General features: G+C 46.5%; 10 protein-coding genes across 19 annotated transcripts in view; 4 read left to right on the forward strand and 6 right to left on the reverse strand.

Annotated features, from left to right (window-relative positions):
• ccsapa (centriole, cilia and spindle-associated protein a) overlaps positions 1 to 3,374 on the reverse strand; it is a 7,426-nt gene extending 4,052 nt beyond the window's left edge. Inside the window, exons 1-3 of the mRNA XM_056585897.1 lie at positions 2,788 to 3,374; positions 1,180 to 1,590; positions 1 to 245 (exon numbers count right to left, since the gene is read on the reverse strand). The exon at positions 1 to 245 is cut by the window's left edge and continues 54 nt beyond it. Of these exons, the coding sequence (XP_056441872.1) occupies positions 1 to 245; positions 1,180 to 1,570 (636 nt within the window). The 5' untranslated portion in view covers positions 1,571 to 1,590; positions 2,788 to 3,374. The remainder of the gene's footprint in view (positions 246 to 1,179; positions 1,591 to 2,787) is intronic.
• Positions 3,375 to 3,457: 83 nt separating this feature from the next.
• On the reverse strand, positions 3,458 to 7,562 carry acta1a (actin alpha 1, skeletal muscle a). The gene is made up of 7 exons (XM_056585882.1): positions 7,367 to 7,562; positions 6,481 to 6,625; positions 5,738 to 6,062; positions 5,178 to 5,339; positions 4,855 to 5,046; positions 4,305 to 4,486; positions 3,458 to 4,000 (listed from the first exon to the last, which is right to left on the reverse strand). The coding sequence occupies exons 2-7, from the start codon at positions 6,607 to 6,609 to the stop codon at positions 3,857 to 3,859; spliced, it is 1,134 nt and encodes a 377-aa protein (XP_056441857.1). The 5' UTR covers positions 6,610 to 6,625; positions 7,367 to 7,562; the 3' UTR covers positions 3,458 to 3,856.
• Positions 7,563 to 9,241: 1,679 nt separating this feature from the next.
• nup133 (nucleoporin 133) lies at positions 9,242 to 23,706 on the reverse strand. Its single transcript, XM_056585834.1, has 25 exons — positions 23,448 to 23,706; positions 23,218 to 23,330; positions 23,015 to 23,118; positions 22,596 to 22,829; positions 22,107 to 22,277; positions 21,813 to 21,968; positions 21,516 to 21,586; positions 20,987 to 21,134; positions 20,457 to 20,604; positions 20,024 to 20,178; positions 19,704 to 19,792; positions 18,733 to 18,902; positions 18,297 to 18,391; positions 17,815 to 18,039; positions 17,529 to 17,651; positions 16,889 to 16,985; positions 16,257 to 16,520; positions 14,480 to 14,613; positions 13,803 to 13,961; positions 12,583 to 12,718; positions 12,294 to 12,412; positions 12,043 to 12,123; positions 11,888 to 11,952; positions 11,399 to 11,487; positions 9,242 to 9,465 (listed from the first exon to the last, which is right to left on the reverse strand). The coding sequence occupies exons 1-25, from the start codon at positions 23,573 to 23,575 to the stop codon at positions 9,329 to 9,331; spliced, it is 3,411 nt and encodes a 1,136-aa protein (XP_056441809.1). The 5' UTR covers positions 23,576 to 23,706; the 3' UTR covers positions 9,242 to 9,328.
• A 157-nt stretch (positions 23,707 to 23,863) lies between these two features.
• On the forward strand, positions 23,864 to 30,107 carry taf5l (TAF5-like RNA polymerase II, p300/CBP-associated factor (PCAF)-associated factor). Of its 4 annotated transcripts, none has more exons than XM_056585855.1 (5): positions 23,864 to 24,155; positions 24,551 to 24,723; positions 25,004 to 25,108; positions 25,663 to 26,477; positions 27,437 to 30,107. In XM_056585855.1, the coding sequence occupies exons 1-5, from the start codon at positions 24,151 to 24,153 to the stop codon at positions 28,238 to 28,240; spliced, it is 1,902 nt and encodes a 633-aa protein (XP_056441830.1). In that variant the 5' UTR covers positions 23,864 to 24,150; the 3' UTR covers positions 28,241 to 30,107. The 4 variants fall into 4 exon arrangements, with proteins under 4 accessions (XP_056441830.1, XP_056441834.1, XP_056441832.1 ...); XM_056585859.1 differs by having other exon boundaries at positions 23,864 to 24,013; XM_056585857.1 differs by having other exon boundaries at positions 23,866 to 24,013; positions 24,582 to 24,723; positions 27,437 to 30,106.
• A 517-nt stretch (positions 30,108 to 30,624) lies between these two features.
• On the forward strand, positions 30,625 to 42,600 carry capn9 (calpain 9). The gene is made up of 20 exons (XM_056585845.1): positions 30,625 to 30,928; positions 32,346 to 32,415; positions 33,354 to 33,472; positions 34,707 to 34,840; positions 35,103 to 35,271; positions 36,349 to 36,432; positions 36,828 to 36,913; positions 37,223 to 37,297; positions 37,472 to 37,632; positions 38,100 to 38,257; positions 38,646 to 38,854; positions 39,039 to 39,075; positions 39,171 to 39,251; positions 39,616 to 39,673; positions 39,780 to 39,844; positions 40,333 to 40,401; positions 40,739 to 40,817; positions 41,393 to 41,509; positions 42,020 to 42,078; positions 42,264 to 42,600. Exons 1-20 carry the CDS (start codon positions 30,713 to 30,715, stop codon positions 42,288 to 42,290), a joined length of 2,073 nt encoding a protein of 690 aa, XP_056441820.1. The 5' UTR covers positions 30,625 to 30,712; the 3' UTR covers positions 42,291 to 42,600.
• Positions 42,601 to 43,287: 687 nt separating this feature from the next.
• Positions 43,288 to 54,045, forward strand: ltv1 (LTV1 ribosome biogenesis factor). The gene is made up of 11 exons (XM_056585874.1): positions 43,288 to 43,473; positions 43,895 to 44,026; positions 44,346 to 44,567; positions 46,428 to 46,515; positions 46,952 to 47,075; positions 48,608 to 48,818; positions 50,418 to 50,545; positions 51,559 to 51,698; positions 52,134 to 52,186; positions 53,030 to 53,230; positions 53,701 to 54,045. The coding sequence occupies exons 1-11, from the start codon at positions 43,471 to 43,473 to the stop codon at positions 53,812 to 53,814; spliced, it is 1,416 nt and encodes a 471-aa protein (XP_056441849.1). The 5' UTR covers positions 43,288 to 43,470; the 3' UTR covers positions 53,815 to 54,045.
• ifngr1 (interferon gamma receptor 1) lies at positions 53,474 to 68,228 on the reverse strand. The gene is made up of 7 exons (XM_056585878.1): positions 67,915 to 68,228; positions 67,258 to 67,381; positions 57,540 to 57,739; positions 57,142 to 57,296; positions 56,073 to 56,247; positions 55,559 to 55,683; positions 53,474 to 55,153 (listed from the first exon to the last, which is right to left on the reverse strand). Exons 1-7 carry the CDS (start codon positions 67,994 to 67,996, stop codon positions 54,776 to 54,778), a joined length of 1,239 nt encoding a protein of 412 aa, XP_056441853.1. The 5' UTR covers positions 67,997 to 68,228; the 3' UTR covers positions 53,474 to 54,775.
• Positions 68,229 to 69,640: 1,412 nt separating this feature from the next.
• LOC130379177 (uncharacterized) lies at positions 69,641 to 75,627 on the reverse strand. 4 transcript variants are annotated; one of them, XM_056585862.1, is made up of 10 exons: positions 75,094 to 75,174; positions 74,857 to 75,015; positions 74,624 to 74,695; positions 74,456 to 74,544; positions 73,874 to 74,013; positions 73,471 to 73,603; positions 73,056 to 73,149; positions 72,864 to 72,942; positions 72,490 to 72,569; positions 69,641 to 72,337 (listed from the first exon to the last, which is right to left on the reverse strand). In XM_056585862.1, the coding sequence occupies exons 2-10, from the start codon at positions 74,943 to 74,945 to the stop codon at positions 71,353 to 71,355; spliced, it is 1,761 nt and encodes a 586-aa protein (XP_056441837.1). In that variant the 5' UTR covers positions 74,946 to 75,015; positions 75,094 to 75,174; the 3' UTR covers positions 69,641 to 71,352. The 4 variants fall into 4 exon arrangements, 3 of the variants coding, with proteins under 3 accessions (XP_056441837.1, XP_056441836.1, XP_056441835.1); XM_056585861.1 differs by having other exon boundaries at positions 69,642 to 72,334; positions 74,857 to 74,989; positions 75,094 to 75,627; XM_056585860.1 differs by having other exon boundaries at positions 69,642 to 72,337; positions 74,857 to 74,989; positions 75,094 to 75,626.
• LOC130379172 (uncharacterized) lies at positions 75,170 to 83,545 on the forward strand. 2 transcript variants are annotated; one of them, XM_056585849.1, is made up of 2 exons: positions 75,170 to 75,604; positions 80,059 to 83,545. In XM_056585849.1, the coding sequence occupies exon 2, from the start codon at positions 80,194 to 80,196 to the stop codon at positions 82,213 to 82,215; it is 2,022 nt and encodes a 673-aa protein (XP_056441824.1). In that variant the 5' UTR covers positions 75,170 to 75,604; positions 80,059 to 80,193; the 3' UTR covers positions 82,216 to 83,545. The 2 variants fall into 2 exon arrangements, with proteins under 2 accessions (XP_056441824.1, XP_056441823.1); XM_056585848.1 differs by having other exon boundaries at positions 75,213 to 75,912.
• A 7,154-nt stretch (positions 83,546 to 90,699) lies between these two features.
• On the reverse strand, positions 90,700 to 94,274 carry LOC130379197 (nucleolin). Of its 3 annotated transcripts, none has more exons than XM_056585886.1 (5): positions 94,200 to 94,251; positions 93,174 to 93,350; positions 92,090 to 92,860; positions 91,878 to 91,938; positions 90,700 to 91,729 (listed from the first exon to the last, which is right to left on the reverse strand). In XM_056585886.1, the coding sequence occupies exons 2-5, from the start codon at positions 93,346 to 93,348 to the stop codon at positions 91,657 to 91,659; spliced, it is 1,080 nt and encodes a 359-aa protein (XP_056441861.1). In that variant the 5' UTR covers positions 93,349 to 93,350; positions 94,200 to 94,251; the 3' UTR covers positions 90,700 to 91,656. The 3 variants fall into 3 exon arrangements, with proteins under 3 accessions (XP_056441861.1, XP_056441860.1, XP_056441859.1); XM_056585885.1 differs by having other exon boundaries at positions 90,701 to 91,729; positions 93,174 to 93,374; XM_056585884.1 differs by having other exon boundaries at positions 90,702 to 91,729; positions 93,174 to 93,377; positions 94,200 to 94,274.
• Between the last annotated feature and the right edge of the window lie 8,653 nt (positions 94,275 to 102,927).

Raw genomic sequence — 102,927 nt, forward strand, 5'->3', positions numbered from 1 at the left:
GGCGACAAGGGAGGGCTGGCTCTTGGCCCGGGAGGGCTTGCGGACCGCCCCGCTCTCGTCTCCAGACCCCCCATGGTGAAGGGCGGCCGGGGGCCGGCGGGGGCGGCGCCGGGGCCCAGGTCTCGTTGGCTCCTGGTCTGAGGAATCCAATGGCCCAGCGTCCGTCTCGGTGGTCTCTGAGGGTCCGGTGCTGCTCAAGGCCTCCTTTGTGGGCCCCCGCCGGGCCCTCACACCCGGACGGCTCCCTGCGACAGGACAGGAAAGGGGTCCATGACCTTTGACCTCTCAGGGTTTGAGTGGGATGAACCCATCTCTGGTACCCCACTGAGCTTTGTCACAGATACCCTCTTCTACCGAGGACGCATGACAACACACTGACAGAACACCCGCCAAGATGAGGCACAGGCAGGCCGACAGACAGAGAGGCAGACAGACAGACAAGGACAGTTTCTTTCCTACAAAATATCCTTATTGTATTTAATATTTCGTACTCCCAACTGAATAAGGTTGAATAAGGGAGGTGTACTCACATGAACACTAGGATCTATAAAGGAGTGCACTATAAACCCTAGGATATATAAAGGGGTGTACTCCTATAAACAATAGGATATATAAAGGAGTGTGATATAAACACTAAGATATATAAAGGGGTGTACTCCTATAAACACTAGGATATATAAAGGGGTGTACTCCTCTAAACACTAGGGTCTATAAAGGGGTGTACTCCTATAAACCCTAGGATATCTAAAGGAGTGTACTCTTATTAACACTAGGGTCTATAAAGGTGGTGTACCCTTATAAACACCTGGATCTATAAAGGGGTGTACTCCTATAAACACTAGGGTCTATAAAACAGTGTAGTCCTCTTAAAACCTGGGTTTGTAAAGGGGTGTACTCTTATAAACAAGAGGATATATAAAGGGGTGTACTCTTATAAACAAGAGGATATATAAAGGGGTGTACTCTTATAAACATCTGGGTCTATAAAGGGGTGTACTCTTATAAACACCTGGGTCTATAAAGGGGTGTACTCTTATAAACACTAGGGTCTATAAAGGGGTGCACTCTTATAAACATGAGGATATATAAAGGGGTGTACTCCTATAAACACCTGGGTCTATAAAGGGGTGTACTCTTGTAAACACTAGGTCCTAGGGTCTATAAAGGAGCATTGGTCACCTGCCAGAGACGTGTCCGTTTCCCTCGCCTTGACCTCGGCGTCTACACCCCTGAAAGGGGGCTTGGGCTCAGGTGGCGGCTCAAATTTGGACAGTCGGTCGCGACCCCTGACCTCGGAGTGCATCTGAGGGACCACGGAGAGCGGGGCGATCTCTCTGCGGGACGGCCGCGGAGTGGAGCCCCCGCTGGAGTCGGAGACGCGGTCCCAGCCGTTCCACACCCAGGGCTTGTGGGAGTGCTCCATGACCCGCCGGGTCAGCCGGTACCTCAGGGAGTCCTCGTAGCACTTGGAGAACGTCTCCCACTTGGGCTCGCGGAACTTCTTCATGTACTCCGTGCAGCGGAGCTTCTTGGTCACCACGGCGGCCATGCTGTCTTTAGGCTGCGTCATCTTCCCTCGTCCCCTCAGAACTGGGAGTGGGGAGAATAATGTGCTGCAGTAAGCCTGCTGTTTGAGAGGCAGTGATTCAAAGAGGGCAATTTGGGCCATTGATCACTTTATAAAAGTGAGTTAAGAGAACAGTTCTTAAAAAATCACTTATTTTCCTACAGTTACTCTTATACAATGGTTGCTAAAACGGTTAGTATAGAGTGCTATTTCACAAGATAAACACACAGCAGCAGTAATATAACACACACCGTAATATAGTTCCTCAAGACAGCCAGATGATTGCTGAGCAACACAGGTTAGCATAAATTGAGATTGACAGAGCTTTAATACAAAAAAAGGTATTGTTACGTGGTCACAGGTGTGTGTTTGCAGACTTCTGGACTTCACAGCAAAAGAAACATAGAAGTAAAGAGTTCAAACACTATCAAATAATAATGTAACCACAAATAATATCTAGAAAATAAGTTATCCAGAAAATATGGCAAAAGAAACTGATTCTAATGCTAAACGCGATTAACATAATACGATTCCTGAACTGGCTTGTGTAGAGACCACCTGCTGGCGTAGTGTGTCGTCGGAGAGCATCTCGCGCCATGCCACGCCCCCCCCCCCCCGCCTCTAGAAAAGCTGTCTGGCCCACGGTCTTATCCCGTGATTTATGTTTGCGCCACCAGTTGACTGTCAACAACAGCAGATAAACACACTATAGTCACCCCCGGTGGTTATGGTAGGCTATACATCGTAAACACACACAGTATTCATATCGAACACAGTCGAGCTACAACGCCATTATTACAGAGGTCTTGTTACTGGGCAGTAGGCTATGAATAATTCACTGAGGCTGCCTGGGTAACCTTACAGCAAACCTCTTGGTTTACACAGCGAGCACAGGAGAAGCCTGTCGCCTACTGGGTCGCTGGTGGCCAAATATAGCCCACCTTCCTATAGTATCCCTAACCCATCCCCTTGCCTTCTCCCTCCTCGGAGCAGAAGGCGACGCTGTCTCTGCACATGCACATGCACACGCACACGCACGGGCCAATCCCACTCTCGCCTGTAGCATGATTATTGGAAAATGACATCACTCAGTGTTTTCTTCTCTCTTTTTTTGCACATCTACTCGACTTATAGTGGACCGGTTTTCCCGTAGGCGGTTGGGATCAGATGAGAATATTCTAATATGAGCCGAAGAAAGGTCTAACGAACCCCCTACTCACCACGCGACCTTTGCTCCCGTTACTCGACGGACCTTAACGTTGACTCGTCGACCCCCCCAGCAGCATGACCACAGGCTGTCACACGGTCAGCATCCCGCAGGTGAGGGAGTCCGGTCCCAGCATCCGAGGAGGAGAGGGTCGACGTGTTTCTCAGAGATGAGCCAGCGCAACCTTACTGCGCATGCGTCTGTATAGAACTCGCCGCTCTCCCTACGCTCCAGATAACCTCGTCCCCCACGGCGCTTTCCTCTCGCGACGGAGCCCCCCTTGGAACGGGATGCTCCAGATCATCGTCATTGGCGAGAAGGTGGGAAGCAGGGACTTTCAGTGGGATCAGGTGTTGTAAATGTGGTTGTTTATTTATGTTTATTTATTTATTCAAACTAGCAGGACATTAAACCTGCTGCATTAGCGACACCCTGGGGCCCTCACAAGATTTAATGAGTTTACTTTGGTAAAGGATTCATAATCCAGTACTTGACCGTGTTGGCTGGTTGGGCTGTCTGAAGGGCAGGTCGTTTAAACTCCCCTGTATCATCCAAGTGTTAAGTGAACCCGTCAAAGCCCAGTGCTTAGACTAGTAGATCATTGTTTATAAGAACAGCTCAGACTTATTATAGGCCTAGAGGGCTTCCAAGAGCACTTGAGTAAAAAAACACAGAAGTCATCGTTTGAAAATAAATTTTTATTTGCTTTGTTCTTGTATTTTTGGTCTTTTCTTGTTAGTTGTACGGGTTTTTCCTCGAAGCAAACAGCCAACATGCCCCGTTAAGGGGTCGCGGGCCTGCGTCCTTACAAAACAATCAGTCCATTTAGGCCGACATAATCAATAAATATTAATATGTACAGTTCACACATTCACTTGCTGACGTCGCTAGTCTGCGCGTCGCGATGTCGACTGCTCGCTCCGGCTGCGCCACCTGCGCACTTGGGTGACCACTCCACCACAACAACAACAACAACAACAACTACAACAACAACAACAACAACAAAATGTTCACTAAGCACCAGAGTGGCGCCGCCGTGCCACCGGTTGTTTGTCTCCTGAGAGGATGCGCAGTGTCGCCGTTTAGAAGCACTTCCTGTGGACGATGGAGGGGCCTGCCTCGTCGTACTCCTGCTTGCTGATCCACATCTGCTGGAAGGTGGACAGGGAAGCCAGGATGGAGCCACCGATCCAGACGGAGTACTTCCTCTCTGGGGGGGCGATGATCTGGAGAGGAGGAGGAGAGGTTCTTCTGGGTTAGTCATTGCGCAGACTTGTGATGTCACTAAAGGACCCGCTAGGGGGCAGGACTTCTAGCTCTGTCTACAGGTAGGAGTGTTGGCACGCAACCTTTCGGCTGGGGAGTCGGAACACAGCCCCACAATATCTAAATAAATAAATTAAGTGTTTCTCCGGGCGTTCATATATTCAGTTAGAAAGCAGCTGTGTAGTGAAGTAAGAGGTAAAGTGATAGTTCGGATGAGTGATGGATCGAGGAGGATTAGAGGGAGGAGGAGTAATAGTTCCATACCTTGATCTTCATGGTGGATGGAGCCAGGGCGGTGATCTCCTTCTGCATGCGGTCAGCGATACCGGGGTACATGGTGGTACCACCGGACAGCACGTTGTTGGCGTACAGGTCCTTGCGGATATCAATGTCACACTTCATGATGCTGTTGTAGGCGGTCTCATGGATACCGGCGGACTCCATTCCTGGGGTGCACATCAGATCACATCACATTAGATCACACGTAACAGCCGCACACAATATAAGGGTAAAATGTACACAATTATATCTATAAATAAAAAAGGAAAGATGTGCTAAGCAGAATGTACAATGTATTCCACCACATGATTGCGTTTAACTTTGACTATTGCACATAACTGGATCTGCGCAAAATATAAATTTGGATTTTGTATATAAGGTCTGTGATATTGTTACTACTTATATACTTACTAGACCACTTTTATTTCGTCGATCATTTTGTATCTTTCTATTCATTATCGCGTTATGATAAGGTTTCTATCGCAGTGTTGTTCTCGGACGGTATGAGGCCCGGAGTAGGACCTTGATTACGCACCGATGAAGGAGGGCTGGAAGAGGGTCTCTGGGCAACGGAAACGCTCGTTTCCAATGGTGATGACCTGACCGTCGGGGAGCTCGTAGCTCTTCTCCAGGGAGGAAGAGGAGGCTGCGGTGGCCATCTCATTCTCGAAGTCCAGAGCCACGTAGCAAAGCTTCTCCTTGATGTCGCGCACGATCTCGCGCTCGGCTGGAACAATCAAAAAGCACATTTGGTCAGTCAGCAGGTGCGCGTAACATTGAGAGTGTCAATGCGCGACACATTAAGAAAAACCGGCAAAACCGATCAAAGTTAATATTTTGTTTCTAATTCAATCTTACCGGTGGTGACGAAGGAGTAGCCACGCTCTGTCAGGATCTTCATGAGGTAGTCGGTAAGGTCGCGACCGGCCAGGTCAAGACGCATGATGGCATGGGGCAGGGCATAACCCTCATACACTGGCACGTTGTGGGTCACACCGTCACCGGAATCCAGCACGATACCTGCACGACAAATGCATCGAGGTTACTCTCGTGGTCACGGGGACGGGGTGATATCCGCTGTTCTAACTCAAGCCATGCTGTACACTTTCTATATCAATATTCCATATTTCAGTTGAATGCATAATATCACAGTGTCGGAGACACTTTGTAGCGAGGCATACAACGTTTATATTTGATGTACATTTTTGTGAAGGCTTATTTATTTTTCTATATCTCAGAATGGTATTTTTTAAGGCCTATTGCCTTACTGTATTTTCATCTTTATATTTTGTATTCTTGTTCATTATTCTGATTCTTCTTATTCTTATTAATAATGCACCTGTGAAGTCCTGGGCGCACAATTTGTGTGCGTAAACTTGGTGCGTAAACTTGTGCCCAGGCGGTGGGCGGGCCCTCACCTGTGGTACGACCGGAAGCGTACAGGGACAGCACAGCCTGGATGGCCACATACATGGCGGGCACGTTGAAGGTCTCAAACATGATCTGGGTCATCTTCTCTCTGTTGGCCTTGGGGTTCAGGGGGGCTTCAGTGAGCAGGGTGGGGTGCTCCTCGGGTGCCACACGCAGCTCATTGTAGAAGGTGTGATGCCAGATCTTCTCCATGTCGTCCCAATTGGTGATGATACCATGCTCGATGGGGTACTTGAGGGTCAGGATACCTCTCTTGCTCTGGGCCTCGTCTCCTACGTAGGAGTCCTTCTGACCCATACCCACCATGACACCCTAGGGGAGAGAGAGAGAGGAACCGCTCTTTAGTACACTGGTACACACGCGGGTCACGCCAGACCCCCGTGCTGCGGTGGTCTGGCTGGTATGTAATTAGTGAACAGGCCTATAAGCAGGCCTTCACATTCTACCAGGTAAAATTAATGTTGAATAAAAAATAATAATAATGTAGCAACAACACGTGTGTCTTGTGTTCCATTTCGTCGACATTTTCTACAAAACTGCAGTTTATCATTGGAATCAAGATGAGTGAATTTACCATGATGAATGAATTAAATGTTTTAATGTCGCCCCATAAGTCGAGAGCAGTACAGCACAAGAGTACTGTGCAATACAAATGATTGTGCTGTGATGATTGAATGTATTGTAGTGGACAGTTGAGTGCATTGTATTGATGGAGTGAATGAAAGGTTACCTGATGACGGGGGCGTCCGACGATGGAGGGGAACACGGCGCGGGGCGCGTCGTCTCCGGCGAACCCAGCCTTCACAAGGCCGGAGCCATTGTCGCACACGAGGGCGGTGGTCTCTTCGTCGTCACACATCTTGGCTTATTCTGGGCTGAGGAGGGAGCAGACGTTAATCTATTTGTGTAACGATCAATCCACGTCTGATAAATCGCCCTGCCCACTTGTTGATCCCCGTACGTGATACATGCATTTTCTTTTACGCATTTGTTTGGAGTCAAATAGTTTTGTATATTGAAACAGTAGGCCAACCCTTCTTGCACATTTCCTGAAAAACCCACCCTTGAATTTAAAGCGATAGCTGTTTTGTCTCTGTTATTTACACATGCGCTAAAGTAACCGAATTAATCCAAGTTGTGCTCATGTCTTTCTAAACGAAACTTCCAGCGGTGCAGAACAGAGCCGTTTCTAGTCGGACGGTCTCGGGACGTCCTGCGCCCACTAGCAGCGCTGGGACAGTTACAACTAATAATAACTTGTTAAGTATAGCTTTTATGACGATGAAATCCAATGAAACAAGCTACCATATCTAACCAACTGCACACCAAACCACCACTTCAACTATTGCGGTATTATTATGATTATAATAAAGTAGAATTATGTTTGACAGATGCTTTTTATCCAAAGAGACGTGCTCATCATTAGGACAAAACTTCCAGTTCCTTAGTGTCCGGAAAGTAAACAGCCGCGGGGGCCAAGTCCCAAACACCGCATGGTCCAATGGGTTAACTGTAAGAACCCCTCTACCGAACCACAGATTAACTCCTCCATGCCGACCCCTAGCCCCAACCCTCCATCCTGAATAACAAACATGGCATCAGTCCAGGACACTCACCAGTGGTAGTTCCGGAGGATAGAGCACAAGGTAACCGCAGTTGGTTGCAGGTGACGGCCAACCCCGAAAGTTGGGGTGCTTATATACCCCCTGACACCCCGTTAACGGCCAACCCCCCCGATCCAGTCACAACACAGAGGAGGGTCTTCCATGCGGAGCGTATTCCACAGGAATCCCGGCTTCCCTGGGACCATATTTGGGTCTTGGTGCGGACTGAGCGTCGGTTGGACACCGCGGACCTGCGCTGGAGCGGCGCGCTGCGTCGGTCTCCAGGCGGTCCATATATGGCGCGGTGGTCCCTGTCCTGTGCAGGAGGGCTCGCGGCCTCTCGGCCCGTGTAAGGCGACCCAACAGTAGTAGCATGCCGGGCCCAAAGGCTACTTCGGCTGGCATCCCCGACACAGGGGCGCGCTTCTTTACGCATGCAGCAGCAGCCGTGGAGACTGGTATAGACACGACCAGATCCACACCGTCCCTTGTCCACACAAGGACTACAATTGACCTGGATTAGGACCGGATCAGAGCCCTACAAGGTGTGGTCACTGTGTTCCCCACCTCAGTCATACTTCAACAACTGTCTGAATATATATCTTTATGGTGAATCTTAATCTCAGTCCCTGCGCATAGATTATCTCACCCATCACTTTGAAGTTGGATTATTTAGAGGCCAAAGTAAATGTTTGGCCGGGCTCAGGCAGGGCCAGTTCACTGATGGACTTAGTGGAGCGCTGCGGCCAATAGGTGATGAATGAAGTGCAGGTTTGATAATGGACTTGAATGAAATGTTCATTCGTTCTTGGTCTAGTCTCTATGTTCTCTATGTGTAGCAGAGCTAGTCTATGTATTCTCTATGTGTATTATAAATCTATGTATTCTCTAGGTGTATTATAAGTCGATGTATTTTCTAGGTGTATTATAAGTCTTGTATTCTCTAGGTGTAGTATACCTTATAGTCTATGTATTCTAGGTTTAGTATAGGTAAATATATATATTATCTAGGTGTTCTTTGGATGTATTCTCTAGGTGAAGTATAGGTAAGTCTATATATTATCTAGGTGTAGAAGCATAGCTTAGTCTATGTATTATCTTGATGTAATATAGGTTAGTAGGCCTATTCTCTTGGTGTAGGAAGTATATGTATTCTCAATATGTAGAGGTATAGGTCAGTCTATGTATTTTCTAGGTGTAGTATAGGTAAGTCTATGTATTCTCTAGGTGTAGTATAGGTTAGTCTATGTATTATCTAGTTGTAGAAGTATTGTCTATGTATTCTCTGTCTGGGGTATAGGTATTATCTGCGCATACTCTCGCCTCGAGTTCAAACGCGGAGACTAGCGGAAGTGGGCGTGGCCTGAACAGTTGATCAGCAGCTGCAGCCGGCCGCGGGGACGTTAGAATTCCCGCGAACAGCCGTCGGAGGGAGGAGGGGAGGCGCTGCTAGACGAGGGTTGTTGATGTGTTTATTCAACTGCTCTGACGTCCCTTGACCGACTCAAGACAGCGTGAGAGGGACAGAGGAACGATGCACCACGGCGTCTAACTCCTCATAAGCACTTTTAATAACTCGAGTCCATAAACCTGAGGTGTCGCGTTCCCAAACCTAAATTAGCGTGCAATTTGAAGGGATTATATTCTGGCGATAATTTAAGCACGCCTGCCCGCCCGCAAGCGCCCACACACACGCAAGCGCCCACACACACACACACACACACACACACACACACACACACACACACACACACACACACACACACACACACACACACACACACACACACACACACACACACACACACACACACACACACACACACACACACACACACACACACTTTGTGTTTGGTGTTCAGAAAAACCAAACGATTCAAAACAAGGTAGAGTAAAATAACATTTATTTAGAAAGAAAAAAGGTGTAACAAACAAATACTGAACATGGTCCGATTGAGAGCAATGTGGTTGGCGTCAGATCTGTGACTGGAGGTAATGTTCGTAATTGACCCGCAGGACGTACTCAAAGTAGGGTTTCGAGTTGAAGGCGGCCAGCTGCTCAGAGTCCAGCAGCTCCTTCACATCAGGGAGGTAGGCCTGCAGGGAGACACCTGGGGAGGAGACACAGAATGACTGCTCTACTCCTCTGGGAGGAGCACAGGCACAGTCAATTACTAAACACCCCCTCTATCCACTCCTCATTCCAAGCCAATACATGACCCCTCTCCTCCTTACAGTACAGACAACAGATCCCTCCTCTACTCCTTATAGAGCAGTACAGACAGCACATGACTCCTTATAGAGCAGTACAGACAGCAGATGACTCCTTATAGAGCAGTACAGACAGCACATAACTCCTTATAGAGCAGTACAGACAGCCCATGACTCCTTATAGAGCAGTACAGACAGCACATAACTCCTTATAGAGCAGTACAGACAGCACATAACTCCTTATAGAGCAGTACAGACAGCACATAACTCCTTATAGAGCAGTACAGACAGCACATAACTCCTTATAGAGCAGTACAGACAGCGCATAACTCCTTTGGATGTAGTACAGACAGCACATGAGTCCTTTACTCCTTATAGACCAGTATAGACAACACATTACTCTTTACTCGTTATAGAGAAGTGCTGACAGTAAATTACTCCTCAATGTCCTGTTTTTCATTCAGCACCACCATGAGTAGCCAAACCCCCAACAAGAACATACATGAGCAGCACGAGAAGCCCCTAAACTCAGGAGTCTGAGAGTGAACATTAAATGTTCAGAGAGGTCCACAGCACCGACCAGGCGGTTCTGCTCTCTTGTTATATCACGTGGCCCAGGTTTACCTACCCTAGTGTAAAGTCCAGAGAATCAGTTCATTTTCAAGAACAAGCGAGAGGCCATGACGCTGACCTAGTAACTGGGGGCATAAAATGGGTGAAGAAGATCTAAGACTGCAAAATGTAATCCAACTAAGAAGACCAAGTGATTTAGGAAAGGCTGTTGGCAAGGGCCAATGCTGAAATAGTCTGAGAGAAACAAGGAAGGGCAAGAGACACGGTTGTTTACGACTTTGACGTGAAAGAAAACACTACTAGGTCCGCTGCATACTGGTTGCATCATGTCCTGCCTCCTACATGCCCTACCAAGGCATCATGTGCCACCCCCTGGCCTAAGGTATACAGAGTATCTCTAGTGTGTGCAGATTTGTCATTACTATTTCTACCGTTCGGAATTGAATACAGTTTGATGGTTGAATAAACTGTGGACTAGACACTGCCTCCTCCTCGTATTTGAGAACATTATAATATATAACATCACGGCCAAAAGCTTTGTGCGCCTCCGAAATATTCTGAACGACTGCGTGGGGGGGCGTTGCTACGTTACTTAATGTTTTATGTTTTGGTCTCGCGGAGTGAGAAACCTTGAAGTTACTGTGGAGTTACCGTTATTACTATACCTACCTACCGTTTCGATTTAGAATTACTATTCCTACCGTTCAGAACAAAATAACAGTTTCATTAACTTGCATTGGATCAAATTCCGTGGCCACATCATGGAACATTTAAGTGATTCCGTGAGACCACCACGGACTTTGAGTTAAGCGCCCGTGGTCGACTCGCTCGTTGAAACGGGGATCTGTGTGTGAGCCACGGAATAACAGTTTCATTTACTTGCATTGGAGCAAATTCCGTTCACGGACAATTTAGAGACTGTGTGTGTGAGCCGGAGGCAGAGCGGGAGAGACATAAGCAGAGTTACGAAATAGCAGGCGGCAGCCGCGGTTCGAAACTGGTGTTATTTGGAACAAATGTGTTGTAATTTCAACGCAAATTAAATTATATCTATATTGACGATATGGTCTCGTTTCATATCGCGTTTGAAAAAATATCGATATATTTAAAATATCGATATATCGCCCAGCCCTATGTGGGACCACGTCTGATGCGGCTCATCTCCGGCTGTGTGTTGCATGTCTTGATGAAGGGCGACTCCGGATCTTCTCCGGAGCTCATCCGGAGTTCATGTGTGAAAGGCCTACTAGGGATTCAGACCTTCCTGGATGAGTTTGAGGAGGATCTTCACGAACACGCTGTCCCGGGCCGGCTCCAACGGGTCGTCGCTCCCCTCCCAGGAACACCAGCTGCGCACCGTCCCCATGGAGACAATGGAAGGGTGGAGGGGGATTGGGGGGGAAGAATGACATCGTCACAGTTAACACCCTCAAATATGCCCAGATTAAATTATCCAGCGTTGGTCCACTGTATAATGTGTATGGTTGGTATAAATTATAATTCTAGTATCTGTAGTTGTCTTTCGCTAACCCATGACTGGCTCTATTGGAAGTGTTATCCTGAATGTAGGGTTAGGGTTCGTATTGAGTCATTGGGACGGGTCTAAACCGTTTGTAGAGAAAATTACGTTCTCTCTGATCCCCCATGCTGGGTGACTGGAGATTCGGACCAAATCAAAAGGAGGCCAGAACCTTGTGTCTCCCAGCAAAGGTTCTCCAGGGAACCAGACCTTCACAACGGGTTCCTTACTCGTCTTTCTTCAGCGCCCGGGCGAAGATCTCTTGTTTGAGGGTCTCTATGTCGACCGCCTCCTCCTGCCATGGAAACAAACACACGTCCTTTAGCCAATCCCTGCAGACCTTACTGGCCCGTCCCTCCCGTCTGACCAATCCCGTGCCAGCTACCTCGTTGATGTACTCCAGCAAGTCCAGGGCCTTCTTGAAGTCGTCCTCGTTGGAAATCCTGTTGTCCTCACTGATGTACAACTGGGGAGAGGGGGGGGGGGGGGGGGGGGGGGGGCAAGGGAGAGAGACCAAGAGAAAGGGAGAAACAAAGAGAGACAGTGACGAGAGAGCGAGAGACAGTGAGATATAATAAGTGTGCTTGTTACGACACGTGGTCGTATGTGAGAGTGCGTGTGAGTGTGTGTGCCTACAGTGATGAGGCCGTGTGGGGTCAGGAGAGGCATGGTTTGGCGGTCCAGATTTTTGTCCTCCAGCAGCTGCTCGGGAAGCGTCTCCTGGTGGAGGAGGAAGCGCTCCTGCTCCACGATGTCTACACACACACATACACACACACACACACACACACACACACACACATCAATTATGTTATGTATGATGTCATCTAGCTCCTCTTCTGATGTTTTTGGTCGCGCGTGTTCATATTCAGGTAGTGTGTGTGTGTGCGCGTGCGTGCATGCATGTATGCATGTGTGAGTCTACCTTCCAGGTGCCTGCTGAGCTGGGTCTGGTCCATGTCCGAGGCCAGGGCGGTCAGCTTGCTGAGGGCCAGCAGGGTCTTCTTCTTGGAGAAGTAGCGCGTCTCTCCAGTAGCCTGGCTGCTCAGCGTCTCATGGGCCTGGGGACAAGAGAAGGAGGAGCTAGGGTGATTCCAAGCCAACCAACGCTCAGGCTCAGCCGTCTCGTGTCAGCATATGCAGGACGCGCTGGAGCCCAGACCCCCTGGTCGGGAGGAGGGCTGTGTTGGACTAGGGGGCAGGGTGAGGCTGCACATGGTCGGTGCATTGACCAATCATAAAAACAGGTTGAACCAGCCATCACCCAGCACTGGAGATAACTCGGATATGGAATCTTGGGTTAACACCTGCTCTTTGAATCATTTTGACCAAACTACGCAATAAACTAGTTATAAGCTAGTAACTATTGAAAAGTAATCAGTAGTAACATGTCACTATAGATGGGTAAATAGGAAGCTTCTGGAAACTTGTTTCTGGAGGTTTGTGCCTGTGACCTAACACTCTGTTAGTCTTGAACGTGGTGCAGTGAGTGAGTGAGTGACCGCGCTCTGGTAGTTGTGGACGTGATGCAGTGAGTGTGTGACCTAAACTCTGGAAGCCTTGGATGTGGTGCAGTGAGTGAGTGACCTAGTCTGGCTATTGCCAGACCAAGATCAATTGTAGATTGGACGTCGGTCTGCGGAAGCTGCTGTCATTTTCTTCAGCGCAAGAGGCGTGATCAACGGGCCTAGTTCACATTACTCTGGACGCGATTGGCTGCTTCCCTGTCGTCCTTGTGTTAAACCAGCCAATAGCGCGCCAAGGGGAAAAGCCAGCTTGGTGATGGCTCCCGCATAAATCGGTAGCAGAAAGTGTATTGCTCTTCTCCAGACCCTTGTGCAGGGCGAACTCAAATCGCCGGCAGAATGGGCGGGGCTACCCAGTCTATGAGTGACCTATACTCTGGTAGTCTTGGACGTGGACATGTTGCAGTGAGTGAATGAGTGACCTATACTCTGGTAGTGGTGGAAGTGGATGTGTTGCAGTGAGTGAGGGGGTGACCTACACTCTGGTAGTCGTAGTGCAGTGAGTGACCTACACTCTGGTAGTCGTGGACGTGGATGTGTTGCAGTGAGTGGGCGGGTGACCTACACTTTGGTAGTCGTGGACGTGGATGTGTTGCAGTGAGTGGGGGGGGTGACCTACACTCTGGTAGTCGTGGACGTGGATGTGGTGCAGCCAGCTTAGGTGCTGGTGGGACTGCAGGAAGCTGGCCAACTGGGGGTGGTGGGCGCTGGGCTGGGACAGCAGCTTGCCCCGCTTCCCCTTCTCCATGTACCAGCGGAACACAAAGTCTGCAAAGTTCTGCGCGCGCACACGCACACACACACACACACACACACACACACACACACACACATTGCCTTCCTGTCTTGAACACGCTTTGGGTGGAGTTTTGCTCGTAGAGAAGATGCGCAGTAAACAAGAGGTGCAGTCCTATAGAACTAGTCATTTCATTGTCTGACCTTGGGATGCATCATGATCCTTATGGTTTCTTGTTAACAAATTTGACAAGAGGGCATTTTCCCCGTGCTAGATGCAACTACTTATCTTTACATGGTTGAATTAATTGACATAAAAACATACGACGTGTAGAAATAGACTTCATTTCTATCTGAGCATTTTGCTTCATGTCTGACGGGCTCGGTGGAGCAGCTCAAATTGATCAGAGTGGGAGCTTTTCCTTATGGCTTGCCTCAAGGCTACGCAACGCTTGTGTGCCCTGTCTAACCGGGGGGTCGTACATCCTCAATACTGACTGGGTCAGTCTGGGTTCTCCTCAACGTCTTGAAGCCAACACAAGGTGACAGGTGTGTGTTTACCTGGTCGGAGAACTTGGTCATGTAGTGCTGCAGGCGGCTCTGGTTGTCCGTCTGCTCGCACATCTGGACCAGCATGTCGAAGTCACAGAACTTCTCAGACAGAGCAGCCACCCACTGGTACTGACCTAGATCCACTGGAACACGGCAGAGCAAACCCTTTAGATGAACTAACAGGTCTGGAACCAACACTTAAGAGGCAACATCAGAACCAACACAAGAGAACCAACACTCTAGTCTAGACCCAACACAATAGACCCAAGGCATTACCCTTTAGAACCACCACTGTAGACTAGGGGTGCAACGGATCAAAAAACTCACGGTTCGGATCGTTCCGCGGATCAGAGTCACGGATCGGATCATTTTTCGGATCAGCAAAAAAAATAAAAAAATAGCGTTTGTGATTGCTTTAGCCCGGTCTGATTGTGGAAGAAGGGGCTGCTTAAATGCCACGGTGATGAGCGGTTGTTGAGCCGCTTTCGGTTTCACTCCTGTCAGTGAAACACTGGGGTGATGTCGCTGTAAATGCGTGGCCATGCTCGATGTGTTTTTCTTTATGTTAGCAATCGCTATGTCAGCTACGTGTTACGTCTGTGTGGTAACCTAGGCGACCGGTTTGTGTGGCAGCGCGAGTATATGGAAACAGACGTAGCACTGGAGGCAGCAGTTATCGTTACAGTAGTCACCGAAGTCTAGCCTACTTTTATTTTCCATGCCCACTGTTCTTCATGTTGTACGCTGAGGACAATAAATCACAACGAGCCATAGGACTGTTTGCTTATTGAAAAGGGAACTGTTGCAGACTTTTACCCAGAGCGTGTTAAGTAGCTCTGTCCCTGGAACTAGCAGGAATGGTTACGGCTGTGTGTGGACTGAACATGCGCAATTATTATTTTTTTTTCATAAATCAATCCGCGGATCATGCGTGTGCCGAACCGAAATAGATGATCCGAACGGATCACGGATCAATGATGATCCGTTGCACCCCTACTGTAGACCCAGCCCTCTAGAACCACCACTGTAGACCCAGCCCTTTAGACCCACCACTGTAGACCCAGCCCTTTAGAACCACCACTGTAGACCCAGCCCTCTAGAACCACCACTGTAGACCCACCACTGTAGACCCAGCCCTCTAGAACCACCACTGTAGACCCAGCCCTCTAGAACCACCACTGTAGACCCATCCCTTTAGAACCACCACTGTAGACCCAGCCCTTCAGAACCACCACTGTAGACCCAGCCCTTTAGAACCGACCCTTTAGAACCGAGATATTAGAACCAAGACTATAAACCCAACACAATAGACCCAAGCATTAGACCCTACCCTTTAGAACCAACACTCTGGAACCAACCCTTAAGAGGCAACACAATAACCAACACATTAGAACCAAGACTCTAGGCCCAACACAATAGACCCAAATCATTAGAACCATAACTCCAGACCCAACCCTTTAGAACCGACCCTTTGGACCCATCAATCTAGACCCGACCCTTTAGACCCAACCCTTTGGAACCATCAATCTAGACCCGACCCTTTAGACCCAACACTTTAGAACAGACCCTTTGGACCCATCAATCTAGACCGGACCCTTTAGACCCAACCATTTGGAACCCTCAATCTAGACCAGACCCTTTAGACCCAACCATTTGGAACCATCTCTCTAGACCGGACCCTTTAGACCCAACCCTTTAGAACCATCTCTCTAGACCCGACCCTTTAGACCCAACCCTTTAGAACCATCTCTCTAGAGTCTAGACCCGACCCAGCAGCCAGACTCACGGAGCGGGGCGATGAGCTCCGAGCGCCGCTGGCCGTACTCCAGCTCCAGGGCGTTGTAGCGCTCCTGCTGGGCGGCCGCGGGCCTCCCGCCGGTCCTCAGCTGCAGCGAGGCCAGCTGGGCCACGTAGCCCCCCAGGTAGAGGTCCAGCAGGCCCACCAGCTGCTCACACAGCGCCCCCCGCAGCTCAGAGTCCGCCTGGGGGTACACGGAGCGCAGGACCACCTCGTGCTGCCGAGTGATCACCTCCCGCACCCCACCCGACGCTGGGGGGGAGAGACAGAGAGAAACAGAGAGAGACAGAAAGACAGAGAGGCAGAGAAAGAAAGAGACCGAGATAAGAGGAGGGAGAAGAGAAGATGGATGAGATAAAGAGAAGGCAACAGAGAGGATTGGAGGAGAGGTGAGATGAGGAAGGTAAAGAGAAGGGAACAGAGAGAAAGGAGAGAGGATTAGAGAAGAGAGGAGAGTAGCAGATAAAACAGGAGATAAAACAGAAGAGGATAAGAAGACTTTAGTATGGTGTTTCAGCTCTGCCTTGATGTGTGATGTAAAGAGCATTGATTGGTTGGAGCTCCCTGGGTCCATAAACACTGATGTGTGTGGGGGGAGGGGGGGGGGGGGGACTAGTTACCAGTCCAGGGAATGTACTCTGGTTCTGAGTCCACATCAGACACTCTGTACATGGACGCCTTGGTCTCCCTGTACTGTCCTGCTGCCTGCAGCATGTCCTGCACACACACACACACAAAATATCATGCCTATACCACAGCGCACCATGTTCATCACTGGGAGTGTTTGTTTACGTTGCATGTTTACTGTACCAAGATGTGGTTTACCACGATGTTGTTGTGGTCTTTGTTAAGGTCAATGATGGATTTACATTGATGATGATGCTGTTCTTGCTAATCAACTGTGAGGTTGTTTGTTTGCTGTTATTTTGATTACCTTGATGTTATCCTTAACCTTGATCTCATGCTATCGTGTACCCTGACGTATTATTGGTTAATATTGATAATGTTATTGTTTATCTTGATGGTTTGTAATTGTTGACTTTGATGATGTTGTTTACCTTGATGTTGTCATTGTTTACCTTGATGGTGTTGTTATTATTAGCCTTGATGATGTTATTGTTTATCTTGATGTTGTCCTTGCTGTTATTGTTTACATTGATGTTACTGTTTATGTTGGCATAAATTGTTTACCTTGATGTTGATCATATTGTAAACCTTCATGATGTTATCATTTAGCTTGAGGATGTCGTTGTTTTTTACCTTTAAGATGTTGTTAACGGTCAACACGGTCTCTGCCCACTGCACTGAGGCCACAGGGTTCTCCTTCAGGCGCCTCTCCTCTTCCTCCAGCAGACACTCAAACACCAGGGAGATCTGAGACACCTGGAGATACAATGTTAACAATTTTACCCACACACATTATACAACATATATACGCTCAAACACCAGGGAGATCTGAGACACCTGGAGATACATGACAAACAGTATAACCTATATATAACTTATATAACACGTATGCAGTCCGACAGGTCCCGGTGTCCCTCACCTCTCTGAAGAAGACGTCTGCGGGTGTGAGGCTGGGCGGGACGGCCGCTCCGTTCTTGCGCAGCGCTCCGCTCACGGCGGCGTTGACCAGCTCCCCGTGCTTGCCGTGCTGGGTCTTCAGCACCATGGCCGCCTGCAGCTTCTCGGCGTGCTCGCACAGCAGCAGGCGCGTGGCCATGGGGCCGCCGCGCAGCGTCACTTGGCCCAGCCGCTGCAGCAGCCCCACCTGGTGGAGGGAGGACACCGTCACATGAGGCCATGATCAAACCAGACTCGCTTTATAGAGAGCTGTTCAGATGAGCGAATACCATTCCAGAAATGGCATAATGGTGAGATTTGGAGAAAGAAAATCCTGAACCAATGATGTCAATGGTCTAACTTTCCTGGGATTTACTTGTGTGTACATGTCCCCGTGTGTGTGTACATGTCACTGTGTGTGTGTGTGTGTGGGCACGCGTGCGTGCATGTGCGCGTGTGTGTTACCTGCAGCAGGAAGTCCATGAAGCAGGTGTGAGCCTTCATCTTGTCCTCAAGCTGGTGGAGGATGATGAGGGAAGTGAGTGGGAAGCCCCCGCTCTCTGGACCAATCAGAACACAGACAGACAGACAGACAGGCAAAGAGAGAAAGACCTTTAGCTGAAATCTAGATCAACACATTAAATGTCTACTCCTGCTCCGCAACTTGAATAACTTGAATCACTAAAAGGACAAACGATAGAAGCAAATGGGAACCAGAAGCGACCCATATAATCGAATAGAAACCAATAGAACAGAGAAAAATAGAAATACTAGAAACAAAATAGAAGACCATTGGATACCATGACAATCCAATAGAAGAAATAGAGATCAATATAAACCGATAAAAGACCAATAGAAACGTCCTAAACCAATAGACCAATAGAAACAGAGCAGTTGGAACCTTCTGGAACGGACTCGGCCCAGCGCGGGTCGGAGGCCGGGTAGTCGTCCACCAGGTCCAGATCGATGCGGGTCACGACCTCATCTAGCTCTGCCCCCTCCTCCCCCTCCCCTGCTCCCTCAGCGGGGAACAGCTCGTCCACCAGCACCTGAGAGCCAATCAGGTCGCTCCTGGGAGGGGGCGGAGCCAAGCAGTTAGCTTCAACGTATATAAAGCTAGCATTTTAGCATCATATTATCCATCACGTCTCAATGACTTGAATCCATCTTCTGCGTTTATGTATAGCACACACTGAGTAGATGTGCAGAGTAGTTATAAGAATCAGAAAAACAAGGATTTAATATTGGCTACACGGTTGGTATCATTTTCTTTTACTTATAATGATTTTGTTTCAGAACAAAATGCTCTAAGCCTTTTAAAGCTCTATTGTTCTGTGAACACTCTCTGTAAAGGCTCTCTCTGTAAAGGCTCCCTCTGTCTGTAAAGGGGCTCTCTCTGTCTGTAAAGGGGATCTCTCTGTCTGTAAAGGGGATCTCTCTGTCTGTAAAGGGGATCTCTCTGTCTGTAAAGGGGATCTCTCTGTCTGTAAAGGGGATCTCTCTGTCTGTAAAGGGGATCTCTCTGTCTGTAAAGGGGATCTCTCTGTCTGTAAAGGGGATCTCTCTGTCTGTAAAGGGGATCTCTCTGTCTGTAAAGGGGATCTCTCTGTCTGTAAAGGGGATCTCTCTGTCTGTAAAGGGGCTCTCTGTCTGTAAAGGGGCTCTCTGTCTGTAAAGGGGCTCTCCGTCTGTAAAGGGGCTCTCCGTCTGTAAAGGGGCTCTCCGTCTGTAAAGGGGCTCTCCGTCTGTAAACGCTCTCTGTCTGTAAACGCTCTCCGTCTGTAAACGCTCTCCGTCTGTAAACGCTCTCTGTCTGTAAACGCTCTCTGTCTGTAAACGCTCTGTCTGTAAACGCTCGCTCTTTAAACATACCGGCAAAACCGCAGAAAGGCATCTTTGAGCATCTTGGTCTTATCCTCGTGGGCTACGGCCTCCGTCCTGTTGGGTGTCTCCATCGACATCTTCACAATAAAAGCCAAAAAACATGAAATGAGCAGATGGAAGAAACCCTCAAAATATAAAAGAAGCCTTGATGGAAACCTTACGAACAAAAGCAGATAACCCTTGATGGAAACCTTAACAATATAAGTGGAAAACTACCCTGAAATCATAACATAAAGACTGTAAAACATGGGTGAAAGCTTCAGAGTAAACAATGACTAGAGTGGGTAAAGTGGGAATGGGGCTGGGACCTCGGGCGCGGCAGCCAGTGAGGAGCAGAGCGAGTCCTCCATGGTCTCCGGGAGGATGGAGACGGCCTGGCGCGCCACCACCGCCACCAGCCCGTTGGTCTGGGAGAAGAAGATGGGCAGGTTGCCACAGCAACCACCTCCACGCACGCCGTCGCCTGCCAAGGGCACACGTTTGGGTGTTGGGAAGGAGGGAGAGTTGACCGTTACTATTGAAAATGACCAACTTGTTACTATTGTTTAATTACTATGGTAACTGCGACAACAATGTGGCTTAATGTTGGCAAACATTGTTTTCAATCGGGTAATAATAATAAGCAATAAGAAATTGTCTATCCTTCTCAAAAAATCGTTCGGTTCTAAGTACATTATTGACTCTACTCCTTGACATCCAAGGGCAGTGAAAGGGGGGGGATATGATAGCTTGACCACTGACCTGGGGCACTGAAGGATATCCTCTCGTCGGGGGGTCCCCCTCGGACCGTACCTGTGGAGCAGGCGAACACCAGCTCCTGAGTGTACAGGAAGGCTGTGGCGCCCGGGTAGGGAACCACAAGCCTTGTGGTACGCAGCGCCTCCTCACTCTGGGAGGGGAATTACAGGCAATACATTAACATCAATCTATTTAAATCACCATTGAGGTCAGTAAGCTATTCAGACGCTTTTATTGAAAGCGACGTGCACGTGCAGTGAATTCAATCTTGCTCAGGGATACCTACAGGTTAGGTTAGAATTTGTGGATCGAACCAAGAACCTTTGGGCTGGGAGTGGAACACCCAGACCACCACTAGACATTCATGCCGTACGCAAGTAGAGACACGTTTATATCGGAAGGGCATAATGCTGTGCATTTAACCAATAGAGGAAGATCAAAACATATATATGACCTATATCCAAACTCTATATGTATGCATGAAATATATTAGGTCTGTGTATTTAAACGGGAGAAGAAGAGGGGCTGGAGACCTGGAACGGAGTGGTGTGTTTGGTGACCTCCACGACAACGTGGTCTGAGACCGAGGCCCCGACGTCTTGCAGGGTCACCAGGCAGAAGTAGGCGATGCAGGGGATGTCCTGGGAGTGCCAGGCTGCAGCCAGCACCACCAGGCCGGAACTGTGGAGGAGGGAGGGGAGAGCAGCCAATCAGGAACGTAGAAGCAACCGTACCTCACTAGACCAGCTACATATATTTAGTTCACAGCGGAGTCTTCAAGCGGCTATTTGATAATAGAAGAGAGTACTGCTAAATGCAAGTGCTGCTTACAAGGTAACGTAATGTAATTAGACTCATGTGATCATGTTATGATTTTATACTGCCTATGAATTATTACTACACACAATGGTAATATTATACATATGGACAAGTAGACAGGTAGGTAAACAGACAAACAGGCAGGTTAGCCGACAGGAAGATTGCCTGAAAGGCAGATAGGCAGGTTAACAGACAGAAGAGCAGACAGAGAGGCCTATAGACAGAAAAGAGAGGTGGACTCACGGGCTAAGCTTCATGTCGAGGTAGGACACGTTCACTCCTTCCTTCATTTCCTCATAGTTGCTCTCTGATCCCTGATTGGACAAAAAGACAAGTTGACATAAGATCAGTGCGTGTCTGTATTATTTGAGTCAGAGTAATATAGTAGGTCAGGAATCCACAATTAAATCAACAAACAAGAAATTAATATGAATATAAATACAAAAAAAAATTGATATGAACATGAATCATTTAATGTACCCACATAATAATACTAGAATACAATATGAATACCTAAAAAAACATAACATGAATCCTCACCCAGATAGCGTCAGCTATGTTCTCATCGAGGGAACAGCGGGATTCCCAGCTGAGGGTCTGCTGCTCGGAGCTATCCCCCACCTCCCACCTGCACACCTTGGAGCTGGTGAGAGAGTAGAGGCAGCCGGCCTCGGACGCCCATAGCACACTGTGGAGCTACACACACAGACAGACAGCGTGGGAAAGAGACAGAGTGACTTGTTAGGACTTCCTTTCCCCTCGTCGGAATGAGACCACATAGTCTGGTTACCCCCTAGCAACAAGTCATACAATACCGTGCCACATGCCACTCACCGCGTCGTTAGGGGGCGGGGCCAGCATCCCAAACAGACTGGAAACGCGGCGACCGATGCCCGACAGCACGCCCTGGCCCTGCTGCAGGGCCCGAAACCCAAGCCGGCCGGACGGGTCCGTGCTCACCCTCAGCAGGTGGTTCCTGCATGAGGACACCACGAAGCTGCCGCCCTGCAGGACAGACACACAGGGTGGTGCGGTTGGTCAGGGCAAAGGACTGCCAGCCCAGAGGATCTGAATGGATCCCCGAAGCCTGCCTTCTACCTGTTGGAGAGGTCTAACCCCTACCTGCTCAGTGTCAGAGAATACACTTCTCAAATCCACAGAGTGAATTACTATTTCCATCCATTTACAACGTTGAAATACAACATTAAACTAGGAACCCAACCCATTCTTTAAGGTTCTAACCAGGGGAAACATAAGGTTGAAGGACGGTTCTAAATGTTGAACCATACCATTGTCTCTAACGTTCTTAGCGGGGAACCTTACCCTCACGGCGACCACAAAGTTGCAGAAATCTCCCAGTTCCAGATCTGCCTCTGTATGGTTCCCCTCGTGGGCGAGGCTGGCCCAGTACCGGGCCCGGCCCTCCGCCCCCACCGTCAGGACCGAGATGGACTGGACCGGGGCCGTCTCCAGGGGCCCGGGGCTGCTGATGGTCACCAGGTCAGCCGTGTATTCGTACTCGCTGGGGGCCAGCTGCAGCTCCTTACACACACACAGCTGTGGAACAGTCCGGAAGGATGAGGGAGGGGGGGGCGGGATTACAACAGGGCTTCTTTAGTGGTGATATTTTTACTGTTCACAGAAGAGTAGCATACATGCTCTCATTTTGAGAAGAAAGGTGTGATGATATGACCAGACGAAATGTTAACATAACAGCTTAAAAAGGCACCGGCAGAGCGCACCTTGGCCACCACCGTCTGACAGATCTTCCAGATGATGAGCAGCTTCCCACACACCATCCAGGCCCAGCCGCTCTCGTCCACCTTCACAGAGATGATGTCATCCGCTTAAGGGACAGCAAGAATAGAGAGCATTTATTATATTCTGCTCCAAATAAACCTTAATACATCTTAATACAGTTGCAACAAGACATAGTGTATGTTACCTTCTGCCATTGTTAGAGCCTCCATCACTTTGACAGGCAGCGACGACCCGAAGGTCTGGACGTCATAGTGAACCGACTCAGCGTTTGCGTGGTTTGCGCGCGTAGGGGTTGACCTGGTTGAGGCAGTATCGAATTCATAATAAATGTTATCAAGTGCATTAACATGTGGTTGAATGTGACTATTCGTGGTTTGTTTTAAAAAAAAATTCACTGGATTCATGTCCACTCACCTGGCGGCGAGAGACGTCCTCCGTGGGGAGAAGAGGAGTCCAGACGGGGTTCCAGCCAGACTCTTTCTCCCGGGAACTCTGGAGGGCTGCCTTCGGCCCGAGCTGGGCGTCGCACGGGGAGAAAACATACTATCGATTATAGTTCGTTTACATTAAATAGTCGAACAGTACAACAGAAAAGCCACAATCTCCCTTCAGTGAATATATCCAAACAGCGCGCGGTAAAAAAAAATGTGGACTGATGTCGCTTGAAACTCACGTCATCCCCGAGTCAGAATAAAATACGCCCATATTTTATTAAAATGTCTATTTTACTAAAAAGTGATAAGTACAGATACTGTAAACAATAAAATAGAATAAGATAAATCCAAAATAATATGAGTGTGTGAAATATCTTACAAGTGCGCAATTTAATAAGGAAAAATAAATACGCGAAACAATTTAAAATGTGTCTGCAGTCTCCTGTCAGTATGCAGCGAGACGCCAGAGTGATCCAGGCCAGGGTAATGGACCGACGAACGACCGCCCAGGAGGATGAGAGGAGCTAGCTCGGTGGCTACTTGATGGTGGGTAGAACATGGGTCGGCAAAGCCTCGACGGGACCGCTACGACATGCAGCGAAGTAGTTTAATTACCAGGTTGCAGAGAGCCAGGTCATCTTGCATGTAGTCGGTTTACCCACCACCACAAAGAAGGCCACGACATGCAGTAAGTCAGGGGTTTGTTCCGTAGCACATCAGGGTTCGGATGCTAATCCCGCTAAAAGTTTACAGTGGCCAGGCCCGTCCCACTGCTAGCAGTTAGCTGTTCCCCCCCAAAGCATCACTTCTGACTATTGTAGATGTTGTTATCTGACAAGAGCTGGGGGCGGGCGAGGTCAAGACCAAAATATGTCGGTTGGTTTTCATTGTATGAAGTGTATGTGTTTGATTAGAAAATCAGTTGTAACTGTTTGGGGATCCTTTCATCCTCAATGAATGATACGTGCGATATAACAAAATACCTTTTTAAAGCAATTCTGTAGTTCGGTCGTGTGAGTGACACTATTTATGTAAAGTTATCCTCGTTCAGGTATCTTTATTTGTAACCTGTCTGTGCATCAGATGTCAGACGTCCGTTCCTTTGCTTCTTCAGGTCATGAAGAGGGTACGCACTGAGCAGATCCAGTATGTAGTCGCCCAGTACCTCAAGAGGAGACAGTATGTGGACGCGGAAAGTCCCATGAGAGGGGCAAAACTCTTCCAGACGCCAGAAGAGATGGCGGCAAATCTGACTGGTAAGGAGACTGCCTTGCTTGGGTTTCTGTTTCGGGTCTTGTTTGGAGAATTGTAATAATGAACCGTCAACATGGTACTCTACGTTGTACATAGCCATTATTAATTTCATTACGGTTTGAATTACGCTCTTAAAAAGCTTTTGTCTCCATTTCTCTGTGTGTGTGTGTGTGTGTGTGTGTGTGTGTGTGTGTGTGTGTGTGTGTGTGTGTGTGTGTGTGTGTGTGTGTGTGTGTGTGTGTGTGTGTGTGTCCTGCTCTCTCTCCCTCCCCCGCTGAGCAGTGCAGACGGAGTCGGGGTGTGCCAACGTTGTCTCTGCTGCCCCATGCCAATCGGACCCCCAGCAGTATGAGACCCAGTTCTCCAAGCTACGCACGTTTCTCACAGGTGCACACACACGCTCCTGATATAATGGACCCTCCCTGGTTGAGTGTTCCAACAGTCCACCCTGTTTACATAGTTTATCAGAATTTTTTTTGGTCTCACAAGTCAGGCTAAATATAACGTAGTAGGACTGCTTCATCAGAAGTTCTATAACATAGGACTGTTGGATCAGTAGTTCTGCTATAACCTAGTAGGACTGCTTGATCAGAAGATCTACTATAACAAAGTACGACTGCTGCTCTTCGATCAGAAGATCTACTATAATATAGTAGGACTGCTGGAACAGAAGTTCGGGTTGCAACCTAGTATGACTGCTGGATCAGAGATTAGGGTGAGAGCAATTAAAGTATGCATTCGTTTGAAAAGGAAAGTAACTTTTATGTCATTGTTCTGGATGTCACCCCAGTGGGTACAAATGAGGGTGAGATGATCCAACGGGGGCCCTTTTTAAAGATCCCTTTTGGATCATCATAGGATGGGGCCTTTGTGTGTTGAGTGAGTTTACCGTCCTGACTCTACTGGTTGACTGACTAATTGTTGTCGTCCCCCCCCACTAGAGACGGAGGTGCCCTGGGCGAGGGAGGTGAGCGGCGTGCTGTACCCGCTCTTCATCTACCTGCACCTGGACATGGTGCGCTGCGGCCTCAAGGCGACCGCCGACGCCTTCTACGGCCACTTCCACGGCGCCTTCCTGGCGGACGGCGAGCAGCGGGCCACGGTGGAGCAGCTCCGCAGCGTGCTGACGCCGCAGGACGCCGCCGCCAACGCCAAGCTCAGCGCCTTCCTGCAGCACAAGTACGTGGTGCGGCTGACGGAGCCGGCCTACGCCTACCTGCTGCGCTACCTGCAGAGCGAGGACAATGGCGCCCTCTGCAGGGCCCTGGGCGCCCACCTGCAGCTGGAGGTCACGGCCGCCAAGCGCACCGACTACCAGCTCTACGGCGGCGTCACTGCCCCCGCGGGCGTGGCCACGGCGGCTAACGGAGGTCCGGCGTCCGGCCCCCACCCGGCCCTGACGTCGGCCCCCACATGGGCGGGGATGGACGGGGCGGAGGGGGGCGGCGGCGAGGGGGTGGAGCTCCCGGCGGGGGTCCTCCCCCAGAACGAGGCGGCGCTGGACGCGCTGCAGGACTGCATCCGCAAGGTGCGGGAGGGCCCGCCCTCGCTGACCACCGTGTGCTTCTACGCCTTCCACCACACGGAGCAGCTGCTGAACACGGCGGAGGTGGCGGCAGACAGCCGGCTGCTGGCCGCCGGGTTCGACAGCTCGGCCGTGAAGCTGTGGAGCCTCCGCGCCCGCAAGCTGAAGGCCCGCCCCCACCAGGTGGACGTGTCCCACATCCACCTGGCCTGCGACCTGCTGGAGGAAGAGGTGGGTGGCGTCGGACGGACGGACGGAGGGAGGGAGGGGGGGGTGTGGAGGAGGAATGCAGTACGAGCAGGATGGAAGGAGAGGGATGGTGGGGGATTTGTTTGGTGCAGCAACGCAAGATACCTTTCTGTACCGACAGCGATATATATTTTTTACTTTCTTACGACAAATGTATTTATTGTAAGTCGCTTTGGTTTAAAGCGTCTGCTAAATACGCTGAATGTAAATGTAGAGAAGAAAAGAGCCGGGTTGGCCTGAAAGAGAGTAGCATCAAAGTTGTTGAATTGTATCATCTAGGTTGGTCAACCATTGACCGGCTTGCATGCTGTTTATGGGGGTCTTGAGTCAGTGGTAACGTGTGGTTACAAAACCAGAACCAGAATTAGACTGCCAAAAATAGTTTTAGCAGTCTAATTCTGGTATATGTTGGCTGGTGTTTGTACTACATTTAGTGTATCATTTGACTGCATCGAAATTTACTGTGAATCTCTATCTATAGTTCTGCTTGAGTCTTGCAACTGAAAAACTGAATGTCCACCAGATGGGGCCATAATGATACAGTCGTCAGAGCAATTCTCAGGAAACTAACAGTAGCCTACATTTGTTCCTGGTTTCAGTAGGAACCAGCAATCCTCCCTAAATGATCAAGTTATTCATATCTCTGTAGTGACACTGGTGGCTATGTTTTAGTCCCTATTCTCACAACTTTCAGAAGTGATCATTCTAGTCTGAGACCGCTGTCATTACACGAGAGCCCTGTTGTGACGGCATGTTCTCCACCTCTCATCACCTTCACCTCCTCCTTAATCTCACTCAACATCTTCCTCCTCCCCATCATCTCCATTTCCTTCCCCATCTCATCTCCTTTGACTCATCTCCTCCCTCACCCTCCGCCCCCTAATCCTCCTTCTCTTTCTCCCACCTCCTCGTCGACTCCACCTCCTTCATCTTGTTTCCAGGAGGAGGAAGAGGAGGGCTCCGGCAGCGAGATCCAGACGCTGCGGGGGCACAGCGGCCCCGTCTTCCGCACCGCCTTCCTGACGGACTCCTCGGGACTGCTCTCCTGCTCCGAGGACACCACCATCCGCTACTGGGACCTGGGCAGCTTCACCAACACCGCCCTGTACCGCGGCCACGCCTACCCGGTGTGGGACGTGGACGTGAGCCCCTGCAGCCTGTACTTCGCCAGCGGCTCCCAGGACCGCACGGCGCGCCTCTGGACCTTCTCCCGCACCTACCCCCTGCGGCTGTACGCCGGCCACCTGGCCGACGTGGACTGCGTCAAGTTCCACCCCAACTCCAACTACCTGGCCACGGGCTCCACCGACAAGACGGTGCGACTGTGGAGCACGCAGCAGGGCGCCTCCGTGCGGCTGTTCACGGGCCACCGCGGGCCCGTGCTGGCGCTGGCCTTCTCCCCCGACGGCAAGTACCTGGCGTCGGCCGGCGAGGACCAGCGGGTCAAGCTGTGGGACCTGGCGTCGGGCGGGCTGGTGAAGGACCTGCGCGGCCACACGGACGGCGTGTCCAGCCTGTCCTTCAGCCCCGACAGCAGCCTGCTGGCCTCGGCCGCCGCAGACAACTCGGTGCGGGTGTGGGACGTGGTGCGGTCGTCTGTCCACGCCGGGAGCCCCGCGGACGGGTCGTCGGGGGAGCTGGTGGGGCTGTACTCTGGGGCCACCGGCAGCGTGCTCAACGTCCAGTTCATGGCCTGCAACCTCCTGCTGGTCACCGGCACGGCACAGGAGAAGACGGAACAGTAGCCGCCGCCGCGCCCCGGGCTTCCTTTAGGGGGTTTACAACGAGTGTCCGCCGGTCGGCTACTTTGGAGGGCTCTTCCTCCGAGTCACCGTGGTGACGGGTGACTTGGATCCCGTGATCCCATTCCTCACCTCACCAAAACGGCCAGCATTGCTGGTCAAAAGGGATACTGGTGTAGCTAAAGGGTTACTGGTTTAACGAAGGTGTGAGTCATTAATTACGGCCACGGTCAGTTCTTCAGTTCGTTTTTTCCTTTGTACAACGCTTCACTTCTATTTTCTCACCTGGCCTCAACTGCTTCCCTAAGCTGGGAGATTACAGCAGACGTTGTCTTTATCTTCAGCCTCCTTGAGTTCAATGGTTGCTACATCTCAACAGGGGATCGTCCGTGAATGGCCCGCATTGGTTAAAGGATAACAGCCAGTGTGCTTTGTATTTATTACTCAAATAAAGCGACCTCTAGTGACTATGTTTTTCTTGTTATTTGTATTGTCTAGCAACCTGCTGATAGACCATTACCTTCAGCGGTGGGAAAGTCCTCTGTGGTCCAAAAGAGAGGAATCCCTAACGTTTCTAGTCCTTTCATTTTGGCATGTCACTTAACCATCCTCTGTAAGCTCGGCCATGAAAACCTCTGTCCTCCAGGGATGGCTTCACTGACGTTCCAATGTTCTGGCTGTCACTGTTTTCTGTTGAACATGCCAGATAGGCTCTTATCTACTACATGCCTGACCCATGAGAAGGTTCATTCACCCCTCATGTTTCTGGTGGAATCTGTCTTCCATCCTGGATGTTTTCCGCATCACAAGTCTCAGTTCAAACGATGGCTACAAGGGGTGAGGCGGTTAGGAAAGGGCCACTACTAGCTCATTGCACCCTCCTCCCCCTCCACCCCTATCTCTGAACCGGAAGTCGTGAGACCAGTCCCCCTGTGCAGCGCCCCCTAGCCACCAGCGATCAGACGGGGGGACTGTAGCCTACAAGCCATACTCAGTGTTTATGAACAGGTCAGGTCATCCCATCTGAAGCGTCCTTTGGTTGTCCATGAACTATCAGAGGGGTAGGGGAGTCAACAGCCAGGACAAGACTATGGAAATGCAGTCGCTGGGTATTTCTGTAAGGGTGTAAAAGCAACTCATGGGTCTCCATTGTGGGTTTGACACCCAGAGAGTTGTAGCTGTAGACTTTAAGGTGAGGATGCTAACGATGTTTGTTTCTGTTTTTTATATGAACTCTCCCGGAGTGTAAATACAGACGGAGGACATTTCTGGTTGTATTATCGACAGTTTCGCACACCTGTGGCATTCTTTGTACCATGCTATACAAAGTGTAAATATATTTTTGTAAACTTTTATGAAGGTTTCTACCAAAATAGAAAAAAGCCCTTTATGCAAGGTTTTGTTTGTGCGCAAAATGGTTGATTCAAGATTTGTTATCCTCTGATTCCAGCTGCCACACCATGTTATTTTGAAAAATTTCCATTTGTGGGTCAATCTGGTTCCCGGCGCCAAGTATACCTGACTTCAGAAAAGTGACATTTGGTTCTGTAAAACGTAAGCTCTGAGTACAGATCTAGCTTAATAAATAAGAGTTTTATTTGATGACGTTGTGTCTTGAGCTTTCCTGATCACACCCAGCGCTGTCGGGTTGTTCAATGCAGTCTGAGCTGTGGGGTGAAGCTAAACTGCTGTCACCACATCCGGTAATTCCACAGCAAAAGCCCTCCAACAAGTTTATGTCGTTTTATATGTTCATAATGACACTGACAAAGGTAATGTCTGCGTTATGTTAGATCCTCAAGTTTGTCTCTCTGGGCTGGATTCCCATCTGTAATCAAATTGTTAAAAAGCTTAATGTTAAATATTTTGTCGACAAGCTGTTGGATTGTTGAAAGCTAATCTGTATTCTGTAGAGGATTGAATTTCTCTCAGTCCTGTAGTGATATTCTTTATCACTTTAACGTGGTAACAAGCAACTTGTGTGCACAAGTACATTCTGTGTCAGCTTAATATTAATGTGGATAAATATTTATATTTGACCCTGTTCAGGTCACATAAGACTGCACCAGTACTTCATTGAGTTTAGTTGAGTGTTTAAATCATGTGACAAGGAATATTGGTCATATTTTGTCATATGTAGGGTTAAGGTGACCTTAGTGGAAACACTTCAGGAATGAGTTGCACCTTTGAGCCCAGTGAGGCAGAGTGTTGGAGAGGGAGTGACGGAGAGGGTGAGAGACATCTAGAGCAAGGGAGAGAGAGGGCTGGCAGGCCGCGGGATAAGCTCAAGGGGCGTGTCACTGCTGCTCCACCTTGGGCAAGGAGACCAAACCAGTTTGGCGTGAAGGGTGTGTCCCAACCAAACCGGCTGGTCTCTCCATCACAGCCTGACACACAAATACACATACCACAGCACCGGGCTGCCTGTCACACCTGAGCAGGTGAGCTCCCCACGACTGCTCTCCACCAGACACCATGCCCATCCAGTCTTCCCTCTCCAGCCAGCGGGCCAAGCACTCAGCAGCCCCCGTCGCCATGGACACGCAGAACGACGGACGCTCCTTCAAGGAGATCCGTCAGGACTGCCTCCAGAGGCAGGTCTTGTTCGAGGACCCGGACTTCCCCGCTGACGACTCCGCGCTCTTCTACAGCAAGAGCCCCCCCCTCGCGTTTGAATGGAAGCGCCCTGGGGTATGTGTGTGTGTGTGTGTGTGTGTGTGTGTGTGTGTGTGTGTGTGATACAGACTTATGGTGTGAGATGTGGACCACATGGGACCTGTGTCCGTGTTCATACAGTATGCGAGAGATCTAGCTCTGTGCAGTGATGTCTAGTGTATAGGTGGTCCATGGTGACTTCAGGGGGTCATCAAGGCTGTGGCTCCCATTACAGGGAGCCCATCAAGGGGGCAGGCTCCCCTGTGTGTGTGGGTCTCTGTTTCCCATAAATATGTTTTTTGGCATCACTGATTACCAGCTGTTAACTATAACACTGATTATATTTTTAAAACGTAACCTTCCAACAAAAAATCTAATCTTTTCGGAAACTTGACCGAGCCAAAGGAGATTGACTGGTAATCTGTTGGGCTTTTCAGTCGCAGATGTCTGCTGTCAGCTCATAGGAGCACTAGTGGGGAGCTGGATGATTTAGTGATCAGATGTCTTCGAAATATTGCTGCAATGAACCTGTTACAATGCTGAGGAAGCCAAGCGTATTCATAGCATTAATAATGTTAAGGTGTTTAAAGCATAATGCAGGGAAGCTGTGTGTTATTAAGTCGTTGTTGAAGGCTGCCTATTGACATTATTATTGGGTGTTGTAGTTGCAGGCTCGTGTACTCAGCTTACTATTGACTTGGATAACTGCTTGTCTAAATATACTTTCATCGAGGTCCATACACGTTAATCAACATACTATTTAAACGTATGAATTGCAATATAGACACAAGCTTTGGAAGCAGTGGTGGAAATTCTCCTAGCCCTAGAGTCTGGAGTCATCCATCGGGGTATACAGCCAACGCTGTCAGGTTGTTCAATGCAGTCTGAGCTGTGCGGTGACTAAGCCAAACTGCTGTCACCACATCTGGCAACTCCACAGTAAAAGCCCTCCAACAAGTTTATGTAGTTTATATGTTCATAATGACACTGACAAAGGTAATGTCTGCGTTATGTTAGATCCTCAAGATCCTCAAAGCTCTACAGAATGTCAGTGGGTTTAATCCTTTTTCTTCATTTCCTTCAGGCCTAGTTTACATTAACAGAATGGTGACATCGGCCAGATTGTCCTAAGTAGCACGTAGTTCCTGATTGCAAACACTCACTAGGTGCTCAGCACTGCCCCTTGTGAATAAACTAAAGGGACACACAAAAATGAAACAAAAGAGCTTTCCGTTGGTAGCCATTACTACAGCATTGCATTCTTGGGCGTTTCTTAGGAGTGGATACTGTAGGTGCCAGATCTGTTGTGTGTTGATGGTGAATGTGTCTGGAATGTGAACACACCTAGTAAAGACATAGTTTCCGGGTTGTTATTTTTTCTCTCCGATGACGAAAGCAACCAGTTCACCTTGTGTTTGTATCTGTTGCACCCCCCTCCCTCTCGCCCCCGCAGGAGCTGTGTGATAACCCCAGGTTCGTGGTGGGCGACGCAAACAGGACTGACATTTGTCAAGGGCAGCTTGGTACGTGAAGTTATGAGGGAAATACGTAATGCTGTGAATGTGTCCACTTTGTCAGACTCTGGCAAGGCAATTAAATAATTGAATGAATACCACCATCAATAAAAGAGGCAAACCTTGCCTCTTTAAGGGATTGTGGTTTTCATTCAATTCATAAATGTGTCTTCATTCTTAAGGTTTTATTGTGTTCCAGTGGGGTTCCAGCGGTGCATATCAAAGCATAATTTGGTGGTGGTTCAAGCCCTTATCATATGTCCAAACTAAGGACTAATCTTGGTGACATTCTCTCTCTATAGGAGGGTTCCACAGGATGTCACACACATTCCAAGGCACCATCTTGGTGCTCTATCAGAATTACATCTAGGCCATCCACAACTGGTTTTTGGTTGTACTAGAATGTTAGGTCAAGAAGGGTTTACCGGGCTTCAACTTTTTTCATGGAACTTCAGGTCCCATGATTGATATCTCCTACAGTGTAAACTTCAGTGCTTTATTACTATACTGTTTTATCTAGTTCCCCGTAGTTAGAATTTTATCACATAACACTACTTCACTGGCTTTGGTTCCCTAAGCAATGAGCCAATTTTTATGTTTCCTTTTAGGTCTTAGAAGCACAGGCTTAATTCTTTGAGTGAGTCAGCTCAGAGATGTACAGCAGACACTGTAGAGTGTACATTCTCTGCTGTACATCTCTGAGCCACACTGTATTCGTTGTCTGTCTTCTGCCCTGGAATTCCATCACTGATCATGATGCAAATTCTATCATTTTGGGGATGAGGATAGCAGCTTTATCATTTTGCCCTGTACTGGGGGGGGTTATATTTTGCATGTAGACTTTATAATTGTATGGCTGTCTCGTTGTCAGAGTTACTGGCTCACAAACTATGGCACTCTGAACAAATCAGATAATAAAGTGTCTAATATCAACTGTTGCGCCACAGGGGACTGCTGGCTTTTGGCAGCCACCGCCTCCCTGACCCTCCAAAAGAAAAACTTGGCCCGGGTGGTCCCCCGCGACCAGGAATTTGATAACAGCTACGCTGGTGTCTTCCACTTCCAGGTACGTGAGCTCCGTGAGTGGTAGAACAGGACGGGCAACCTTTAAGGTGGTTCATGCGTTTGTCGCCCCTTCCAGTCGCTGATCCGACCCTCCCAGTCGCTGATCCGACCCTCCCAGTCCCTCATCCGACCCTCCCAGACCCTCATCTGACCCTCCCAGTCCCTGATCCGACCCTCCCAGTCGCTGATCCGACCCTCCCAGACCCTCATCCGACCCTCCCAGTCCCTGATCCGACCCTCCCAGTCCCTGATCCGACCCTCCCAGTCCCTCATCTGACCCTCCCAGTCCCTCATCTGACCCTCCCAGTCCCTCATCTGACCCTCCCAGTCCCTGATCCGACCCTCCCAGTCCCTGATCCGACCCTCCCAGTCGCTGATCCGACCCTCCCAGTCCCTGATCCGACCCTCCCAGTCCCTCATCCGACCCTCCCAGTCCCTCATCTGACCCTCACAGTCCCTCATCTGACCCTCCCAGTCCCTCATCTGACCCTCCCAGTCCCTCATCTGACCCTCCCAGTCCCTCATCTGACCCTCCCAGTTCCTGATCCGACTCTCCCAGTCCCTGATATGGCCCTCCCAGTCCCTGATCCGACCCTCCCAGTCCCTGATCCGACTCTCCCAGTCCCTGATCCGACCCTCCCAGTTCCTGATCCGACTCTTCCAGTCCCTGATTCGACCCTCCCAGTCCCTTATCCGACCCTCCCATTCCCTGATCCGACTCTCCCAGTCCCTGATCCGACCCTCCCAGTTCCTGATCCGACTCTTCCAGTCCCTGATCCGACTCTCCCAGTCCCTGATCCGACCCTCCCAGTTCCTGATCCGACTCTCCCAGTCCCTGATCCGACCCTCCCAGTTCCTGATCCGACCCTCCCATTCCCTCATCCGACCCTCCCATTCCCTGTTACCACCCGTGATCTAAACCCTAGACTTAGTTTGAACCATAACCCGAAAAAAAACACAATGCAAACTGCCAGCACATAAATAATGTTACTTATGTTAGTCTTACTCTCCCTGGAGGTTCATATTAATTCTCAAATTCCTAAAAATGTTTTATTTTAAAAACCTCAGATTCTCAAATCGTTAATACTCCAATCTCAAATAACCCTAAAAAAAAAAAATGAATAATTCACCATATCAAACCCCTTATAACGTTACTTATCATCATTATTATTTATCATCTGCCAAAGACGGGACATGCTGCCCTGACCCCCGATTGTGTGGTTGTGTGTCCGTAGTTCTGGCAGCACAACAAGTGGCTGGACGTGGTGGTGGACGACCGGCTCCCCACCGTCCGCAACAAGCTGGTCATGCTGCACTCTGCCTCCAACAATGAGTTCTGGAGCGCTCTGCTGGAGAAGGCCTACGCCAAGTAGGTCCTACTGCCCGCACTACTCACCATCATGTAGCGCACGACTTCACCCAGAGGGACCAATATATAATTATTGCATACCATAGTCAGGTTTATTCTAACAAAACAAAATACAAATATTTCCTTTGAAATAGTCTGATAATATGTGCAAATGATTTCCTTTTTCCGTCCACGAGTCAACAATAATGTTCAGCCTACTTGGATCAGCCAACCCTGCAAGCGTTTGAATTGGACTCTCCTGACCTCATTCTGAATCCCCCAGACTTCATGGCAGCTACGAGTCTCTGAAGGGCGGCAGCACCATGGAGGCCATGGAGGACTTCACCGGCGGTGTGGGCGAAATGTACGAGACCAAGAGCGCTCCAAAAAAACTCTTCACCATCATGAAGAAAGCCCTGGACAGGAGCTCCATGATGGGCTGCTCCATCGACGTAAGGACATCTCCTAGTGCCACCACCACCACCACCGCCTCCGCACCATCACTAAGGCAGCAGATGATAGTACATTTACATTTACATTTAGGGCATTTAGCAGACGCTTTTATCCAAAGCGACTTACAATACATACATACAGGTACATTTTTCATAAGAAGTGCATCAATATATCGCTGTCGGTACAGAAAGGATGTTCATAGAACCAATTGCAAGTACCACAATCGCTAGGTCAATGAATTCCCCGTGTTACAGCCATGATAGCAGCTACTGCAGTTGCTACACAGTTAAGTACTACAATACAATACAATACAATACAATACAATACAATACAATACAATACAATACAATACAATACAGTGTACAATGGTGGCCAGAAGTGGGAAGGTGGCTATGCAGAGTCGAGGTGGACTCTGAACAGGTGAGTCTTGAGTCTTTTTCGGAAGATAGTGAGCGACTCTGCGGTCCTGAGAGCGGCAGGGAGCTCGTTCCACCACTGAGGTCCCAAAACCGAGAAAAGTTGCGACTTTGCTGAACGGCCTTTGCTAGCTCTTAACGATGGCGGTTCCAGACGTCCAGCTGAGGTAGTTGAGCGGAGGGATCGAGCTGGGGTGTGTGGCTTTAGCAATGCTTGGAGGTAGGCAGGGGCAGTTCCATCGACTGCCTTGTATGCCAGTACCATCATCTTAAATTTGATGCGAGCTACTACAGGGAGCCAGTGGAGGTCCCGGAAGAGGGGGGTCACATGGGAGAACTTCGGTAGGTTGAACACGAGAACAGTAGAATAGAAGAGACTAAAGCAGAAGTGAGGCCAGATGAGATGAGATGTACTTTTGATTAATTTGGAAATAAACTAAGTAGCCACAGCCGATAAGGAGCTCACCGCTGAGGTTTTTGACCAATCGCGTCGGACGCTGACCAATGACTTCCAAGCTTTAAACTTAGTGCTCCTCACTTATAGGTAATGCCCATATAAAAAACATCTCAGATTGATGACTATAGGCGAGAGATACGGTCTGATTGGTGGCTTGGGGGCTGAGAATAAAATGTGTTTTGGCTTCTCCCACAATTCTACAGATCAGCAGCTCCGCCGAATCAGAGGCCCAGACGTCCAGCGGCCTGGTGAAAGGCCACGCCTACTCCATCACTGGCCTGGAGGAGGTGAGGACCCCAGAGAGACCAGTCTGACTCTGGAATTACTCCACTGTCCTTTATTATTAAACCAACGGAATCCCGTGAATGCATTTATATACAGGCCCTTTACATTCATGAACAGGGCATCACTATGATGTTGAGTCCATGGAAATAGCTTGCATACATGCTTATACTTGATTTATATACAATAGGCTGTCTTTTCACTATTCTTAGCTTTTCAACTGTATCTACTGTTGTTGTATCCATTACATGTGATGTTTGACATGCAGAAGTAGTGCTATTTGGATGATGTACACATAGGCCCTATTCGGCCTTCAAGGATGTTAGAGGTAGGCAGATATTTTTCAATGTGCAATAAATGATCATTACCCTGGCCTGGGGCGCCCTCTATCGACCTGCAGGTGAACTGCAGGGGACGGAAGGTTCAGCTCATCCGGATCAGAAACCCGTGGGGAACGGTTGAGTGGAACGGGCCCTGGAGCGACAGGTGAGAGAAAGTAGAGAGGGACAATACGCGTTAACCTATTTGTATAAAATCTGATTCGATATTTCAAAATAACCAATGAAAACCCAGTTTAAAAAGGGTTGAAAGGGAAAGAGATTGGCGGAAAAAATCTGATTGTTTGCAAACAAAGAAGCCTTAATAAATAAATGAAAGAAATTACAATAATAATTATAAAAAGTAATATGAGTTCCGAGATGAATCCTTTTAAAGAATCCAACATCATGTTTATCTTGTAGTTGACACATGAACACACATTAACCGCCATTTGATCTTGTGTCGCTCCTCTTGCAGCTCCAAGGAGTGGAGTCAGGTGGACAAGGCAGATAAAGATCGCATCCTGAAACACTCAGATGACGGGGAATTCTGGTCAGTTCCTCCGCTCCGATACATGGACCTCATAAATCATGTTATTCAGGACGTGTGTAGAGAGGCTGATGATTTTCTACAATAACTGGACCAATTCAGAACGCATGAACATAACCGGTCAACGTGTATGGTTGGCGCGTGTGAATGACTGAATGACGATGTTATCACCGGCAGGATGGAGTTCGAGGACTTCAAGAGCAACTACGACAAGGTGGAGATCTGCAACCTCACCCCGGACTCCCTGGTGGAGAACACGCCGCACCACTGGGAGGTCAGCTGGTTCGAGGGGAAATGGATTCGCGGCTCCACCGCTGGAGGCTGCCGCAACTACATCGGTGAGCCCGAGGGGTGAAAGCGGTTCCTTTAAGCTTCGTGTTGATTTAATATTTAATTGATTTACTGTTTGATGTTTTGGTAATGTTTATACAGTTTTGCCTGATAACAATCGGAATTCGGAAAAAGCAAGAAAAAAAGGCATCCTTTGTACTGCATAGGCCTACGTCATTTGGGGGTGGTGTAGCGTTGTATTTTGTCCTTTACTCACTTTTTTCACCACTATTTACTTTATACTAGTTTACCATTACTAATACATTATTATTTATTAATTATAGGGTTAAGGTTTGGGTTTGAGGAGAGGGAAATGACATGAAGGACTTCAGATAGGAATCAAACCTCTGGTCACTTCAAGTCCCTACGCGGTTACCACCCTAGCGAATACTAGATTACTGCTCTACTAGTAGCCGGTCTTCTCTGCTGCTTGTCACATGGCTGACCCTGTGATGCTGTGACCTCCGACCCCCAGACACCTTCTGGACCAACCCACAGTTCAAGCTGACGCTGGAGGACACGGACGACGATGACGACGTCTGCAGCGTGGTCATCGCCCTCATGCAGAAGAACCGGCGACTGCTCAGGAAGGAAGGGATGGACATGGAGACCATCGGGTTCGCCGTGTACGAGGTGAGAGAGAGAGAGAGAGAGAGAGAGAGAGAGAGAGAGAGAGAGAGAGAGAGAGAGAGAGAGAGAGAGAGAGAGAGAGAGAGAGAGAGAGAGAGAGAGAGAGAGAGAGAGAGAGAGAGAGAGAGAGAGAGTTTCTGTTTGCCACAGCTTTTTATTATAATTTATGTCTGCACAGGCCTATTTAGTCTATTTAATCTTTAAATGTCTTTAGAATCTGATTTCTGCCTTTGGTTTGAAGTTGCTACATTTCTTCCTCCTACAACCTTTTCTCCTCTCCATACCTCCTCCCCTTTCCCTTCCTGCTACTCCTCCTCCCCCACCTCCTCCTCCCCCGCCTCCTCCTCCCCCACCTCCTCCTCCCCCGCCTCCCGTCCCTCTGTCCCTCCAGGCCCCAGACGACGTGGACCAACTTGGGAAGGACTTCTTCCGCTACAACGGCTCCAAGGCCCGGAGCCGGACCTACGTCAACGTGCGCGAGGTGTCGGAGCGCTTCACCCTCCCGCCCGGGAAGTACCTGGTGGTGCCCACTACCTTCCAGCCGCACCACGAAGCAGACTTCCTCATCCGCGTCTTCTCTGAGAAGAAGGCCACGGCACTGTGAGTTTGCTCCCTCTGATTGGTTAAGCTAGGACGCTATATAGCCTCAGTTAGAATCGTAGAATAAGATGTGATAAGGTCAACTTCATTGATCTTGGTTGAACAAAAAAACATGACAACACAAAATAGGATTGACGAGTCAAAGATGGGTCACCCATCAATGACCTTTGACCTCTTTGCACAGGGAGATGGGGAGCGAAGTAGATGCTGACCTGCCTGATGTGAGTCTGTCTGTCTGTCTGTCAGTCTGTCTGTGTTTAGTCTGTCTGTTTCATGTGGTTGTTCTTGACCTGTGTCTCCATGTCCTCCTCTTCAGCCCCCCATGCCCAGCTCCCCAGATGAGGAGACGGAGGAGGAGAAGGGATTGAGGAGACTGTTCGACCAGCTGTCCGGCTCGGTACGCCCGCACAACCGCTCACTACCTCATCATCAATTCGGTGGAAGCTTTGACAATGAAATTAATAATCATAACATTTTTGTCACCATGTAAAAAATCGACCGTACCAAATTGGATCTACACAATGTCACACGTTATCCTTTTACATTAAATTACAATAGTACTAGACTAGTACTGAAGTAAAAATGTTGACCTATTAGAAGGTTGACATGGTAGAGCTCAGATTTGAATTAAAGGTTAAATTAAATTGAATATTTAAATCCAATTCGTATTCTGATTCGAAATCTAAATCGAATCATTTTGATTCCTAATTCCGGATCTATTCCCCGGGTTTATGGTGACCGTGGTTCTTTTGTGTCCCCAGGACCAGGCCATCTCTGCCAGGGAGCTTCAGCAGATGCTGAACGGGGTCCTGAGCCGAAGTGAGTCCACGAGTTCGGACCGTCTCCTGCCAGCCGGCTCCTCAGGGCCCCGGCTGGAGTTCCCTGGAGAACACAGTTTTATTAATACGTATGTTTGTGTTCTCAGGGAAAGAGGTCAAGTTCGACGGTCTGACTCTCAACACCTGCCACAGCATCATCAACCTGATGGACGTATCCTGATCTACAGTAATGCTTTAGAGCAGATTAATACAGTACAGTCCAATGCAGTACAGTACAGTATAATATAGTACAGTACATTATAGTCAAATTAACCTGATGGACGTTTCCTGGTCTACAGTAATGCCTTAGAGTAGATTAATACAGTACAGTCCAATGCAGTGCAGTACAGTATAGTATAGTTTAATTAACATGATGGACATATCCTTTTCTACAGTACTGTCTTACAGTAGACTACGGCCTTCTACAATAGAGTGCAATACTGTAGAGTAGAGTATTGGTGCAGTCAGTACCATTTGGAGAGTTGGTTGAGCAGTGTTCTAGTGTTCTGTCGTGTGTGTGTGTGTGTGTGTGTGTGTGTGTGTGTGTGTGTGTGTGTGTGTGTGTGTGTGTGTGTGTGTGTGTGTGTGTGTGTGTGTGTGTGTGTGTGTGTGTGTGTGTGTGTCTCTGCCTTGTGTCTGGACCTTAACAGAGAGCACCAGGTGGACAACACTGGCCAGCTGGAGTTCCAGGAGTTCAAAGTGTTCTGGGAGAAGATGAAGAAGTGGATTGTATGTAATCATTGAACCCCCAGTTTTCATTTATACCACGGCATTGTTGAATCCTGGGTTCTGATTGGTCAATAAAGTTCCAGGGGTGTGCATTATGTTTCTATAACGTGAAACCTCTCCCTGTTAACAGTTCCAAATCAATGTGCTACAAATCCAGAATTTACATCCAAAGTCAAATATAACTATCGATGTTGCCTTGATAACGCAAAAACGATATACTCAAAGCAATGCAGAAGAATATTTTAATTTTAGCTTATACATTCATACATTATAATTATACATTATATGTTTGTGTGTTGTGGTTCCAGATGTTCATTTTTGTGTGTTGTGGTTCCAGATGCTGTTCTTGTCCTTCGACACTGACCGCTCGGGGAAGATGTCCTCCTATGAGCTCCGCATCGCCCTGAAGGCCGCAGGTCAGAGATCATTCTATATCTATATTTATTACATTCACTTTTGTAACTCATTGGGATATAGTTTGAACTTCCTGAATACATTAATTACAATGATTAACTTCAATTTAGTTGAGATCATTAGTACAGTATAATACGTGTAATAATAATTAAGACAGGATAAGATGTTTTTTGTTTTTTTGACCTTAGTATAGTATACTTGATATAGTAGGGAGCCTAGATTATCGTAAAGAACAGTGGTATCCAACGTTTGGGATGTAGCAGGGGACCAAATGTGTCATGAGACGATGCAATCAATAGTTTTGGACCAAAATATACAAGCTGTGTTGGTTTTTTTTGATCACTAGTGTGTTAGCATGCTTGAAGAAGAAGATATACTGTCTTGTGATGAACAACATACATCGAGAAATTACATTGTACAACCTATTTGGTTGGTCTCAGGCCAAATGCACCTTCACACCACAGGTTGGTCACTGTGGCATGAAACAGTTTGGGAGCCCCTGGTATAGAGGGCCCCTGTCGCTGAAGAACAAGGATCTGGCCCCATCATTCAGCACCTCTGTTGTTTATCCTCCCAGGCATGCAGCTGAACAGCAAACTCCTGCAGCTTCTGGGGCTGAGGTTCGCAGACGAAAACTTCGACATCGACTTTGACGACTACCTGACGTGCATCGTTCGTCTTGAGAACATGTTCAGTGAGTTTCAGCGCTGATGAGACAAAGCTTAGCGGGGAAAACACACACACACACACACACACACACACACACACACACACACACACACACACACACACACACACACACACACACACACACACACACACACACACACACACACACACACAGTAGACCTTACTCACTTATAGCAGACATATTGGTTAGGTGGGTTGGGAAACCTTCTAGAATATTTGGGGAAACCATTTGACAATGGTTTAGGGAATAACATCTCTTGATCCTGAGTCTTTCTAAATGTAAATTGGGCGGTATAGTGACGGTGTGTTTGTTGCGTAATGACAAGTACTCTTTGACTGGAGTGACAGTCTGTTTGTTGCAATGTGACACAGTGATGTGTGTGGCTGTGTGACTGAAGTGATTGTGTTTGACTTTAGTGAGTGTTTGTTGCGATGTGACTAGTAGTGTTTAACGATAGTGCCTGTGTGACTGTACTGGTGACAGTGTTTGACTCTAGAAACTTGTCTGTTGCAGGAGTTTTCCAGGGTTTGGACACGAAGAAGAGTGGGAAGGTGAACATGAACATAATGCAGGTAAACATGAATCTTTAAGGTCTATTTCTAATGACTCATGATGCAACTGATTGGTTGAAATGTATCCTCAGGCGACTTTTGTGTGTTTGTCAGTTTCCGGGACAACTTGTATATAGCTTTTGTGACACAATTTTGAACATTTGGATTTATGATGGGTGGATCATGTTTGTGTGTTTCCCATTCAGTTCTTGATGATGTCCATGAACGTCTGAGGGAGCTACTGAACACTTTTTACCAGAAGCTATGAAGAACAAAAAAGCGCCCGATGGTGCTGGAGTGCAATATGGGACATGTGTGAACTGGGGTCTGGGGTCTTTTCATAATTAGGACTGTCTTTCGGTTTCCTTTTTTTTTCCTATCGTTTACATATACTTTGAAATACAATGGGGTTAATGAAGAATCTGATGGGTCTTATCAGACGGAGATGGCTTTGCTTCCGTTGTGCTTTATAAGAATGAACCAATAAAGACGTTTGACAAAAATTCAAAAGAAATCTTGTGTGTGACTGACTTGATCTAAATAAAATTAAACATAGATAAATAGATGGATGGAAAGCTTGACTTTATTGTCATTAACAATAATTCATTGTTTACGACTGTACAAAAAATCTTTACTCACAGACCAAGGTGCAACAATTAGATATGACAAAGACGGTAGATTACACATAGAATTACAAATTGTTTAGCAACTGGCACAACATGTCTGAAAAATGCATCTTAAAATGAGCCTATGAAATATAGGGCAGAGAGAATTACTGCACTGTAGTTGATACGGCATTGATAGTCTTTGAAATATATATGTAGAAATAACAATAAAACATAAAAAATAAAACAATTAACAACAGCATTAATATCGTTATAGTGTACTAGTACTATGAACAAAGAATAGTAAGAAATATATAAATATGTATATGTACTATACAGAATATGACAAATTGGATTTTGAGCAAAATCATGATTTAACTAATCAAAATAGTATAAACTAATCCATCGTCAATTGATTCGTAATGTCTAGGTACACATCGACTGTACCAATAACGAAAATAAACAGAGGGGGGAACGGTTTTTTGTTTTTCAAGTAACTTTTTTGAATAGTACTATGTGGAGTCGATTCAATAATACACTCTGAAACATATTTTATTGTTTTTTAACTTGTATATCGCGCGCGTTTCCAAACAACCTACTAAACGAAATGTGTAGACATCCCCCGTAATGGTAGAATGGTTCTTTCCCATAATGGCCGTCCCAGCATGGCGGAGAGGAATCTAACGTGGATAAATATTGATCCTTTCCTCTTTTAACACCCATCTTTGTCAACCGTTGTCACGGTTTTGGTTATTGAAAACCTTTACACAAACTTACTGAACGAAACCACCACACAACCCGCTTAACAATGGTAAGTTTTCCTTTGCCGTGTTGTTTAAGTAATGTCTTGTTTCGTGAACAACATCTAGCAGGCAAGTGGACACATGTATCAGACAACGATCTAATATACCGATAAAGAGATGGATTATATACCTACATAGTGTTAGTCCAGCCGTGTTCGTCGACCTGTCAACAATATAGTCCGCGTTTATTATCGTTAATGTGTATTATTAGTGTGCATCTTGACGGACGCATGTGTACTTGGTGGCTACCCTGTATAAAGCGTGATCTATGTAATAGGTCATATTTTATACCGGGTAGCATATATTTCATACTTTAATTTACGAAATGTAAAATGTTTCTATTAATTTTTCCTGTCCATACACAGTATTTCTCCACTTGACAATTTCTTCGTGACTTGACAAATGGTTGTCATCTCTTTCCTTTTCCAGCCTCACAAGAAGAAGAAATCGTTCATCGAGAAGAAGGCTGCTGTGACCTTTCACCTCGTCCACAGGAGTCAGAGGGATCCGTTGGCAGCAGACGAGAAGGCTCCGCAACATGTCCTCCTGCCCGTCAACAAGGTACGGAGCATCGTCTGCATCGACTAGTGATGCCTCACAGAGTGAACTCGGTGGTGTTCGTTTTGCACTTTGTTAGTATTGGTTGTCCCTGTTGGAATCCAACCCCTTATCCTCTTAAAATAAGTTGATACCGCGCTCTACCAATTGAGTTACCTAGGAACATCACATCTTCACTTCATTATCGCTTGTCAAATTATACTATTAAAACTGCTGTAGGTAGGATTTCAAAGCTATTATTTGATTGTAATTTGCAAGGGGTACCTATGGCCAATTTAATTCTGGTGTATGCTTACTGGAAGAATGATGTCACTGTTCACAGGTGGAGGCAGATAAGAAGAAGGAGGAGCAGAGGGACTTTGGGGTGTTCTTCGACGACGACTACGACTATCTCCAGCACCTGAAGGAGGCGGTGCCGACCTTAGAGTGGGTGGCCAATGAACCCGCTAAGTCAGGAATACGACCTGTTGACCTGAGGGGAAACGACCAGCAGGAGGGAGATGATGATAAGGAGGGAGAGAAGAAACAACAAAAAGGCATTGCTGTAAGTCTGGGAAGAAATGGGGGAACCACAAGAATAACTGCCAACCAGCATACTGATAGATCGCACAATGTACCACCATTGCCCCACTCTGCCTAGGTGGCTTTACCGGGTCACAGGGTGCCGATGATTAAACCCGTTTGTTGCAGAGATGGAAGACATTTTGCAGGCTTGTCAGGTGTTATCTTCTGACATGTCAGAGCTCTCCCTTATGCCGCGTTTCCAGCGGAGGGTTGCGGTTCGGTTCGCAAAGGTGCGGCACGGATTGCGTTTCCACCGCCAAAAGTGGGCGTGACCCGGACTGAGCCCTACAGAGACGTACTCGTTGCAGTACTCCTCCGTTGGGGTACTGAGGCTCCTGAAAGCAGGGCCGGCGATCGGCGTAGGCGACCTAGGCGATCGCGCCTAGGGCGGAAAATGTTTTTGGGGCGCCCTCTGGTGGCGCCCTCAATTAATAATTAATAATAAACTAAACAAGCGAAATGAAACCAAACATTGTTTCCAAATTGAACGGACAAGGGAGGCGGTTGGGTATTAATTGTTAGGGTGCACTGAACCCCCCCCCCCCCCCGCTCAGAAGTCCTGTTCAGGGCGCAATTTTTTTTTGTCTAATCGCCTAGGGCACCGAAACGGCCAGCGCCGGCCCTGCCGGCAAGTTCGAGCTACACACGCCCTCCGATGATTGGTAGACAGAATCGTCACTTCCGGGTGACATGGGGATAAAAACAATCAGTTTGCGAGGTATTATTCTGGACAATGGGCATGTCGCGCAATACTTTAAAATGGTGTGAACAAGGAGGTGGAGACGTTCCTCTGCATTCTTGGGGAGTAAGACGTGCAGAGGAAGCTTGATGGAGCAGTTTTTATTGTTTTTATTTTATTTATTGTTTTTTATTGAGCAGGCTACACTGTGTCGTGCTGCTATGATGTCACAAAGTTTACGTAGCTGCCGCTGCGATCGACATCCGTCCTAAGGCTGTCGGTGGTGGAAGCGCGACCTCGGAACTGAGCTTGGCTATACCGCACCCTCACTACCGGACTGAGGCGATCCGAATCGAACTACACCCTCTGGTGGAAATGCGCCATTAGTGTGGGTTGAGGACTGGTTTAACCTGTGTCTGATGCACCCCAGGTATGCAGCCTCAACCAGCCCAAAATACTTATCGGCAATGATCGGGACAGGTGAGGCTGCTTAAAACAGCCGTCAACCACTAACGCCCACATATATATCACAGTAGTGATAAACATCAAAATTAAGGAAAGGAAAACCCGCAGCAGCAGGATGTTTGTCCCAGAGAAGACGGTCAGCGACCGTTTGACCAAATCGCAAACGATGCGATTAATATGAAATGCGGTAATAGCTGAGATAGGCTATGGTGTTAGACTGGGTACCCCCAGCCCGTTCTGCCAGCGATTTGAATTCGCTCTGCAGCAGGGTCTGGAGTGCAATACATTTCTTTCTGTGTCCGATCCGCTTTTACTGGAGCCAATCACCAAGCAGTTTTTTCCCCCTGGCGCGTTATTGGCTGGTTTAACACAATGACAACAGGGAAGCGATTGTTGCGATTCGTTGGTCTGATTGGTTGAAGGGCTATTATTATTTTTCTTATTATATTTATATTGCACATCATAGTATTGATTTTCCTTAACCAAAATAGTTAAATACAAGTCCCCCCTCGGACTATAACATGTGTTTGTACTATATCTATTTTTTTGCTAATGTGTATCACATGAATTGACCTCCTTGTGCTAATGTCAGACTATACCAGATGTGTTCGTACAATATCTATCTTGGTGCTAATGTATATCACATTGAATACCTTGTTTGAATGTCCAACTGTAACAGTTGTGTTTGGTTAACAGGTGTCGGGTATCAATCTGCCCTCCTCAGTGTTTGCCTCAGAGTTCGAGGAAGAGGTTGGTATGCTGAACAAGGCGGCCCCTATATCCGGTAAGAAGCCAGTGCACAGAATACTTGTCGATAAAGATCTAAGTTTCAAGACACATTTTTCCGACTGCAGTTACATGGACGCAGACAACCTGACTACCGGTTTTTGTAAGGCCAAAATCAAATCATTGGTCTGTAGCCATGAAAGGATTATTCCCAGAGATGTTTTGTGTACTAAACAAAAATTACTGGATAATGACCTAATGTAATGGAACTGCGTTGTAGTGGGTTTGTTTTTATATAATGTATTCAGAATCAGAATATCCTCATTAGCTAAGAAAGTAACCATACCACAAATTAATAAACATGGGATGTTTGTTGGTGGACTGCTTGCACGTGTAGGAACAAGTGTTTTTATTAGGGTGAGTTTCTGAGAGGTCTGCCACTGCTTGTGGCTGTCCTGAGACACGGGGGCTGATGGGTAATGGTGTCTCTACAGGGCCGCGGCTCGACCTGGACCCCGACATCGTGGCGGCTCTGGACGAGGACTTTGACTACGAAGACCCCGACAATGTTCTTGACGACGACTTCATCCTGAAGGCCAACGACCCCAGTGGAGTGGAGTAAGAAACTGATTCTGGGCTGATGTTGTAGCTGGCATTCAGATGTTGTAGCCCTTCAGAAGGATATTGTAGTCCATCAGTCTGATGTTGTAGTCCATCGGACGGATGTTGTAGTCCATCAGACGGATGTTGTATTCATCGCTGTTAGGGTTGAGCACTGAAACTCGGTTTCAGTGGGGCATGGGTTCCGACATAAACGGTAGTACCGAGATCCAATAAAAACGCACATTTCGGTTCCTCGTAACGGTGCCTGACTTATTTTAACGCCCCCTGCCCCACCCCCATGTGGTTGCGGCGTCAACTTGCGTTAGTGCGATGCCGGTTCACACCAAATAACGGTGTGTGTTTTCGTTATGATATGATTTTTTTATATACCGGTGTATTTGATTACACAACGTTCGGAACGCTGCGCGACTCTGTTTCAGACGGGACCCTTTTCAATGTTGTGATATAGCATCAAACATCAAATAACAAAAATATGTAGGCCAAACCATAATCACCTGCTCAGCATGATCACGTCTCAATAAACACGCATGATACGGCTACAACTTTCTTAATAGGACCATTACTGCGAGGCGTGGTATTTCAGGCCAACTGGTAAAAGAGAGTGTCACGGCTTTCAAACATATAAACCATTAAGCCTATGGGCGCCTCGGGACGGACTTGTCAACGCGCTGCGGTTGTTTTGATTGAAGATCGGCAGGGTGTAGTTGGTGCGTGCGTGTGTGAGTATGTGATTTGAAAGTAACAAACAAACTCAAAGCCGATGCATGCATCCAAAACTATCTGTTCAAAAACAAATAAACAAATAAAAAACAGACGCTTATTCGCTTCAAATACTTTATTTTCAAAACTTGGGAATTAATACGGCGCGTTACCGAGCGGATGAAAACCATGTTTGCGTCTCCAGTGGCTGCCTTGCGCACCTGCGTTATATTACTTAATATGACTTTGGCAGAGTTTTTTTAAACCCCGCCATGCAAACAAGTGTAAACGCGAGCAGCATAGCTGCGTGCTTGCCTGCTTTCAACGAGTAATTAAAAAAAATAATAATCAGGCACAGGCAGCAGCCTTAACTCTTTGTGTAGGTCGAGTAATTCAATGCAAACCGTAAATCTTGCATATCAAGTAGGCTAGCAAACACCGTTGCCATTCAGCAGCGTGTGTGACAACGTGTGCTAAATGTCCTAAACTTCAACTCAGTATCCGCTGACTTTCTGCTTGATGTGAAATTCATAACAAGGCGTGCATGTATGCAAGTGTTTGCGGATTTGTTTTTTTAAGTACCGGTCCGAGAACCGTTTTAGCACCGGAACCGTTTAAAAAGTACAGAGAAGGCATCGGTATCGGATAAAACCCAAACGATACCCAACCCTAATCGCTGTGTTGCCCTGTAGTTGCAACCTTTGGGGTGTCATGATCCCATTTTAGGGTCAGAAAATACTTGCTCCCTCAATTTAACCCTCTCTGCACGAACAAATAAATCAGTGTTAGTTCTCCCTCTCAACATCTAATTGTTTGAATGTTTCCAGAGGGGACGGAGACGACGACGAGTGGGAGGACACAGACTCTGAGGACGGAGACGTCAACTCGGAGGGGGGTCTGTCTGGGGAGGGCCGCGGGCCGGGCGAGTTCCTCTTCATGGACGAGGAGACGAAGAGCCGCTTCACCGAGTACTCCCTGACCTCCTCCGTCATGAGACGCAACGAGCAGCTCTCCCTGCTGGATGACCGCTTTGAGAAGGTCGGCACTCACCTCTGAGATCAATCATGTCTTCATTCATGTCTTCACTCACCTCTGAGATCCTTTAGAGGTACGGCCACACTGAACGCGTTATGTGCGTTATAGGCGAAGAAAATCTGCATTTTTGCATAGGGAACCATTGGTTTAGGCGCGTAGATGCGTCACACGCGCTAATGCAGCGTGTTAGGCGCGTTTTACGCACCTAAACAACGCACCTACGCGCCCAACGCACCAACACGCAGAGTTAAAAAAATTGAACTTTTTAGGTTCCTACGCGTGATGCCTAGCCGCGATAGCCAATCAGCGTTGAGCTCGACCCGATGTCACTGACAGAGAAACGGAGGACGCACAGAAGCAGAAAGAACATGGACGACCAAGTCATCGTTTCAGTGTGTGCTGAAACGATGAGGAGGTGGTGAAACTCACCCAGCTGTGAGCGCCTACGGAGGATGTCATGCACTAGTCTTTAGATTCTCTGCCCGAGCGTGAGCCAACCCGCGATTTCCCATCACTATCCTCGGGTCGGGCCTTTGATCGAGCCTTTGTGTTTTTTTCTTTTTTAAATCATTTCTTTATTGGCCATATCGGAGGAGAAATCGATGCCATAAACAGAAATATTATAGGCCTTTATTACACAGGTCTTCTCAATGCCATGGAACACTCCGTTCACTTGCATGGGTAGAAGTCCGGTAACTTGTCAACCCCAGCGTCACTACGAATGATTGTAACGAATAAATTGTAAAAAGACACGCCATGTGAATTTTTTTTTCTTTTTGGCAAGTAGCCGTGTAATAAGCGGGATAATGTATAGAACTTCTCCGGTCATTATCGAAAATAAGCCCCTTCAGGGCGAAGCAAGACACCTCCGCTCTGTGCTTATTTTCCCGATAATTACCGGCGTTATATACATTATCCCTTACATATATATTTAGCAGAGTAGGTCTAAGTAACAAATGTGTACAAAGTTACACATGTATAAAAAAAAATGTTGGGTTGAAATCGGTCTCGGGCTCATAATTACAGTTAATGTGTCGGGGCGGGGCATTTTTGTGACACACAATGATCAAGGGTCAGGTAAGGCACATTACGCGAGTAACACATTCAGTGTGGCCGTACCTTAAGTCTTCACTCAACTCTGAATCATTCATGTCTTCACTCACCTGATATTATTCATGTACTCAATCCCCACTCTGATATTGTGAATATCTTCATTTATCTCTTATATTATTCATGTCTTCATTCATAATATTAATGTCATTATTCATGACTTCAATCACCTGTCCTGATATTATTCACGTCTTTAGTTGTCTTACTGCTGTAGACAGGCCTAGAGGTATTGTTGGCTAGAGGGATGGTTAGTATCTGGGGTTAGTTTCCAATATGCTCTGGTTTATACCATAGGCTCAATGACCTCGCTACGATGTAGAATATTGAAGAATATTTTGTGGGGTGAACTTTGGCGATAACTATATTGACGCTACATGTGCCAAAAACCAAACCAAACCTATTTCTCTTTGTTGATGGGAGTGGAGCCTCTTGAGCCTGTGGAGTCTGGTGTTCCTCCTGACTAATCGTGTGTGTATGTGTGGGTGTTTGTAGTTTTACGAGCAGTTTGACGACGATGAGATCGGTGCCCTGGATAACGCAGAGTTGGAGGGCTACATCGAGCCGGACAGCGCCCGCCTGCAGGACATCGTCAACGAGTACTTCAAGCACAAAGCGACGGAGTAGGTCCAACAACGCTGCCATTGCTAGTTTTTAGCAGAGGCTTTGATCTAGGGAGACCTTTCCATTAGGGCCCGACCGATATTGATTTTTGAGTGCCGATGCCGATTATTTTCAGAGAAAAATTACGATTACGATTTAATCGGCCGATTAAAAAGAAAAAATAATAATAATAAAAAAAAAAGCATATAAAACGTAGTTTTTGATACCTTAAATATACTTTAAACACTTGACGAATATGTGAATTGAATGCAAAACCTTTGAGTGTTTTAGAATACATTTACAGTCAAAAATGAGTGTAATGTAAAATGTAAAATAAATAACTAACTCCCAATGTGCTGCGCTCGTGAGCAGTGACTAACACGTGCGTGCTGAGCAGTATGGTCTCACCGTTAGAGTCTACAGTATAACTAATTAACATGGCCTGGGACCTAAAGAAAAACAGGCACAACATGCTCAAACAACGCGTCTTGTGTACATTGGTGAGGTGAGCGCGCAGCTGCCTGAGCGAGCGTGCTTTCATGTTGTACGGTAAAATTCAATCTCCAGCTAAAGTTGTTAGTTAGCAAGGCGAGTAGGAGCGCAATCTGCAGGATACTAAGCGCAATAACATAAAAAATAAAATAAAATCGGTTGTAATCTGCGTCTTTTTTGCCGATGCCGATTATTTTCAAAAAGGCTATAATCGGCCGATTAAATCGGCAGGCCGACAAAACGGTCGGGCCCTACTTTCCATGACTCAAAATTAATCAATAATAGATTCCGCTTCAGTGAAGGTGAATCAAGTATTCATTTCTTTATTAGAATCAACATTATCATCCTCCGATAATGTCATGTTGTGCCCTTATCTGTCTGTCTGACTCTGTCTACCCGTCACTGTGCCGGTCTCTCTGCCTGTCGGTCTGACTGTGTGTGTGCTTGTCTGCCTCACTGTCTATCTGTGTCTGACTGACTCTGTCCGTCGGCCTCACTGACTGACTCTGTGTTACTGACTCTACCCGTCTGTCCGTCTCAGGTACCAGAAACCAGACGACCTGGGTCCTAGGGGCCTCCCCTCCCTGAGAGAGGAGGAAGAGGACGATGAAGAGGGGCAGGAGATGGAGACCCTCGTCATCGAAGCCCCCGCCGAGAAGTGGGACTGTGAGACAATCATCAGTGAGTCGGGTTGGAATGGCAACCATACAAACTAACGTAAACAATGCCAGATACAATCAAATATTTGGTTCCCTTAATCACAGGACCGGGTACAGAAGGAAATGCCCGTTTGATAGAGGTTGGTTACCTCAGCAAATGGGGGGGGGGGGGGGGGGAAGTGACGTTTATGATGGAAAACAAGGAAATAGAATTGTTTCTATCATGACATCTGAGCTAGCTAAAGAAGCTTGAGACTAGATTAGTAGGCATCTTTCGACATTTTGAATTTTTCAGTATCTCTTTAACAGTGAATTTAGCTTTAACATAATTGAAAATCATTGAATGTTAACGATAGTAAATTAATTAAATACATAATCTATTATTAATAAATTGTAAATTAAGAGGTTTTCATATAACATTAATTTATTATAACATTGTCCTTGTGGTTTCCTCCAGGTACATATTCAAACATATACAACCGACCCAAACTCATCAAAGAGCCGCCCCGGGTATGTACTCTTCATCTCATGTGTAGGACACTAGCATTATGCTAGGTTCTGTGGTAACACTGATGTCCCCTTCACCTTATGATTAGGACGCTAGCATTATGCTAGGTTCTGTGGTAACACTGATGTCCCCTTCACCTTATGATTAGGACGCTAGCATCATGCTAGGTTCTGTTTTTGTACCGATGTTTAATATAGAACATCCATAGCATTGTCATAACTAGTTAAACTGGTAAAGCAAGGCATTAAGGCTGCCAGGAAAGGCGTCAGATTTCCACTGTACCCAGCATCCCAAGAATATATACACTCAGTATACCGGTTATATTCAATGTAGACGCGATACTGTACACACAATCCTGTAAATACTAATGCTTTTAATATTGATTTTATAATTTTTCTTCTATTGTTTCATACTATTCATACATATTATTGAACACGGTTTCTCATTTATTTAGTTTTGAGTCTGTTATTGTCGGCCGCTGATGCAACCACGTTTCCCCTCGGCATGAAGACGGCACCCACATATCTCTATCCAAGTGTCCGTGTTAGTCGACTGTAGTAATGCCCATCGCGACCCTCCACCTGGGGGGCTGCCCCGCTCCATCTGGGGTGCCGTTCCTGCTCCTCCATTACCAGGACACAAAGGGGACGGTGTTAAACTGGTGTATTGCAGCATTGAGGAGAAGGGTACTTGCAAAGGGTGATGGAAGGTGTTCCGCCTCAGCCAGCCCCATCAGTCAGACTCTGGGCCAGGCGAGGCTGATAAAACCAGCCATCAACCGAGCACACATTCCACAATGACATGCAGATGGGTAATGAATGTGTCGTCCCCCCCCCCCCCACCAGACCAAGCCCATCAGGGTGTCTTTGAAGCTGGGCATCCCCCTGGATGTGCTGCCCACCCGGGGCCTCACGGCTAAGCAGACTGAGCGCATGGAGCGCATCAACGACTCAGACCTGCCGCGGGTCTCCACCCAGCAGCGCGACAAGGAGGAGAGCGCAGAGGAGCGCAAGGCGCGCAAGCAGGCCATCAAGGAGGAGCGCAAGGTGGGGGCAGGTTCCTCTCACGGGTGGGGGAGGGCGACCCCTGCTGTGGGACGCCACTGTTGCACCCCCACTCCTGACTGTGTGTTTTTAAACCCCCTCTGGAAGCAATCTATGATTATCACAGCCATCTCTTGTTGGGTATTCAGTGTTACTCGCGATACCGACCTATTGTTGGGTCTGGATGTTTATTTTGGAGCAGCCATATCTCAGTGGTAGAAATTTATAACGTTTTACATTTCTCCACTATATTTCTATTGCGGAAGAGCAGGTCTCAAATGTTTGGTGCCAGAATTCCCATAGGGGGCGATATAATTCGTGAAGTTAAATTATTATTGTTATTTACATCTGTATTGGAACCGAGATCCATTGGTGCTATTAAGTTTAATGCCTACTTTTGATTGTTCCTCATTTTTAAGTTACTAGTAAAAAAAAATATATGTTGACGAGTGTGCGATGTTGTGTTTCTACAGGAAAGGAGAACGGAGAAGAAGGCCAACAAGGTGGCCTTCAACCGGGAGAAGGTCCGACAGGAGAAACAGATCTTGAACGTTCTAACAAACATCCAGGGCATGAAGCTGTCCTAGAGCCAGAGCTCTGCTCCTAAAAGACTTCTTAACTCCCAACTCCATGTGGGTTCTGCCTGGTCGCTGGTCTGGAGCCCCAGAGGATCTGCAGAGCTGTGTATTTACGACCAAGGAAAACACGCCTCGCGTGACCAAAGCTTAGCTGCTCTCCGGGGTCACTGTAACACAGTAGTATCCAGACCCCATCTGCTATTTTTGTTCACCTATATAATTAAAGACCTCTTGTCCTAAGAGATGGCTCCCTTGTGTAAAATCGACAGTGTTTTATTGAAGCTTTTTGTTTGAGGGTGATGGCAGAAAAAAGGGCCTTTAAGAAATCACTTTTTATTAGTAACCTTCATCAGAATATACAATGAGACCAAAAATAAATACCAGGAAGGTAAAATCATTGCTTCAGACCTGGACTCTTGACTATCCTGATTAGCAAGATACCTTCGTTTGCGTTCCTCTTTGGTCTGCACGCCCTTCCTTACGTACACTTTAACCCAGGTGGCATTTAGAAATAATGCTTAACAGATAAAGGGTGCGGCACTGGTTTCTGAGGGCTGGCACACTCACTCCAACCCTTGGTTCTTCAATGTTAACAAGCTCTGGTGGACTATTAACTAAGAGCATAATGTCATAACATTTGTCGGGGCCAGAGAATGTTGGCTCCTGAATCCTATATGAACCTTGTACTGAATTCAGTTCCATCCCTCCAGCTAGCGTTTAATCCAAGATGGCCCCAAGGTGAAAAGCCCATAGGCCTCTTGGGGGAGGGGGCTGGGGAACTAGCTGTAGCTAGTAATTAAAATAAGGGGCCCTCCAGGCATGATGGTGTGCTTGAGTCGGCTGTTATCACGTGTTTTGGCGAAACACGTTACTTTGCGTTGGTTAGACCTGTCCAGCAGGTACCCTACATACCAAGTTTTCAAAACGAGTCCGGATCACAATCAAAATGGTGCGTGTGCGGTGCTCTGTGCTATAGGCCATAGGTATGAACCATGTCCCTGTCTCCCATGTCAAGGGAAGGGAAATGGGGTCGGTCGTATTCCAACACTGGTTCGCATTCAACCTCGTCCTCCTCCTGTTCAGGATCCTCCTCTTCTGGGTCGTCCTCTGACCCGTCGAACCTAGCACTGTACAGGGCACCGGGACAACTGTCCCCAGGACTCTCTGACGATAGGTCAACCGACAGGGTTTCCTGGTCGTTCGCCTCTGTCAGCCCGTGTGCAGGGTCCAATGGTTTCTGGGTAATGACCACTGATGGACTGCTTTGCCCATTGGCCCTGAGGAAATCCACCCTTTCGCTCTCCGGGTCCATGATGTTCTGCTGCAGGTTGGACCAAGACTTTGGATCCTAATAAACACAAATTACATTTGACTACATACTCATTTAAAAGTAAAGGCATTTGTATCAATCAAACTTGCAGAGAGAGAGAGAGCTCCCTTATGCTTATCCTATGAAAGATGTTAAGTTATTTAGCAGTGAGATTGCCACTTATACGCAGGCCCTGCCAGTCTCCTAACTTCTTTAGTTTACATGTCCCCTCCCCCATTGAAAATGAACTTTGCCTAAAGTTTCCCTCTGAAAATCATGTACAGCCATTGTCTCTGTTTAGTAAAAGTGCCCTAAAAAGGAGCATCCCATCAAATGATTGGTTGATTAACAATTATTCATGAACCCAGTTTGAAGAAGAATGAAGAATGTTTTGAGGAATATTGACGTGGCCCAGAAAATGAGTGGGCCACTGTCCTGACTCACCAGGGTTGGGGGTAAAGATTGTGACTTAAGGAACCAAGCCTTGCTTTTCCAGACCATGAAGCCCACGCTGCAGACCACCAAAATGAACAACGCCAGCAGCAGTGCCAGGAACAGCCAGTAGGGTTCTGCAGCAACAATAAACCAGGTGTACTTATTGTAGGACACTTTTGAGAAAAGCGGCTATTAAATGTAAAGGTTGTCTCCGGTTGTTATTCCAGATCAATGCATTGGCAGGGTTCCTTCGAATGTCCTTTCTACCTATTTTACCAACGGGTATAAGTATTTATCCACTAGTGGAGAGTTCACAAGTGGGATTGTCGACCAATAGTTATGCTTACAACCTGGTGTTGTAAAAGTGGTCATTAAAACACAATGTTTGGGTGGATCCATTACAAATGGGATGAATGTCATTAGGACAGTAATTAACTTTGGGCTCAATCTGGACCAAACAACTAGTGCTTGCTGATGCACCCACACTAGGAATGAACACAAAATTAGTACTGCTGGATTTTACCTTCCACAGATTTCTGCTGGCCACAGATGGGGTCTTTGTGGTTGAACGTCATCTCGTGAATATCGTTCTTGAGCCAAGCGTTTAATGAGAGGCAGTGCTTTTCCTTTTTGGAAGGCAGCGTGAAATCCAACTTGCACGGTTCATTTTGCACAAGACACTTGCCCCGTTGTGTAACCTGTAAAGAGCGCAACGTTAATACTACTGCTTCAACACTACATTAGTACTACCACTGGTCCAACATTAATACTACTGCCCCAACACTAGATTCTTACTACCACTGGTCCAAACAACATTAATAATACTGGTCCAACCCTACTTTAGTTTTACCACTGGTCCATACAACATTAATACTACTGATAGTAACCACCTTAATACTACTGGTCCAACACTAGATTCATACTACCACTGGTCCAACACAACATTCATACTACCACTGGCCCAAACAACATTAATACTAACACTGGTCCAAACAACATTAATACTACTGGTCCAACACTACAATCATATTACCACTGGTCCAACATTAATAATCCTGGTCCAACACTTAATTCCTACTACTGGTCCAACAGTACATTCATACTACCAATGGTCCAACATTTATACTACTGTTCCAACACTACATTCATACTACCACTGGTCCAACATTGAAATTAATTATATATATACTACTGGTCTAACAAAACTTGAATACAAACAGCATGAGTACTGCTGATCGAACAGTACATACATCTACTAGTCCAAAACTACATTTATACTACTGGTCCAACACTACATTAATACTACTGGTCCAACCAAATCATACAGATTGTCTGATATTAATACTACCAATCGTTCTTCATTACATTAAACTACCGACGGTCCAACACAATTGTCCAATTCTTCACTACTGATGGTCCAACGCAACATTAATACTATAGATGAATCAACACCAACACTACCAACTGTCCAACATTAATACTTCTGATGGTGCAAAACTAAACAGCTGATCCGGTCCAACACAACACTAATATTACAAATGGTCCAACACTAGACTGCTGACGGTCCAACAAAACATTTTTATTTCTCTTACATTGTTTTCAGTGACATCAAAGGTAAGGCAGAGAGGGTCCGACTCGAGGCCTGCGGCCCATTTGAGCTCTGGGTGGATCCTCATGGGGTTAGGGAAGGTAACGGTGGCCACTTGGCCGTTCACACGCACCTCCACTGGAGGAAGATCCAATGTGCCTGCAGAGAGGAAAAAAAACAAGATGACCACATGACCATTAGCATCTATTTTTGTTTGCCTTAGCACTACTTTGTATTTTTATTGATGGTGTCTTCCACTGCTGCTGGGCTGCAACACAGGAATTTCCCCTCCAGGGGTTTAATAACGTTATATCCATCTATCTAATCTCAGCATGAGATAGATCATTTCTGGTGATGCTGATAAGGAAAGGTTCTGTAGAACGTCTGAGTGGCAGGACTTACAGAGTATTTGAAATACACCGTAGTGTATTTCATTGAAGGTGAACATTGGAGACGTGGTCCTTTTGGATTCCTGCCCGCCGCTGACGGCGGAGACCTCCACCTTGTACAAGTTTCTGGCACTCATAAAATTACTCCACACTTCGCCACTCAAGTTGTACTGGAGGTCCCTGGTTGTCTCGTTGACCGTAGTCCACCCCTTGCTACACACACACACACACACACACACACACACACACACACACACACACACACACACACACACACACACACACACACACACACACACACACACACACACACACACACACACACACACACACACAGATTATTTAGACTGAAGGGAAGTAATCTGGGGTCTCATTTATAAAAGTGTGCGTGGGATCGTTACTAAAAATGTGCGTACGCCCAGAAGCAAAGTTTTGCGCGCGCCAAAAAACATTCAGATTTATAAAACCCTGCGTACGCACACCGTACGCAATCTTTGCTTTATAGATCCCAGAGTGCCTACAAGTGTGCGCAGCTGAATCAGCTTCACGTTCCGCCCTGTACTCGCCCCTTTTTAACCATAAATGGTCAATGCAAATGACCTCATGAGTTCGATCTGCATATAAAACAGACTCAGATGCAAGTATTATGTCTTGTCGGAAACAATGGCAGAAGTAGCCTACTGAGAAAAGCAAAAAAGCGAAATTCCACGTAGGTTGAAGTGGAGACACTTGTGGGCAGAGGTGTCAAGTAACAAAGTAGCCTACAAATACTTTGTTACCTTACTTAAGTAGAAATAAGAGCTGTCAGTTAAACGCGTTATTAACGGCGTTAACGCAAACCAATTTTAACGGCGTTAAAAAAATTATCGCGTGATTAACGCAATTATTTTATTTTAAAAATAAATAAATAAAATGTTCCTTTGGCTTAAAACAAAGAAGCAGTAGCCTGACTGCTATGTTCCAATGACATTTGTTCAAAGCAGTCGTTTAATTGCACTATAGGCTCTTTTTTTGTATCGTCCTGTTTTGATCAGTATATGCCAATGTTGTTATCAATAAAAAATCATTTGCACAAGGCAAGCCGATGCACTTCACCATGTTAATAAGAGAATTAAAATGAGAAGAATTATGGGACAAAAAAATCAAGGGATATTTAGCATAGAAATTTTTTTTGAGATTAATCGTGAGTTAACGATGACATTAATGCGATTAATCACAATTAAATATTTTAATCGCTTGACAGCTCTAATACTTTACTGGAGTAATTATTTTTCAGCCTACTTTTTACTTCTACTTCTTACATTTTCACGCACTTATCTGTACTTTCTACTCTTTAATTTCGGCTTGTTTGTATTCTGCCTGCGTTGAAAAAAATACAAACAAAAAAACCTATCCAGATTATTCGCGCAATCGGATAGAGTGAATTTGATTGGTTGGATGAGAATAGAAACATATACCATTCTGACACCATATTGGTTTATCCGCGATCCATGGCACCTGCGCATGACCAGAGCCCGTACATTCTCTGACATGACATAAATCGCGGCACATTCCAGCTAAGAAATAGCAGACGTAGATGAGCGAAATGTCCCAACCAAGCACCAGTGAGGAGGTTGGTAGCCAAGAAGACCAGCCAACCCTTCTACATCACTGGCCGTACCTGGAAGAATTTTTTGAAATGGTTGTATAGTCATTAGATGGCCTTTAGAAAAATGTTTTTTTGGGGGAAGTGGGGCAGTGTGCTATAGAGGTGTGCTGTGTGTGTGTGTGTCACTAATTCAAGGATGGGATAAATGCAGAGACCAAATTACTTGTATGTGTGGGCATACTTGGCAAAAAAGCTGATTGTAATTCTATAGGCCCCTGTGGCACGGCCTAAGCTTTTGTCCTTAATGGCATTTTTTCCCCCTTGCATTAATTTTACTTTAATACTTTAAGTAGTTTTGAAACCAGTACTTTTATACTTTTACTTAAGTAAAAAGCTTGAGTTGATACTTCAACTTCTACAAAAGTATCTTAAACGCTATCTATACTTCTACTTGAGTAGTGAATGTGAATACTTTTGACACCTCTGCTTGTGGGTGAGATGGAGGCCCGAAAGGTAGGAGACCAGGGACAGTTGTAACAGGGGACGGTTGTAACACTGTGAATTCCTCCAATCAGAAACCAGCTATGATGACGAAACTCACTGTGCTTGTGCACATTTAGTTTCCCTCCTTACTTGCGAAAACGGGAGTCGCATTTGAAACCTACAGGGGGCGCTATAAAGCAAAGTCTGTTTTTGAGGTAAAAAAAACACTTTTCTTCCCGATGTTCTTTTTTGGATGCTGTCCAAAGATAAAATGTCTACGAATTCAAACAAGTATTATTAGAATCCCTGTTTTGTAAGCTATAATATATATGGCTATCAAGTGTCAAACTAGCAGTCAAGCCAGTTGACATGAGATCAAAACATGGTTGGTCATACTGGGACAGTTGTAACGCCCTGTTACAACCGTCCCAGTATGACGAACGAAGTTTCATTTATATTTTAAAAACTAGCTAGGGTTAGGTATAGAGATGCAGATGTTGGTATTAATGTGCAAGTTAAAAGTAAAATGTACACTGTGCATTGCAAATAATAATAATAATAATATTAATTCATACATACAATTATCCTGTTTCCCATTGTTTACTTCCTGTTTAGTGTTTTGTACTTCCTTGTTCCTGCCATGTGTTCCTTGTCGATCATTGTTGCGTGGTAGCCTATGTCTTAAATGTTTCATGTGCATCACAGCTTTTGAATCTGAGTAATGAGTTAACATTAAAGCATGCCAAACATCAGAAAGAGGAAGACAAACAGGGGAGTCCCATTTCCTCCTTCCTTCCTCCTCTCTCCCTTGTTGAGAATGTTTGAGTTAATGTTCTTTTTTTTGGTTTTGTAAATTTGTGAAGTGTTCATATTGTGTAATAATTCTTATGTAGAGGTTTTCTACGCATTAAATCATTTTCCGCATTATAATTTGACGGCTTCACCTCTTTTTTGTCATGTAGTATGAAAAGAAAAGGTAATCATTACAAATAAATATAATACATTAATAATCATTGATCATTACTAATAAATATAATAATTAATAATAACAATAACATGAAATATAAGTAATATTGAGTATATGATTGACTAATTACATATATTTTGGACATGTTACAACCGTCCCTGACATGTGTTACAACCATCCCTTACACTGGGATGGTTGTAACAGTGGGTGAGACTGTATTAAAATCAATTTTGCAACCTGTACATATTTTCATAAAACCACTTAAATACCATGTTTCAGTAGATGACAGATTGAAGTTTATAATATAACAAATTGGTTATTCCAGTGTAAATGGTTTTTGATTTATTGTTAAAAAATGCAAAAAGTGTTACAACTGTCCCTGGTCTCCCCTAGTTTTTGTTTGGCGGTCACGGGTTTGGGATCGCCAACAACAAAAAGCAGAGTGAGCGGCAACATGTTGCTGCGGCAGTGAACTCTGTCAGTAGCACGGAGCGCAAAGTCCCAGAATTAAAAAAGAAGTGGTCTGACATAAAGGTAATACTTTTATGTAGCCTACCAATAAATCGTTATGGTCCCTAAAGACCCTCTCCCTCCGAATCCTGCCATTTGCATGGTCCGCCAGAAGTGCCATATGGTGCAGCATTACCACGGCGCTCACCTCTGTATTTATGGGGTTACGGTAATAAGACTGACCAAGAACACCTTTGATAATCAGTTTTTAATCACCTAAATGTTCTTGAACATAACCCCTTTTTAATGCCTGATTTGTCATGAAAAGCATCAAGAGTAACGGACAACGATTGTGATGAGGAGTGTGGCTTGGTTTTCCACACTTGGGATTTAATTGACATTTGATTATGTGTTAACAGTTTCACATAAAAATATTACTTTGACATATGTTGGACAGATGCTTTATTCCATGCAGTCGAGCCGTCAGTGGACAGTAGCCTATGGAGTGACGGGATTAAAAGATTTTTTTTTTTTCTATTCTAAATAGATGTTTCTGGAGTTATAACTGAGAAATAACGCAGTTGACTAGAATTATAGACCCAGATTCCATCAGTCACCGAGAAACCCATCAAGAGCCTCGGAAAGACCTTTGATTGCACCCTGAAGGACGCTGCATCCATCAAGGCCACAAATCGGGAGCTGGAGGCGTGGCTGACAGCAGTGGACAAGTCGGGTCTGCCTGGTAAATTCAAGGCCTGGATTTACCAGCATGGTGTTCTCCCCAGGATTCTGTGGCCCCTGCTTGTGTACGAGTTCCCAATAACAACAGTACAGGGCTTCGAGAGGAGGATCAGCCGTTACCTCCGTAGATGGCTGGGCCTGCCACGAAGCCTGAGTAGCATCGCTCTATACGGGCACAACAACAAACTGAAGCTCCCCATTAGCAGCCTGAATGAGGAGTTCATGGTAACCCGTGCAAGGGAGGTGCTGCAGTACAGGGAATCCAGTGATCCAAAGGTCTCCCAGGCTGGCATCGAAGTCAGGACTGGAAGGAAGTGGAGGGCGCAGGAAGCAGTCGAGCAGGCGGAGTCACGCTTGCGTCACAGCGTGCTGGTCGGCCCAGTGTCATCTGGACGAGCAGGGCTTGGTAGCGTTGCAACCACACGCTACGACAAAGCCCTGGGCAAAGACAGACGCCGATTGGTCCAAGAGGAAGTAAGAACTGGCGTGGAGGAACTGCGTGCTAGCCAGATGGTGGGGATGCGACAGCAAGGCGCATGGACGAGATGGGAACAGGCAGTGGACCGCAAGATCTCCTGGTCTGAGCTTTGGCAAGCTGAGCCTTACCGGATCAAGTTCCTGATTGCGTCCGTCTATGACGTCTTGCCCAGCCCATCCAACCTCTTCTGCTGGGGCAAGGTTGACGCACCATCATGTCCTCTGTGCCTCAGAAGGGGAACGCTAGAGCACATCCTCAGCTGTTGCTCCAAAGCCCTGGGAGAAGGACGCTACACTTGGCGCCACGACCAGGTGCTGAAGGCGATAGCAGAAACCATCTTCACTAGCATCACCCAGAACAAGCCTCTCCGACCAGCAAGGCAGGCGATTGCTTTCATTCGAGCAGGGGAGAAGCCTAAGCCCAAGCCAAGGGGGGCAGCGGGACTTCTTGGAACCGCACCGGACTGGCAGATGAAGGCCGACCTGGGGAAGCAGCTCAAATTCCCAGAGCAAATCGTGGAAACCACCCTGAGACCAGACATAGTTCTGTTCTCAGATTCAACCAAACAGGTGGTCCTACTGGAGCTGACAGTTCCCTGGGAGGAGCGCATGGAAGAGGCCAATGAGAGGAAGCGTGCCAAGTATGCCAACTTAGTGGAGGAGTGCCGCAGACGGGGGTGGCGTGCCCGGTGTGTGCCAATAGAGGTGGGCTGTAGAGGCTTTGCAGCGCGATCTCTCTGCAAAGCATACAGCATGCTTGGAGTCACAGGTGCACGTCAGAGAAAGGCCATCAAGACCACCACAGAGGCAGCTGAGAAGGCCTCTAGATGGCTGTGGATCAAGAGGGGCGATCCGTGGGTACATGCTACTTAGACACAAGTTGGGACTTGATCAATCCCGGCTGGGTCGCCTGGTTGAGGGTGTATGATGTTGCGAGACCCGAAACACCCAATGACCCCAGGTTCCATCACTGATGATGTGTCTAAGTGCATCAATAGATGTATATTAAACTATTTTACCCTGGCCTGGCCAGTGACGTTCAGGAACAGACTGGATGACAACCATGAATAGTGTGGCGACAACTGGAGAGACAGTGGACAGCTCGGAGAGACGGCAACCGGGGTAGGAAGGGCCAGCAACCCAACCTGCAACTTCCGTGAGGAAGTACCCAAATCAGCTACGGAAAGCCTTAATGTAATATACCCCCAGGGATGCCCGAGAGGGGGGGAGAATGAGCACCCCAATAGGACGGACCTACAGTTAACGACAAACGCAGACGGATTATCGACAACGACTGCAGAATGTGTCTGCGGCAAAGTATGCAAAAACCCGCGTGGCCTGAAGATCCACCAGGGCAAGATGAAATGCTTGTTGAAGGAGCAACTGATACAGCGCACAGGGATCACCCCTGATGAGACGCAGGAGGAGCCAGGCCCGGAATCACCCCACAGTGCTCGGAACCTCCACGTACCAGTAGCCCCAGACCCAGGCAGAGTAACCGAACATCGTCGGGTCAAGTGGCCTCCGGCCAGTAAGGAGAGACAGTGGCTCCAGTTCGATGACGATGTGGATACGATCTTAGAATCAGCAGCCAAGGGCGACACAGACGGGAAGCTCAAAACCATGGCAACCATCATCATCAGCCTTGCTGTCGAGAGGTTTGGTACAGTGGAGAAGTTGGGTACCAAGACCCCCTACATGAACAACCGTAGGGCAGAGAAGATCAGCCAGTTAAGGCAGGAGCTGCGGGTCCTGAAGCGGCAGTACAAGGTAGCGCGAGAAGAGGAAAGGGATGCACTATCAGAACTTCGCGGCATCCTCAGGAAGAAGCTCACCACTCTTCGAAGGGCAGAATGGCACAGACGGCGGGGGAAAGAGAGGGCCAAGAGGCGGTCTGCCTTCATCGCAAACCCCTTTGGAGTCACCAAGCAGTTGCTTGGGCAAAAACGAAGTGGAAAACTTGTTTGTCCCAAAGAGGAGATTGACAACCATCTCTGCAACACATACAGTGATGCTGCTTGGGAGGAAGACCTAGGTCCCTACAGATCTTTGATAGAGCCCCCAGGACCCACCACAGACTTCAACAGCAAGGAGCCCAGTTGGAAGGAGATTCAGGAAGTTGTCAAGGCAGCCAGAGCCAGTTCAGCCCCTGGACCAAGCGGAGTGCCCTACAAACTATACAAGAGGTGTCCCAGACTCCTTCACCGGCTGTGGAAGATCCTGAGGGTTATCTGGAGGAGGGGAAAGGTAGCCCAACAATGGAGATTTGCAGAAGGTGTCTGGATTCCCAAGGAGGAGAATGCTAAGAACATCGAGCAGTTCAGAACGATCTCGCTGCTCAGCGTTGAGGGGAAGATATTCTTCGCCATCCTATCCCGTCGGTTGACGGAGTTCCTCCTGAAGAACGAGTACATCGACACCTCTGTACAGAAGGGCGGAATCCCAAAGGTGCCAGGATGCCTCGAACATACAGGTGTGGTCACACAGTTGATCAGAGAGGCAAGAGAAGGGAAAGGAGACCTAGCAGTGCTGTGGCTCGATCTCACCAACGCTTATGGATCCATTCCTCATAAGCTAGTGGAAACAGCACTGGACCGGCACCATGTCCCAGGTAAAATTAGGGACCTTATCTTGGACTATTACAAGAGTTTCAAGCTGAGAGTCACCTCTGGGACGGTCACATCTGAGTGGCATCGGCTGGAGAAAGGGATCATCACTGGATGCACTATTTCAGTGATTCTCTTTGCCTTGGCCATGAACATGCTGGTCAAGTCAGCAGAAGTCGAGTGCAGAGGTCCGATCACCAAGTCTGGAGTCCGCCAGCCCCCCATCAGAGCCTTTATGGACGACCTGACAGTAACGACGACGTCAGTGCCGGGGTGCCGATGGATCCTTCAGGGCTTGGAGAAGATCATCACCTGGGCTCGGATGTGTTTCAAGCCTGCAAAATCTAGGTCCCTGGTGCTCAAGAGAGGGAAAGTGACTGATAAGTTCCGCTTCTCTCTGGACGGCACCCAGATTCCATCAGTCACCGAGAAACCCATCAAGAGCCTCGGAAAGACCTTTGATTGCACCCTGAAGGACGCTGCATCCATCAAGGCCACAAATCGGGAGCTGGAGGCGTGGCTGACAGCAGTGGACAAGTCGGGTCTGCCTGGTAAATTCAAGGCCTGGATTTACCAGCATGGTGTTCTCCCCAGGATTCTGTGGCCCCTGCTTGTGTACGAGTTCCCAATAACAACAGTACAGGGCTTCGAGAGGAGGATCAGCCGTTACCTCCGTAGATGGCTGGGCCTGCCACGAAGCCTGAGTAGCATCGCTCTATACGGGCACAACAACAAACTGAAGCTCCCCATTAGCAGCCTGAATGAGGAGTTCATGGTAACCCGTGCAAGGGAGGTGCTGCAGTACAGGGAATCCAGTGATCCAAAGGTCTCCCAGGCTGGCATCGAAGTCAGGACTGGAAGGAAGTGGAGGGCGCAGGAAGCAGTCGAGCAGGCGGAGTCACGCTTGCGTCACAGCGTGCTGGTCGGCCCAGTGTCATCTGGACGAGCAGGGCTTGGTAGCGTTGCAACCACACGCTACGACAAAGCCCTGGGCAAAGACAGACGCCGATTGGTCCAAGAGGAAGTAAGAACTGGCGTGGAGGAACTGCGTGCTAGCCAGATGGTGGGGATGCGACAGCAAGGCGCATGGACGAGATGGGAACAGGCAGTGGACCGCAAGATCTCCTGGTCTGAGCTTTGGCAAGCTGAGCCTTACCGGATCAAGTTCCTGATTGCGTCCGTCTATGACGTCTTGCCCAGCCCATCCAACCTCTTCTGCTGGGGCAAGGTTGACGCACCATCATGTCCTCTGTGCCTCAGAAGGGGAACGCTAGAGCACATCCTCAGCTGTTGCTCCAAAGCCCTGGGAGAAGGACGCTACACTTGGCGCCACGACCAGGTGCTGAAGGCGATAGCAGAAACCATCTTCACTAGCATCACCCAGAACAAGCCTCTCCGACCAGCAAGGCAGGCGATTGCTTTCATTCGAGCAGGGGAGAAGCCTAAGCCCAAGCCAAGGGGGGCAGCGGGACTTCTTGGAACCGCACCGGACTGGCAGATGAAGGCCGACCTGGGGAAGCAGCTCAAATTCCCAGAGCAAATCGTGGAAACCACCCTGAGACCAGACATAGTTCTGTTCTCAGATTCAACCAAACAGGTGGTCCTACTGGAGCTGACAGTTCCCTGGGAGGAGCGCATGGAAGAGGCCAATGAGAGGAAGCGTGCCAAGTATGCCAACTTAGTGGAGGAGTGCCGCAGACGGGGGTGGCGTGCCCGGTGTGTGCCAATAGAGGTGGGCTGTAGAGGCTTTGCAGCGCGATCTCTCTGCAAAGCATACAGCATGCTTGGAGTCACAGGTGCACGTCAGAGAAAGGCCATCAAGACCACCACAGAGGCAGCTGAGAAGGCCTCTAGATGGCTGTGGATCAAGAGGGGCGATCCGTGGGTACATGCTACTTAGACACAAGTTGGGACTTGATCAATCCCGGCTGGGTCGCCTGGTTGAGGGTGTATGATGTTGCGAGACCCGAAACACCCAATGACCCCAGGTTCCATCACTGATGATGTGTCTAAGTGCATCAATAGATGTATATTAAACTACTGATTACATATGATACGGGTTGAAATTAAATTTATGAAGAGCGATGATAAAACATAATCATTCTTCTCACTCTACAATTCTTCTGTCTGACTTCAGTTCACCACCACACCATCTGTGTCGCCATTTCTCCTTTTCCTCCAAACCATGCGTACGCAGGGGTCAGAGTTTGCTTAGGGCTGGGCACATTCTCCCGTCAAGTTGTTTTTTTTATAGATCACAACCTTAGCGTGGAAAGTCACGTACGCAAATTTCCGCCCCGTTTTGTGCGTACGCAACGGTTATAAATGAGACCCCTGGTCAGTTTTCTACATGATTCTACCTTCAGTCTGCCTTGAGAGAGAAGGATCCAGTGGGACAGGTACGGGGGGGGGGGGGTACCTGTCGATGGTCTGCGAGATGATGTACACGCGGAAGAGGGGTTCTAGGACCTGCTGGCTGTACGTCCATGAGACCACCGTCTGGAAGTTTTTGCAGACCACCGACACGTTCACCGGAGCAGGAACTACACACACACACACACACACACACACACACACACACACACACACACACACACACACACACACACACACACACACACACACACACACACACACACACACACACACACACACACACTTCAGGTATGTCCCTATGACTATTGATAGGATATATTTCCAATATATTTTAAATACGAGGCATATAGGCTACATGAATCTGTAGCCAACTCTGCAACCGTCATCAGTCTACTTTCCTTTACAACTTCAATTTAGAGAGAAATTAAATGCTAAATTAGGTTGTGAAAACCTACTACAACACATGTCATGATCAGGGTTGAGGTCTAGGATGGACAATTAATCGAATCATTCTTAAATAAATACGACCTGGTTGGCCAAAGACACCAAACCAAAGATGTCATGTATAATCACGGATTTAGAAGTTTACATTTGCACAAACATGGACCTACTAACCTAAAAACAACATATTATTTAATATTGTGTTTTAATTCATCGACTGGCTTTGTTTGACAACAGAGCAGGCGTTATATTCACTCACCATTCGACGAGTCACATTGGACGCAAATGACAAGCCAGAAAACCCAGGAAATCACTGAACACATGATGGTCCTGAGCTTCATAGTCGGCTATTTATCTCTGATCATGATGTCCCGTCTCTTCAGATCGTCCGACACAGGGAGGTTCCGCACAAGAATTGTCATCACTAAGATTTAGCAAAAATGGACAGCTTTTACTAAATAGCAATGAGGCACCTTGACGCTCGATACCTTTCCCAGTACGCCTGACGTCACCGCACCCAAGCAGGTAAAAATCAGGTGATCTCCTCCCTCATACCGGCTCTTTTGCAATGAATGCAATTGATGCAATATCTATGCCACCTAGTGAACACACATTGTACTGTTTGGCAGTCCTGTAGTCGCTTTGTTGAACGAGACCGAATGCAGATGCACAAAACCTCGTCTATCGTCCGCATTGATTTTATTCGGTAAATTAAATTCGCTTATTGGTAAAAAAAAATAGCCCCAGTGAACACCCACAACAATGACGTTGGCTTACAATAAAACACAAATTCAAATCACGTTGATCGGTCAGAAAAGTCAGAAATATGGATCCAGGGGCTATACTTTTCTGAGAACTAAAGGGAGTAAACACGTGGTGATCAAAGTGAAAAATTTCAAGTCAATATGGTAGAGTTGAAGGGATAAAAAATTTCACATTATTTGATTGGACTAAACCAATCCAACCATTAAACCCCCGGTAGGCCTATATTTTAGGCCTACACCGTGTAATGAAATAAACTCACCGAGCGAAACAACAAAGATCTGTAATGTACTGGTGTATGGAAGTAAATCTGTGCCATCGAGTTTTGAAAATAAAAACACATTGAATTATAAGCACTGAATATTTATGCATTGAAATAACCTACCTGAATTTTTTGCCTCTGAATTTAACTCTTTACATTTTCAATATATCATATTCACCTTCATTTTTCAATGTTAAAAAATTCAACGTTAAAAAATTCAACGTTAAAATATTCAACTCAAATATTTTCAGCGTCCAAAAATTCAGTCCGCCAAAGTCACTATCAAAATTCAATGTACGAAATTCAGTGTTAACATCCGGGGACCCAAGAAAGAGCAATCGATCCTAGATGCTAGATCGCGGTCAAACGAGTGGTCGCGTCATTCGGGTCAGAGGAAAAAACTAACCACCACAACGATGGAGTTTGGGGGATTTATCAATGTTTATTTTGAGCTTGGCCTCAAATATTCGGACATCAAATCAATACTTTCCAGTAGGCACGCCTTCCACATAAGTGAGAGACATCTGAAGAGGATACTGCGAGATAGGGGACACTCTCGCCGCAAGGCGTACTCTGACCTGTGGGTCCTGGTGGATTTTATTAGCGACCAACTGCAGTACTCTGGACAGCTTCACGGGTACCGATGGATGTACGCTAAATGCAGGGAGCATCGACTGCGTGTGAGGAAAGAGGATGTGCGGTTGTTGTTGAAAGAGCTCGATCTCAGAGAAGTGTCACGAAGGGCGAGACGTCTCAGACGACGAAGCTAACTCCAGTGTAGATAATAATAGTGTACATAATAATAAAACTAGTATTACTTTTCATACCCTGACATGTTTTGATTGTAAATGTTCCTGCAGTCTTCTTCTAAATGTCACATGATGTTGCTGTGGTGTCAAGACAGCTGATTTTATACAGGTTTCAGGTCATCCTACTTGAACCGGCAGGACGACCCCCTGCTGTATACAATCAGCTGTCTTGACACCTTAGCAACATTTATGTGACATTAAGAAGAAGTCTGCAGGAACTTGTCATGGTATGAAAAGTAATACTAGTTTGATTACAAGAATAATTAAGTCAATTGTTCTTGAACAAGTACAATCATTAATTCATTAAGTTTTTTTTTGTTTTTTTTTGTGTTAATTTGTTTGATCGGCAGACTAGTCTCAAGTTGGTAAAAAGTTGGAGCCGAAGTCCTGCATGAAAAACCTCATGTCCTCTGGTCTCTGAAAAGGTAAACAAGGGAGGGAGCCAAGATTTCGCCTTGATCCGATTCTTCTTCCGAGAGCATGGTGTAGCCTACATAGTCAGTGCCCGCATCGGGACGGACCACAAGCCATCGTTCTCGTTAATACTCAACTTCCATACTTGGGCAAACCTTCAAAGTGTTCTGTTCTCCTCCGCCCCTCAAGGTCCGGCTGAATCCTATCATCACCAGTTTGTTGTAAATTTCTTGTATTAAATAATCAGGGTTGATCATCTGAGGTTGTTTTGCACAATTTACATATTCATGCATTATATTTATTGATGTTTTGACTGTCTCAGCCATGACATGGCACTTTGTATAGTAATCGTTTTAAATGATGACATACATGCATTCATCTTAGGTAGAGGCCAGATGCAGCATAGCCACAGAGTGAGATGGCTCCCGTATACAACTCATGCATGAAAAACCGTTCTGAGATGTTAATACCGTGGGTGACTTATCGTTTGACGGTGTTGAATACAACATCCAAATCATCCTCAATGGCGGCTTTAACATAATTTTTTATTACAATAAATATTTATATGGTTTGTAATTTGAATGTGCTACATTTAACACGAGCTAGGTCTACGTTTACATTTCTGAACATTCTCTTTTTTTCGTTGAAGAATCGGAGCTTTTACGGTTTTTTTCCACTGACCTGTGATGACTCATGATGTGGGAGCTTACATGGATTTCCAAGGAACAGGGATCAGGAAGTTGTTGCAATATGCCTCAGCCCTACCTTCTCCTGGAGGACAGGTATCTCTAGGACACTAAATGGCTTTGAGAAGGTGTCTCCTAAATTATTAAATAGTTAAGTCCTACACCATAATTGAAATGTTTAAGCTACAAAATAAACATGAAGAATAACTGGTGTGTACAGTCTGTGCAGTTTTCTTCATGACTTTAATAACAAAATATGTGAATGACACATGCATGACAGTGTCTGATACAAAGTTAGAGAACGTTCAGCGTTAGAGTTTAAGTTTTGCACTTTCCAAAATAAAATATAATACCTAAACTAAACCATCTCCAACCTAATACCTTAACGTAACCATCTGTAAAAGATGACCTTAATATCAGTAACAGAATACCCTAGCTTTCCATTTAGCAATGTTAACCTAAAACCTAAATGTAGCTTCCAATTGGTTTAAGCTTTGTACTTCAGGACATTGTGCTATTCACAGTGACATTGCTGCTCATCACCTTGTCCTCTCGGAATCAAGGCAGGGTCGAGCTTCTCGCGTGGGTCAAAGGATAAAATTCATAGATCAGCTAAGGCGTGACAAAGGTCTCCAGTCTGCTAATGAAATATTAACATGCATGATACACAGACCTTCGTGGCACGCCATTACCCATCATGACTCCCGAGGAGACTCGACATGACTGTAGTACAAGATTTCCCCGAATTCATTGTTTCCAGACCATCAAACACTATGATAATCACCAATAATGACTAGCTTGTGCTCATCCGCCAGCAGAACAGAAACCTTGTTGGCTTGAGATTCTAGAAAACCCTTGGCTCCTTGGTTAGAGGTGGCTAAGGGATTCACCATGCTTGGCATTGCAGTGAAGAAAGTCTCAGAAAGTTTGTCAGGCCAATTACTGGGCCTACCTTCGCTCGCCTCTGGAATGAGCTCCCCATGTCCCCTCACTACACTTTGGAAGGCTTGGTAGTCATCGTCCCCGGGAACCAGGCTGCAAGCAGGGGCAGGGCGAGGCTCTTCACACAGATTTGAACCACAGACTTTCACAGACGGTTCCTCTTGGCCGTAAACATGTTCCATCAGGCTAGCTGCTCGGCCTAGGTGCGACGCGTTCAAGGTCTCGCGCCGAAGTGCTCCTGTTGAACAAACACTAGACAAGGAGGAGCCAACGCCACACAAGATGGAGGTAGAAGTGGCCTCGCTTCGAGAAGGGCTGTACTCAAGGTCTACCTGCAGACCATCTGTTGGGAATGAGCTCATCGAATGATCTCTTTTCATGTAGGATGAATCCTGTCTAATTACTAAAGGCTGCCTCTGTCTAGTCAGCTGGAAAATAGGCACCTGGAAATCTGGACTGGGGTCGTACGATGCATCCCTCAACATGCTGGGATTGAGCAAGGACTCACTAAGCACTGCAGGCAGGGCACCGTTCAACCCCTGGGTCCTAAAAGGAGGAGCCATGGAATAGTTTAAGATTTCAAAGAAGCCCAGGGTTGAGGTCCCAGGGACTGGATTGTAGCCCAGGTTGCTGTGGCCCATGAAGAGCCAGGGAGCCGTGGTGGAAGGCAGGGAGACCTCGGGGAGGGCCTTACGCATGGCGTCCTCCATGCTGGAGACGATGTCCGCAGAGACCTTCTGAGAGTTCCCCAGAGAGGAGGACACGCAGTCAGCTCTAGAGCTTTGATGGGAGTATACCCAGGGGCTGCTGCCAGGGAAGAGAACCCATTAGAGAAAGTCATACAATCGTGCCACATCGTGATCATCAACACACCCTGTATCTGCTATATTTACTTAATGTATAGATTTATAGCTGAAGAGAGCGACCCAATAGAAGATATTACTGTGATATGTACCAACCATGTGATTGTGTCATCTTTGACCTCTTTAGGGGAGTCAACATAGACAGAGCACAGGGCAGGATTCTGAGGCATTAGTACCTGGGAAATGATCAGCAAATCATTCAAACAATTGTTGATCCTTGCCTTTAAATTCACTCGATGATACGTAATAATCAAGGCGCAAGTCAAATTTAAGATATCAATATTATATTATATTATATATTATATTTTTCTTTTTTAAGTTTAAGTTGAAATTATGTCACAAAGATGTATTTATAATTTCTAGGCATAATATAATTACAAAGTGACCTATAAGTCGTCATATATAGTAACTTAGACCAGAAACGTCAGGTATAACTCTGTAATACGCATCGATATAATAAAGCCCTGTACCTTGGGCTCTACTGGTACCATATCTAGAAGGGTGGAGTTCTTGTATTTGCCAACGTTATACCACAACTTCGTTTTTAACCTATAAATAAAGATAAATTAAAAGTAAAAACATATTGAACATGACTTCATCGTTTAACACAGATTATTGATGACATCATGACACTACTGACTGCAAGGAGGAGGGTGACTCACCGTGTGATGAGATGTAGCAGGAAACTGGTGATGATCACAGCAGCAACACTCAGGCTCAGGATGATCACCACCAAAATAGTGTCGGAAGAAACGGCTGAGGAAGCACAAAATATATAACCTATATGAGAGATACATCCGTGCTCTTCCATGATCGCCAGCCACTAGCTCATTACATTTCTTCATTCACTATAGAGAATGGCTAAATTGACAGCACGCTGGCATGTTCGTTACCACTCACAAGATGCACAAATATACATATTTTGGGCTGCTATCCAATAATACTCAGCATACCCGCCTAGACCCGGAGACGGACAGGTGGAGATGGAGATGGGTGTAGCTAAGAACAGCAGGAAAAGCAAAGGAGAGGGTCGCCCAATTGATGGGGACCGGAGTTGGCTTAGGGTTTAAAACTTACGGGTGGTGAATGGGAAGTCATCACTACTTTCACTGTCGAACGACAAGACACTCCTCACGTTGACCACGTAATCCGTGCTCGGCTGCAGGAACTCCAAAATGCAATACAGTGTCCCAGACGAAACGTTGACTTCCTGGCGCAGAAAGACCAAGGATTCAACGAATAAATGGTGTCTAAAAACCTTTAAGAAAAATCCAAATGCATCCATAGTTCCACAACAACAGATATTGGTAGTATTAGTAGTACCCGAAACATTGAGTTTACATTGAATCATTTACATTTTTGTAATAATATTTTTTAAGGGAGATTCTGATTCTGGTTTACAGCTCAGTAGGCAGACAGAAGAAATTAGAAAGTTATTGACACGTAGATGAACCGGAGTCTCTGGGGAATGTGCTCCTACCGTGCCTTCCTCTCCTGGTCTGCGGTAGGTCACCACGGCCGTCATATTATAGATGGGTTCTTTATAGTTTGTGTCCCACTCAACCCGATAATCCCCATTTTCTCTTCTCACTGAAGTGACTTTAGGGGCTTTGGGTTTTCCTGGGGTGGGGGTTAGGCAGTACACAGAGTTCACTAAGGAGCAGGTAGGTGTTAGACAGTAGAGAGACCGGTCATTAAGGAGCAGGTAGGGGTTGGACAGGGAATGGAAACAGGTCATGAAGGACCAGGTAGGGGTTATACAGTACCGAGACTGGTCATTAAGGAGCAGGTAGGGGTTAGACAGTGAATATAGAGACAGGTCATTAAGGAGCAGGTAGGGGTTATACAGTACAGAGACAGGTCATTAAGGAGCAGGTAGGGGTTATACAGTACAGAGACAGGTCATTAAGGAGCAGGTAGGGGTTGGACAGTACAGAGACAGGTCATTAAGGAGCAGGTAGGGGTTGTGTAGATACAGAGTCTAGTAGCCTATTCCCAATACTTTGGAAATATTTGGAATGTCAAGGATTTTGGGCAAGAAAACGGTTTGCATTAAACTCACTGTTTTTGAACACGCTAATGTTTTTGGACTCCACTAGATCCCCAGCTTTCCACAGCGTTGTGTTGTGAATGTCTGACAAAAGAAACAAACTAATACCATGGTGAAGTTAGAAACATATTCTATAATTGATCTTCAACCGATATTGACGATCCGTAAAATAGCCATTACCCCTCCATGTTCATCGAACAACTGCATGTCCATGTCGGATCGGAGTCACGTGTTAAATTGCAATCACGCTCACTGAAAAGAGAATTAAAGCACAATATTTCGGATTTGAATAACGTATTAATAGCGTATGAGCTTTAAAAAAAGAATAAAAAAAACCTACAAGTAGGCCTACTACGTTGGGAAGCATTTAATAAGGTGATGATCATGCCTCGCATCGAAGGTTCGGGACCTACGTGTATCTCTGGGACCCCTCCACCGTGGTGTTGAGGTAATATTCGCTACAGTTTCTCGCGTTGGACGGAGGAAGGAACTGACAGAACATCAGCAGATCGAAGTCGTTGGTGCAGCGAAGATTTAGCGCTGTGCCTTCCAAACAAAAGATACATATTGAACTTTGAAAAAAGTCAGATTAAATACAAAACTCCGCCACCTCACCAAATGTCTCGCTTCAATGTAAGTCTTTCTCTTACCATGTGTGACCACAGAAATGCTGTTTAGAAGGAAGAGCCCCAGGTAGAGCCTGAATCCAAAGGACGAAATGTGTAACAACATTACTGCTGTTCATTGGGATCTTGGTTCACAGTGGAATCCGCTCCACAGTGCACTACGTGCTTCGCTCTGAATGTGGTTATGCTTTCTTGAAGTGCCCCACCTATTTCTTTGGAAAGGGGAAATAGGCCTCCTTACTCACACTCTGTTGAAACCTCAGCAATGGACCAACACTAACAATAGGCTATATGATGTTACGTATTTTAAGAATCTAAGCTACCCACACATAGACTCAATGAAGACCAAACATATTAGCCGTAAATACCATACATAGCCACAAGGGGAGCCTTACTGAAGGCTGCAATAGATACTTTATCCACAGAGGGCAGCACCACAGACCAAGCGAGGAAACCGAGGATTACGTCCCACCGGTTTTCTCCAAGTCTTCCGGTCCTCCGAGTCCATAAGAAAGCCTCCACATCTTGAAGACAGGTAGAACTCTCAAGGCTAAGCTAGGATACCGGTGGGTTAGTGTCTTGGATTAGCTAGGAGAACACTCTCGCACGTGCTAAGGCACATCTTCAATCTCTCTTAACTTCAGAGCATCAGTTTACCATACCGAAAATACTTTATACAAATAAAGTATCTCTTTAAAGCTATTCCTTTGGATTCGACCCCTCTTTCCTTGAAGAACATGATAATTGGTTGACCCCGACGTTCGTGGAAAGTCCGGACCGAGACTGGCGACCGCGAGGCCGTTCGGAAAGCAGTACAAGCTACTTACAGGCGCCACAACAAAGGTAAACAGAACCTGTTGTCAATGACTAAACTCTGTATAGTTAGATTAGTAACATTAGGTGAATAGCTTGTACTGCATCCGTCAGGCTGCGGGGACGTGTAATCTCGGACTGGTTTAAATTCATACAGCCGGTTACAAACGGCCTAGAATAAACTAACAGATTGAAATTAAATAACGAGCTCACGAAGTATAAGGGCTAGGAGTGTGTTTTATATGGGTTTGTAGATAGACAAATGCAATCCTGATTAGATCTAAATGTCCGTACCAACGTGGGAGACGTATTACCTGTGGTTATATGTTATTTATTTGGTGTAGCGCCGAAGTTAAACCGGGGCACCATAAGGTATATTTATTACCGACCATAAACTTCTGAACTCTTACGGCGGGGTGAGGAAAGGTCAGGTCTTTAACGTTAACCTAGCTTAGTTGCATATTAAACCGGAAGCTTGGCCGTAGTTAGCCAAGGAATTCAAATCGAATTGATTCCTCACAGCCCGGTTCATGTAACATCTAAATGTGCAATTTTGGTTAGTATAGAACGCAGCCGTAGAGGTGGACTTACGCAGGAATAACCCATCTGCTATCAAGCGCCTCGCTAACCCGCCGTGGGGACAAACTTGCAGGAATCTCTTACTTCTTATAGAGATCCAATACATGCTTTTGACTAGAGCTACCTGGGTCAAAACTAGTTTGTCTCTACAGCCCTTTGGATGTAACACGTGGTGTACGATTTAAGCGGACCACGCGTCTTGGAAAACGTGCGGTTCCTTTGTTCATACCATCAGTCGTTATAGTCGAACTCCTTTTTTGAAATAGACGCCATTTCTCTAAAGCAACGGGGGGCTCAACTTAAGTGTTACATCCTATCTCTCTCTCCCCCTCTCCCCCCCCCCCCCCCCCTCCCCTCTCTCTCCCTCTCCCCCCCCTCCCCTCTCTCTCCCTCTCCCCCCCCCCCTCTCTCTCTCTCTCTCTCTCTCTCTCTCTCTCTCTCTCTCTCTCTCTCTCTCTCTCTCTCTCTCTCTCTCTCTCTCTCTCTCTCTCTCTCTCTCTCTCTCTCTCTCTCTCTTGCAAGTCGGTAGGAGATGAATGGTCAGTCTTTTGTTAAGACTGCATAACCTCTGACCTAGGCAAAAGCACATCTCTCTCTCAGTGCCGGTGCTATCTTGTGGCCTGGTTGCGCAGTCCGGTAGGACTGGAACAACTCGAATAGTTGTTGTACTTTTTCTCCCATACCCTAGTAAACCCCTTTGATAACCCCAAACCCTTCTGTCCCTGTCTCTAAAGATCCGGTCGTCAGACCACCCTCCCCTCCCCATCCTTTTATCCCAATATCCCATATCCTATCGTAAACTCACCCCCCTCTCCCCATCCCTTTGTCTTAATATCCCATATCCTATCGTAAACTCACCCCCCCCTCCCCACCCTTCTGTCCTTGTCCCCACATCCTATTGTAAACCCCCTTCACACCCCTTTCATCTCTCTCCGCAGGTCCTGGAGTAAAAGCCCCCCACCCCCCTTTATTTTTTCACTTCTCCACCTTATCTCCACCCTCTCCGCAGGTCCTGTTGCAGATCCCTGTCCCCATCCCATTGAATACTGTTTATTGACGGGTACACTCACTGCACGACGTGCGAATAGTGTGTGCTTGGTCATTTAAGTGTTGGATATAGTAATAGGTTATCACTGCCTTTTGTCGTTCAGATAGAAATCAAGAAAAGTTTCTTTATCGATAAATAAGTTGTGAATTCCGAAAAACCCAAACACTCTTAGTACTTCGCAGCCCCTGTGCCGCGACCCCCACCCCCACCTAACCTCCCCCTCTCTCTCTCTCTCACTCACTGTCTCTCTCGCTCTCTCTCCCCCGCTCCCTCTTCCTCTTCCCCTCTCTCTCTCTCTCTCTCTCTCTCTCTCTCTCTCTCTCTCTCTCTCTCTCTCTCTCTCTCTCTCTCTCTCTCTCTCTCTCTCTCTCTCTCTCTCTCTCTCTCTCTCACTTTGATACTCACTCTCTCTCCACTTTGTTTGTACAGACATATTGCTTTTGGGCAACCAGGAAGGTTGTTCCACAGATTCAATACGGAATATTGAAGAGTAATTAACGTTGTACAATCTTGTAACTCCCAACTCCTCGCTCTTTCTCTCTGTCTGCCTGCCTGTCTAAAGGTAGGCCCTCCCTCACCCTTTAAATTCCTTCCCCATCCTTTAGTCCCTATCTCCCACCCCCCCACATAAAGACCCCCACCCCCCCCCCCCCCCCCCCCCCCCCCCCCCCCACAGAATAGCTTTGTCTTTAATGCCCCACTGGCGTCGTTTTGAGTACTTGTAGTTAACGATTGTTCATGGTTATGGGTGCGAGGTAAGGTCCTCCACTATCGGTCTCTGTGAAGATCGAGCCACAAAAGAACATTAACGAGAGTTCCAATCTCCTCCTCCACTGTCTTAATGAACCCCATCCCCCACCACCAATCTTCCTCCCTCTAAACCCTCATCATAAAGACCACCCCCCCAGCCTCTCCCACGACACATCTCTCTCTGTGTCGCTATTTTTAACAACGATAACTTTTATATATACATGTACACACAGCGCGGAGAAAGTGTACTGAGAGCGCAAAATGCGGTTAAGTGGTAGCCTTATGCCATAAGGTACCACAGTGTTCAGCCGGACAGATAGAACTCAGAAGTTTCTGTAGTCGGCTGATACGTATGTAGTATGCACCGCAGCCATATTTGTAGTTCTTGGTAGTGCCGCCTACTCGTTAACACGAGATTATTCCCAATTACATCTCAACATCTCCAAATGTACCACAAGTATATAACTATTATTAGTCCCAACTAGACGTCCCCCCAACTTTCCAAGTAGCCGATCTCTTGCATTTGTAATAAATTTGTTCTCTTTTCTCGTCAGGCCTTGGCAACCCGAGCAGTAATGGATGCCCGACATTCATCATTTTAATCGTTAACATTACTACAAATATTCTCTTTTCTAATCAGGAAGGCAACGATCAGTTGCCCATCATCATCATTTTACTTCTGTGCATAAAATATTAATTCTCTTTTCTCTTTAGGAGGTGGCAACACAAGCATTATAGTTGCCAAACACTCATCTTTTTACTTCTCTGCATTGATCTTAATTCTTTCTCTCTCCAGGAAATGGCAGTATAAGAACGAATGCCAAACACTGACAGTAATTATTTTTTCAGGTTGCTGAGCACTTCTGTCTATTATACATGCGTTTTGTATAGCAAGACAGGTAGAGAACCAGGCTGGTTCAAATAGACACGGGGTTCAACTGCTAGAATAATATGTTGTATTAATAAATGGTGCACATGGTTTTAAACGGTGCCCAAGGAGGGAGTTAGCTCAACTGCGGTAGACACAATTACAATACGTTTTTTGCGAATATTAAATGTACATGGCTTAAATTCTGCTATAATCAGCTACTACATACGAATAAACACTGCGTGAAATGTTCAAAGGTCAACTATTGCTTCCGTTGGAGCGATTGCAATAGATATAATATCGTACCACAATATGAATGCATTATCTTGTATTCGACAATTAGGAAAGCCGGATTCCAGAAACTAGAAGCCTACAAAAGGGCACCAACCCAGAGGTCTTGCATCAACCAGATCCCTGTACGGCAGTTACACAGTGATCTTAAAATAGCTAGACTCCACATCATGAACGGTTAGCCTTTAAAGTTGTCCATAGCGTGCATACCGCTCGTCCACAGAAATCCGGGGTTATCCAGGCCTGGGGATTCTTATTAGAAGAGTTCTGGGATAACCTCCAATAGAGGAGTCCCCCCCAATAGAGGATCCTGAGGACAAGCGGTAGAAATGCATAGTTCAACAGACCTGACGAGGTCCAAAATACCAAAATAAGAAATGGTTAGGATTGGTTAATTTTAATGCGCATGGCTGAAGCAATGCGCAAGGAGGGATGTAGTGTGAATATTAAATCAAGGATTGAAAGTTGTGTAGCAAGACAGATCACAGACCAGAAGCCGTCCGATCCAGAGAATCCTTCACCAACGTCGGTGACACCTGGCGAGTGGATCTGGGTGAAAAGACACCATCGAAAGACCTAGAAGACCGGTGGAAGGGGCCATACAAGGTATTCTTGGCCAAACCCTTTTCTGTTTCTGTAGAGGACCGACGTGGGGCCCAGTGGCACCACCTGAGCCGGTGCCGCAAAGCAGATACTCCTGGCAGATCGTGGACTGAGACCCTGACCGACCTAGCTGCACTCCAAGCCAAGTACAAACACCCCTCATCCCAAGACGATGGGCCACAGCGTGCCCTTAGGAAAGTACCTGGTAGGATTCCTTCTGGTAGTCCTGTTCCAAGAAGGAGCGGGAGACAACATCGCCAGGTACCCACCGCCTAAACCAACAACAACAGGTCAGGTCTCGTTAAAGTACTGTCGAGGGATAGAAAGTATCTTTGAGCTGAATTTTTGTGATATGCTGCCCTGTGGGACCAGGAAGGACCAGGTCTACCAGGCAGAAAAGTACATGTGCGTAAGCACCAGACGAGACGGTAGCTACATGAGAGATTATTCCTGCGGGGCGTGGTTTCAGGCGTCGTGGCTTACCCATCCTGGGTACAAGGAGGGCTATTATCCCCTGAGGTCCAACTACAAGGAAATCCAAAAGGGAATCTCCCTTACCAGAAGATTATATGGCTATAAAGAAGTCTGGAGCAATAATGGTCTAGCAGTCAAGGGAGAGTCAATATTCATAAAGCTAAGGGCAGATTTACTCATTCCCGAAAACAGATCTCATAAGACAGACAAAGGCCTGGTTTTTCTAACGTTAAGGGCGGATACTTATGGGGAGGACCTAAAGGTAGTTATCCATCTATCAGGAGTTGCATGCGGTCCCAATAAATTTCCATCTAGAGGGACGTATGATTCCTTAGGAGCGCCTCATCTCTCACCACCCCCGGTAGTGCACCCAAATGGAGGGACGCACGAAGAATATTGGGAGGTAAAGACGGGTGAGCTTGATCAGAACATGTGGTTAAAATGGATGAACTACACGGCCCGGGCCCAGGGCAAGACCAACTGCATTATCTGTGCCGCCGGCCGCCCCTCCTTGACCACAGCCCCCGCTAGAATCACCCCGCATAATTCACCGCAAGGTTTTGTTTGTCTATTGGAATTATTCGTGGACGGCCACATCCCAGGGTGCACAATTGCAATAAAATCCAGACTAAATAACATGTATCCTCAGACCCCGATTAGATCTTTACCCCCAAGATTTGAAGTTAATTTAACTCCGGACTATCATTGTATCACAGGAAGGGGAACAGGGAGAAAGGTGGGATCATTTCCTCTTGACTCTTGTAACACCACTAGAGAGATAAAATTGTTGTCCAATATGACCCGTGCCCGTAGTGATATATGGTGGTTCTGTGGAGGTCTGATCCTCAGGGGAGTTCTCCCCTTTGAATTCTCAGGAACATGCGCAATCATACAGTTAATAATGCCCATCTACATTTTACCCGATAGCAAGACGGTGATGGATCTCACATTATCCAGCAACGGTGGTCTCCCGGACTTGACCCGTCGGAAACGAGAGTATGCACCAGTCCCGGGTAGTTTTGATAAAAACATATACATAGACGCAATAGGAGTACCCCGAGGGGTCCCCAACGAACATAAAGCCCGGAATCAGGTAGCGGCAGGATTTGAATCAGTTCTATTTTGGTGGTCTACTATTAATAAAAATGTTGACTGGATAAATTACATATACTATAATCAACAACGGTTTGTTAATTTTACAGAAGAGGCAGTCAAAGGACTGTCCGAACAATTGGATGCCACCTCCCGGATGACCTATCAGAATAGGCTAGCTTTAGATATGTTATTAGCAGAACGAGGAGGGGTGTGCGGGATGATAGGGACAACATGTTGTACATTTATCCCCAATAACACAGCACCAGATGGGTCCGTGGCCAGGGCATTGGCTGGACTGCAATCCCTCAAGTTGGAGTTGGCCGAGAACTCCGGTATTGGTGACCCAATAGCTGGATGGATGGAGAACCTGTTTGGTAGGTGGAGAGGTATGATCCAGTCAGTACTCATCGCGGGAATAATGGCAGTAGCCGTGTTAATTGTTGTCGGCTGCTGTTGTATTCCCTGCGCACGAGGGCTACTGAATCGGCTGATCACCACAGCATTGGGCGCCACAAAAGTGCCAGGTGACATTCATGCTTACGTAGGAATCAGATATAATCCGTTGAACTTCAATGAGATACCACCTGAGGAACCTGAACCTATCCAATTACAATATATAGAATAAAATGCCACCATTTGTAGCACCTGTGTCTAAGATAATCAACATCCTGGATTTACTTGAATAATTAATTATTGAACCACCAAGACGAATTGTGTTTGTTATTATATAGTATTGTTTGGTTATGAGTACAACTCGTTATTTCTGAATCGCTGCATTAATAATGGTACAGTTGATCTTCTTTGAGGCGATTGTTTTACAGGCCACCTGTTACTGACACGACGACGACGGAGAACCTGTTTGAAGGCTCCCATGATGTAGGAGTAACCCCTCTGAGTTGAGCCCTTGACAAGGAGGGACGAGTCTTGGGTTCATGAATTACAGGCCAGACGGCGACAGAAAAAACAATGACTGCAATAAATCTATGCCCAAACCACCCACATGAACCGGCGCACCAATACACGAAGATCACCTGAACCCCCCAAATCCATGATAGCTTGTCAATTATTTTGAAATTTTAAAATTGTATTATGTCTACCAATTTTTACTTTACTTTTACACATGATGAAAATTGTATGGCCTTGTAGCACATAACCAAAAGTATTAGCTCAGGATTTCTATGAATGGTTTTGTTTGTGTGATATTTGGCCATGTGATTTTATGATAACAAGATTTATGTTCATTGTTAAATAATGACCTGTATTTCCAATGAGACCCACAAGGTGGATGCCATTTCAGTATTATGAGCCCGTTGTGGTTTTTCCCCTCTATTCAAGAGTTTTCCACAACGGTAGATGGTGTTGATCCTAATTTGACTGTTTTCGGTGTGGTAAATGGTGTTTATGATTTAAAATATTATTGTATGGTCATCTGAGATGACCAAGGAGGGACTGTTACGTATTTTAAGAATCTAAGCTACCCACACATAGACTCAATGAAGACCAAACATATTAGCCGTAAATACCATACATAGCCACAAGGGGAGCCTTACTGAAGGCTGCAATAGATACTTTATCCACAGAGGGCAGCACCACAGACCAAGCGAGGAAACCGAGGATTACGTCCCACCGGTTTTCTCCAAGTCTTCCGGTCCTCCGAGTCCATAAGAAAGCCTCCACATCTTGAAGACAGGTAGAACTCTCAAGGCTAAGCTAGGATACCGGTGGGTTAGTGTCTTGGATTAGCTAGGAGAACACTCTCGCACGTGCTAAGGCACATCTTCAATCTCTCTTAACTTCAGAGCATCAGTTTACCATACCGAAAATACTTTATACAAATAAAGTATCTCTTTAAAGCTATTCCTTTGGATTCGACCCCTCTTTCCTTGAAGAACATGATAATGACAAGATATTCTGTGTGTCCCCATGAGGCAAGGCGTGAATTGAAACCAAATCCTTACATCGATTAAAGCGATTATTTCCTATCACAATTTCCTAATTCCTATCACAATAGGCCCATTACCAGTTCCCAATTTTTTATTTCCTTTATTTCAACAGTTATCTTGACATTTATACACACATACACATACCAATACAAACTACCACAATTAATAAAACTAAACGAAGGGAATAGGAGATGTTGATGTTCCAGTTCACCAAGGGTCGTAAGACCAACAAAAGCTGAACATAATCAAACCTAACCCTAAACCTAACGCTAACCCTGAACTCCCCAAAACAGCTAGGACTAATCGTAACACGATCTAAAGGAGAGCCCTTCTAACCAATCAGAGGCGAGATTCCCAGACTTCTCCTATGAAAAAAATATAGCATGACGTTGATGGCTTTTCAGACACAAACCGGCGGCCATTGATGTGTCACACCTTTTGTTGCTCTGATTGACTATAGGTCTTTCCAAATGCGTCCAGATGCATTTCTGACTGACTGTTGATAAAGCCCAGTCAAAAAGAACGATGAGTGGCTCCAGAATAAGTCCATTTACGAATTAGTCTAGGGATGTCCGGCCATTTCATTTGGTCATTGTTTAGTAATGGAGCTTGAAAGTATTGGTCATAATGGGAAGACAGCGTTCTGTTTGAAACTTTATCATGACTTAATTAGCTTGGTCACGGTATATACATTGATTTATGGTGCGTTCTGGCGCTCATCCAAACCAATGGGCCGTGGGACTTATCCTGCCTCCAACAAAGAGAGGTGCACTGGAATGCCTGTCGAAAGTGGATCCTTCTACCAGCAAATCCGGGGGAGTTCGACCTACCCCGACCTCACCAAGATTAAGTCTGAGAATAATGGCAGCGCCCGTGGAGCCACACGTCGTGAGAGGTAAAACTTCAACGAATAGGCTATAAACTATCATGTTCTTCAAGGAAAGAGGGGTCGAATCCAAAGGAATAGCTTTAAAGAGATACTTTATTTGTATAAAGTATTTTCGGTATGGTAAACTGATGCTCTGAAGTTAAGAGAGATTGAAGATGTGCCTTAGCACGTGCGAGAGTGTTCTCCTAGCTAATCCAAGACACTAACCCACCGATATCCTAGCTTAGCCTTGAGAGTTCTACCTGTCTTCAAGATGTGGAGGCTTTCTTATGGACTCGGAGGACCGGAAGACTTGGAGAAAACCGGTGGGACGTAATCCTCGGTTTCCTCGCTTGGTCTGTGGTGCTGCCCTCTGTGGATAAAGTATCTATTGCAGCCTTCAGTAAGGCTCCCCTTGTGGCTATGTATGGTATTTACGGCTAATATGTTTGGTCTTCATTGAGTCTATGTGTGGGTAGCTTAGATTCTTAAAATACGTAACAAAACTTAACTCCTCTAGGTGTGGGTTGTTTTAGACACTGCAATTTTAACAGAACTTGTTTTTTATATTATGGCGTCAAATTATGGCTTATTACTACGTTATTATCTGTTAGCATGAAGATATATATGGTAAAAGTATACCAATTTATCTTACATAGCGATATGCAGCGCTTTTACATATAGAGGTCCAGAATGATGAAGATGTTTTAGTTAGAAGATCGGTATATCTTCAACCAATTACCCAGGGCTGGACATTATGTAAATCAATGTGTTTGACTAATTGTTAATATTGTAATATGTCCTCTGAGGAGGCTGCGATTTTGGTAGTAGGCAAGCCTACTCATTTGTTGTGATTAGGCTCGGTGGGAGTTCAAAGGTTAGCGAGTAGCTGTTGCTCTTTTGATGCATAGCCTAGCCGTTAATTTAACGTTTCCGTTCGAGGAAAGATCCAAACCCCTCATGGGACCGCTATACCAGCACGATTTCCGCACCAGGGCTCCCATGTGTGATTGGAACCCGGCCGCCCTCCGCAATGTCTTCCTACAAGGGCTGGCTGGGTACATCAAGGATGAGCTCCTTGCCTACGACCCGCCGTCATCACTGGAAGCCCTGATCGAGCTCACTACACGCCTCGACCTCCGAATCTAGGCTCGCAGGAGGGAGAGCCGTTCTGACGCTCCGCCACGCAGTCCTTTTCGCCTCCTCCTTTCGTGGCCCCCGGCAACCCCCGCCTCCCTTCCGCTGACCCCAACCGCTCCCCTGAGAATGGGGAATCCGGAGCCAAAGCAGCTGGGCCGCACCTATCTTTCTCCGGAAGAGAGGGAGAGAAGACGGAGGCAGAACCTCTGTCTGTACTGCGGCCAGCCTGGACACTTCGCCGATCAATGCCCGGTAAAAGCCAGAGCTCACCAGTAACCAGAGGCATACTGGTGAGCTCCATCACAGACTCTGCCTCATCAACAAGACCCATTCTCTCCGGTGAGCTCCTGTTGCCCTCCGGTTCCCATCCCGTAACCGCCCATGTCGATTCTGGGGCCAACGAGAGCATCATGGATCGGTCCCTCGCTCTTCGGCTGGGACTCCATCCAGAGAAACTGCCATCGCCGATCTCCTCCAGAGCCCTGGATGGACACGTGCTGGGGAGGGTAACTTCCCGGACAAACCCTGTGCACATGCTCCTGCCGGGAGGCCACAGGGAGACCATTCAATTCATGCTCCTGTCTACACCCAACCAGCCGGTCATCTTAGGTCACTCCTGGCTTTGCAGACACAACCCCAACATCGACTGGTCTACTTGCACCATCCGAGAATGGGGGGTCATCTGTCAGCAGTCCTGTCTCAGGACCCCTTCACCGTCGCCTGTTACTCTCGATCCTGCTCCAGCCTCAGACATCTCCGGGGTTCCTGCCATTTACCATGACCTCAGAGAAGCCTTCAATAAGGCCAGGGCCACCTCCTTGCCCCCTCACCGTCCCTACGATTGTGCCATCGACCTACTTCCGGGCACTTCACCCCCCAAGGGACGCTTGTACTCCCTCTCTGCTCTCGAGCGAGAGTCCATGGAGGACTATATCCAGAGTTCCCTAGCCGCAGGGATCATCCGACCCTCCTGGGCACCGGCTGGGGCCGGGTTCTTCTTCGTGGGCTCGAAGGACAAGTCCCTGAGACGATTATCGAGGTCTGAACAACATCACGGTGAAGAACCGCTATCCCCTTCCACTACTCTCCTCCGCCTTTGAGCTGCTCGAGGGGGCAACGGTCTTCACCAAACTCGACCTGAGGAATGCCTACCACCTGGTCCGCATCAGAGAGGGAGACGAGTGGAAGACGGCCTTCAACACCCCAACGGGGCATTACGAGTACCTCTTGATGCCCTTCGGCTTGATTAACGCCCCGGCAGTCTTTCATGCGCTGGTCAACGACAGTCAGGAGCACACAGGGCCGACTTTTTACAGAGGGCTGTTTTAATAGCCTCAAACGACACCTGACATGGCTCCGACCACTGGACTGTATCTGGGGCCCTCTTACGGGTGAGGTCGGTCAAGGGGCTGGCCAGGTCGGAGAAGTGTGGTACAAACTGCCGGTAATACCCTGCCAGCCCCAAGAACCGCCTCACCTCTTTCTTGGTCCTGGGCCGAGGGGAGGCGGCGACCGCTGCGGTCTTCCCCCCCCCCCCCCCCCCAGGTGGTATCCCAGTTATTGGATCTCCCCCCGCCCGATCACGCACTTCCTCGGGTTGGCCGTGAGCCCCGCCTCAGCGACTGAAGAACGGCCGCCACCTGCCGCATACGCTGCTCCCACGTTCCACTATAGATGACGATGTCATCAATGTAGGCAGCAGCATACGCGGCGTGGGGCCGTAACACCCAGTCCATCAGCCGCTGAAATAGTGGCCGGGGCCCCGAGCAACCCGAACGGAAGCACCTTAAACTGGTAAAGACTGAGCGGAGAGGAGAAGGCCGTTTTTTCCCGGGCTGCTGGAGACAGCGGAGTCTGCCTGTAGCCCTTCGTGCAGTCCAGAGTCGTATAATAGATGGCCATGCCAAGCCGGTCCACAAGCTCGTCGATCCGAGGCATTGGGTAGGTGTCAAACCTTGACACTGCATTCACTCTACGGTAGTCTACACAGAACCGCACGGACCCGTCCGGCTTCCCCACAAGCACGACGGGACTGCACCAGTCACTGTGAGACTCCTCGACCACGGCCAACTCCAACATGGTTGCCAATTCGCGCCGCACCACATCTTGTTTGTGGACGGGCAGCTTGTAGGGGCGTGTCCGCACCGTTAACCCGGGCTGCGTCTCGATGTTGTGAGTAATTAGCGTGGTGCGACCGGGCTGGGGCGAAAAGACGTTGGCGAACCGGAGTTGCAGACCAGCAACGTCCCGCGCCTGACTCCCTGAGAGACCCTCGCCCTGACCGACCGGGGGGGTGGGGCCTGGGCTAATGACGTCCGGCCCAAGCTCTTCTCTCTCCAGTAACGTTTACGCAAATGCGACAGGGACCGCATCATTCCACCTCTTTAGGTGGTTGATGTGGTATGTTGGGAGTGGCCTCCCGGGGTCCCTCGCCGCGTCCGCTGGAGGTGAAGAGCTCCCGGAGCATGGCCCGATCGGCGGCCAAGGACTGGGCCAGTTCTGTAAGCACCTCGTTCTGCGCTTGGTGTATTTGACTTTGTCGCTCCGCCATCTGGGCCAGGTGCCCCGAGCAAGTTTCCCAATGGGGACTGGTCCATTTTCTTTGCCCTCGCCCCACATTGGGCTCCACTGTAATGGGTAATGAGCACGGGGAGACCAGTTTCGTTTGTCCGTTTATTGGGAGCTCTTTTATTCAATAAACCAAACTTAGGCTCCAAAACTATATTATAATGGTCGAGATCCGTGCGCTTCCTGGTTCTGTCGATCCCAGTCTCTGGATCTCTCTCTCTGGTTCCTTCTCTCTCTTACTGAAACACAAAGCAGGCACATAAGTACACATTCCCTGATTGGACCTGATTGCGGGCACCTGCTTGCAATCAGGTCCAATCCCCCCAGCCGATCCGGTGTGTTCCCAACCGTCCTCTACCTCCCCCTGCAGGCCAGACGTTGAACGTCCCCCCTCACACTCAGACCAAACAGATATGCCCATTGCCAATAGCACAGAAGAACATGGTTAATTAGTCAATATCAGATGTCTGTGTCCCGCCAAATTTCTTCAGCAGTTTTCATCTTGTAATTTCTTCAGCAGCTTTGTCTGCAGGTCCAGCATGGTGAGGGATCCGTTGTCCCTCTTCAGGGTTATGATGAAAAGGTAAGCTTGCCCAATATAGGCTCTATCCCCAAGCATTTTTTTTGATTTGCGCATCATGCACCTTGCAGGGTGCATGAGCGATGGGCTAATGACATCCTGTTCTTTTGCTTTTGTTTACATTGTTTTGCATATTTGTACATGCACCTTGCCGGGTGCACCCACAAACATGTTGCGTAACCTCCCAGTCTCCTCCAAGATCCCTTGCAGAACTACAGAGTAGTAATTCTTCCTATTCAAGACCACACACCCCAATGGTGTGTGGTCTTTGTATTTCCATGTGGCATCCATCAATGGCCCCTGATAATGTCTTGTATGCCACACTTTGGGTTGAAAGCAGCAGAGGAGTCCTCTCACAAATGGTAGACCAGCTGATAAAAGAGGGCACCATGTTGCAAAAAGCACTTCCACAATACATCTATGGGCTGATGATTGTGGCATGTTAAATTTGTCTGACATTTCATGAGAACTATTCTGATTGCCCAAATACCAAAAAAAAAGTGCAACCTTTTGCCTTCGAGGAATTGCAGGAGGGCCTGTGTGCTCTTCATTTAGGCCCAGTTGCTTCAGCAGGTAAATAATGTCATCAAACTGGGAGTGGGTAATGCGAAGATGTCTGTTAAATGTGTTTTCATCCATTTGAAATAGTATTTCCCACTCAGTACCAGTCTTGAGAATTTGCTGTGGGGGCTCTACAGTGCGCCCATTTCACTCGCATTTGCGAGTGAATATTTCGGCGTGCGAACGAGAAAAACAAAACAGGAGCACACGTGCGAGTGACTTCTCCACAGCGCACTATACTGTGCGTTCACACCAAACATCATATAGGATCCTATATGATGTGACGTCTATGGGCGAAACGATTCCATACAAAGCAGAGATTCCATTTGCAGCGCGACACTTTTGCCCGGCACGGGCGAGCGCGTTCACGTGGATTTCAGGTGGATTGAAATATTTAAACTTTGCCGCGACATTCGCGTGATGACAGCCAATCAGCGTTCAACAGCGTGGCCACTGAGTGACGTACGTAACAGCCTTTCAATCAGTTTTCAACCGGCCAACCGTTCCCTGCAGTGCAGTCCGGGGTGAACCGCAGCATGGAGGAGAAAGTGATTGCTGCCGTTTGCGACTCCCCGAGCTCTATATAGAATAGTATATAATGTAATATTATTGTATTGTATATACAATATCACGGCCAAAAGCTCTGTGCTCCTCCGGATAGCCATAGCGCAGGGAGCGCTACGGGAGGGTTTAGCAGGGTTTGTTTACCTACGTTGCTATGGTTACCAGTCTTGTGTGTTCCAACGGTTTATTAGGTATCTAAATCGCTGTCTAATCAATACTTCATTCACTGCCTCTTCCGTGGTCATTACAATATTATGAATAGACTGCGTGGAGAAAGTTAATGCTGTTATGGTAGACGATAAAGTCTACAAAACAACCCCCAACTGGTTGAAGGATTTCGGGTGGCTAGTTTATGATGCTAAGAACATGAAAATGTTCTGTACATTTTGTAAGGAAGCCCCATCGGCAATGGCAGGCTCCTCTCTGTTTATAACGGGGAACCCTAATCTGAAACGCGATGCTGTGGTGAAATACATCGAGTCCACTAGGCATTCTCGCTGCCCGAGTTCTATATAAATCACACCCAGCCCAATAACCCTGGTACGGTGGAAGCCGAAATTGGTGCTGTTTTGTGTAGCCTGCATGTAATCTTGTCTATTTATTTGTCTTAATTTTGCTTTAGTAAGTGGGTTCTGTTGGTGTGTGCAATTTCTGCACGCTAATAAATGTTCTAAACAAAAACCTATTGTGCCCCCATTTTTTTCCTGTGCTCCTAAATTTTTTAACTTAGGGGCACGAGTGCTCCTGAAAAAAAAAGTTAGCGTAGAGCCCTGCCTGTGGTGTAAGACATTTGGCAAGTATTGCTATTCTGAAAAGGAGAGTTTATGAGTTCCTGAATTACGGACAGAATTTTAAAAAAATGATACAATAAATGCAGATGACATGCAGACAACTTTGAAGTCGGAATTGGTGATTCACTTTTCTCCTTTTATATATTTTTGCTTTATTATGAATAATATAAATTGCGGAATGTTTCTGTTAATAAAATAGGCATCTTAAGATAAAACAAAACAAAAATAGATGATAATAACAATCATACGAACCACAACACGTTCTCAACTACATGAAAACACTACAAGCAATGATTTGATGGGTTTGGATGCCATGAATGTACTTAGATAGAAAAATGAAGTCAAGTGTGTCACATTTTAATCTGGATATGAATATTGTGGTATACTTTCGTTTTGTTTTTGGCAATTCCGACTTCAAAGTTGTATGCAAAACTATTCAGTAACTATGATCTTATGACACTTAGCATCACACACGCACGCGCACACACACACACACACACACACACACACACACACACACACACACACACACACACACACACACACACACACACACAAAGAAGGTCGGAAAATAGTAGTCAGGTGCTAATGATGACATGCTAAAGCTGGTAAATCCGGCACAATGTCTTTCAAATGCAATTTATTCATTCAAACAATGACAGAGAAGGAGCCAATGTAAGTTATTGACTACGTTAACCAAGGAATACTGTGAGCATGTTTTCCAGCCAGGTGTTTTTGTACATCCTTATCAAAACCAAAAAGTACCGCCGTTTTTTTTCTACATCAACAAATCACATGACGTTACATCCTACACGAAGAAGCTAGCGTGGGGATTTCCCAACATTGGGCTCAAGACAGACCGCTATTTTTGTTATTCTGTAAATGTAGTAAATAGAAAGAAGCTGCAGTAGAATAGTTCTATAGTGCAGGTTTAACATTAAAATGATATAAAGTTATTAACATAAGACACAACCCAGACAGCAAAGAGACGTATGTAACAGAAGGGGATGCTGTCCTCTAGCGGCGATGAGGAGATCTTGCAGGCTGCCATTTAAAGGTGACATGCTTTAAAGAAGTCATGGTGGTTAACGAGGCTCGAACACTTCCCCTGCTTCATACGCCGGCTATAAAATAAATAAGAATACGAGAAAAATAACAATTCTGATTACCCATTTTAATTTATGTCTCTTAAACAAAACGAATTGCTTGATTAAAAAAATATTAACTTTATTCCAAGAACATGTTTACAAAGGGTAGGAGGAGAATACTCACAGCCAGTTACCAGAGTGTAAGAAGCAAGCGACGTCATCGTAAATGTCTTCATCGGTGAAGGCTTGATGAGGAGAAGGGGGGGGGGGGGAGGTAGATAGGTTGTCATGGTAAAACCAGTCCTATAACTTTTAGCAAGTAGCCTTTGAATTGTGTTTGTTTCTGTATGTATATATTAGTATAATAATAATTACTGATATGATATCTTGTCTTACCCTGGCAGTTGGTCTGGCAGAGGTTCCAGGAGGGCTGGAGGTTTGAGTCGCAGTGAAACCTGTCATTCAGCTGGAACACCCCGTAGAACCGCTCACCTTGCTTGGGTTCGGGGCTTATGGTGGCTTCCTCCTCCTCCTCCTCCTCCTCCTCCTCTTCCTCCTCCTCCTCCTCCTCCTCCTCCTCCTCCTCCTCCTCCTCCTCCTCCTCCTCCTCCTCCTCCTCACTTTCATCTTCCACCTGCTCCTCTTCATCACTTTCATCTGCTTCCTCTTTATCATCGTCTGTAGCGTCAGCCTCGTCATCCTCGTCTTCCTCCTCGTCTGAAACTTTATCCTGGTCTCCCTCCTCTACCTCAGCCTCATCATTTCGGGACGCGTCTTCTTCGAGGGAATTCTCCATCGCAGTCAAATTGAGGGGCTTCTCCGTCGTGGCTTCCATACGGTCTTCCCCGTCTCCCTCCCCTGCCATTCTCTTCCTCCTGGAACCGTGGGTGGTAGACCCCATAGGGGTCTTGGACGTCGTGGGGGACATGGTGGTGGTCATGGACACCGTGGTGCGGTTGGACACCCTGGTGTTGTTTGTGTTTGTGCCGCTTGTTGCTGTGTTGGTGGTGGGCATGGCGGCGTCGGAGACCGGGGTGGGCATGGGTTTGCGGGTTGTGGGGGTGGGGGTGGGGGTGGGGGCGGAAGTCGGACTTACAGGTTCAGGTTGGCTGATGAATTTCACCAAACCGGTTGTTAGGTTACTCCTCTTCTCCGCATCGCAAATCACTGCAGACAGAAAGACAGACAGACAAACACAGGTACACAAACAGACAGGCCAACACAGGAAGAAAAACAGATAGAGAGACAGAGACAGACAGACATCAGACCTGCCCAGCATCTAAAAAAATATCAGAATATCTGGATTGAACTTGAAACAACTGACTTACTGACCGACTGACTGACTGACTGAGAGTGTGACTGACTGTCTGACTTATTGACTCACTCACTCACCCATGGATTCAACACCATGGGTGTTTTTCCCCGGACCTGTTGCCAAGGTAACAGGGGGTTGGTCCTGGGGAGCATGACCTTGTCTCACCTCTAGCCAGGATGAGGTTCGTGAACTTCTTCCATTGGGAGGGTAGGATCAGCGCCTCCTCCAGAGCCATCTTCATCTCACACCTGCTGATCCTCTTGGCCTCCGCTGCCTCACCGCACAGAAGCACCGCCACCACAACGGTCACCGCGGCCACCAGGAGTCCTGCCCGCTGCATTCCTTCACCCAGACGGACACTGATAACTCCTTAGCCAAAGCACACAGTTAAACCACACCCATAAACCAACTTGGTTTATCATACAATCTTACAGCAAAACCACTCTAAAAAAAACTGTTGGAATATCAACGATACAGCATCAAAACTAAATTACACAACCTAATAGTGAAATCACCCCATTCAAAAAACTGTCAACACAATTAAAATACGTGTTTAACAACTTAACAAAGTCTAAATATTTTGTGACTACTTGAGTAGTTTTTTGGTTTTACTTGTTTTTAATTGTTTTACTCCCCTACACAATAATTACATTTGGGCAAAAAATATTCTGAAAATTATTATTTTATGTCAGAGCTTTCGATTTTTTGATTGCTGTCGGGATGTAAAGAGAATGGCAACATTCAAAAATAAAATACCTCTCTAGCTTTAAAACAACTAAACTACACCATAAAAACAACGAAACAACATGGTTAAAGCAGCTTAAAAAGGCTTCACCTGTAAAACGGCTAAACTAACTAAATACCCTCGCCTAATCAGACATGTAATACAATACAATGTTATCCTTCATTTGATACAATACTCTATTAAACAACATAATATACACAGTTAAAACCACGAAACAACACTGTTAAAATAACTAAAATGCATTATTAAAACAACTGAAGCCATTCAAACATCTTAATACACCAACAACTAAACTAAATCATAACAACAACTAAACTACACCATAAAAAACTTAAAAACTGCCAAATTTCTAAGTGACAATGTTAAAACAACAAAAGAAAGAAAGAATTGGAAAGAAGAGTGGATGACATAAAACAGATGTATTAACACATGAAACAAGTCCTTACTGTATATACTGGATTTTCTGTGGTGGTCTCTGTGCTAAGATCTTGTTCTTCTTTCTCGTTGTGACAATAAGAAGGGAAGGGTTCATACATATACCTGAGCTACACCTGCTCATGGCCAAACCAGTTTCTCCATTTCTGTCCATCCACTTCCTTCACGTCACACCATTGGAATTTACACAAAAGCGATTTCAAGCATTTGTATATCCCAAACTCCACATTGCAGTTAACAAGGTATGAAGATGGACACACAAACATCATGCAAACATTGAAATGGAAAGGCTTTCAGAGTTGGGGTGTTAGATATATAACAAAGTTATTCAGCATAGGATTATAATTTATATTGTTGGTAGTCAGGTTAGGTATGTCACAAAGGCAGGAGTGAATGTTTAATTTCCATTTTTTTTGTTATTATCTCTGAGAGTCAGAGCTTGTGATTCTGTGTGTGAGGGTGTGTGTGCGTGTGTGCGTGCGTGTGCGTGTGCGTGTGTGTGTGTGTGTGTGTGTGTGTGTGTGTGCGTTTCTGTGTCAAAAAGACATGACGGTATTGTAAAGAATCTGAATGAAAAGCTTTGCTTGTGCATGTTATCAGGCCTGGTGATGTGCAATACATGTCCAAGACAAGTTGTCTTGGACATGTATGTTACTCTGAAGGTGATGAATGATCAGGGAACAGCTCCCTTGTGGAGACACAAAGTCACATTCATCTTGTTGAATGATTGACATTTATAAATAAAGACTCGGAAATACATGAACATGATAAAATAGTTTAGTCAGTAATGCCACTGATGCTGGTAAGTCAGACCAAACCAAACAAGCAGGTTGAGCGGGTCACTCTCATCCACTAAATGCATCGTCACACATATTTTGATGTCTTACTTCCAAGGGACTTCCCATCAGTGCGTGCGTTCTATATTTAAGCAATAGATCACGACAGGCTGTGGTATAATGAGCACATGCCACTGACTGAAGTGATCTATTGCTTTTATACAACGGTTACTATTATGGCGAAACGAAAGTCATAGAAACACTACATTTAAAAAGAAACCAGGAAAGTCAAAATAGCCGTTTAATTAAAGAATACAAAAAAGTAGTCCCTCCTGACTGCCGCTATGTATCGACGGTCGCTATGCAACGCACTTTAGCGTCCCTCCGAGAGAAGGCTCCGATAGAGCGGTTCGCCGGGAATTTATCCTATGGAGCAGGTCACTCGCCGTGTGCCTAAGCTTTCGGTAGTCTCTCCATCGCCTTGCTCACTCCCGGAGTAACAACATTTACACGCTCTCCATCATCCAACATATGTTTTACTTTGTAACTGTTTCTACTTCCAGGCGCGGAGTGATATGCAAACTTTCACAAAATGATCGGGCGTCATAGCAGTTATGTATACGCTCATTATACAACAGTTGGGAACCAATCAGATCGCTGGATTTAGGTCCCCCGTTGTATAATTCTATTTCGCGGAGGCAACCGTCCTCCGCTTCGCGTCGGACGGTTCACGCCTCCACGTCGTCCATTAATTCCTGATAATGGACACCTCGTCGGGCATTATCCCTTGCTTATACCACGGTCTGGGGGAATACTAGATTCTGATTGGCTGCTGGCCGGGTGTGCATTGACCCCTGATATACGGACGGGACACCTGCTAAGTAGTTCCAGTCAAATTGTCTGTTCAGCCTTCAAAACGAGAGCTGGTAAATTGTGAAAAGGGCATTAAACTGTAATCAGAAAAAGCGGTTATATGCTATAGACCCTATAGTATCTCTACTATAGAGATACTATATGCGATTCCCATTGAAACGGAGGGTGCGGTGATTCAGTCTTCAAAACAAGAGCTGGTAAATTGTGAGTAATGAATTAAACTGTATATCAGGAGTTAATGCACACCCTGCAGCCAATCAGAATCGAGTATTCCCCCAGACTGTGGTATAAATGAATATAGTTGATATAAACTACATTTTCATCTTGGGTTTAAGACCATATTTTGATGTCACTGACCATGGAGGTGAAGCCCTTTCTAAATCGGAATGTCCCTTGGTTCTGATTCCTGGAACTGCTCTGCTCTCAGTCCTTTTGGTTTCCTTGTATCAACCCTTTAAATTATTTTTCTTTGCAGTCCCTCCACCTTAACTGAACGCCAGCTGTTCCTGGCCTCACTTGTGAGCGTCAAATGTTACACCCCATATCAACATAACCTCATCAATCATTCCTCGGTCCTCTTTATCTGGTCTTTGTTACATAGAATCAGAAGTGAATGGACGGTGAGTTGAAGACACAGTGTGGTTCTGCTGAGGGACCAGGGGGGCCTGCAGGCCGTAGTGGTGCTGGTAGCTGGTTTCAGGGGGCCTATGGGGGGCCTGGCTGTGCCGTTGGATCTCCAGGAGACGCAGAACCTGGAGGTCATAGCTGCTCTTGTTGACCTCCTCCTGCTCCTCCTTCTCAGCCTGATGGGAGGAAGGCCTCAAGGCCTGGTCAGAGCTGCAGGGACGTTGAGACATCGACTTTACTGTGTATGCTATATAACAACAGACTTCAGGCCAAATTAAACCTCTGTGTTGGACTAGGCTGTAGGCCTCTACACCGGTGCTTCCATGTATGGCCCTGTGCTTCAGGGATTCTGAGCTGATGACATGTCGTATAAATTAACATTCGTCGAAAGGGAAATGACGTTGTTGAATGACATTGGTACGAGGACCACTAACTTGGCCTTCAGCGGAGAAGGAAACATCAGCACGGGACACACACTTGGAGGATATTTGCACTAAACGTGGCATAGGAGCAGGTAGTTATTACAATAAAAAAAGAAATTCACTGGATTTGATATTTCCGAGGCGACTCTGCCCTCCCTCTAGTTGTTGTTATGTTAGCTAGGATGAGCATTATTATTTCTTGGTAGCTACCCCAGTTTTAATCATCTGCTTTTATTGTGTTCAGCCTCACTGGTCAGTCTCTGTGTAGTGCAGTCTGCTGAAGGGCGAGATGTAATGGTGGATGTATTCAGTGGGTGTCTGCACCTACCCTGAACTTTTGAGGAGAAGGTGAACCCTGCCCAGCTCCCCAGGGTAGAGTCCCCTAACGTCCCTCCCAGCGCGGATTACCCTGCAGCACACAGTCCCCCCGCCCCCTCAGTCAGAGGATATGGAATAATACTGATGTTTTATATAATTGTATTAAAAAAAATACAGAATACATCCTGAAATGTTGAATGTTGAACGCCGAATGGATTGTGCAATATGTCACTTTATGAACTTTGTTTCAATGAAAAGAAAAAGGGGAAAATAAAATAAAGGATATGTTACTTGACCTTCATCATCTTACTCACTTGATTGCTAGGGTAATGTGTAAAACTTTAAAATCCCTCATGCTATTTACTGGTCCACTAGAGTAATGTGTAGACCATGTAAGTGTGTACATTACTTCCTGATGATTCCACTCTGAAGCAATTTGAACCAATCAGAAACAGCAATTTCATCAGTTGTATGTGGTGAAGTTCCTGTGTTGGTGCCTCTACTGCATGAACCTTCTCCCCGCTCACCTGGGCATCCAAGGTTCAGCTGAACTGGCGTCCTGCCTCTCTCTAAATTCATGCAGTCTGAGCGCTGCTCCAGAACCCGCCATCTCGGATCAGGAGTATCTCATTAGAAGGAAAAACAATCCCTGGTCCACATTGCTAGCCTCTTTATGGTTGTTTAGATGTATTAACAGTTACTATACTATACTATTAATCTTCTTTAGAATATATGACTCTACGACTATACCTTACTATTACTCTTCTCTACTCCAGTACACTCAACTCGACTATACTACTACACCATAATATTTCTGTACTCTTCTACTATACTGACCCTATACAATATCATGCTATTGCTCAGCTCTGCTCTACTACTATACTATACCTTACTTACGTTACTCTCCTCTTCTTTACTTCACTCTTCTCTGCTCCAAAGGTACTTACACTTTGGGTTATATTTGACCACTGTACTGGATCTAAAATTAGCAAGTCAGTCTCTCTATAATTTATACAATTTATCCCCAGAAAACAGGAAACCCTTTTGAACAAGCACCCATGATAATAGAATAATTGTGCCATTAATATAATGATCGATATAAAATGGATCTTCCAAAGTCTTTTTACATGAAAATAACACAAAAAAGCATTCAGAACAAAACACAAAATACCTTAACAAACTCAGCAGACACGCCTATGTTGTCCAACTGTCGTAAGGTAACTCAAAGCAACAAAGAGCAGTTTTTTTTTACAGATGAAACCACTTCATAAGTCAGGGAGAGGTGCTGTTACTTGAGAGAGAGACCAGATACTGGCTACCTCCTGCGGTTGTCACAGTGACGAGGCTGGTGTCAGGTCCACGTCTGACCCGGGGTCAGTTTGGCTGATGTCTTGTGGGTCATGTGGTCTGTCACATGACAGCAGGTGAGTTCACCTTTCCCTGGACATGACCCAGGTTTCACAGAGAGTTTACACTTTCCTTTCACCATTTTTAAACCTTAATCTTTTCAACCTTTCAGAACCTTATGCCTAGACTGTATGGACATTGGGGATTGAACCCAGAACCCTTGTCTCAAATGTGGACACAATAAACCCTTGCAACATCTATATATATGTATATATATTACCACTTTACCATTCACCCTATATATATATATACACATATATATATACACATATATATATACACATATATATATATATATATATATATATATATATATATATATATGTATAGGGGGAGTGGTAATGGGGTTTATATTAAAGGGCAAATATATATATATATATATATATATATATATATATATATATATATATATATATATACACACACATTGATTTATACATATGATTTATTATTTTTTACATGTGTGTAATGTATATATATATATTTATATATCTATATATGTATTTGTGTATGTTTGTGTGACACACACTGAATGATGCATACAATGGACAACAAAGAAAAATAACCTATCGGTTTTTTTGTACGATATATATTTAAACAAAAATGCATTTGTTTGAATAAGGCTTTCATATTTCTTGGTAAAACAACCGATGTCTAGCGACATGAACAAGGCCCCGGCGGAACTGATGTATGCCGTAGTCCCCAAACAAAGCATTCATTGATTACGCTCCGTCTGCCGACCACATATTTTGCCCAGCGTCTAGAAGACAGAACAGTGTCAATAAAAGTCCGGACTAGGGTTTCAAGTACGCAAGCCGGTACTTGCGTGGCGATCTCCATGTAACCGGTAGGCCTGTATATAATTAAACACTGTTACTTCTGGCCTTTAGGCCACCATAGCCTGGGTAAATATTATTGAATCCTGACATATGAATCCGGCACATGGTGACAAATAGCAGCAGGAGAAAGGCAGACGACGGCAACAACAAAAGCCGGGGAGCAACAAAAGCGCCTGGATCCCGGAGGAGGAGGATGGAGAGGGGAGTCGTCCCAAATCTGCCCCGTGCGTGACGTCACGAGATTTCCTCCTCCCGAACAAGCGGCAGCTGGAGCCTGGAGCTGGCGGAGCCGCATAGGGTCCGTCGCTGCAATACATGTCTGGACCGGGTACCACAGTCAGGCACGATGGATACACCACCACCACCGTCTCTCCTCAGTTTCTACCGCTGACTGCACCGACCACCGCTACATCCCGAGGTCGCCTGCCGCGGCGGATGCTCTAGCGGCCGAGAGAGACAAGAGGTGGGAGGAGGCGTCCCCGCCGTTCTTCTCCGACTAGCAGGTAAAATATCCCCGATAATAGTCAAGTACAATTCAACGGCGACGAGGTACTATCCTCCATCTCGGGTTGGGGGTTGGGGGGTATAACCTCTTCCCGTTCTTTTTAGGCTTTTAGGGGCACCAGAGGAGGGGCGCTAATGGGTGGGATAGCTGCAGTTAGCATGCTAGCTACTTACAAACGCGATAGCAAATCGCGAACGCACGATATCGTTTGTAAGTTTGGGGATGCGGTGCTTGGATGCTGCTGCTTCTACCATGGACTGGGGTGGCGACGTCTGGCCGCCACCCGGCCCTTCTCTGTCGCGACCGCCACTCCTCCCTTCCCAGAACGCCATGTCGCACCGAGTCACGATAGAATGCGTTGCGAAAGCGGCGCGGTATTTTTATTTAAATTAAGATAAAAGACATCACGACAAGGCTCGCGAGTCCCTGTCAGTTGGTGACCGTGCTACCGCCAGCTAGCCAGCTAGCATCCTCCGCTAGCAGGCTAGCTAGCTGGCTGGCATCACCCTAGTTGCTAATCCATCATCACAGGCCAACTCACTTCTTACACAGTAATTTATATGCATACCATGTGACATTGTCGCCGATATATTCACGGCTATTGTGTTTTTGAATGATACGCATTCTTCGCCGTTATCCGCGTTTCTTATCCATGAACGATTATTATTGGGTACGCCAAGCGGATGTTATTATGTAACAAATAATGACACCACACGCCCTTGAAACAAAAGCTGTTGTTTCAACATTTATATTGATGTGGGTTCTGGGCCCCGATCGTGTCTGGTAAAAAAAAAAGAGAGTCTGGACTTGTGTGGCCAGTGGGACTCGAACCTATCGGCGTTTTTCGCCCTCAGAAACGCACCGCCTGGTTTAGTCAGCCATTGTTTTTGTTGTCATTGGAGGGTTCCCCATTTGTCCCGACCCTGTGTGGCCTACACCATTTTGTACTGTTAAATAATAACATTTGTTTCCTTTCTGTTTGAATTGAATTGATTGAATTGAATTGCATGGTGCTTTTCTTATTTTTTAGGACTAAAAACAATTTGGCCTGCAAGCAGAAAGGTTGTGTTTTAGGGTGGAAATTGGCTTCTCATCTACATTGAGACATTATAACAATAAATGGGAAATAATAAAACTATTGTTCATTACAGTTGTTAGCACTTATAGTTAATGAGAACAGAGCTTCATTACTATGGATAAGATCTTTTTTTTGTTATCTGTTCCCTCATCAAACAGCTGTCTGTCAGGCAGACAGAGTTGGGGAGATTAGAACAAGGGAGAAGCAGAGTGCATCAAATGGATCAAAATGATGTTCCTAACATTATTATCTTTGATATTTTGTGACGAAGATATAGCTAAAAATATACATATTCAAATGTAATTTATGCCTTATGTATGAAAAGCCGTATCAGCAAGTCAAAGATTCATTCCAATTGGGAAAATGAAAGAGAAAAGACAATTTGCATTGTGCAATGGAAGTATTATACAGTGTTCACCTTTTACCTGGTGATTTTAAGGGGCAGCATAGTCAAGTGGCTAGGCATTCTTTCAGGCCAAAGGTATTGGGTTCGATCCCCAGTCTAACTGTAGGCATCATTGAGCAAGATACCCATACCTGCTCCTTAATGTCTTGTATCTAAATTCTGAATAAATAAACTCTGAGTGAATGACTAAATAATAAGAGTGCATTCGGAAACATAGCTTCTGCATTCTGAAGAAAGCTCCTGAAGGTCAAGCGGTTGCTGTGGTTTGTTTGTATTAAGATAGTCTAAATATCCTCCGCAAATGCAGAGAGGACACTACCACGGTGAGGTACAGAGAGAAGCATAGATAGATGTATATGGATATACAACTGGTCCAAGTTGGTCTAATAGCGGTATATTGTTTGATTAACTCATCCCTATCCCAACAATTGCTTGATTTGGTTCTAATACTGTGAATGTTAACATTTATTTTAGCATCTACATCTCTCTACATGGTCATCTTACATACATCTGCGGTACTATACATTTCCCTTTACATTTTATAATAGGACTTGTATTACATCGAAGCACTTTTATGTTGAATTGATGATGGATAACAGTGAGAGAGGATTGAAAAGAGAAAAGCAGGCACATTCAGAGAGAGAGAGGGAGGAAGAGAAGACGAGAGGATAGATATTTGGCTAGATTTCGCTAACCCTCCATACATTGCTGCTCTAAATGCATATATAAATGAAATCAAAATTGGAAGCAAACTTAAACTAGTGCAAGTCACCGCAGAGAAATTACTGATTTGGGTTAGCTGCTCTAGTCTAAAGAATCATTTTGTGAGAGGTAAATACCTTGATATGGGCTGTGGTTACTCACCAGGTACCGTTCCAATACCAGTGTGTACTCTACCTGTCTCCCGCCCTACTGTCTGCAGTGGACAGTAGTTCAGTACACAAGTGCTTGAGTAGGGTGTGTTGTTTGAGGCAGGGCAGGGAGGGGGCCAGTTAGCGAGCAATGAGAGGGAGGGAGGGGGCTAGGCAGGGAAAGATGGAGGGAGCTGGGGGGAGGGGAGCTAGCTAGCTAGCTAGTGAGAGGGAGGGAGGGAGGAGGAAGGGAGGGAGACGGAAGCATGTTCTCATTTCTAACAATGGTTCCCTGCTGGTGTGTAGTTTTTGGTGAGAGGAAAAGTTCTCACCCTGGGCTTGAAACTCCCTCCTCTCTCCTCTCCATTCCCTCCTCCTCTCCTCCCTCCTCTTCCCCCCCTTCTTCCTTTCTGCTCTCACTCCTTCCTCCTCTTCCTACTTCTTACCTCAAACTGGCACTTCTCTCTCTTCATCTCCGCTATTCCCCATTACTCTATTCCAATTTCCATGTATTTACTGTAATTTATCCAAAGTGACTTGCAGCAAAGTCAGATTCATGGCGCAGAGGTTGTTGGGGTGTCCTAGCTGGGAGTCAAAGACCCTAACTATTTCTCTTTTTCTTTCATTCCAGGCTGAG

This window comes from Gadus chalcogrammus, chromosome 3 (genome assembly GCF_026213295.1).
Source record: "Gadus chalcogrammus isolate NIFS_2021 chromosome 3, NIFS_Gcha_1.0, whole genome shotgun sequence".
NCBI classification, from domain to species: domain Eukaryota; kingdom Metazoa; phylum Chordata; class Actinopteri; order Gadiformes; family Gadidae; genus Gadus; species Gadus chalcogrammus.

Bases quoted from the DNA above. Each gene is read 5' to 3' on its own strand.
- LOC130379177 (XM_056585860.1), bottom strand. From the start codon at position 75,175: ATGTTGTTACACATTTCGTCCTTTGGATTCAGGCTCTACCTGGGGCTC. The intron at 74,696-74,856 runs GTAGGTCCCGAA...TTCTCTTTTCAG, and splicing joins GAGGGGTCCCAGAGATACAC to TGAGCGTGATTGCAATTTAA. The intron at 74,545-74,623 runs GTAATGGCTATT...CCATGGTATTAG, and splicing joins TGTTCGATGAACATGGAGGG to TTTGTTTCTTTTGTCAGACA.
- ltv1 (XM_056585874.1), top strand. The intron at 44,027-44,345 runs GTACGGAGCATC...CACTGTTCACAG, and splicing joins TCCTCCTGCCCGTCAACAAG to GTGGAGGCAGATAAGAAGAA. The intron at 51,699-52,133 runs GTGAGTCGGGTT...GGTTTCCTCCAG, and splicing joins GGACTGTGAGACAATCATCA to GTACATATTCAAACATATAC.
- nup133 (XM_056585834.1), bottom strand. From the start codon at position 23,575: ATGTTTTCTCCCCGTGCGACGCCCAGCTCGGGCCGAAGGCAGCCCTCC. The intron at 19,793-20,023 runs GTCCCAGCCCCA...TTTATTGTGAAG, and splicing joins CACTGGCTGCCGCGCCCGAG to ATGTCGATGGAGACACCCAA. The intron at 11,488-11,887 runs GTAAGGAACCCG...GACGGTGCGCAG, and splicing joins CGGGCGCTGAAGAAAGACGA to CTGGTGTTCCTGGGAGGGGA.
- taf5l (XM_056585855.1), top strand. The intron at 25,109-25,662 runs GTGCACACACAC...CCCCCCCACTAG, and splicing joins GCTACGCACGTTTCTCACAG to AGACGGAGGTGCCCTGGGCG. The intron at 26,478-27,436 runs GTGGGTGGCGTC...TCTTGTTTCCAG, and splicing joins GCGACCTGCTGGAGGAAGAG to GAGGAGGAAGAGGAGGGCTC.
- LOC130379197 (XM_056585886.1), bottom strand. From the start codon at position 93,348: ATGCAGCGGGCAGGACTCCTGGTGGCCGCGGTGACCGTTGTGGTGGCG. The intron at 91,939-92,089 runs GTAAGACAAGAT...CTCCTCATCAAG, and splicing joins CTGCCAGACCAACTGCCAGG to CCTTCACCGATGAAGACATT. The intron at 91,730-91,877 runs GTGAGTATTCTC...TTTATTTTATAG, and splicing joins TTACACTCTGGTAACTGGCT to CCGGCGTATGAAGCAGGGGA.
- ifngr1 (XM_056585878.1), bottom strand. From the start codon at position 67,996: ATGAAGCTCAGGACCATCATGTGTTCAGTGATTTCCTGGGTTTTCTGG. The intron at 67,382-67,914 runs GTGAGTGAATAT...GTGTGTGTGTAG, and splicing joins CCAATGTGACTCGTCGAATG to TTCCTGCTCCGGTGAACGTG. The intron at 55,684-56,072 runs GTAAAATCCAGC...TTGTTGCTGCAG, and splicing joins CCAGCAGAAATCTGTGGAAG to AACCCTACTGGCTGTTCCTG.
- capn9 (XM_056585845.1), top strand. From the start codon at position 30,713: ATGCCCATCCAGTCTTCCCTCTCCAGCCAGCGGGCCAAGCACTCAGCA. The intron at 36,433-36,827 runs GTGAGGACCCCA...ATCGACCTGCAG, and splicing joins CCATCACTGGCCTGGAGGAG to GTGAACTGCAGGGGACGGAA. The intron at 40,818-41,392 runs GTCAGAGATCAT...TTATCCTCCCAG, and splicing joins CATCGCCCTGAAGGCCGCAG to GCATGCAGCTGAACAGCAAA.
- acta1a (XM_056585882.1), bottom strand. From the start codon at position 6,609: ATGTGTGACGACGAAGAGACCACCGCCCTCGTGTGCGACAATGGCTCC. The intron at 6,063-6,480 runs GTAACCTTTCAT...TCTCTCCCCTAG, and splicing joins TCGGACGCCCCCGTCATCAG to GGTGTCATGGTGGGTATGGG. The intron at 4,001-4,304 runs GTATGGAACTAT...CCTCCTCTCCAG, and splicing joins CATCCACCATGAAGATCAAG to ATCATCGCCCCCCCAGAGAG.
- LOC130379172 (XM_056585849.1), top strand. From the start codon at position 80,194: ATGGGCCACAGCGTGCCCTTAGGAAAGTACCTGGTAGGATTCCTTCTG.